This window comes from Callithrix jacchus, chromosome 7, assembly GCF_049354715.1.
Source record: "Callithrix jacchus isolate 240 chromosome 7, calJac240_pri, whole genome shotgun sequence".
In the NCBI taxonomy this organism is placed as follows: domain Eukaryota; kingdom Metazoa; phylum Chordata; class Mammalia; order Primates; family Cebidae; genus Callithrix; species Callithrix jacchus.
This window is the reverse complement of record NC_133508.1, coordinates 115,258,189-115,402,367: the sequence shown is the minus strand read 5'-3', so window position 1 is coordinate 115,402,367 and position 144,179 is coordinate 115,258,189. Positions and strand designations below refer to the sequence as shown.

Sequence of the window (144,179 nt, the reverse complement as noted above, 5' to 3'; positions counted from 1 at the left end):
TGTCTCTGCATCCAGCTATTCTTCCCATCAGCCATCCCTGCTGACCAACAGAACCCAGGACCAGATGCCTACTGCAGACCCACAGAGGCAACAGCTAGGAACAGGCCACAGGCTTCCATAGACTTCTACACTGGCCGCCTTAGCAGTTTCACCCCAGCAGATTCCATGGAATTCTGACTAGTGTACCAGGCCACTATTTCAAGAGAGCTGTTAGTCACTCTTCCTTGATTAATCATCTCTACTTTCTGAGCCCCTACTTTCCCAGCTTCATTTCCTGATTCCAGCAGAGTGTTTTTGAAGCAATTGAAAAGATGATTCTAAAATCCATGTAGCCTGTAATCCCAGCACTTAGGGAGACAGAGGCGGGCAGATCACTTGAGGTTAGGAGTTCAAGACCAGCATAGACGACATGGTGAAACCCCATATCTACTAAAAATACAAAAATTAACCAGGCGTGGTGGCAGGTGCCTGTAATCCCAGCTGCTCAGGGGGCTGAGGCAGGAGAATCTCTTGAGCCCGGGAGGTGGAAGTTGTAGTGAGCAGAGATCATACCACAGCCTGGGTGACAGAGCGAGACTCCATCTCAAAATAATAAAATCCTTGTAGAACTGCAAAGGACCTATGATAGTCAAAACAACTGAAAAAGAACAAAGTTTAAGGACTTTTTGCCATTTGATTTCGAGACTTACAAAGGAATCTATAACAGAGCTGTAAAGATGGAACGCCCACATTATACACATGCGAAACATTTGGTAAAACTGTTGCCTTAGTTTTGGAGATGTTTGTATCTGGCTAAACTCCATACCTAAATAATGTACTGAGAATCCAAACTCCAGAAATATAAGGAATTTCTCTTGGAACTGGCTTCTAACAAATTTTACGCATGCAAACAAAAGCATTGTAAATCAGCCTTTTCTAAAAGAGAGGTGCTCAGATGCAGCATGCTCGGTTACTGGGATTTTTAGCAGGACTTTCTGTTCTCTTTCATTCCCAGTCACTTTATGACAGCTTAATCTTTCTAAATCTTACTTTGGATCACTTGAGCTTCTAGGAAGTACTTTAGATTACTGGAATTACGAACTTCATTCCAAAATTTCTTTTTATAGGCTCGAAAGGCATTATTTTATTGATGCCTTATTTCATCATGCCATTTAAATCTGAGGGTTTACTGGTATATACTCTTAGAAAAATTATGTCTGTGTGACTGAATTTTGTTCCCACACCAGTGAGGTCTTGCTACCTTACCAGCTATGGGGAGAATCTAGTAACTAGCTAGATTCTCAGGATATTACCAGCTTTGTTCTACCTCCTTTTAAAGGTTTGGGATATTTTGGGTATCTGGAACTTTCAAATGTGAAAATTTTTTATGCAACAAAGTTTCTTAGTGGCTTGTTCAGACGTGTTCAATATGACAAGCGGAATTTCAGAAGCCTATTCTTCCCACTAGTTCCCAAACATCTTATAAATAGTCCAGTGCCCTGTGGTTTAACAGAAAATATGTTTGTTGTGCAAAACTGTATTTTCAGACTATATAAGCAAATAGAAAGATGGGCCACTTCATCACACCTTCAAATATATTAAGTCCAATGAACCATTAAGCCCACAAAATACCAATTTCATTTGGTTACAATGACTATCACTAAAAACATTAGGCTGGATTTTCGGTGCAACAAGAAAAATGTTTTCAAGCATTTTGGAATATTAGAATAAGATTTAAGTGTACATTTTAATTGTGCATTTATATACATATTTTTTATTGTACTTTAGGTTCTGGGGTACATGTGGAAAACATGCAGGATTGTTGCATAGGTACATACATGGCAATGTGGTTTGCTGCCTCCAACCCCCAGTCACCTATATCTGGCATTCCTCCCCCTGTTATCCCTCCCCAAACTCCCTACCTCCCCACTGTTCCTCCCCTATTCCCCCCAACAGACCCCAGTGTGTGATGCTCCCCACTTTGTGCCCATGTGTTCTCATTGTTCAACACCCACCTATGAGTGAGAACATGTGGTATTTGTTTTTCTGTTCTTGTGTCAGTTTGCTGAGAATGATGGTTGCCAGATTCATCCATGTCCCTACAAAGGACACAAACTCATCCTTTTTATGGCTGCATGGTATTCCATGGTGTATATGTCTAGCCTATCATTAATATGCATTTGGGTTGGTTCCAGGTCTATTGTAAACAGTGCCGCAATGAATATACATGTGCATGTGTCTTTATAATAGAGCAATATATAATCCTTTGGATATATCCCCAGTAATGGGTCTGCTGGGTCAAATGGAATTTCTATTTCTAAGTCTTTGAGGAATTGCCACACTGTCTTCCACAATGGTTGAACTGATTTACACTCCCACCAACAGTGTAAAAGTGTTTCTATTTCTCTACATCCTCTCCAGCATCTGTTGTCTCCAGGCTTTTTAATGAATGCCATTCTAACTGGCATGAGATGGCATATCAGTGTGGTTTTGATTTGCATTTCTCTAATGACCAGTGATAATGAGCATTTTTTCATATGTTTGTCAGCTTCATAAATGTCTTCTTTTGAAAAGTGTCTGTTCATGTCCTTTGCCCATTTTTGAATGGGTTTGTTTGTTTGTTTCTTGTAAATCTGTTTTAGTTCTTTGTAGATTCTGGATATTAGCCCTTTGTCAGATGGGTAGATTGCAAACATTTTTTTCCCATTCTGTTGGTTGTCAGTTCACTCTAACGATTGTTTCTTTTGCTGTACAGAAGCTCTGGAGTTTAATTAGATCCAATTTATCTATTTTGGCTTTGTTGCCATTGCTTTTGGTGTTTCAGTCATGAAGTCCTTTCCTTGTCTATGCCTATGCCCTGAGTGGTTTTGCCTAGGCTTTCTTCTGGGGTTTTTATGGTGTTAGGACTTATGTTTAATGCTTTAATCCATCTGGAGTTAATTTTAGTGTAAGGTGTCAGGAAGGGGTCCAGTTTCAGCTTTCTGCACATGGCTAGGCCAGTTTTCCCAAAACCATTTAGTAAACGGGGAATCCTTTCCCCATTACTTGTTTTTGTCAGGTTTGTCAAAGATTAGATGGTTGTAGATGTGTGGTGTTGCCTCCGAGGGCTCTGTTCTGCTCCATTGGTCTAGATCTCTGCTTTGATACTGGTACCATGCTGTTTTGATTACTTTAGCCTTGTAGTGTAGTTTGAAGTCAGGTAATGTGATGCCTCCAGCTTTGTATTTTTTGCTTAGAATTGACTTGGCTATGCAGGCTTTCTTTTGGTTCCATATGAAGTTTAAGGTGGTTTTTTCCAGTTCTGTGAAGAAGGTCATTGGTAGCTTAATGGGGATAGCATTAAATCTATAAATTACTTTGGGCAGTATGGCCATTTTTATGATGTTGATTCTTCCTAACCATGAGCATGGAATGTTTCTCCATCTGTTTGTGTACTTTCTTATTTCCTTGAGCAGTGGTTTGTAGTTCTCCTTAAAGAGGTCCGTCACATCCTTTCTTAGTTGTATTCCTAGGTATTTTATTCTCTTTGTAGCAATTGTGAATGGCAGTTCATTCTTGTTTTGGCTCTCATTAAGTCTGTTATTGGTGTATATGAATGCTTGTGATTTCTGCATGTTGATTTTGTATCCTGAGACTTTGCTGAAGTTGCTTATCATTTTAAGGAGATTCTGGGCTGAGACGATGGGGTGTTCTAAATCTACAATCATGTCATCTGCAAATAGAGACAATTTTACTTCCTCTTTTCCTAATTGAATACCCGTTTTTTCTTTTTCTTGCCTGATTGCTCTGGCTAGAATTTCTAATACTATATTGAATAGGAGTGGTGAGAAAGGACATCATTGTCTAGTGCCAGATTTCCAAGGGAATGCTTCCAGTTTTTGCCCATTCAATATGATATTGGCTGTTGGTTTGTCATAAATAGCTTTTATTATTTTTAGATATGTTCCTTTGATACTTAGTTTATTGAGAGTTTTTGGCATAAAGCGCTGTTGAATTTTGTCAAAGGCCTTCCCTGCATCTATTGTGATAATTATGTGGTTTTTGTCTTTGTTTCTGTTTATGTGATGCATTACACTTATATACTTGCGTATGTTGAATCAGCCTTGCATCCCTGGGATGAAGCCTACTTGATCGTGATGGATAAGCTTTTTGATGTGCTGTTGCAATTGGTTTGCCAGTATTTTATTGAAGATTTTTGCATTTATGTGCATCATGGATAATGGCCTGAAGTTTTCTTGTTTTTGGTTGAGTCTCTGCTAGGTTTTGGTATCAGGATGATGTTGATCTCATAAAATGATTTGAGAAGGATTCCCTCTTTTTGGATTGTTTGGAATAGTTTCAGAAGGAGTGGTACCAGATCCTTTTTGTATGTCTGGTAGAATTTGGCTGTGAAGTCATCTGGACCTGGGCTTTTTTTGGTTGGTAGGCTATTAATTGCTGCATCAACTTCAACCCTGTTATTGGTCTATTCAGGGTTTCAACTTCTTCCTGGTTTCAGCTTGGTAGGGTGCAAGTGTTCAGGAATTTATCCATTTCTTCCCAGTTTACTGGTTTATGTGCATAGAGTTGTTTGCAGTAATCTCTGATGGTAGCTTGTATTTCTGTGGAATTGGTGGTCCCTTTATCATTTTTTACTGCATCTATTTGATTATTCTCTCTTTTCTTTTTTATTAATCTGGCGAGTGGCCTATTTTGTTGATCTTTTCAAAAAGCTCCTGGATTTATTGATTTTTGAAGGATTTTTTTGTGTCTCTATCGCCTTCAGTTCTGCTCTGATCTTGGTTATTTCCTGTCTTCTGCTAGCTTTTGAGTTTTTTTGATCTTGCTCCTCTAGCTCTTTCAATTTTGATAATAGGGTGTCAGTTTTAGATCTTTCCTTGCTTCTCATGTGGGCATTTATTGCTCTAAATTTTCCTCTAGACATTGCTTTACATGTGTCCCAGAGATTCTGGTATGTTGGTCTTCATTCTCATTGGTTTTGAAGAAAATCTTTATTTCTGCCTTCATTTCATTGTTTATCCAGTCAACATTAAAGAGCCAGTTGTTCAGTTTCTATGAAGTTTTGCAGTTCTGAGTTAGTTTCTTAATCCTGAGTTCTAATTTGATTGCACTGTTGTCCGAGAGACTGTTTGTTATGATTTCCATTCTTTTGCTTTTGCTGAGGAGTGATTTACTTCCAATTACGTGGTCAATTTTAGAGTAGATGTGATGTGGTGCTGAGAAGAATGTATATTCTGTGGATTTGGAGTGAAGAGTTTTGTTTTTGTTTTTTTTTTTTGAGACAGAGTTTCGTTCTTGTTACCCAGGCTGGAGTGCAATGGTGCAATCTCGGCTCACCGCAACCTTCACCTCCTGGGTTCAGGCAATTCTCCTGCCTCAGCCTCCTGAGTAGCTGGGATTACAGGCACGCACCACCATACCCAGCTAATTTTTTTGTATTTTTAGTAGAGACGGGATTTCACCATGTTGACCAGGATGGTCTCAATCTCTTGACCTCGTGATCCACCCGCCTTGGCCTCCCAAACTGCTGGGATTATAGACTTGAGCCACCTTGCCCAGCCGGGGTGAAGAGTTCTGTAGATGTTTATTAGGTTTGCTTGGTCCAGGTCTGAGTTCAACTCCTGGATATGCTAGTTAATTTTCTGTCTCATTGATCTATCTAATATTGACAGTGGAGTGTTAAAGTCTCCCACTATTATTGTGTGGAAGTCTAAGTCTCTTTGTAGGTCATTAAGAACTTGCTCTGTGTATCCGGGTGCTCTTATATTCGGTGTGTATATATTTAGGATCGTTAGCTCTTCTTCTTGCATTGGTCTTTTTACCATTGTGTAATGCCATTCTTTGTCTCTTTTGATCTTTGTTGGTTTAAAGTCTATTTTATCAGAGACTAGGATTGCAACTTCTGCTTTTTTTTACCCTCCATTTGCTTGGTAAATCTTCCTCCATCCCTTTATTTTGAGCCTATGTGTATCCTTGCATGTGACATGGGTTTCCTGGATACAGCACATCTATGGTTTTGGACTTTTTATCCAATTTCCCAGTCTGTGTCTTTTGATTGGTGCCTTTAGCCATTTACATTTAAGTTTAATATTGTTATGTGTGAATTTGATCCTGCCATTTAGATACTAGCTGGTTGTTTTGTCCATTAGTTGACACAGTTTCTTCATTGTGTTGATGCTTTTTACCATTTGGTACGTGTTTGGAGTGACTGGTACTTGTTGTTCCTTTCCATGTTTAGTGCTTCTTTCAGGAACTCTTGTAAGGCAGGCTTGGTTGTGACAAAATCTCTGAGCAATTGCTTGTTCATAAAGGATTTTATTTCTCCTTCATTTATGAAGCTTAGTTTGGCTGGATATGAAATTCTGGGTTGAAAGTTCTTTTCTTTAAGGATGTTGAACACTTGCCCCCACTCTCTTCTGGCTTATAGGGTTTCTGCTGAGAGATCCACTGTGAGTCTGATGGGCTTCCCTTTGTGAGTAACCTGACCCTTCTCTCTGGCTGCCCTTAGCAGTTTTTCCTTCATTTCAACCCTGGTCAATCTGACAATTATGTGCCTTGGGGTCACTCTTCTTGAGGAATAACTTTGTAGTGTGCTCTGTATTTCCTGGACTTGAATATTGGCCTGCCTTGCTAGGTTGGGGAAGTTCTCCTGGATAATATCCTGAAGAGTGTTTTCCAGCTTGGATTCATTCTCTCCATCACATTCAGGTACAACTGTCAAATGTAGATTAGGTCTTTTCACATAATCTCATATTTCTTGGAGGCTTTGTTCATTTCTTTTCACTCGTTTTTCTCTATTCTTGCCTTCTCTTTTTATTTCATTGGGTTGATCTTCAGTCTCTAATATCCTTTCTTCTTCTTGGTCAATTCAGCTACTGAAACTTGTGCATACCTCACAAAGTTCTCGTGCTGTGTTTTTCAGCTCCATCAGGTCATATATACTCTTCTCTAAGCTGTTTATTCTCATTAGCATTTTATCAAACCTTTTTTCAAGGTTCTTAGTTTCTTTGCATTGGGTTAGAACATGTTCTTTTAGCTCAGAGAAGTGTTATTACCCACCTTCTGAAGCCTGTTTCTGTCAATTCATCAGGCTCATTCTCCATCCAGCTTTGTTCCTTTACTGGTGATGAGTTGTGATCCCTTGGAGGAGTGGAGGAGTTCTGGTTTTGGGTGTTTTCATCCTTTTTGCACTGATTTCTTTCTATCTTTGTGGATTTATCTACCTGTGGTCTTTGTAGTTAGTGACTTTTGAATGGGTTCTCTGAGTGGATGTCCTTTTTGTTGATGTTGAAGTTATTTCTTTCTGTTTAGTTTTCCTTCTAATAGTCAGGCCCCTCTGCTGGAGGACTGCTGGAGGTCCACTCCAGACCCTGCTTGCCTGGGGATCACCTGCAGCAGCTGCAGAACAGTGAGGGTTGCTTCCAGTTTCTTCTGTTATCTTCGCCCCAGAAGGATACCTGCCAGATGTCAGCCTGAGCTTTCCTTTATGAGGTGACTCTGTGGATATACAAGGGTCAGGAAGCTGCTTGAGGAGACAGTCTGTCTAATAGAGGAGCTCAAGTGCTGAGCTGTGAGCTCTGTTGTTCTGTTCAGAGCTGCTGGCAGGTATGTTTAAGTCTGCTGCTGCAGAATTCATAACTGCCTTTTTTCCCAGGTGCTCTGTCCTGGGAAGGTGGGACTTTATTTATAAGTTCCTGACATGCTGCTGCCTTTTTTTCAGAGCTGCCTTGCCCAGCAAGGAGGTACCTTAGTCACAGTCTGCCAGCAGAGGCATTTCTGAGCTGCCATGGCCTCTGCCCAGCTGCTGTGTGATCTTCCTTGCAGTTTTCTTTATGGTGGTATAGTTAGAACTGCCTCAGTATGACAGACTGCCTCAGGTGGCGGACTGCCTCAGTAATGGCAGATGCTCTTCCCCCAACAGAGTTGAACCATCCTGGGTCCAGCTGCACTTGCTGTGAAACTCTCAATCCAGAGCATTTCAGATGGTTGGTCTTTGTCGGGGTGGGACCCGCCAAGCCAGATCACCTGGCTCCCTGTTTCAGCTCCCTTTTTTTCATTGAATGGGCTGCCTGTCTCCCAGGCATTCCAGGTGCCAGTTGAAATGGCCACCCAGATTTGTGTGAGTTTTTGTGCTGAGACCCACTGTGCTGGCTGAAACAGCCATGCTGGAAACTCGTGGTGCTTTTCAGCCCAGGAATCTCCTGGTCTGTGGGCAGTAATAACTAGTTTGGAATGTGGTGATCACTCACCGTCTGCATTGTTCTTGCTGGGAACTGCACTCCAGAGCTGTTCCTATTCAGCCATCTTGGATCTGCCCCCAAGAAAACTTTTAAGAAGCACTTTTATTGCTACTCATTGTACTCAAGCTTCAGAAGACTGTAATGGAGATTGGGCTCAAAATTGGGCTGTATTAATTTAGTGGTTATATTGATTAAAGATGATGAAACAAGTTGTCCTATGCTTACTTTGAGGGTGGGTCTACATACAACCCTGTTTTCTTTCCTTCCTGCCTCATATCTAATTGTGCATTTTTTAAAGATTAAATGAATGAAAACACATTGTCTTTTTTTAAATTATAAGTAATGGTAAGTCTGATGGATATTTCAACATTTATTCTATCCTAATTGCTCAACAGATGATTGCAGTATAAAATTATATATGCATTTTCTTCTTAATGTTACCAAAACAGCAAGTGGATGACCAGAACCAGTGGTTTAAGAGGAATCTGATATTCTTCCATGATGCTGTTTTCAGGATAAAAATATTTTTCATAATATCTTAAGATACATCTTAGCAAAAAATTGAATTTTCTTTAGCATAAGCTTTTATAATTTCCTTTCTCAAAAACTCTTAAAATTTTCCCAAAATTTATGTTTAATGAAAGTTCTCTATACTATATTTTACCTATAACAGATTTTTAAGTGAATAGTAATGTGCGGATGACATATTTTAATATTGTATTGTTCTCTATAATACAATTAGCAATAAATAAGAATAATTTAAATTTGTTTAAAACCTCAGCATTGTTACAAAGATTACATTAAAGATGTGGCCTTTCCACTCAAACCTTTAAGGTAGCTACTATTAAGTTGAGAAAAAAGGGCATGGGGGCAAGGAAGCAAATAAATAAGTGGGACTTGAGAAGGACATCTAGCCAAACTTTGGATATATTTACCAGCATGGGGAACTGACTGGAAGCCAACAGGTTAGAAACTTCCTAAGTTTCTGAGTAAATTGTACACCAAACAAACATGATCCCAACCCGAAAAAGCCTTTACTATTTTGAGCATTAAATTAATCCTCAGAAACCCACACTTACATAAACAGGAAGGCCCTCAAGAATACACTCCCAAAAGGCCTCTTCAGATGTGGCCATGGAGGACAGGACATGAAGATCCTCCCAGCTGATGGACCAAGGGCTGTAGGCTAGGGAGTCCATCCCAGAAAGCAGAATCAGAATCTAATCAAAGAACTTCCCCACTCACAGGATAGGCTGCCTTCATAATGCCTGTTTGATAGGATTCCATATGTTCCAGCAACCAGTAATTACTGACTGTCTTCCATTCTTCTCTTTTCTAAAGGATAGTTTTGGCCCAGCATGGTGGCTCACATCTGTAGTCCCAGCATTTTGGGAGACCGAGGTGGGAGGATCACTTGAACCCAGGAGTTCAAGACCAGCCTGGCAACATAGTAAGACCCCATCTCTACAAAAATTAGAAAAAAATTTAGCCAGCATGGTGGTGTATGCCTGTAGTCCCAGCAACTAGGGAGGCTGAAGTGGAAGGATGGCTTGAGGCCGGGAGGTCAAAACTGCTGCAATGAGCCATGATTGAGCCACTACACTGCAGCCTGGGCTACAGAACAATACCCTGTCTTAAAAGTAAAAATAAAAGATAATTTTTACAATACTCCTCCTGCCCCTGCTCCACCATTGTATATTGAGAGAGGAAGGGATGAACAGCCTGTCTTTTTACTCACAGGTTGCCACCAGAAGCCCCATCCAGACACCATGGAGAAGACTAAACATCACATGCAGACCCTGGACTTAGTGCCGTGGCTGCTGCTGTGCTGACTTCATGAGTTTGGGGGTTGCCTCTCCGGGTCTTGGGTTTGCCTCCCTGCAGAAAATGCAAGTGTGTTCTGTGTAAGAGAGGAAGAACAGATCATTTGTGACCAGAAGGAAAGACTGTGGAGGACACTAGTTAGTCTCCAAAAACCACTTCCTTTTCTCCTGGGCACTGCTACACTACACTTCCCAGGCTTCTTTACAGCTGCCATGCCATGTGTCTCTGCTCTGACCAGTGAAATGTGGGCACCAGGCCTGGTACCTTTAGCCTTTGACTCATGACCTTCCGTGCCTTTCTCTTCCAATGGCTACACTGGAGATGCCTAGGACAATCTTGGGAGTTGCGGTGTGAAGATGATTGATCCAAACATGGAGAAACCTGGGTCCCCGAAAACCTGGGTCCCTGAGGGTGGAGAAAGGTCACCCTCTAGAAGTGACTGCATTTGACTACTATCTGAGAAAAAAATAAATAAGCTTTACCCATATTAAATTCCAGAGATTTGAGAGTTTATTGCTAGGTTACCCTATTCTATATACAAGCAGAAGGAAAAGCACAGGCAAAGACAGAGGGATTGAAATTTATGACATAGCCTGAGGAGAGTGAGGGATTCTCTAGACATGAGGGACAGAGTGACAGAAGATGAGCTCGAAGGATTCTTTTGGGAAAATTGCTGCAGGTCTTGAGTGTCGTGCAAAGATTTGGACTTTATTCCACAGAAAATGGGAACTATCAAAAAAAATTTTTTTTCTTCAATTGAAAACTGCTACAGTAAATGCTGTCAGTAATCTGCCTCTTCTCAAGCAATTAAGAATCTAAATCTCTTACACACTATTGCCTCCCAAAATTGGAAACGTGAAAAATGTAATCACCAAGCTGACAACAGCTTTGCAGTCTGTTAAAGCTGCGACTCACATCAAAATGGGTCTGGCCAAATTCATTGGGAAATCAGTAACTATCAGAGAAAAACTCCTAACTTGTAAAATCTGCCTCTTCATGAAACCGTGGGGGTCTTTGTGTGTGTGCATGTGTGTATGAGAGATATATATATTTTTCCAGGTAATAAATGGTATTCATGTAACAAAACAAAATTTGAAATGGAGCTTCAATTAAGACCACATTTACCAAACTCCTTCTGTGTGACAGGTGTTCTAATAGGTGCCTATGATAGAAAAACAAATGTTCAACCAGGACTTCAGATCACTCCCAGATTAATGCAAGTGGTAGGCACATAAACAGGTTAACCATAAGAGCACATGCTACTATAAAAAAAAAATAGGACTTACTAAAGTGGTTAGGAGAGAATCAGAGGTGGAACTGAACTTTCTCAACCTGATCCCAAAGATCATTCTTCATCGGACCCAACCTGTCTTTGCAGGCTGAAATTCCACAACTTTTCTTCACATGATTTCTTGCTTTTAGACCTATTCTGCACTTTTCCACTTCCACGCTTTGCTCTCTGCCTCGAATTCTCTCCCTGACCTATCACTAGCCCGTGTTTACAGTGCCACTAAGATTCCACTCAGAAAATCTTCCCTGGTTCCAGCGGGGTGTATCTTTTCCCTTCCTTAGAGCCTCCTCATCTCTTCCTGTCTCTTGGGAAGTGACCACTTTCTGCTTTACATCATAGCTATTTCCTGACTTGCTGGTCTTGTCTGATCTCTACGCTAAACCATAAGCCCCCTGAAGACCAGGAGTGTTTCCATTCCTGTTTTATGCTTCTGGTATCAAGTATAGCAATTTGTAGGTACATGGTGAATGTTCAGTAAGTATTTTCTGAATGTTGGAATTAAAACTCAAAAGCCACTGGAGACACTGAATCTACACACAACACTGCAACTCTCTCCTTGGTCCAGAGCTTCGTCGTTGGGTGATATATGATGTTTTCCTGGGGAAGGAAAAAGGGCAATTTTGTAAGAGAATTAAGTGACAGTGCAAAGGAAAGTAAAAATAGTGCTACACTCCTGGTCCCAAATAGTGTGTAGCTGTATAACAAAAATGAAAACTTTCCAATAAGCCAATATCTTAGCTTATTGATTAAAAGAGATTATAATCTCTAAGTCTTCTTTAGTGCAAAACAATCTTTTGTAAAAGAATCTCTATTCACATCATGTCAGCATTCTCTTCCAAAATCCAGTAGGAGAAAATGGACAGTTGCCTCCCTGTCTAATATCAACACCATTAACAAATAGTATTAACTTTTGGGCAGCTGAATGAGGAAGATATATTGACTCTCTGTAATGTTCCCACATTGGTGCTTTAAGAGGGCTGGAAGCTAAAACATAGACAAGTCAGCATTACTCTCCTTTGGCCAAAGCAAAAAGGAGAAAAGATCAATGTTCATAAAATATTGAGGTAAACCAAATTTGTTTACTAAGATCTGGAATATAACGAAGGAGAAATACACTTGACGTTTAAATGAGGACAAATTTAGGGTAAATAAAAATATGTACAAATTTTGTCTCATTTGGGTAAACTTTAGATTTTAGTTAACTAAGACAAGAGCAAATCAGAATGAAATGATAAATAAATTCATAATATCTCCGTAAAAATTTATTGAAAGTAGATTTTGCGGGGAGTGATTCTGAATTGGTTAGGTTCTAGGGCCTACCGGCCACTGCAATTATTACAAGAAGACATGGAAAAGCCGGAAATAGTGGCTCATGCCTGTAATCCCAGCACTTTGGGAGGCTGAGGCAGGCAGATCACGAGGTCAGGAGTTCAAGACCAGCCTGGCCAGCATGGTGAACCCCCTCTCTACTAAAAATACAAAAATTAGCTGGGCATGGTGGTATATGCCTGTAATCCCAGCTATTCAGGAGGCTGAAGTAGGAGAATCACTTGAACCCAGGAGGTGGAGGTTGCAGTGAGCCAAGATCGCACCACTACACTCCAGCCTGGCAACAGAACAAGACTCTATCTCCGAAAAAAAGACCTGCAAATACATACACATATCAAGCCTTGTCTATGGATTATACAAATGATATGCCTAACTCATATCTACTACCATTTGACATGAACACGTGGATACTTTACTGATGAGTCACAGAATGTCAGCAGATTAATGTCAGATTAACCTGATGAGTCACAGAATGTCAGATTAACCTGCTGACATTCTGTGACTCATCAGTAAAGTATCCACGTGTTCATGTCAAATGGTAGTACACATGAGTTAGGCATATCTCAGGGAATCCAGGCAGGCTAATCTCCCAGAGACACACTCCATGATAAAAGCTGTCAGAGGGAGGGAGGGAGCCCTACTTTCCAGGGAGGGGCACATAATCAATGGCAGGGATTACAGTAGGAGCATGGACTTTGAAAGGCCCTGAGTAGAAGAGAGCAGGGTAGAGCCAGTAAGACAGCCAAGACAGCCTAAAGCTGTATGGGAAGCAATGGAACCTCTCAGGGCTTCAGGAAAATTTCCACAATCATAAAATTCTGAATATGGTGAAAATGTTTGTGGAAAATGGTTAAAAAGCTGAGCTTCTGGATTTGACACAGGGATCCTCTCACACAGCAAAAAATAAAAGTAAAATAAAAGTGTGAATAAAGCAAAATATAGGAATTAGAGTGGGAAACTCAAAGAAACACAAACAGCACTTTGCCTGTTACAGTGTTATAAACACTGGAAATGGAGTTAAGCCAAATGTCACCTGAGGGCAATGGGGAACTTGAGTCATACCTTATTTCTTATGGTGGTGTTGTTTTGGTTTTTGAGACAGGGTCTCCCTCTGTCACCAAGGCTGGAGTGCAGTGATGTCATCTCAGCTCACTATAGCCTCAACCTCCCAAGGTCAAGCAGTCCTCCTACCTCTCAGCTTATCAAGTAGCTGAGACTACAGGCATGCGTCAAACCTGGCTAATTTTATATTTTTGTAGAGATGGGGGTCTCACTATATTGCCCAGGCTGGTCTCAAACACCTGGACTCAAGGGATCTGCCCAGCTCAGCCTCCCAAAGTGCTGGGATTATAGGTGTGAGCCACCACACCTGGCTGTTGTTTAAGAGACAGGATCTCACTCTGTGGAGATCCTCCTGCCTCAGCCTCGAGTCGCTGGGACTACGGACATAGACCACCACACCTGGATAATTATTTTTTTAATTTTTGCAGCGATAGTGTCTTGCTATGTGGCCCAGGCTGATCTTAATCTGGCCTCAAGCAATCCTCCCCGCTCAGCCCACCCAGTGGCTGGGGTTACAGGCATGAGCCACAGCACCCAGTCTTAGTTTCTTAAATAAATTCATTGTCAAATGTTCCTGAAATCTTAGAAGCTTTTTTCCACTATTGTTTTCTCAGTTGATGAAATAATTTTTTAATGGTTTATATTTTAAAACATTTTCATATTATAAGTGTTAGGAACGGCCAGGCACAGTGGCTCATACCTGTAATCCCAGCACTTTGGGAAGCCGAAGCAGATGGATCACCTAAGGTCAGGAATTTGACATCAGCCTGGCCAACAAAGCAAAACCCCATCCCTTTTAAAAATACAAAAAATTAGCTGGGCATGCTGGTGGTGCCTGTAATCCCAGGTACTTGGGAGGGTAAAGCAGGAGAATTACTTGAGCTCAGGAGGCAGAGGTTGCATTGAGATGAGATCACACCATTGCACTCCAGCCTGGGTGACAGTGAGACTCTGACTCAAAAAAAAAAAAGAGTGAAGAATCATTATCTTCAGAGTATTAGCATATTATGGTTGATGTCAAGAACACAAAATTGTTAGCCTCATCAGAGGGAAGGCTGTGCTGAGTCCACTGCAGGCCATGGTCTTTAAGCAGAGCATCCATTGACTACATCCCGACCCCATGTGCTATTGAAGGACAAGAAAGCTGACCACAAGGAAGGCCCAGAATGGGTGTAAATGGTCAGAGCCTTCATCAAAATTAATGCTTTTCTTTTCTTACTATACCTAATTTAATCCCACAACCACCCTAGTCTCTCAATAAGATGAAGAAACTGAGGCACAAAACTGATGAATAATAAATGCAAATGTTACATACATAACATTTTTAAATGAACCTTTCTCTCAACTCATTCTTTTTCTTATAGTAACTTTACTAGTCTGGAATTCAATAGAAGGGCTTTATAGTTCCAAATTCTTAAGAACCTACAATTCCTTTTATAGTAATTAGGGATGTTATTTACATCTGTATCTCTTATTTTCAAACTTAGTAATTGAAAGTCTACATTTAAATTAGACTTTAAATGTAGACTTTCAATTACTATGTCCTCAGAGAATGCTCCAACTTACTAAGACATAAATGTGACATTAATTCTTTCAGAGTTAATCTTTCTGATAAAATATCTTACTTAGGTTTATTGTTTTTCACATTTACCATATAGACAAAGACAAGAGAAAAACGCCGGTGAGGGAAATGAGGGCTGAGGAGGCAGAAGGGACAACGTAAAACAGGTGGCGATGATTATTAACAAAATTACAAGCAGCAGCAATTAAAACACTGGTGAAAAAAGAAATCAAACTTCAGAGTTGTGAGAGTGATGTCTAAAACAACCAACCATAGCCTACATTCAAAGCTAAGGGTCAGAATTAAGTCTACTCCTGAGTTAGGCTTCCCCCAAGAGGAGGGATCACACATTTATGACGCCAACATGAGGTATAATGCAGACCTACATGACAGGTGCTCATTAAATTGATTTGAAGCTGAAAAAAAATGAATACTTTTAGAAAAGTACTTTAGCAGACGGGAATAGAAAGTAAAAGAAAGGGATGTGATGTCCAGATGTGTGATGTGGCTTGGTTACAAGCTTAGTAAGCACAGAAGCTGAGACTTTTAAGATTTTCTCTTCGGATTATCAATTGGCAAGTTCTCAAACTCTGATAAGTTTCTTTAGTTCAAGAAATACTTAAATTATTCCCTATGGCAATAGAATATATCAAAAATTGGATATTTAAGAACGCCTACAACATACATCCCCCATTCATCTGGCTTTTCTTTTCCCTAAAAAGCTGTGTAAAATTTCTAGGTTAATTAGGAGAAAATAATATTCATTTCAAATTCTGATTTCCTGATATTTCTTTCTATCACCTTAAAATATTTGGGCTTTGCCTTCAGCTTGAATAATATTGTTGAAAACACACACTAGGATTTCTATTCATTTCAGTTCTGATTAGAAATGCAAGGTCAGCTTTACTTTATGTATAGCATTATGGAAATTCTGATGCAATCAGACGCTGGACACTCTTCAAAGCCACAAGAATTCCCACATAGATATATTTATGGCAATACAAAAATATTTCCACTTCATACAGTACATTTCCTGGGAAGAAACCCAAAAATTTCACAATCAATACAGGTACAGCATCAGTTAAATAAAGCTTCATCTCAAAGCTTTCAGAGCAACAGCAGAATCACTGGCCCAGGACACAGGGTCCAGAACTTTGCATCTGGAAAAAGTGCCTTGAGATTCTTCAAATTCCACTACTCGTTTTTGAAAGAATCATCAAAGTCAATTGTGTGGACACAGAGTCAACTCACTAAGAGTAGATAAAAAAAGGGACACTTCATTAGGATTGAGATGTGGTTAGGGAAGAATGAAAACTGTTATCCCCAGCCTTAAATGTCACCCAGTAATGTTTCTAAACACTCTTACTGATGAAGTTATAAAATCACAGAAATTTAGAATTAGGCATTAACATATCAGCTAGATTCTAGAGCAAAACCCTACATCAGATGCATGACTATCCATATTTTGTTAATTTTTTATGTTTAATGAAATATATTTAGAGATAAGCAAAGAAACCCTGAATTTAGCATGTTAAGTTGCTGGCAATTTTACATCCAACTTCAATTTTAAAATTACTTGCAAAACCAAGGAGGTACTGTATGATATTTAGGAAAACAGTTATTTGGGAAATTCTGATATATGTTTTTTAAATTTTTAAGCATCTGTTTGAAACTGATTTTAGACAACACTGAAAAATGACCAGGTTATTAGAAAAAAACTGAAAAATATCACATGTATATTACTTCTCTGTCAAAGGGTGAAAATCATGGTCACAAACATGTGTCCCTGCTGGTTCTAGTGGGATCTCTGTCCCACTGGCCAGGTCAACTGCTTGAGTCTTAAAGTTCAACTAAAGCAGAAAAGAGGCAGGAATTTTATTCTGACATTCCCCTATGGCTTTACAACAGCTAGAGTTCACAATGTGACATCTTTCCCACTGAAGTCCAAGACTTTCTAAATAATGAGATCATAGATGCTATTTTCCCAAACTTGTTACCTAGTCAGTCACTTGGTTCAGTTATCGAGTCCTTTCATTTAACACAGGACAGAATGAGCCCTGATGAGACTTTCTGGAGAGTAATGTGCAGTCTACCTGGAAGAACTGGCTTTAAAAATTATGTCTTCCTTTAGCTCTGAAAATATATCATGTCTCTGAGATAAAGCAAAGCCTGAAACAAAACACAACTGTCATCCACGTAACCTTGATTTTCTGGGATAGTCCAATTTTGTGTATTTGAATACGGTGTTGTGTCTAATAATACAGGTGTGATCAAAGACATTATAAAATATCAGACAATGGGCAACCACATAGCCATGTAAAAGATGTTGTGGAAGGTGCTCACTTCAGCAGCACATATACTAAAATTGGAATGATACAGAGAAGATTAGCATGGCCCCTGCACAAGGATGACGTGCAAATTCATGAAGTGTTCCGTATTTTTTAAAAAAAGAAAAAAAAAGATGTGGAAGAATATGAAATTGAAAATGCCTGTAATATGTGGTAGATTAGAAGACAAGATACAAAACACTATTAGAGTACAATCCTGATTTTGTAGGGAAAAAAAGGCAGGGAGAAGGCAAAGATATTCCAAAATAATAATGGTAATTATATTTGGGTGATGAAATTATATAATTTTTACTTTTATTTTGAACCTTGCCATATTTTCAGGTTTTCTATGAGAATATTATTTTATTAAATAGATTTAAAATAATTGTATAAAGAAAATAGTTACTATCATCCAGTCAGCAAAATGTATCCTGAAAAGTAAAACTTGCAATATTTTCTACAATCTGCAGTATAAGCACCTTTTTTATGGCCTTTGAACTTGCTCTTGTCTCCCTTTTCTAATCAGATCTATATTATTTATATTGCTGCATAATAATTTGCTCCCAAAACCTAGCAGCTTAAAACAACACACATTTACTATCTCAGTTTCGCTGGGAAATGATTCTGGCCACAGCTTCTCCGGGTCCTCTGTGTTGGAGACCGAGTCAGTGGACTCTGTCGGACAAAGTAGTCTCTGTCAAGGTGTTGATGTGGGGTCTGCAGTCTCATCTGAAGTTCTGACTGAGGAAGGAGCAACTTCCCAAGTTCAGTCAGTAATTGTCCATAGCAGTCAGTTATTCATTCACAGGCTGTTGGAGAAAGGACCTGTTACTTGCTAGCTAGTAGCCAGAGATTGCCTTCATTTTCTTAACAGTACACCTCTTCCACTTGGCAGCTTGCTTCATCAAAGCATGCAAGCTGAAAAGACAACAGGGAGGATCTGCTAGCAAGGCAGAAGGCACTATATTTTATAACCTAAACAGAAGCAACCCTCCACCACCTTCACCATATTCTTTTGGCTAAACACAAGTCATTAAGTTCAGCTTGCAATCAAGGATAGAATATTATGCAAGGGCACATATACCAGGAGATAAGGCCCATCTTTGAAGTCTGCCTACCACATCATGCTTTCCAATTAGTCTTTTTTTTCCATTTCTCTGCTATACCTTAGAATCAGTCCTCCTCTTTTATATCCTCAATTTCCCTTCCTTCGTAGTCTATAAATTTATTTTTAATACAGTAAAAATCAAGTGTTCTGCTTTATACTTTAAAGTTTTGGTTAAAATAAATCATTCAAAAATTATCTTTTTATGATAAATTGATGGATTTGGGGGATTGTATATGTCTTTGATGACTCTTATATCCCTTTAATGGGAAAATAAAAATCCTTAATGTCATTTGTAATACCAACAAGCTATTTTTAAAAACCTAAATTTTCAGTGACTTATGATACAGAGCCAGATACAAGGGCAAAATAGAAGGCTCCACTGATTGTGCCCCTCACTGCCCACAAGGACCACAAGTTAACAACTGTCTACACAGAAACAACACCTGCTGGCTGAGTGCGGTGCCTCACACCTGTCATCCCAGCAATTTGGGAGGCTGAGGGGGGTGGATCACTTGAGGTCAAGAGTTCAAGACAAGCCTGGCCAACATGGTGAAACCCTGTCTCTACTAAAGATACAAAAATTAGCCAGGTGTGGTGGTGGACACCTGTAATCCCAGCTACTTGGGAGACTGAGGCAGGAGAATCACCTGAACCAGGGGGCAAAGGTTGAGGTGAGCTGAGATCACAGCACTGCACTCCAGCCTGGGCAACACAATAGTACTCTGTCTCAAAAAAAAAAAAAAAAAAAAAACCTGCATAGGAACCAAAAATCAGGTGAGCACTCATAGTACCTGGTTTTAACCTCATCTCGCTGAAAGAGGCACTACAGAGATAGAAATAATCCTGAATCTCTCAGGCCACCACTCCATCCAAGGTGCAGGAGGAGGGGTGTAGAGAAAACAGCAATTGTGAGGCATCATACTACATCAAGGACCTTGGGTGAGCCTCTCAGTCTTGCTGACTTCAGGTACCAGCATGGGCCACCAGCAGGGTAGAGCACCAAGAAGGTTCGTGGGGTCTCTGATTCCAGGACTTGACTCTTGGAAGGAATTTCTGGACCTGCCCTGGAGAGGAGACCACGGCCCTGAAGAATGAGTTCCAGGGTAGGCAGGATTCAGGACAAGCTGACTAAAGAGACCCTGGGCCTTTAGGAAATGTCTGTGATAATCTGACAGTACTCCTCATGGCCAGGGGTAGCAGTGGCTATGGAGTGAGGCTCCTCTGCCTTTGGAAAAGGGAAGGGAAGAGTGGAGAGGACTGTGTCTTGTGGTTTGAGTGTCAGCTCAGCCACAATACAATAGAACACCAGCTATACTTCTAAGATTTTTAACTCTAGTCCCTGACTCCTGTATGGCACTTCTGGACCCACCCAGGGTTTAGGGGACCTCGCAACCCAGAAGAGGGCACTGACCTAGCTGGCTTTGCCACCTGCCGATTGGAGGGCCCCCAGTCTTTAGCAAACATAGACAGTAGCAAGGCAGTGGTTACAGCAGACATTGGACAAAACCCAGTACAGTGCTGGCTTCAAATCTGACCCAGCACAAAGCGGTAGTGGCCACAGGGATGCTTGCTTCACTTCACCCCCAGCTTTGGGTGGCTCAGAACAGAAAGACCCTGTATGTTTGGGAGAAAGGGAAGAGAACAAGCCTGGTAATCCAGAGAATTCTCCTGGATCTTGTCCAAGAGCATCAACGTGGTACCTCTGCGAGTCTGCAAGAACCACAGCATTACTGGGCTTGGTGTGGTCCCTAAAGCAGAAACAGCTTAGATCACAACACTCTAGTCCTTTCAAATATCTGGAAAGCCTTTCCAAGAAGGATGGCTGCAAATAAGCCCAGACAATGAAGACTATAAATCATGATACAGTCCTCAGATGGAGTAATATTCAATCATTAAAATCATGCTGTAGGAGAATATTTATTATATTAGATCTGTCTTCTATATAATTAAATGAAAAAAATCAGGATCTAAAATGATATGTAGAATGTGATTCTAATATGTTAAAATATATAAGTTAACAGATAGGAATAAAACCAGAAGTATGCACATCAAAATATTAACAGCATTTATTTTTGGTTGTTAAAAATCTCAAGTGATTTTTCTTCCTCTTCACAATGGTTTCAGAATTTGAATACTTCATTAATTAATACATTAAATTTTTTTCTCCTCTCAACAAAGCAATGTCTGAAATATATTTATTACTGACATCGTCTCTGCTAAAAATACAAACGTTGGCCAGGCATGGTAGCATGTGTCTGTAATCCCGGCTACTCAGGAGGCTGAAGCAGGAAAATCACCTGAAGCTGGAGGCAGAGGTTGCAGTGGGCAAAGACAGCACCACTGCACTCCAGATTGAGAGTCACAGTGAGACTCTATCTCAAAAAAAAAAGCTACAAGAACCTTTAAACCTTTATCACAATGTGGCAAGAGGCATAGGCTTTGGAAATCCCAGACTTTTCCTAAAAGTGAAAATGTTGTACATTTCAGCTTTAAAATGTTATACAACATTTTCTTGCCAAAATAAACTTCTAAGTTCAGGGCCTGTTCTGTAGTACATTAAATTATATAGCAATCGCAATAATATTTTCACTTACACTCCTGCTTTTATATCTTAGAGCCAGGAGATTTATAGCAGCATGAATTTCTCAGTGTATAGAACATTTCAAACATGACATTATCTACAGTTTTTAAAACAAAAGTGAAAATACCCATTATGAAATGGCTGAACTAGTACCTCAACAATCAAATAATCAGGGATAGAATTTCACTAATTAAGAGTCAGCGTCTAGAACAATTGATGGAGAAAAGGCATTCAATTGGATCAGTTCTTAGAGTAAATAAAAGAAAATATCACTAACATTTACCATGGCTTGTGAAATCCAATTTGGAAAGTAAGTATGTAATTTATTGGGATTGGGGAGATGCTTGAGTAGGGACAAGAAGGAAGCAAAAAAAGGCCTTTGCTCATCTAAATCAGGTAAAAGCCTATTAGTTCTTTAATATGATTTTTCTATATCCTTTGCATTAAGATACTCTGTAATAATGAAGTCGGCCTAATAAAATTCTTTCAAGTAAAAGACTTTGTATCAGAACAAAGGACTTTTTAAAAGAAAAGAAAACTGAAACACTTCGATCACCCAATAAGACAACTATAATACAGCTGAAAAAAAGAAAAACACAGCGGATGGTTGCCCACTGAGTCTCAAACTAAAAGTAGCCCTGATATGTGCCATATCACCAAAGATAAATGCAGACAAAGGTGTATACCAACGAGATGCCACATGCCACACAACTCAACAATTGATCTTTGTGGATTTTTTTTATTTTTCCATAGGCTATTAGGGTACATGTGGTATTTGGTCACATGAGTAAGTTTTTTAGTGGTGATTTATGAGATTTTGGTGCACTCATCACCTGAGCAGTATACACTGTATCTTATTTGTAGTCTTTTTTTGAATGTTTTTAATCTTTAAAGTTTTGTATATTGACAGTCCTTTTAAAACAAAAAAAAAAAGATACCATATCACTGTACGTGTGATCCTTTACATACTACTTAAGCATCAGCAGTAATCTTTTAAGGTTCTGTTAACTCTAAGAGAAGCACTGTGGTTTGCCAGCCTGTTACCTTGACTGGGACACTTCCAAAAACCTACTTTATGTGTCTTACGTTGGCAATGTCACTGTCCCAAACCAGCGTGAATCCAGGTCCCCAGTCCACACCTCTGCCGGACAGAGGTCCATGCCAGTGATACCACATCACTGGGAAGCCATTACTGAACACGCCATCAGTCTTCCTCAGGCCCTCAGTGGACCTCTGTGACACCTAGGCTTCTGTGACACTCAGGTTAAGCTTATTTGAATTAGAAAAAGACAAATGAGGCTTTTTATCCCAGAAAGTAGATGACTTCATTGAGAGTTAACTCACTGTATAATATGACACATTTTAATAAACAAATGATCAGCATTTTACACAATTTTCTTCAGAAAATCCAGAGCAAAGGATGACTTCATTATTTCCGTTAACAGTCACCCCCCTCCTACTCATGCTCCCAAGTCCCCAAAGTCATTGTACCATTCTTATGACTTTGTGTCCTCATAGCTTGGCTCCCACATATCAGTGAAAACATACAATGTTTGGTTTTCCATTCCTAAGTTACTTCACTAAGAATAATAGTCTCCAGTCACATCCAGGTCACTGTAAATGCCATTAATTAATTCCTTTTTATGGCTGAGTAGTATTCCAGTGTGTATATATATACCACAGTTTCTTTACCCACTCATTGATTGATGGGCATTTGGGTTAGTTCCACGATTTTGCAATTGCGTATTGTTCTGCTATAAACATGTGTGTGGAAGTATCTTTTCATATAATGACTTATTTTCCTCTGGGTAAATACCCAGTAGTGGGATTGCTGGATCAAATGCTAATTCTATTTTTAGTTCGTTAAAAAATCTCCACACTGTTTTCCATACCTAGTTTACATTCCCACCAGCAGTGTTGACATGTTCCCTGATCACTGCATCCAGGCCAACATCTACTGTTTTTTTATTTTTTTATTATGGCCATTCTTGCAGGAATAAGGTGGTATCACATTGTGGTTTTGATTTGCATTTCCCTGATCGTTAGTGATGTTGAGCATTTTTTCATATGTTTGTTGGTCATTTGTACATCTTCCTTTGAGAACTGTCTATTCATGTCTTCAGCCCACTTTCTGATGGGATTGTTTGTTTTTTACTTATGATTTGAGTTGGCTATGGATTCTGGATATTAGTCCTTTGTCAGATGTATAGTTTATGAAGATTTTCTCCCCCTCTGTGGGTTGTCTGTATACTCTGCTGAATACTTTTTTTGCCATGCAAAAGCTCATTAGTTTAATTAAGTCCCAACTATTTACCTTTGTTTTTATTGCATTTGCTTTTGGGTTCTTGGTCATGAAATCCTTGCCTAGGCCAATGTCTAGAAGGGTTTTTCCAAGGTTATCGTCTAGACTTTTTATATTTTCAGGTCTTAGATTTAATTCCTTAATCCGTCTTGAGTTGACTTTTGTATAAGGTGAAAGTAAGGATCCAGTTCCATGCTTCTACATGTGGCTAGCCAATTATCCTGGCACCATTTGTTGAAAAGAGTGTCCTTTCCTCACTTTATGTTTTTGTTTGCTTTGTCAAAGATCAGTCAGCTGTAAGTATTTGGGTTTATTTCTAGGTTCTTTCTTCCGTTCCTTGTCTATGTGCTTTTTTTTTAGATGGAGTTTCACTCTTGTTGCCCAGGCTGGAGTGTAATGGCGCGATCTCGGCTCACCACAACCTCCGCCTCCTGGGTTCAAGTGATTTAAGCCTCCCAAGTAGCTGAGATTACAGGCATGCACCAACCACGCCCAGCTAATTTTTTGTATTTTTAGTAAAGACAAGGTTTCTCTATGTTGGTCAGGCTGGTCTCAAACTCCTGACCTCAGGTGATCTGCCTGCCTTGGCCTCCCAAAGTGCCAGGATCACAGGCATGAGCCAGCACATCCAGCCTATGTGCCTATTTTTATACCAGTACCATGCTTCTATACACCAACAGCAACCAAGCAGAGAATCAAATCAAGAACTCAACCCCTTTACAATAGTTGCAAAAAAAATAAAATACTTAGGATACCTAACCAAGGAGGCAAAAGACCTCTACAAGGAAAACTACAAAACACTGCTGAAAGAAATCAAAGACAACACAAACAAATGGAAACACACCCCATGCTCATTGATTGGTAGAATCAATATTGTGAAAGTGACCACACTGTCAAAAGCAATCTACAAATTCAATGCAACCCCCATCACAATACCACCATCATTCTTCACAGAATTAGAAAAAATTCTAAAATTCATATAAACCAAAAAAAAGCCCACATAGCCAAAGCAAGACTAAGGAAAAAGAACAAATCTGGAGGCATCACACTCCCTGATTTCAAACTATACTATAAACCTATAGTCACCAAAACAATTCATCCTTAAGGTTAACGTTTACTCCATGTCTTCAAGAATACAATCCTCTGATATAGATGATGTTGTCTTAAAGCAGTGGGTTCTGCTTGGGTGGTACTGTTTTATCCTGTGTCCAGTGGTTATCTTCACCAACTTTCACATATGCCTCAACAAGAGATGTTAGCTATTTCTTACTCACTAAGGTATAGATTTTATTTAAAAGGAGAAGCATAGCAGCATTAATAAAGAACAATAGTTTTACCAACCTATATAAATATGTTCTGGCTATTTGGTTACTAACCATCATGCCAAAAAGACAAAGTCTGGATGGATAGATTTTTACCAATTTGGAAAGTAAGTTTGGGTTGGTCTGACTTAAACACAGACTACTGGTAATGTCAAAAAAAAAAAAAAAGTGGATTGATAATGCTCACCATCCAATCCAGTCTCCTCATGTCATCCTTATACTATCATGACCAAAATCCTAAAGCTTACCTTTCCCAGATTTCCTTGCAGCTATGCATTCTGGCTATGATTAAAGTTCTGTCAATCAAATGCACTCAAGACTTGACTTCAGAACGGAGTTAATCGTGAGAAAGATCAGGTATGAGGCATAGCCTGCAGTAGTGCAGACAGGGCAGAACCGGTGGTGTCCCCGAGTTGGTACCATTTCAGCAGGAGCAGCTTCCTGACCAGTGCAGCAGCTCCTTCAGTAGCCCACCTGGGCAGCAAGGCTTTCGGAATTCATCCTAGTGTCTGTCTTCTCGGCTTAGCGTCTTCTCTTGAGTCCTTCAAATAATTATGGGGCTAGTTTAATAAAATACACTAAATCCCTTCCTGCTTAAAACAGGGCAGATTCTGTCCTCTGTCATTGAATCCTAATAGGATGGTTATATAAAATTCAGTATATAAGGCCCAGAAACAATGAGAGGTCCCAAGATCATCAAAAGAAGCATACTCTCTCAAGGGCAACAAGACTGATGTCCAAAGTGGAGGCTGTTTGTTGCTTCAAAGAGATGAGTCATAATTCTCCAGATCCATAGAAAATGAGGCACATAGATAGGCCCCTGTGATTGTCTGTAAGGAGAACATGATTTCTCATTGGCTACTAAAATCCACTTCTGATGTTTGGTTGAGCTATTTGGTTCCAATTAGGAGGAACATGCCATACCTATAAAACACTGTGGACAGAGAAAACAAACAGTGGTGTAAAAAAGAGCCACAAATCACTATGTTAATAAATCTAACAAAAATTTAATGTCTGACATTAACCACCTAATTGTCTGTGCTACTCCTGGAACCAATTACTAAGCCCCAGAAATTATGAAATCCTTATTAACAAAGCAACGTGAAGAATTTAGACATTTAAACTCAGATCAATGGTTACAACAAGGCTTTTCGGTAGGTGTAGTAAACGGAAACTCTCTAGAAGCCATTGATTCCTTTCAACTTCCCCTTTGCTTTTATGTCCTGCTATTCCCTGTAATCTTCTTATATGCCATATCCAGTTATAAAGCTCAGAGAAAACATCCTGACTTGAGGGTATTGATTAGTGATTCAGTTGCTTCTCTTATAGGCAACTCTACCTCACACAGCAGCATGAAGTCATTCACACATACATTTACCTAGATCAAGAACTGGTAAATATGGTCATTAGGAAGAAGTTCTCTATTTTTATAATTTGTAGAAACTATTACAGTTGTAACTTTAAAAACTCTTGCTTCTAACAAGTGTCATTTATCTATAGCTAATGAGTCTCCCAAGTAAGAGCAGATGATAATAGAGTTAATATACAATAAGCACAGAGCTTCACAGTATTATAGCTCTAAAGTGTTGTAAATTACTTGAATCTGAAAAACATCAGAAAGAAGAAACAGTTAGTTCAACTGGCAGCTGTCAAAACAGTCATCTTATGAATCAATGTCTGGCCATAATTCTATCTCAACAAAATAAAGATTTTTGTGATGTGATTTATCATCTAATATTGATTACTAAATTCAAAGAAGTTCAACTTTTATTTATTCAAGCAAAGGACAATTTAATTCACAATCAGCTTCTGCATAAATCTCATTTAAAAGTTTTAAAGTCATGAATAAGGTTTTAAAGTTATTAACGTACCTATTTAATTTTATGCTTGGTATGAAGTCATCTATAACTTTCACAGAATATTAACCATAATCACGTCTGCAGCACTGCAGCACTCAGTCGTTTCTTTGCCTCTCAGGTCTAGAGGAACCTTCATTGGTTAGGCAGAATTAGCCATTCACTCTGAATACCCTCTGGGACTACGTAACTATAATCCCCAAGATGTGAAAAAGAAGCTATCGGGGCATCAGAGACACATTAGTTGTCAATGGGCAATCTTAGCAGGATCACAAGTGAATTCAAAAATCAGACTGTACAAATCAGAATGGATACAAGAATGTAACAAATGCTTGACAGGCTATTCAGGTTCCCAAGCGAACAGGACGCTTGAGGTGGCAGCCAGGGCAGGCAGTGCCACCTACTGGTCAGCCAAGGTAGAAAAAAGAAATAGCCTAGTGCATTAACTTCTGCCACACTAGGCCATTTAGGGTTGTGACACAGTGAGAAATCTCCTTCTAATCAGTGAAATAAAAATTAGATCATCTACAATAACCTTTCTGGAATATAGCTACTTAATTTAAGAGAACAAACCAAAGTGATTAACTATGTTGATCACAAAAATCAAAAAGGAGAACAGACACACTCAACAGGATTTCAGAATAAGCCCTCTCTTTAAAATGCCATTGTCACGCTGCCAGGCGTGTACCTATGCAACAATCTTGCATGTTCTTCACATGTACCCCAAAACCTAAACTGCAATAAAAAAATAAATTAATTTTTAAAAATCAAAGTAGAAGATGCCCCATGAAGGCCATGGTTGGCCCCAGGGAGCAATTTAAAAAAATAAAAATAAAAATAAAATGCCACTGTCTCTATTTCAGTCTGTCTTCCTATTTCAGAATTTTCCTGGACCTCATTCAAACTGGAATTCAATAAACATGTCCCCATTACAAATGAATATTTGATTCTCTGGAAAGGAACCTGATTGATTTCATTTTTAAAAGCAACACAGTTACAGTCTGAGTTCAATATGGAGGGAAGCCTCACAAGTATTCCTTATTCATTAACTCGCAAGTTAATATGTTGAAATTGACTGATTTTATGTATAGGAAAGCACTGAGTAGGACATATATTAAGGGAATTAAGAACCATCTCTATGAACTCACCCCTTTGGCATACAAATTAGAGTTTTAGTCCAGAAGTGGGCTTCTGAAGCAATATAACTTCCCAATTCATTTCTCAGAACTTAAATATCTCAGAATTTTGTAAGTGGTTAATAACCTTCCATGGTTCACGAAACCTCAAATGCTAATACCGTTTTCAAATGGTAAATGGCACACAAGGTATTTGATAACAAGTTGTTACTTCTTAAAATTTTCTTTCATACCACCATAAAAAAAAAAGCCTAAAAAACACAGCAATCATCTTTTTCTGAAACATAAACAATAATGACTCCAGAAAGCAAAATACCCACTGTCCGAGTCAAATTAATTAAACCATGAAATCACCTTACACAGAAGCTTGGAAGGATTCTAAGGCCAGCCCTCATCCTCAAAGAAATGGTCAGGACATTTCTTGTCTTAATCTTTTTCCTTAAGTCATTCTAGCAAGAGTTTATTATGCTAGTGACCACAGGGTTTAAAAAAAAAATTCCAGGCAATAATTACTAATATTAATATTTTCAAACCTAAAGAACCACTAAAGTCCTTGAGCATGTGATTTCTCACCTAAAATCCATCACATAACCATTTAAATCTACTTCGCGTTGGCCTGACCTCTGTGGAGCTACTCCCTCACTCAGGCTGTAGAGAGCAGTTAATTGAATCTATAACTTTGGTCTCCAGGCTTTAATCTCCTATTCAACCTTCTTAGTAAAGTGACTAGGACATTTTACACTATTCTGGTAAAATATTAACAGAATCAACTTTGGAGAGAATTCAGGACTTCAAACCAGGTTCAAATCCTGTCTTTGCCACTAACCAAATATGTGCCCTAGAGCAAATACTTTAATCTCTCTGGGCCTGTTTCTTCCTTTTTAAAGTGGGGGTAGTCATTACCTACTTAAAGGATTGGTAAAGATGAGGTGAGATTATCCATTTCCTGTGCTGGGCACTCAGTAAGCATTCAACAAATATTTGAAGTTCCTCATCAACAACTTCTTTAAGTGTTCAATAAACACCAGGTTCCATGCTAATTGCTGCAGCCACTACAGTGAGAAAGACAGAAACAATCCCATCCTGAGAAGCTGATATTCAAGTAGAGAATAGTATAGACAGCCTACAAATAAAATAATTACAAACAGCCATGTGTTATAATGGAAACAAACAAGGACTGAAATCGAGAACACAGAGAATAAGGGAAGGGAGAAGATCAAGAAAGCCATCTCCAAAGAAGTAGCATTTAAATTAATAGCTGAAGGAAGACAAGGACGTGGACATGCAAAAAAAGGAAGGGTGTTCAAGGCAGAGAAAACAGCAAGTCAAAAAGCTCCAAGAAAGGTAAGAGTTTGAAAGTGAACGGAAGTTCAATGTAACCAGAGCATAGAGCTAGGGGGAGCATGGCAATGGGGTGGTTAGAGCTGTAGAGGCCACTTAGAAGCTTGAAGAGGAGGGATGTGATCCCACTAACATGTAGCATTCCCTTATGTCCCAGCCAGGGTTCTCATGCTAGTTGAGGTCAGCCTCCCAAGCTCAGGCACAAAGGTTTCCCCACCATTCTACCGGTGTCCAGGAACCACCTCTCTTTTTCTAAGTCTTACGTGTGTTAGGTCATGTCATTGCAAACAAAGAGACTGGGAGTGGGGCAATCACAGATAAGCCAAAAAAGTCTGGACTGAGGGGGTGACACTCCTGCTGGGCAGTAACAGGCAAGGCTGCTAACAAAATCCTCAGCAAACACTGATGGGAACAGAACAGATGGGAAGTACAGGTTCTATGAATGCCGTAAGTCTCTGGTTAACGAGTCAAGCCTCTCCAAGGGGCTTGAGGGCTTGCAATGGTTAATTTAATGTCAACTTGACTGGGCTAAGGGATGCCCAGATGCTGGCAAACATCATTTCTGGGAGTGTCTGGGAGAGTGCTTCCAGAAGAAATGAACATTTGAATTGGTGAACTGAGTAAACCAAATGACCCTCCCCAAAGTGGGCATTATCCAACACTTTGAGGGCCTGAAGAGGCACAAGAAGGGCAAATTCTCTCTCCTTACTTGAGCTGGGACATTCATCTTCTCCTGCCATTGAACATCAGTGCTCCTGGTTCCCAGATATTCAGACTTAGACCAGGACTTACACCATCATGCCCCTGCTTTTTGCTCTCAGGCTTTCGGACTCACATTGAATTACACCACCAGCTTTCCTGGTTCTCGGGGTTGTAGACAACAGACTTTTGGGGACTTAGCCTCTGTAACCATGTGAACCAGTTCCTACAATGTTCATATTTATATATTTATGTTTGTGTGTGGGTATATATGTGGAGATGTGTGTGTGTGTATATATGTACATCTATATATATAATGTATGTATGTATGTATATATACTCACACACATATAAATTTGAATGTGTGTGTATGTGTGTGTATATATATATATATATATATATATATATATATATATCTCCATCCTATTGTTTCTGTTTGGAGATGTATGTATATCTCCATCCTACTGTTTCTTTTTCTCTAGAGAACCCTAACAGTGCTCAAATACCACCTCTCCCTGTGGTCACCATGGGTCTTACTGCTTCTGTTCTGTGCCATGCTGAGAGATCAAGAATCCTTTGAAGACTTTAGTTCTTGTCAGTCTAAACACTCCATGTGGCCACAATATGCCTATGAGGAAAAAAAAGAATAATTTTCCTCTATTTGAATGTCTAAAGACATCACTCTGTCCACACACACACACACACACACACACACACACTCTATAGCCGCTAGTCTACACCTGTGAAAGTTCCTCCTTTTGCCCCCTCCGTCCTCCCAGCTTTCTCATAGTAGACTGTGTACCCCACAGCAGCAGACGAATCATCCAAAAACAAGTGTCCCTTCCCTCAGAGACAGAAGGGCTTAATATCAAACCTTTCAAGAGAAGAAAGAAATGAGACATTTACATTCTCACTTAGGGGGAAAAAAAAGAGCTGCACCCTCATGTCCGGCATTTTCACAGCCCAAAATGGAGGAGGGCAGGAACTGAAGGAGCAGCAGCCCAGAGATGTGACAGGGTGGGGTCAAGACGTGACGGTGAAACTGAGGAGGATGGCCCTACTGGGGAGGTAGTCTGGAGATACAATGAGAAGAACTTGCTGGTGAATTTGGTGCAGCAGGTGAAGGGGCAGTGAGGGGGATTGTGATGCCATTTCCTGTCAGAGAAAATTGAAGGAAACAAAACTTTTAAGAAAAATCTAAAGTTTCATCCTGGACATGCTAAAGTTTCAAGACACCAAGTGGAGATGTCAAGGAAAAAGTGGAATTGAGTTCAGAGCTCAGAGGAGAGGTCTGAACTGTGGATATGTACTTTGGTGTCATAAACATAAAGATGTTAAAAATGATGGAAATAAATGAGTCACCTAAGAAAAGAGGGTGGGGTGGGGGAAAGGAATCCCGGTCAGAGGCCTAAGGGAAGGAGGCTGAATAAAGAAGAAGAGAGCCAGCAAAGAAAAGGGTAAGAGAGGGGGGATGTTGCCGGAAGATGGCTACGAGGTACCCATGGACCTTCTCTCAAAACTAAAATATCACAGCATTCTTCTACCATTCCCTAAATCTGCAGGATTTTATTTCTGTATTTTTCTCCAGTGCTACTGCAGAAGAGGTCATGTTTTGTTTTATGGTAAAGAAAGTATTTAGTTTACTTCATTTTTATCTCTCCATGCTGAGAGATCAAGAATCCTCACTGAATAGTTGTTAAGAATTAAACTCTTATTTCACTGAATAGTTAGTTGTTAAGAATTAAAACTAAAACTAATCAAATCATGCATATAACAACCGATCTGAACCACAAGGAGGTAGAAATTCTAATTTTTAGAGAAACCCCTTTCCCAGGCTAGATTAATTCATTGAATCTATACTTCTTATAAATCAGAAACATTATTTTTCAGAAGACATATAAGATAAAGCATAAATCGTGTTCAGTACTCTACCCCATACATGAAGGGATGCTCACTAGGAGAAAATCTAGACAAGGAGAATTAAAGTAGCATTTTTATACACTTAGCTTTTCCATAATCAAAACCACAGCACTCACTGTCTTTAAGAGAGTCCAGTCTTCTTATCATGCATACCAATTCCATTCTACGAAAAGCTAAAATGTTCTTTGAAAACCATTGTTTCAGAAGATCCTCATCTGCAAAACTAGAGGATAAAATACCTAACAAGAGTAAGTAAATAGCTGCTATTCATTTGTATCATTGGTAACCATCAAACACTGCATGTAAACTGAGACAAAACCATGATATGGGTTAATCCATAGTGTCAACCAAGAATTATATTTTACTAAGGTAACCAATTACTCCAGCATACCAAGTTATATTTAGAAAATTGGCTACTTTGTAAAATTAAGGATACCCTACTGTCATAGGTAGCTTTTTGCCATACTACCTTATAGTGCATGTTAGCACTTATCCCATTGTATTAGAAATCTCTTCACGTCTCTGCTTACCTTGATAGATCATAAGTTCTTGCAGTCCTTTCTATCTTCTCACTCTAGTGCTAGGTCAGGGCCTTCAGAGACCTCAAAGTAAAGGTCCAGGATTCACCTCCATTAGGATCACCTGGAGGATGTGTAAAATGCAGATTGGTGGGCCCCCTCTTAACGTGGAATGAGCACGGTATTTGCAAGGATTTCCAACAGCTCTAATAGGGCTTTCAAACTGTATCAATGAAGATAATAAATCCAAAAGGCATATTACCTAACAACTATAGGTTGACATTTCTTCTACTTACTGACTTGCACTATTGTTTGGAAACTAATGCCACAATATTTGTTGAATGAAGGAACAAAGGATAAAGTCGCCCTGGGTAAACCTCCATCTTATAATAGAAATAGCTTATGAGTATTTTATCTTAAGAGTATTATGGTAGTGCTTATCTATGCATTGTTACTGAATCAAGGCAAATGATTTGGGGATTTTAAATAGAACTTAAAGGTTATACCTTGTATAAAATATGTTAAGAAAAAATATACCAAAATATGTTAAAAATGTAAAACCTGAATATTCACATGTGTTATCCTTATCATTTATTTAAATAATATGAAAGTCTAAAATTATTAAAACCATAACTCTATTTATGATGAAAATATTCATCAGTTTTTTCATGAAAAAGTTCTTATTTTAAGGAGTCATATTTTAAATATAATTAATTAGCTGGGCGTGGTAGCATGAACCTGTAATCCCAGCTACTTGGGAGGCTGAGGCAGGAGAATCGCTTGAACCTGGGAGGCGGGGGTTGCAGTGATCCAAGAACGCACCATCACACTCCAGCCTGGGAACAAGACAAAACTCTGTCTCAAAAAATATATATATATATATATTATATATATTTATATAACTTTACAAATAATTCACTTTTTGATGTGGCTAAATCTGTACATCTGTTGATATAAATACAGTAAACAATACATTTTAGAATGGTAACCAAAATATAATTTACAATTTCATATATTAAGAGACCCTCAAACTTCAATCTCAAAAAAGTTTTTCAAAGTAATGATTTTAATTAAAAAAAGGAAAATTTTTTCCCACAAAAATAGAATGTTTTATCCACATATAGTCATTACTATTGCATGGCACAAACCATTCAAAACATTAAATATTTGCTCAAAATGACCTTTAAAAACTTTTTTCAAATTTCTCCTTTTTGTTACTGCTTCAAAAATATCTATAGCTATAGTTAAGTCTTATGAAGCTGTCTCCAGTTGAAATAAAGATGTCACATTCAATTTTCACACTCCTAGCAGATAATAACCATGAGCCATTTCACAGAACTAGGTTTTTCAGGTAATAGGGTAGGGACAGGCTGTGCCGTTTTATATGCTTCACAATTTTAGAAACATTTTATCATCATGACATTTGTAAGAACTTGTAGTTACTTTATCTCCTTCAAACTGTGTCAAGAAAATAATAAATGTGCATTTTAGCCAGGCGCGGTGGCTCAAGCCTGTAATCCCAGCACTTTGGGAGGCCGAGGCGGGTGGATCACGAGGTCAAGAGATCGAGACCATCCTGGTCAACATGGTGAAACCCCATCTCTACTAAAAATACAAAAAATTAGCTGGGCAGGAGAATTGCCTAAACCCAGGAGGAGGAGGTTGCGGTGAGCCGAGATCGTGCCATTGAACTCCAGCCTGGATAATGAGTGAAACTCTGTCTCAAAAATAAATAAATAAATAAATAAATAAATAAATAAATAAATAAATGTGCATTTTATACAGGGCACTAATACTTGGGACTGTGAGTTGAATAGCATCTCCTATGTCTTTATTCATTAATAGCTTGGGTAAAACACTTAACTGTCCTAACCTAGTATCTCCACTAAAGCAATGGCAATGCTACTGGTATCCATATATATTTAGATTTATCAGGCAGCAAAAGGGCCATGATATAATCAATCTTTTACATCTTTGGTTGATAACTGTACTCTTTGTAAAAGAACCATTATGTTGAAAACCATTTTGCTGATGAAATTCATTTGCTACTATGCTAGACAGGCAATGATAATTGAAGGAGACCAGGAGTCTCCAGAAGTGATGAAGGTCTAGCAATAAATAACATGGGACTGGCTGGACGCAGAAGCTCATGCCTGTAATCTCTTTGAGAGGCCAAGGTAGGAAGACTGCCTGAGCCTACGAGTTTGAAACCAGCCTGGACAACATGGCAAAACCCCATCACTACAAAAGTACAAAACTTAGCTGGTCATAGTGGAACATGTCTGTAGTCCCAGCTACTTGAGAGGCTCAGATGGGAGGATCACAGCCTGGGGAGGTCAAGGCTGCAGTGAGCCGTGATCAAACACCTACACTCCAGCCTGAGCAACAGAGTGAGACTGTGTCAATAAATAAATAAATAACATGGGACTAAATAAAGTGTGTTTTCTTTTTCCTAAAGTTACAAGGGAAAATACTGCAAATTATACATCACTTGAAAAATTTTCTCTTTAGTTTTCAGTCACAATATGGATATAGCAGCTCCAAATAGAGGTTAACTGATTATTGCTTTTATAATTGAATTCTTAAAGAGTTTACATCTTAATTATATAATTATATTTTTGAAACATCACAGAAGCCCAGCATGTACCTATTTGTAATTATCAGAGTATATTCATCTGATTAGGACTCAGCTATGTTGAAGGCCTCATCGAGCCCAACATATAACTATCACCTGTGTTTTCTGTCACAACCAAAGAACACACATTGTGTGCTCTTAGGGGCCATTCCAAGAAGAAAGATGTTGTTTTCAATGAAAGGAAATCAAGAATAAATAAAATAATCATCCTCCATTGAAAAAGAGCCTACAGAACAAGAGAAAAGGACAAGGTCCTGAAAACATCTAGTGATGCCAATAAAATGGAATGTTTTTTACAAAGCGATTTGTCTGATTAAAGCTGCAGAAGGGTATCCCACACTTACATGACTGCACTAAAAACAGACCCTTTTTGTGCACTGAGAGTTACAAAAAGGCAGAACGCTCACAAATAGATGCATTTTCAGGTATGGGAACAAAATGACATAAAGAAACTGACCTTGTTATCAGTTTAGCTAAAGAGGTGAACGATAAGGATACTTTCAGGAAAAACCTATTGCAGGTAGTATATAGAGTCCCTGGGCCCGGTTGAAGCCCAGGTATTGTGATGATAGTAATGATAATGGTCCACTGAATGCTGACAGACAAGTACAGTTACAGCCGCACATGGCTGTCCCCCCCTTACACACAAATTCTAGAAAGCTTATTATGAAAATAACATTCCATAAATCACAGGGAATCAGCATCAAGTGTATCTTCATGCATGTCCAAAAAGGAAGGAGAAACTGACATCCATCAACAATGAACAATGACTTCTTTCGAATCTAATATCTGGTGCTGAGAAATTTATTTTGTTGTTGTCGTTTAAAGTGGAATGTTTCTATGGGATAAGTCGTCTTATCCCTAAAAATAGCAGGTCTTTTTTTGTGTCTTTCCAAGAGAGGTATTATTAAGAATTAATAGGTATTCCAGAACCTCCAAAATGAACCCACTAAACAAATACCAACAAATTACAACTCGAGCTGGATTTTATTTTCAAATGATGAGCAAGAGCCATAAGACAATCCATATTCCATAAGCTACTTTTGTTACACATTAATGACTAAAACAGCTTCTGTGCAGATTTCAAATTAATCAAAGAATATCAGCTTCAGCTTTATGGCATTAAACTCATTTGAAAAAGGAGTGGATGGCAGTAAAACTAAAGTTTTACCAAAAAGCAAGAGTTATCTAAGCAATAACCCAACATGAAAAGAGAACGACTTCTGATTTTCTAGAACACATCGCTAACAGGTTATTCTTTCTAATTACCGTGGCAGCACACGGCAGTTTTCATCGAACACTTTACAAAGATGCTTGGTCACAACATGCTCTGCTGTATTAAGTGATCTTTGCTGAAACCATTCATTTCCATTTCTCCTACACCTATAAAATGTCAAATAAGAGTGATAAGGCAGTCATTTACTCTCAATTTTCTCGATAATGTTAGGTTTAGAGGAGTGCATTAAAATTCTAAAATAATAGACTAACAGATTTCTCAACTCTCCCTTCCTCCTTTATTTCCACTGGAAGGAAATCTATTTCTGATAGCATCTCTTCTAAAGTTTAGGAAACTAAAAAGGGCTGCTGTTTAACAAAAAAAAAAAAGTTCTCAAACATAGTTATTTTGAGTAAATACATTTCCAAAAAACTCTACAAAGAATCTAAAACCTTCCCTGGAGTGCTTATAAAAGGCAACATAAAAGTAGCTAGGAGTGAAAAAAAGACATAATGTTTTAAATACTGAAAAAAAAAATCAAATGCAAGTAGTTCTACCGTCCCCACCTCTTTTTTATCCTTCTTTTACACATGCAGAGACACACAGCGCAGATTTCAACCACAAGTTTTAAGAGCATGTTTAAGCAGCACACAAGAAAATCAATAAATCCTTGTTTTACAAAGAGAGAAAGTGGGCTGCAGAAATCAACATACCACAGGAATCTTCCTTCCCTTACTCACAGCATCAAAAAAAAAATGCTTCTAGACCAGTGAGGGGCATAATTCACGTTGCATTTCCTGAACATATCCTGTTCAAAGCAGAATAAAAAATGAAAATGCTATGAAGTAAACCACACTCCAATCCTGGTTCACGTTAAAATTTTGTAAAAAAAAAAACTACCAAGCGATTAAAATCAACTATTTATATAAGAAAAACAAAGCATAGACATTGATGGAGAAGAAAATCATCTACCTAGAAATACTCCTTAAAACTTACTTTTAAAAACCTTTTGAATGAATGTTACAATTGATCCTTATTTAGGTCATTTCTCTTAAGCATGCTACATAAGCCACATTAAAAAGTGCCCAGAAATCAAAATTACCAAAATTATATTTCAAAGAATATATTCCATACACATGAAACTAAACCAGAGTTCGTATAAAGATGTCCAAAAACAGGTCTTATGGAACTTTTAAAAAAAGAAAAAAGAAAGAACAGTGGTTTGTTTCTTCGGAGATGGAGAGTCCACATCATAACCCTCTTCGTTTGGCATCACCGATGACTCCCCAAACATCAAAGACAAATTCGTCTGGGAACGCGAAGTCTCCAAGAGTTTCGTCAAGTGCCACAGCAAATTCATCTGGATTAACTTTGTCCTTTCCAGCTTCAAACATTGTGGTGGCTGTCAAAATAATATTAAAAAATTAATGATAAGTGAAATAGCATCGGAGGACTGAGAAAAATGGCACCAGGAAAATTACTTGCTAAAAGTAGCATGCATAAGTATATTTCTGATGAAAATTAAGACAGTAAGATACCCTCATCCTTTTCAACAATCTGTCGACTGCACCCAGGTTTGCAACTGCCACCCTTGCCATCCACCCAACCTTGGAGCCCTTCAGTTGGGAACCTCTGGCATTCCCATGGGTAGAACAAGATCCCCTGAAAGAAACCCTGTGGCTGTGATAACCCTAGCAGGAAACTTAAAGAACACCCCTTCCCCAACCTCCTAATAGTCACTACTCTCCCTACCTCCTCTGCCAGTCCCCAACTCCCAACTGTGATGGAGTCCAGTCCTCCCTACCCAAAGACAAAATGACAAAGGATAACAGCTTACACTGGAGCAATCAAGCTGAGGAGAAGCAGAGGAAGACATCTGTCCACCTATGGAACCAAGGTACCTTTTCTGAGCCCCTCCCCAGTCTCGGATAGAACGTGAAGGTGGCGGTCTTGTTCAGTTTCTCTACTAAGTTGCCTGCACCCATATTCTTTGTCTTGGAACCAGCATCTTCAGGAGTACATAGGACTTGCCCCAGCTGCCTGGAAGCCCAGGAGGCTCAGCAGATTTCCACCCAGCATCTTAGAAGCACTAACAACTAGAAAGAGATCCTGTGTATGTGATGTGGGACTTGGGTGAAAAACCTCCATTTGAAAGGGAACTGCCAAAGACCCAGGGAAAAGCTCCAGCCTCTCCTTTCCTTCCTGGTTAAGGATGAACTAATCCAAGTTTGTGCTATTCTCTGAATGAGCCACAAGGTCTGGAGAGATAAAAGCTATGCCTCTTCCTGTCAATTCAGTCCTAACACAAGGCAGACTAGGAAGAAAGGGAGGAGGTAGCCTGCAGAAGGGCACCAGGATCGAGCAGAAGTAGGGTGGGGGTGGGGTGAACTGGCAGAGTGATCAAAGCTCTAGTAAGGTAAGGAGGGCTTCTATATGGCCAGGCAGCCTGGCATGGAGTGGGAGAGTACGGATGTGGTGAGGAGGGCATGGGGATGGGGAGGGAGGACAGCAGCCACAGTGAGGAGAGATTCGTTTCACATGTGGAGATGGAACACATACATACATACATACATACATACATACATAGTAATAGGAATCAGGTTTGTCACTGCCCAAGAAGAATAAATAGGGAAAGGGAGAAAATAAGAATGAACCCTACAGAACTGAAATTGTGCATGTCAGTGGAAATATACATATCGCCAATTGAGATGTTATAAAAATATAGACATAAATGCATATATACATATGCATACACATTCCTCAGTTCTGGAAGCATGGCACCCTAACAACAATGAATACACAAAGCACCCAAATCTTTGTTCTTAAATATCATTCTCCATTAAAAAGACTAAGACTTCCTCAGAAAACTGGTAGATTCCAGGGCTGGAGCAGGCAAAATGCACTATGAACCAAGAACATCTTGTATCAGAAAGTAAGAAAGTGTCAAAAAATGATGGAAACGTGAAAAGGGCATAGAAGTCAGCATGCAAGAATTCACACTGACCAAATCAGGGATAATTTAAGCACCAAAATAAGTAATGATGGTAACAGATTATAACTCCAGTGAATACAGGAATCCATTAATCCATAATAAAACACGCAATTGAATGAAGAGATAAAGAAAAAATAAAGAAGCTTATTGATTTATAAGGAACAGGGAACAGTACATTTACATAGTTTCAAAATATCTCCTCACCAATACCTATTAATGAAAGAGAATAATTTTACAGTGCAGAAGCCTAACAAACACCACCTGAAGTGATCGAAGTGAACATTCCTAAGGAAAAAAAATCCAAAACCCGTGCTTCCCTATAAGATGTAATGAAAAGAATACAGAATCACATTTGTGAGGTTACACCAAAGAGGCGTAACCTGAGTGCAATTTTGAACAAAAGATTAGACAAACCAATGTTGAGGAACATTCTACAAAATAACTGGCTTGTACCCTCTAAAAGCATCAAGGTCATGAAAACCAAGTAAAGGACAAATAACTCTTCCAAATTGACACCACGTGATAAGTAAATGCAACATGTGATTTTGAACACACTCTTTTGCTATAACATATATTAAGGAATTGGTGAAACATAAATAGAATATGAATATTAAATGGCAGTAACGTATCAATGTTAGTTTCACGGTTCGAATGGTTATGTTATGATTCAATAGGAGAATATCTTTGATTTTAGGAAATACACACCAAAGTATTTGGGGGCAATGGGACATTATTAAGGTAACTTACTCTCAAATTAGTTCAAGAAAAGTATTTGTACTGCATTTATATCTTTTCTGTACATTTAAGATTGTTTCTATATATGTGTGTGTATATATATGTATATATATATATATATATATATATATGAATGGCAGTGAATGAAGAAGAGAAATTGAATCTCTTCTTTATATTATCATCACCCTCTCTCCATCTTGCACCAGATCTCAGCCATTACCCAAAGCCTTCTTCATTTACCATCAATCTGGAAGCAAACACTTCACAAGGGAGAGAGTTCCTCAGCTGCAGCTGGAATCTCTGCTCCAGCCCACGGGTCCTGGCAAGTTACCCAGATGCTTCCAAAGCTCCCAAGTCTATTTAAACTTTTTTTAAATGATATGTCAAGGATGGCCAGAATATGCTGAAGCAAACAGGCAGATACACTGGCTTGACTTCATAAATTTGGCTTTTGAAAAAAGTTTGGCAGCAAGTATCAAAAGTCATCAAAGTGTTCATATCCTTTGACCTACCTACCATTTTTACTTCTGGAAATCTAGACTTCAAAAATAAAATTTTTAAAACAGAAAAGAATTTAGCATAAAGATGTACCTAACAGAACCCAAAAAAAATTCTAAAATGTAGGATCATTAAGTTACCTCTGGTATGATGAAATATATTAGGTGAAATATTTTTACATCATTTTAAATGTTTGTGAATAATTCATAACTTAGAGAAATATTTTTGTTCTAATATTTACTGAAAAAGCAATACATATCCTTTATGTTATATTGAAAGTAATATTTTCATAAAAATCTTTATGTAGAATGGCTAAATGGGGAGGTAAGTGATAAAGCAATTATAGTAAAACATTAACAGTAGAGTCTAGGTGACAGGTGTATATACAGGTATTCACTAAAGTCTTTCAACTGTCTATCTGTTTGAAAATTACCATAATAAAATACTGGGAGAAACCTCTATGAAGCCAATGGAAGAAAACTTAGCAAAACCTAGTACATAAATTCAAATTAGAAAAAAAATTTTAGTGCTGTGTTTGATGTGGTAAAACTATACCTAACTTGTAATATTTATTCTGTGTGCTCATAGGTATTAGCTGTATTTAAAAATTATTTGCTAAGCCATTAAGGAGTGCCTTAATGTCTGTAAGGAATGTTCCATTTCTTTCAACAGACAGTCATAGTACTATAGTTAAGAAAAGAAGCAAGCTGCCCTGGAGTGCACTTTCACACCATCAGGTAAGAAGCCAAGTGCTCAGGGAAACAGTGTCCTACAGTATTCTATAAGTATTTCACATAAGTCTGGAGGTTCTGTTTGTGTCTCTCTTTGAAGACCAGGCTGTCTTTCCTTGAAGATCTTATCCACAACCCCACGTTAAGCATGACCATGGTGCAGAGAAGTCCCAAATCTTTGCTTCCATCCCCAACTTGTCATGAGTTCCACACACCTATTTCTGAGTAACTGGTAGGCAATTCTTCCTAGGTGCTCCACTAGCATCTCAAACAGCATGTCCAGAAACCAAATATCACCTTCCCGTCTAAAGAAACGCCCACTCTTTCTCTCGTTTCCACCACAATTTTTCTATTCTCCCCGGTCTTCAGCCAATTATTTCCATTTCATTCCCACCGCTGCCATGTTATCTCCTAATCTCCAAGTCCAGTCAGCAAACCATCCCACATAGGCAAATTGGACTCCCCTTCCTAAAGCACAGCACTGATCCCACTGGGTACCGAGACAAAAGGACCATGAATCTCCTTTCCACCTCTGAGATTATCTGTCATTCCCATATATAAAAATATTCCATCTGGGCATGGTGGCTCATGCCCGCAATCTCAGCTACTAGGGAGACTGAGGCAGGAAGATCACATGAGGCCAGAAGTTTGAGACCACCCTGAGCAACATAGCAATATCTCATCTCTGAAAAAAGTATATTTAATAAAAAATAACTAAAATTAACCAGGCATGACAGTCCACATCTGCAGTTCCACATACTCAGGAAGCTGAGGCAAGAGGATCACTTGAGCCCAAGAATTTGAGGCTACACTGAGCTATGATGATGCCACTTAACTCTAGCCTGAGCAATAGAATGAAACCCTGTCTCTTAAAAACATTTTTTTAATAAATTTAAAATATATATGTATATATTTTTAATGTCTGTGTGTATGTTGGTGTATATACACACACGCACACACTTTTTTTTCCTTGTATAACCAATGTTTATCTTTAAAACCCTAAACCCTAGTGGCAGTCTAACCTAAAGCACTTTTGGTTCCCCAGTGGCTATCCCACTCTGCACTAACGCTGTGCCCTCATAAATCTGACCACTCAAAATGCTATATTCACTGCTTTCTGTCTTTGCCCAGGATAACATCCTCCTAGCCACCAGCAAGGAGTCAAAATCCTCTCTCTCCTTCAAGGCTCTCTTCTCCATGAAATCCTTTGTCCACAGCTAGAAGAAATATCTCAATTCTCTAAACCCTTCTGCCAGTGTTTTTCATGCTTAAATGCACAAACAAATCACATAGGGTCTTGGCAAATGCAGATTTTGGTTCGGTAGTTCTGCAGCCCTGAGATTCTGCATTTTCAACTCCCAGGCGATGCTGGTCCGCAGGCAACACTTTGAGTAACAAGGTCTTAGACTGCAAATTTAACATTGCTCTGCATTGACATTATCTTTCTGTGTATTTTTTCTCTCCTACTGAGAAAATAAACTCCCAACAGCTCTTGAGTAGCTTACTCAGTCTTTTACGCCCATAGTAACTAGTTCAGTGTCTCATGCATATAAATGCTAGTGAATGGGCAAGTACAAGAAGAGGGTTTGTCATGACACTTACATACTTTTTTGCACAGGCACAGTTAGCATTCACTGGGGAAAATGAAGTCCAGAACTTTGATCTCATAGCCCGGATGTAAAAGAAGAGCAGCCAAAACATAAAGGTGAAGTATTGCTGAAGTAGAACTCCAGTTCAGAATTTCGCTTACTCTACCATTTTAACTATTTCTCACAGGCTTGACAGGTAGCATTTGTAAAGGCAACTACCTCCAGATTATACTGACATATGGGTAAGACATGTTAAGGAAGAAATCTAGCTGAGGAAGAAATAAGATGCATACAGATAGAAGACTTAAGAAAATGCATACGGATAAAAGACCATTCCGAAACAGAAACTAACAGTGCAGATGATGCTCTTAAATGCCAGGGAGACCATGACAAGGATGCAGATGTTCACTGATGGACCCTGAATCAATTTCTCTCTCTCTCTCTCTCTCTCTCTCTCTCTCTCTCTCTCTCTCTCTCTCTCTCTCTCTCTCTCTCTCCACACACACATCCTTGGCTATAAGAGGGAAAGAGGAACAACTTGGTACATGGCTTGTCTATACCTCAGGAAGCCCGGCAGCATTGTCTAGCACACTAAGTCTGGGAACTCCACATTGTAGATCTGACCTGCACTGACTTGCTAGCTCTGGTTTGGGTTTCTAGTCACAAAATAAAAGAAAATGCTGCTTCAAGATGCCCATATTCTAACCTCACAGTCCAAAATGCAGAATCTCGCTCATGCACTCATTCTGGCACAACAGTAAAGTGAAGAAACACCCCCAAACTCAGTACTGCTCAGAGCTGCTGACAGAGTCCAGTTATACAGCTCCACATATTCTACCTCTATTACAGCTGCCAATACAGCTAGTAATAGTCATCATTAGTGATCATCACTAAGAATGATAGTAGCTACACCCATTATTATTTCTGATGTGACAGGGACTTTATACATATTATTCAATTTGATTCCTTGGAAACCCTATAAGATTGTTTTTATTATGCCACTTTTATAGATGTAAAAATTAGGATTCTAAGTTTAATAATTTGCCCGAGGGCCAAATCTCCAAACTAATAAAATTAGGACTCATGCTCCTTGTGAATTCACCACTTTTGTGACTCTCAACAGACATTTACCAGGTTCTTACTCTGGGAGAGGAATGTGGTAGGAGCTGGGATTAAAACTGAGTAAGATATGGCATCTGCCTTCAAGGAACACCTGATCTTATAGAAGCAACAAAAAATGCCAATTACACAGCTACATAATTGTGTTGGAAATACTGCATGTAATACAGTGCTCTATACATCTTTTTTTAAAACCAGTTATTTGCTATATGAATTCAAACATGGAGCATGCAACTAAATATGTTATATATTTTTCCTAATACATAAAGTACAAATAATGGCTTTTTAAAATTGTATTTCTCATCCTCAGTGGGGTTTGGTAAGCATAGCTTTTAAGACATTCTTACATGATAAATGGTATAATTCATTCTTTTTGATAAAATATTATAGCTCTGATTTAAGAGAAAAGCAAAAGAAACTTTAGCAAAATAAAACTTTTTATGAAGGTACAGCATATTAACATAAGACAGCTACTAAGATTATTTTCATCTATTGATTATAATAGAGTTGCAATATACTATGATAATAAACCTAAATGCAATCTGGCAAAAAATATTCCATTAGAAGAGTAGAATTTTCTTCCAGTATAATGTTTAGAAACACAAGAGAAAATAGATTTTTTTTAATTGAAAAATTTTTAACCTGTAATCCCTGCTACTTGGAATGTTGATGCAGGGAGATTGCTTGAGTCCAGGATTCTGAATCCAGCCTGGGCAACACAGTGAGACCCCATCTCAAAAATAATTTTTTTTAATTGTAAAGAGAATTTTTATACTACATATAGCAGCTAAGTGCTGACCTCTAGTGGCCACTTTTTATTACTGCCACTGAACTATACATTATTAATGACAAACCTGGTGATATAGATCAACATATAATTTCCATTAAGTTTTTAAACACTTAAAACTTTTAAATATAAAATATTACTTCATGGTTAAAAATCTTGTATCAAAGTTTCAGAATTAAATCTTAGTTTTTAACTTGTTAGGTGACTTTGGGTAAGTTAACAAACTTCTCTGAATTTGTTTTCAAATCTATAAGATGGCAAATAGCATGGTTTAGACAAAGATTACTCATCATCATTGTTAGTTTAATCATAAAATATGCACTATATCTCATTCTATGGAAGGTCTTCAGGTCTTACTTTTCCTAAGGCTTTATATAAAATATCAACGCTTTTCAAAAAACTCACAAGTCAAACATCAAAAATGCAGTCAATATAGAATGTTTTCTAATTAAACTTTCTAAAACTTCATTGGCTTTATCTGAAAAGAATGATTTTCCACGGTGTTCATTATTTTGAATTCACTATAAAAAGAAAGTGATCCAGCCAGGCACAGTGGCTCACGCCTGTAATCCCAGCACTTTGAGAGGCCACGGCAGGCGGATCACAAGGTCAGAAGTTTGAGACCAACCTGGTCAACATGGTGAAACCCTGTCTCTACTAAAAATACAAAAAATTAGCCGGGCGTGGTGACAGGTGCCTGTAATTCTAGCTACTCAGGAGCCTGAGGCAGGAGAATCACTTCAACCCAGGAGGCAGAGGTTACAGTGAGCCCAGATTGCACCACTGCACACCAACCTGGGTGACAGAGCAAGACTCCGTCTCAACACAAAGAAAGTGATCATAGGAAGATATGTAATTCTCAGTATTAAAACACCAACATTGCATACTTTTTCAAGAGCTGTAACAGACCATATCTGCTCTAAAAGCAAAGTAGTAAAATTTTTTAAAAGAAAAGATTTGATAGAAAAATTGACTTAGAAACATTCATTCAAATCTTCTTTCCACACATCTCAGGATCTCAATAAATTTGAAATCCTAAAATTCTGAAGTTGCTTGGATGATCTCTAAACTCCTAAATTGGCACCATCAGAAAAAAAAGAGAAAATAGATTTTTCTATATACAACTTACACAGTTTCCTTAAGCATTCAAGAAGAAACTTGTATGATACAACTTTCCACTGAGCTAGGTCAAGACCAATCAGGCCTTATAGGACTCAATGTCTTTTAGAACCCCCTTTTTTTTTCATGGATAACATCCCGAAGTGACCCATGTTGACACCCATAGTTCACAACTTAACTTTACAACCAAATGAAGCGCTTTCATCGTCAGAATTACTTTCTACAAAAATTCATTTAAATTAGTTTTTATTTTCAAATAATAAATACCTCCTAATCCTTTCTTGAGGATAGTGTTTTAAGTCACGTTGTTGCCATATTACTTTTTAATTTTTTAAAATATATACTTACATTAACCAATACAGAAAACTGTGATGTCAATGTAATTTGCATTAAGAATTAACATTTCTGAAAGCTAAGAAATACTGAAAATATTTATACAAGTAAATATATTTGTCTGTTAAATCAGTATCACATTTGTGATTTATATTTCATGCTAATCAGATCTGAATAATGAAAGAAATTCCTAATTTAACAATGGTTTACATTCTTCAAATAATTATTTTCCTTATACTTTACCTCCCTAGGTAACTGATCACATTGCTAATCATGTGTAATGATAATGCCTTTTCATGTCAATTAGATGAATTTGTTATAGTGACTAATTAACTTTACAAAAAAATTTCTAGTTAATTTACAAAGAAGTTGTAAGGAATGTTTAGTGCCCTGAATTTTTTAAGCTGCATTTTCTTTTTTTAAAATATTTATTTATTTGTTTTTGTTTATGTTGGTCTCACCCCGTTGCCCAGGCTGCAGTGCAGTGGCGCCATCCTAACTCACTGCAGCTTCAAACACTTGGACTCAAGCAATCCTCCTGCCTCAGAAGTGACTAGGACTTCAGGTGCGGGCCACCATACTCATCTAATTTTTTTTTAAGTAGAGACATGGTCTCATCTCACTGTGTTGCCCAGGCTGGCCTCTTTGGTGAGGGTTTAGGCTTAGGTTAGGGCCTCAAGCCAAATACATATACCTGTAAGCAATACTACATCATATCTCTTTTACTGTATGTGAGCATAAAGACGTATACATATATGTGTGTGTGTATATGTAAAACTTCATGTATACATATATACATTTGCTTCCCTCCGCTATGACAAAATAACATTAAAGAATGCCCCATAGTCCTAGACTGTTGTACAAATAAACATTTCTATTCTAAATTTGCTGTATGTACATGTTGATGCCACTATTTATATGTTACGTATTCCCTTATATGTCTAGGAATATGTATATGTGCATGTTTGCCTTTATTCCTAGTGAGATCTTTTCCCAGGTCCTGTGTCTGTGACTCACTCCAGACAATAGCATGGATTCTATTGTTCCTTGAGAGCTGCAGTTTCAAAACAGGAGACTGAGGCTGGGCTCAGTGACTCACTCCTCTAATTCCAACACTCTGGGAGGCCGAAGCAAGAGGATGGCTTGAGCCCAGGAGTTCAAAGCAGGCTAGGTAACACAGGTAGACCCCATCTCCACAAAAATTAAAATAAAAAAATTAGGCAGGCAAAAGAATTGGAGAGAAGTTGTCAGAGATTGGTTTTCAATTTTAACTTTTTGTCTGCACAAAGGAAAAATTGAACCTATGAAAAAAATCTATATTATGAAAAAAGAATTCCTATAGAATCGATATGAAAAAAAAGAATCGATATAAAAAAAGAATTTATATTTTTCTCCAAGGAGCAAGGAACAAACTACCAATGTTTTTAAGTTGCAGACAGCATCTGTACATTAGTACAGAAATTTTAAAAGTTCACTCAGGGCCGGCAATGATGGCTCACGCCTATAATCTCTCCCTGCACTTTGAGAGGTCAAGGCAGGAGGCTCACCTGAGCCTGAGCAACATAGCAAGATCCCATATCTACCAAAACAAAAACTAATTTAAAAAATAAAATAAATAGCCAGGTATGGAGGAATACACCTGTGGTCCTAGCTACGTGGGAGGCTGAGCCAGGGGAAGTGCTTGGGTCCAGAAGATCAAGGCTGCAGTGAGCCACGATTGTGCCACTGCACTCCAGCCTTGGTGATGCAGTAAGACCCTGTCTCAAAAACTAAAAAATAAATAAAAGTTCACACAGGCAAGAAAGAAAATAAGAATAGATTCTGTTAAATAAAATTTATAGGAGGTGATTGGTTTGGACTGAGCTCCTATACTAGACCTAACAGACCAAACCAAAATGGAGTTACTCATGCTGAAGTTCCACTCACTATGCTAAACTAAGCTGTTTATCTGACCTTCCAAGAAATCAGAAGAAAGAGAGGCAATAGCCAAATCCGCAAATGGGCCAGCATTAGCAGGCATGATAAGGAAATTCCCTCTGCTTTAACCTTTACAAAGGAAGTAACGTTGCAATGGGAACCCACTTTTTGTTCTATTTCTGCTTTCTTCAGCCATTTTCTGACTTTAGAGTCAACCTCCTCTGCTCAGCTCATTACAGCACTCCTTTTGAGGTGTTGCCTGATACTAGAATTGCAAAGAAAAGCCAATTAAGATTTTTAAGATAAATTTGTTTTGTGTTTTGGTAATTCTATAAGGAAAATGGAAACCGAGTGGACGCAGAAAAGGATGAATAGCCTTCAAATATTCTACCTGGTAGCAGATAAACAAAATAGTCAAGTTCTTACCTGCAAAGAATGTATCAAGTACCTGATTCAAATGCATACCTGGGGATGCATGCAGACATAAACCGCAACACTGGAGCATATATTTACTCTTTTCTCTACCCAGCATGCAACTGCCCTACTCAGTAGAACATTCATCTTCCTTCTGTGTGGGAAGGGTCAGGCCTTTTTTATACTTTTGACCCGTGTATTTCAGGGTCATCCTCAGCTCCAGAAGTAGAACATTCAACCCAGACCTAACCATCCTCCTGGCCTCAGTGACTTGCTCACTTGAGCCAATCAGACCAACCAGGGACAATCTTGGGCATTTTGTTTGAATGACTTGGAAGAGGTCCCCCTCTTTCTCATTGTGCCTGATGCCACGAGGATGTAGAGGGTGGAGCAATGGCAGTCATTTTGGCCCCATGAGGGAGAGAATGAAGCTGCCAGGGGGTACCACTGGGGCCTGAAATGAAGCCAGACTGAGAGGAGAGAAACCACATCCTCATGACAGCACGAGAACTCGGGATCCAGCCATTCTTGAAGCCAAGGTCTGGTTCTGGACTTTTCAATGATAAGAACCAATAAGTTTCTCCTTTTTTTTTTTCCTTAATCCAGTAGGAATTAGGATTTTTTGTTTGGATTTTGTTTTGGTCATTTGCAACTGGTAGAGTCTTAACTGATAAATCAAGACCCTGACAGCCTAATGATGACATAAGAAATTCACAGAAATTCCACTGCTCAATTGCCTTTATCAGTCATATGCCAAGTGTGTCCTCTTTCTTCATATTTCTAATTCCTTGTTCACAGGACTTCAGTAACCTTGCTAAAGGGTGCAATTCAATCAATGCAAATCTGATATTTCAAATAATAATGCCTTTTATATGTATCATCCACAAAATTCATTTCATGTATATCTTGTAAATCCAAAAAAGCAACACTGAAGGAAATAGTATTCATAGTTTAATGATTAAGAACTAACTAAAATGTGGCCAGGCGCGGTGGCTCACGCCTATAATCCCAGCACTTTGGGAGGCCGAGGCGGGTGGATCACGAGGTCAAGAGATCAAGACCATCCTGGTCAACATGGTGAAACCCCGTCTCTACTAAAAATACAAAAATTAGCTGGGCATGGTGGCGCGTGCCTGTAGTCCCAGCTACTCGGGACTGAGGCAGGAGAATTGCTTGAACCCAGGAGGCCAAGGTTGCAGTGAGCCAAGATGGCGCCATTGCACTCCAGCCTGGGTAACAAAAGCGAAACTCTATCTCAAAAAAAAAAAAAAAAAAAAAGAACTAACTAAAATGTTTTAAAGTTTACTTGGCACTAAGACTTCATTGCTAGAAAGCAGTAAGGGCCAGGTCTTGTTTTCATTATTCTTTACTTTCTTTATGTTGATTATTCTTTTCATCACACCACAAATATTTTTACCTTCAAAAATAATTGGCTTTTACCTTCAATAATTGGCTATAAGTGCAAACAAGACATAAATAAACATTAAGCAATTAAAGAGATATAAGACTTTTTAAAATAGTATAATCTTACCTAAATCAATATCTCGAATTCCCATGTACAATTCAAGAACATCATCAATCTTTTCAATTGCCTTTGCTTTGGTTTCAGAAGGCTTTATCAAAAAAGGAGAGAAATAAGACATTATATAACAAAATCTGTTGCTTGTCAGAACACACGCAGGAGAAAGTCTGATGTGGAGCCAGTTCATGATTGTGCCCTTCAGCTAATTTTAATGGAAATATATCTGGAATGCGCTCTGTAACTAATACAAATCAAATGCAGTTAATACTTATTTTTAGTGTCAGCACTAAGAGTTACTGTTTACAATAGCAAAGACCTGGAATCAACCAAAATGCCCATCGATGATAGACTGGATTGGGAAAATGTGGCACATATACACTATGGAATATTATGCAGCAATCAGAAATGATGAGTTTGTGTCATTTGTAGGGACATGGATGAATCTGGAGAACATCATTCTCAGCAAACTGACACAAGAACAGAAAATGAAACACCGCATATTCTCACTCATAGGCGGGTGATGAAAAATGAGACCACATGGACACAGGGAGGGGAGTAATGAACACTGGGGTCTATTGGGGGGAAAAGGGGAGGGCCAGCGGGAGGGGGAGGTGGGGAGGGATAGCCTGGGGAGAAATGCCAAATGTGGGTGAAGGGGAGAAAGGAAGCAAAACACACTGCCATGTGTGTACCTATGCAACTGTCTTGCATGTTCTGTACATGTACCCCCAAACCTAAAATGCAATAAAAAATTAAAAAAAAAAAAGAAAAAGAAAAGGCAGGAACATGGTCCCCAAGTAGCTAACAATCTAGAAGAAGAAATAGTTGTGAAAATAAGCAACATGTAACAGTTTGTAAAGGATACAAAAGGCACAGAAGCATCACAGGGGAGGAAGCAAATTTCTATCTTTAACAGTCACGGAACACTTTACAGAGAAGGTGACTGGCCAAGCACAGTGGCTTAGGCCTGTCATCCCAGCATTTGGAAGGCCGAGGTCGGAGGGCTGCTTCAGCCTGGGAGTTGAAGATCAGCCAGGCAACATGGTGAGATTCCATCTACCAAAAATTAATTAATCGATTGATTAATTTAAATGATTAGCTGGGTGTGGTAGCACATGCTTGTAATCCCAGCCACTTGGGAGGCTGAAATGGGAGAACCACTTGAGCCTGAGAGGTCTAGACAAGTCTGGGCAACATGGCAAGACTCTATCTCTACTAATTAATTAATTTAATTAAAAAGTAACCAGACGTGGTGGTATGCACCTTTAGTCCCAGCCACTCAGGAGGGTAAAGTGGGAGGATCACTTGAGCCTCCCAAAGTGTGGGGATTACAGGCATGAGCCACCATGCCCAGCCTTCTGACCACCTTTCTTTCCCCAATCCCTGACAATAGTTATCAGTCCCTTCTTTGTGACACTGTGTATCCTGCACCTGCTTCCATTAACCCTATCCCACTGGGTTGTAATCGCTGTTTTATGCTTCTCTCCTTTTAGAAGAGAAACAGGGTCTTTATTCATCTTCGTTTCACCAGCACTTTGACTGTGCCTGTCTCAGCAAGCACATATGGAATAAAGTATGTTGTTATGCCAGTGGAGAATTGATAGGGTTTGGCTCTGTGTCCCCACCCAAGTTCCATCTTGAATTGTAAACCCCACATGTCAAGGGAGGGACCTGGCAGGAGGTGACTGCATCATGGGGCGGTTTCTCTCATGCTGTTCTCATGGTGAGGGAGTTCTCACGAGATCTGATGATTTCAGAAGTGCCAGTTTCCCCTGCGCACTCCCTCTCTCCTGCCATCACATAAGATGTGCCTTGCTTCCCCTTCACCTCCCACCATGATTGTAAGTTTCTTGAGACCTCCCCAGCCATGCAGAACTTCAAGTCAATTAAACCTAATTACTTTATAAATTACCCAGTCTCAGGTATTCTTTATAGCAGTGTGAAAATGGACTAATACAGAGAACCTTACACCATCTTCAGAATTTGGGCTAGGTGATTAAGGGAGTGATTTGTTTCAAATCCTATAAATCCTTTAAATCCTTAAAGTGTTTGAAATTAGATTTTAGGCCATTTGTAACAAATTTAATATTAGCAGCAAACCTGCTCTTTCCTTTCATTATGAGCTATTTTTAATTGCCCTATTTTACTAAACAGGCTATGAAAACAAGAATGGATTTTTAGATGTTTATCTTTAAATGCATCTTTCCTACCTCCCTAGGTAGATCTTAAGCTGCTCTTTTTTCATCCAGGCACCTTTGCCACAGCAGGTGCTTAACAAAGAGGGGGAATGATTTAATCCTTAGAAGATACCCCTCCTCCTGCAGGGATATCGAGTTTTTCCTGCTGACCTGCTTCCTTTGTGAGCTGTTTAAAGGTCTGCCCATTTTTCCTCAAAGCCTCCAGCAAAAGGCAGAGCTGGCATTCTCCCAGCTCCCGAAGGCCAGCTCCTTCCCTCTGTTCTTCCCTTCTCTGGTAAATTCCTTTCTTCCACTGAGATTTGCTTATTCATTCAATGAACACTTACCGGCCTTCAGCAATATACCAGACAGTGTGCTGGGCTACAGAGGGAAAGTAAAGGCTCCAAACGCCTGGAAGTCACTGCCCTGGGTTTCCTTCACATACCTCATCATATCTCATTTTCAAAATGCTTTTTGCTCTATCGGCCTTTTCATTGCCATTTGCCTCCGATCGGTCCTTTTATTCTCCCAGAACCCGGGCATTTGACTCAGGATCTTCCTCTGGATCCCCCAAAACTCACAACACCCTGGGTGACTTGGCATTCCTAAGGACAGCCTTGGCCTCATGGGTTCCTTAAGTGTCTGCTCCAACAAACCACCCCCATGACCAACCCTGGACATGCTCATGCAACAAGTTCTGGGATCCCACTCTGTGAAACAGCCTCAAAACTGTTCACCTGTCTCTTTTTCCTTCAAACACACAGGAACCTCAACAGCAATCACATATAGACTCTAGAAGGGCCCAGTGCCTTGCCCTTGCCCCCAGGAGCTCAGAGGCGTCAGTTACCTGTTCCACCTCCCCTCTGCCCACAGGAGGGCTTTGTCCCCCATGGCTTTGCTGCTGCTGTGGGCCTGCTGCTTGCCACTCGGAATCCCCACCACCACCACCCCAACGCTGCGGTTTTCTTCCTTCACCCTTCTTATCCCTCATTGTCACTTTTCCTTCTGGTGTTTTTCACTCAAACACTGACCTGTATATAGATAAAGTCAGTCAACGGGAAAAATCCTGTTTTTCTCAAACTAAAACAAATCATTTCTTAATTCAGTAATGGATCAAAGATTTCTGTTCCTTTGGTATATCAGGTCCTATTCTAGGTGATAGGGATGCAATAGTGAGCAAGACACGTGAGCAAAGGAGCTGGACAGTAGATAAAATTAAACAAAGATATAAAGAGTCCTAGGGTATTTAATGCTGATATGGTTTGGCTGTGTCTACACCGCCCCCCTCCTACAAATCTCATCTTGAATTGTAGCTCCCATAATCCCCACATGTTGTGAGAGGGACCTAATGGGAGGTAACTGAATCATAGGGGCAGGTTTTTCCTGCGTCATTGTTCTCATGATAGTAAGTCTCATGAGATCTGATGGTTTCATAAAGGGCAGATCCTCTACACATACTCTCTTGCCTGCTACCATGTAAAATGTGCCTTTGCTCCTCCTTCACCTTCCACAATGACTGTGAGGCCTCCCCAGCCATGTGGAACTGTGAGTCCATTAAACCCCTTTTTCTTTATAAATTACCCAGGCTCAGGTTATATCTTTATTAGCAGTGCAAGCTAATACAATTGCTTTGACAGAAATTAAAGGCATGGAAGAGTGGGCAGTGGGAGGGGCGGAGGAAGTTGCTATTTATACAGGATGCCTTTGAGATAGATAATGTGTGGGCAGAAACCTGATGATGACAAAGGAGCAAGGCATGCAGATAAATGGGCAAAACATTCAGGCAGAGACAACAGCAGTATCGAGAGCCTGAGATGGGAATACACCTGGAGTGTTTGGGGACAGCAAGGAGACCAGCATGACTGAAACAGAGGAAGCCAGGGCAGAGGGGTGGGAAATGAGAACAGAGAAGAAATACAGAGCTTGGTCATGTTGGTCATTCTGAGGACTTTTGCTTTTATTCTGAGTGTCATGGGGAGCCACTGGAGGATTGTGAACAGAAAAGTGACATAATTTCTCTTACATATTTTAAGGATCATTCTGAGGGCTGTGCTGAGCACAGGTGGAAAGAAGGCAAGAGTGAACACAGGAGGATTAAACAGAAGCTGATTACAATATCCAGGAGAAGATGATGGTGCCTTGGGTCACAGTGGTGGGCAGGGGCAGTGAGAAGCCACTGGACTCCAGTATATTGTAGAGGTAGATCTACTAGGATTTGCTGATAAAAGCGATGTGGAGGAACGGAAAGAGTCAAAGGTGACTACATGTTTTACGTGATAAGAGGAGTTTATGAATCTAATCTTTCATTATCAAAATCTCCTACAGGTGGCTCTGACACTTTTTCTTGGCTCTCAGAGAGCTTTAGTTGACTTAAGTTTTTGATATAGTCCAGCTAGAAACGTCATCTACAGGTAGCTGAGAATTTCTACATGTCACAATCTATGTACTTAATTTCTATATTTCCTTTCTAAATACCTTCGGTAATTTCCAGATTGTTTAAACAGACAATGAATTCAAAGTCCAAGTTTTGATTAGAATGAATGGAATTTTATCTAACTTTGTGATTTTATCTTCATTTCCAGTTCCAATAATCACACGTATCTCAACATTTCCAAGCAGAACAGAAAGTAAATGAACATAACATACCACTTCCTCCAAGGTAGCAGGGCCTTTTGATCTCAGGCGAAGTGTTCCCCTTCCACAACCAATTTTTCCTTCTGATGACTTTCCGGCCCTTGACCTCGGCTCTATTTCTACAAATACACAATGAACAGGGAAACATACACATATACACAGAAAGAATACCAACAGATTACTGTGAAAGCTAATGTAGTTTCTATCACAAAACTAAATACAATTGCTATAGAAATTTGATAAAAGGTAGGCCTTCTTATAGAATTCACCAAAACAAAATAAATTTACTTGGCATCCATTATTCTTATAGGAGAGTCTTTGGGAGAGAGTTCTAATTCCAAGAAAGGGGAATATGTGAAATGTACAGATGGGAAAGACAAAGTTACAAGGAAGAAAAAATAAAACAGTGGGCTTTATAAAGAGTAAAGAGGGGCAAGTAGTTTCATCAAGGTCACAAAAAAAAGAAAAAAAATCATGTCTGGAAAGAAGAGAGGTTTCTTCTCCTAATGGACCAATAAAAAAGAAGAAACAAAAAAAAAATCAAAGAAAAAAGAGAGAAGAGAGGGACAAAAGCACTAGCCTCTGCTTGATGCTTTATGTTAAAAAAATCCCATTTAATCCTCAAACCAACCTATGAGACAGGTGATTGCTTTCATTTTACAAATAAGGGAAAGGAAGTCAGTAAGAAATGGGGCTGGGATTCAAAACCAGGTCTTGCGGATACAGACCAGATTTCAAAGTCCATATGCTTTCCTGAACAATGCTCCAGCCCACACCCCTTGGAAGCACAAGGGATAAAATCAGAGTTGACATAGAAATAGGGTGCAAAAGAAAAAGAGCCTCTGAGCAGGTTCCAAGGAAGGAATTCTCCGCAGACAGCAAGGACAAGAGCAGCGAGCAGTGGCTTTCTATCCACAGAAAGCCACTACTTTTCTTATGCTTGGTTCTTCTGTTGTGTCTTTTCCTGTATTTGCAACACACTAAGAGTAACCACCAAATATGTTAACACAAAATGAGTGAAAGGGAAGGGTGACGAAAGAGGATAATTGGAAGATATGTGCCCTATGTAGGCCCCACTCCAATAACTTATTGTGCTGTGGGAATATAAGCCCTGCAAAGCCAGAACACCCACTTTTTTTTTGGCAAAGAAACTGGATACTCAGGCCAGGGTGGTGGCTCATGCCTGTAATCTCAGCACTTTGAGAGATGAAAACAAGCTGATCTCTTGAGCCCAGGAGTTTAAGACCAACCTGGGCAACGGGGTAAAATTCCGTCTCTACTAAAAATACAAAAACTAACCAGGTGTGGTGGCACATTCTTGTAGTTCCAGCTACTCAAGAGGCTTAGGTGGAAGGACTGCTCGAGCTCAGGTGGTCAAGACTGCAGTAAGCCATGACTGTACCACTGCACTCCAGCCTGGGCAACACAATGAGATCATGAGAAAGAAAAGAGAGAGAGAGAAGGAAGGAAAGAAGGGAGGGAGGGAGGAAGGGAGGGAGGAAGGAAGGAGAGAAAGAAGGAAGGAAGGAGACAGAATAAGAGAAAGAAGAGAGAGAGAAGGAAAGAAAGAGGATACTCGAATTCACAGAAATTAAAAAAAATTAAAAATAGAAAAAACAAAAAAGAAAGAGAATACTCAGAGTTTTGTGTGCATCTTCTGATTTAAAAATTTTTTAAGTTTGGGCAATTAAATCAAACTTTTAAAAACAACATATTGGCAAAAACAAAAGAGATCTATGGGCCAGATTCCAACCATAGGACACTAATTTATAACCTCTGTAAATATTGTGAGCGTCCTTGACTGAGGACTCCGTATGGCAGCAGTTTAGGGGAAGAGGCAGGTGGGAAGGGGATGCTGCACTAAAGCAGGCGTCTCCAAACTCCAGGGCTGCAGACTGGTGCCAATCCATGGCCTGTTAGGAACCGGGCCATACAGCATCAACTTATAGCCTGAGCTCTGCCTCCTGCCAGATCAGCAGCGGCATTAGATTCTCACAGAAAATGAATCCTACTGTAAACTGCGCACGTGAGTGATCGAGGTTGTGCGCTACTTATGAGAATCCAGCTAATGCCTAATGATGAGGTGGATAAAACAGTTTTATTCTGAAACCATTCTCTCCTGCCTGCCCCATCTGTGGAAAAATTTCTTTAGTGAGGTGGTCCCTAACCTTTTTGGCACCATGAAACCAGTCCCTGGTGCTGAAAAGGTTGGGGGCCACTGCACTAAAGAACCAGAGACAACTGAGCACTCCAGTGAGGCATCACAGGACAGGCTGGTGAGCATGCATAGGCAGTGAGGTCTGTGCAAAGCTCTCATGACACAGACATCAAGTGGCCTGCATTCTTACTTAGAACCTAGGTGATATGGTTTGGTTCTGTGTCCCCACCCAAATCTCATCTCAAATTGTAATCCCCATAATCCCCACATGTCGAAGGAGAGACCAGGTGGGAAGTGATTGGATTGGGGTGGAGGTTTCCACCATGCCATTCTCATGATAGTCAATCAGTTCTCATGAAATCTGATGGTTTTGTAAGGCAGTTTTCCCTGCTCTTGCATGCTCTCGTTCATCTGTTGCCATATAAGACATGTCTGCTTCCCCTTCCGCCATGATTGTAAGTTTCCTGAGGCCTCCCAGCCATGTAGGACTGTGAATCAATTAAACCTCTTTTCTTCATAAATGATTCGGTCTCAGGGATGTCTTTATAGCAGTGTGAGAACAGACTAATAAGCCAGGATAATTACTATATTCAGCCAAGTACTGCTTTACTATTGGGAATCTATGCCAAAGTGATTAAGGATTTTGCAAATTAATTTTGCATATTAATTTTGACCTGTATTCAGGAACAGAATCACCGAAACTTAAAACATAAGTTTTCCTCTGAGAATAAACCTATTAAAAATTATCATGTAATGAGTACACAAGCCCAACCTAACCAAAAACCTATAAACGGTGGCTGATGAGCTGGGGAACACCCAAATGCTAATCGTGGTGACCAGACATTCACAGGAGACCAGAGCTATATCAGCAAGCCTATAGTATTGGCCTTGGTAGTTATAATCTGTCCTGCATGAGGGAAAAAAGAACTCTCATGCACTCAGCATAGAGTTTCAAAATGAGTACGGAAAGAAAAAGATTAAGTTGACCTGTCCAGGACAGGATCAGCACTGTCCAGTGTTATGTACTGCCTAACAGTGTAAGTGTCCCCAGCCCAGAGTCGTGTATATCCCCAAAGCAGTGAAGATAGCCTCGTCTTAATGGTAGTAATCTTAAGACAAGCAACCTCCTTCCCTGACTCTACTGCAATTTCACCAAGCAATTTCACCAAATTGTACCTACTTGGTACAATTTGTCCGCCCATATAAATTTCCTAAAGGGTGAAAAATGAACTTCTCATCTAACACATGTGTTTTGGTTTACCACTGAATATATATTTCTAATTGCAAAATAATATATTGCCATTCTGATTTTTCAAAAAGTGTGTCTTGTAAGTTTGGTGAGCATGATATAGCCCTGAAAAACTGAACAACTCTAAATACATTGAAAAATAAAAGGTTTCTGGGATTTATAAAGCTAAGGACCCAGCCTCTGGAATGAGGGGCATCACAAAAGCTTGTATCATCCCTGCCTGAGAAGTCAGCTCTCCTCTCTACATGATGTTTCTATCTTACCTTCCTCTTACCTGCAGCACTGGTAGCCAGAAGGGAAAATGTATGTAGCATGGAGGAGTTTTCATTAATAAATTTTATTTGATAGAGCAGTTTTAGGTTCACAGCAAAACTGAGCAGAAAGTACAGAAAGTTTGCATATGACCCCTATCCCCACCGCACAGGCACAGCCTCTCCCATTATCAACCTCCAGCACCAGAGTAAGACTTCTGCTACAACTGATGAAACTACATTGACACATCGCAATCACCCAATGTCCATAATTTAGAGTTCACTCTTGGTGTTACACATTTTATGGATTTGCATAAGTGCATATTATATGTATCCACTATTGTAATATTATACAAAATGGTGTTTCTACCCTAAAAATCTTCCAAGCTCCTCCTATACATTCTGGATTTTTTTTTATCATCATGTATTTGCCAAGCCATCTTCTCAAAGGTGGCATCTCAAAGCTTACCACTTGGTGGCACCAAAGTTAAATTTAAATTCTGGCTTGGACCAGGCTCCAGAAGGGCAGTTTTCACCTCTAAGGAAACAGAAGCCATGTTTCTCTATGAGCCTATGATTCAGGTACATAAATCAATCTGTTTATACACAAGAACAAGCAGGATGGTCCTGTTCACCCACAGGGGGAAAAACAGATTTTATGTTTTTGAAATGTTTTGGAGATCACAAATGTTTATAGCCTGGCCTACTTTTGGCGTGCTGGCCTGTCTAAGCACGTCTGGCCAACTAGGTCAAGCCCTAAATCAGTCAGTTTACATGAAGAGATCTGCATGAGGCTTCTCTTGGGGCTGAGTTATGAGAGGGATGCAGTGGATACAGCAGTCACTGCTCCCAGCCTGCACCTGCAGCTAGCTGATTCACTAGATGTATCAGGGCTCCCAGTTGAGGGTACTGGCCATCTGCCTGCCATACGTCACTTAGGGCACAGGAACACACAGCTTGTGGGTGCCTAACCACTCCCACCGTGGAGTTGCACGTAGCCTAAAAGCAGTCAGGTTTGTTCCCAGACCTTTTTGTGGCAACTGTATCTGTTACTGTAATTACGTGCTTTAATTTAAAAGTGCATGAGCTGATGAAGTGAGTGTAAAACAAGGAGTTATTAGTGCTATGAAAACTAGGTTGATGGTTGATTGCCTTGGAAAGACTCCGTAAGGGTCAGTTGCAAAAAAAAAAAAAAATTAGATGTGGGCAAGGTGACTCTAGGAGATCAGAAAAAATATTTTTGGCTGGGTGCAGTGGCTCATGCCTGTAATCTCAACACATTAGCAGGCCAAGGCAGGAGGATCACTTGAGCTCAGGAGTTCAGGACCAGCCCGTGCAATATAGCGAGACCTTGTCTCTACTAGAAATTTTAGGCTGGGTGCCGTGGCTCATGTCTCTAATCCCAGCATTTTGAAAGGCCAAGGTCAGTGGATAACTTGAGCCCAGGAATTTGAGACCTGCCTGGGCAACATGGTGAAACTCCACCTCTACAAAAAATACAAAAATTAGCCAGACAGAATAGCGCGCACCTGCAGCCCTTGCTAGCAGGAGGCTGAAGTAAGAGGACTGCTTGAGCCCAGGACCTCGAGGCTGCAGTGAGCTGTGATCACACCATTGTACTTTAGTCTGGGTGACAGAACAAGACCTTGTCTCAAAAAAAAAGAAAAAAAAATGTTTTATCAGCCCGGCATGGTGGGACGTGCCTGTAGTCCAAGCTACACAGGAGACTAAGGTATGAAGATCATTTAAGCCTGGGAGTTTGAGACTGCAATGAACTACAATTGAAATGAAAAAAGAAAGTATCTTTTTAAACAGCCATTATTTTCCATATCTGGTTTTTTTTAATGCAATAGAACCCAGAGGTATGCATTAAGGTTGTGATTATAGAAGACAGACATCATAGAACCCCAATTTGTGTCCTCCACTCGAAAGGCCTTTTACATTAAGAGTGATAAAAGAATATACACTTCTATGTTTTAAAACATAGAAATGGGAACTCTCTGTACTTTCTTCTCAGTTTTGCCATGAACCTAAACATTATTTTTTAGTTTTTATGCTGGGAGTACAAGTGCAGGTTTCTTACGTGCATAGGTTGCTAGTGGTGAAGTCTGAACTTTGCACGTACGCATCACCCAAATAATGAATGTTGTTCATGATTTACATCTATGTTTTAAATTAAAATGAAATGTTTATATACACATGTATCATTCTTTACAAGAACCTATTTTAACTGACATTTTCAATAAACAGCCAAACCCCTAGTTTCTGCTATTTGGTAATGCTCAGGTAGAGAGATGGAGAAATGGAAAAGGCAGAAAGGTGTCTGTTTTACTCCGAAAAGCTTGTGCCTGGGCCCTAGGGAAAGAAGCAGTGCTGACAGAAGATGAAAGCACTGTTGTCAGGAGGAGCACATGCAACATAGCTTAGATCCTCAACTGTCAAAGGAGCAGGCAGTGGGGAGGCTGGATATTCTCCCCACTTCCGCACAGAGTGAGGCCTTGCTCTAGTTGGCCCAGAGTATGGAGCAGCACCGTCAGGGCATGGGCAGAGACCATCATTTCAAGGTGAAGTGTGCACAGATGGAAACTGCCGTATCCAAGTTGCTCAGTGAACAAGAAATAGCCCAAAGACACCCAGAGGGAAGAATGGGATGCTAAAGACACAGAGAAGGTCAACAAGGGTGCCTAACAGGACCACACTTCCTTGGAGCATGTGTGAAACCCTTGAGAACATCTGGAAATAGTTGCAAAGGGGGAACATTGTAGTGTGCTGAGGGCCTGTGTGAAAAGGCGGTAGGAGACAAAAAATAACCAATGGTATTTTGGTGACAAAAAGGAAACAAACCAATCACTTTCAGTTCCAAACTGTGAAATAAAAGTTGTTCTCATATTTCTGATTAGCTCTCTGCTGAAAGTGAAACCCTGTTAAAGTTTTCCTGACTTCTCAAAAGCATATTATCTGGCTCTCTTTAAACATCTTGCAAGGGCTTTAGTACGGAGGTCTGATTATCACCACCATCACTGTTTTCAAATGTGGTATCAAGGCCTGTACGTAATGTTCTCAATTGCATTCTGATCACTGATATCTACTGATTTACTTGTGAGAAAATTAACATTTTGATTCAATCTGTATTGTTATCCATAGCATTGTGGTTTAGAGCATGGACTTTAGAATCAGGGTACCTGAGTTAAAATCCCAGCTCCTCTCCTTGCAAGTTGTGTGACCTTGTGGAATAAGTTCTTATCTACAAAATATTTACACCTATTTACAGCATTGTTTTAACTCATATGACTACTGTATGAAAGATGCTTTGCCCAGTGGCCTGTCTTATGTTAATAGAATGCTCCTGCTAGAGTTTACAATTTGCTTCTGCTGGTGCTTCAACCTGAGAGAGGGAAATGTGCTCTTCCACTCTCTCCTAAGAAAACAACGTATATAGGTTTTCTCCCTAAAAAATGAAATAGGCAAAGGTTCCTCTTAAAATGTTCAGAAAGCTGTCACTTGAAATATCAGGGGCAAAGTTCTCTTCCTCATTCTATTTCATTTCTTCTATAAAACAATATGATTTCTCCCTAAAATTTAGAGCAGGGTGGAAACAAAAGATGACCCTCCCATTGCTCCACTCTGAGATCCTCTAAAGTGGATGAGTGTAAGCCCAGCCCCTCACAGGACACTCAGTAATGGGGTCCTTCCAGTGAGGAAGGGGAAGAAGGGTCCACTGAGGGCCCAGAGAAAAGAGTAAAATCCTTGGACTCTGTGGTCTCTGTCCATCGCTCCAGCCCACCCCAAAAATCCCCTATTAGAGTTTTATGACACCATGTGTACAAGTGACCATTCATATCACCACTCCATCCCAGAAAATTAGACATGCAGCTCCCTCCTCTAAGCACTCACGTAGGGTGAACTCAGCTATCTTGTCGAATTCAACAATCAGTTTCTATACTTTCCATCTCTGAAGTTACAGAGCACCAAGAGAAACATCAAAGGGCAGGCTAGGTGGCAACTCAGCAGCACCCTGCAGGATGTGTGCACCAACAGTCCTCAGCATTGCAGACCCAGAAATGCTTATTTTTTTTTTCAGCGTTCCCAGAGCTGATCTGAATCTTAGGAGTTGATTCACAATAACCAAATTCACAAAGAACAGATGTCACCAAATCAGTTTATTAATCCACAAGGAGAGACATTATCAAAAGCCCAAGTAGGCTCCCGTGCTTCATTCTCACATGCCTGAGACTTCCTGGAGAAAGTAACTTGTAAGCAGAGAATCAACCATCACAAGTAAAGACAGCAAGGCTAGGTGGGCAAAGGGGAGGAGTAGAGAGGGAAAAGTGTTCTAGGCTATATAGCTCAGCAAGTTCAGAGATTCCAAAGGCAATGAATGGAGAATTTACGTTTCCAAGTCCCTCCCATTTACGCAACTCTCAATTCATTAGTTCTCTATCCCTTCCAGAAATTATCCCCTTGAAGTTTTTTCTTCCCACTGGATACCTGAGAGGTTTAATGTGCCTGTCACCAGAGCAAAGGACTTTGGCATTAAGGACAATTCTCTCAGGACAAGACTACAAACAGGTAGTTCACATTTGCACATAGAACACAGACATATTTGTCGGAGGTGCAGTGTTTTCAGATTTTTAATTAGTTGCAACTCTTTAAATATTGGGTGATTTCTTACAAAAATTCAAATTTTAGGTTTCTCTTGGAGAATGACACATTTCTGCAAAGCAATAATAATTAGGGTCAACAGTTCTACCTGGGCTTTGCAGCTCTCTGCCCTCATTTTCAGGTATCTCTCAAGATGTAGAGGTTCCCTCTACAGATAGATATCTATTGAACATATATAATGTCCCTATATTCATCTAGGAAGAGCCAAGGTAAATCATTTGGGGTAAGTCAAAGATAGTGTCTTTTTTTTTTTTTTTTGAGATGGAGTCTCACTGTATTTCCCAAACTGGGGTGCAGTGGTGCGATCTTATCTCACTGCAACCTCCACCTCCCAGTTTCAAATGATTCTCCTACCTCAGCCTCCCGAGTAGTTGGAACTGCAGGTGTGTGAACTACAGGTGTGTGCCAGCACAGCGGCTAATACACACACACACACACACACACACACACACACATATATATATATATGTTTTTTTTTTTTTTTTTAGTAGAGACAGGGTTTCACTGTGTTAGCCAGGATGGTCTGACCTCATGATCCTCCCGCCTAGGACTCCCAAAGTGCTGGGATTACAGGCATGCACCACCACACCCGACTGGTAGTGCCTTTTTTTATTCACCAAGCATTTACTATATCCCGGGTAACAGTATATAAAATTATTTATATGCTTTTTAAATACTTATAAAACTATTAAGAGATAGGTATTATTATTATCCTAATTTCTTTTTTTTTTTTGAGATGGAGTTTCACTCTTGTTACCCAGGCTGGAGTGTAATGACGCGATCTTGGCTCACCGCAACCTCCGCCTCCTAGGTTCAGGCAACTCTCCTGCCTCAGCCTCCTGAGTAGCTGGGATTACGGGCACACACCACCATGCCCAGCTAATTTTTTGTATTTTTAGTAGAGACGGGGTTTCACCATGTTGACCAGGATGGTCTCGATCTCTTGACCTCGTGATCCACCCGCCTGGGCCTCCCAAAGTGCTGGGATTACAGGCTTGAGCCACCGTGCCCGGCTATTATCCTAATTTCATGATTGAGGAAACTAAGGCTTGAAAAAGTGAAATGATTTTACCAGGGTCACAGACAACAGATAAGATGGCAGAGCTGGAATAAAAGGCCAGGCAGGTCCACCCTAGAAACACTACTTCATTTTGCATTCTATTGAAAGTTATGAGGTGCCATTGGTAAACAACATTCCTTGGTTGTTTTAGTACACACTGGTCATTTAAGAATCACTGTGGTTCAGGGGAAGCTGACCGCTCCTAGCTTCAGATATGGGACACAAGAATGGGCCAAGCCAAACTGATCCCCTTCATCACAGTGATTGCCTCAGAGGCGCGCATGTGACTAAAGGCCACAAGGTCAGAATAAATCTCAGGACTTTTGCTGGAAATTCTGAGACAAAGTCTCTCTCCTTTTCTGCTCTGCATAATAAGAAAGCAGATGGTCCCAGCAGTTGCTGACCATCATGTTGGAACACAGTGTGGAGCTAACCTTAAAACGATGCCTAAATGATGAAGCAGATACATCAAACAGGACATCAGAGCAGAGAGAAAAGGCAAGAAACTGGGTCCTGGTCACATTGTATGGGCCCCACACAGAGCTTTGCTAATGCCAGCATCACTCATGGACAGCTAGTTTGTATGATTCCCATTTCTGCTTAAGCCAGTTTAGTAGGGTTTACCATGGTCTCCAAATGGAAAACACCTCAGAGATACAGAATTCTGTCCAAGTAGTGAAACAACCCATCTGAAAAGAACTTCCAACGCTTAGATATACACCAACGGCATTGTCCGTAAACAGCTCATGTGCTCCCTACCCTGCATCGACCCCCAACCTACGTACACACTCCTCAGGATAGTTGACATAAAATCTAGCTTCTGTCTCAGAATGTAAGATTTTAACTACACTCCCTTTTTCCATGTGTCCTTCCTCTCTCCAACATTTCTGAAACTTCTTTAAAATGGCTTTTAAAAAATTGCAATTATTAGGGTGCTGAGACAGACCAAAGGCAAGGAAAAGGAGGCATATATTGATGCCACCTACATGAAGGTGTCCATTGTCGTCTATTGGAACAAAAGGGCTGCCCACACATGAACAAACCCCACAGCACACAAATGTGGCTCAACCATTCCATTGATAAGACAGAGCAGGGCATGATGCATAACAGAAGTGCAATAACTGTGCTGGAAATCTTGTTCTTTAGCTAAGGTATCATTTAAGAAAACTCCAACCCTGTTTTCATAACTCCCTAAAACTGCAGGCATCTCTGGAGAAAAGGTTCACACCTTTAATCCAGAGATTATATATCTATCTCCCTGCTATCCCTCCCCTAGTCCCCCACCCCTCTGACAAGCCCTGATGTATGTTGTTTCCCTCCCTGTGCCCATGTATTCTCATTGTTCAACACCCACTTATGAGTGAGAACATGTGGTGTTTGGTTTTCTGTTCTTGTGTCAGTTTGCTGAGAATGATGGTTTCCAGTTTTATCCATCTCCCTGCGAAGGACATGAACCCATCCTTTTTTATGGCTGCATAGTATTCCATGGTGTATATGTGCCACATTTTCTTTATCCAGTCTATCATTGATGGGTATCTGAGTTGGTTCCAACTCTTTGCTATTGTGAACAGTGCCACAATAAACATGTGTACATGTGTCTTTATAGTAGAATGATTTATAATCCTTTGGGTATATACCCAGTAATTGGATTGCCTGGTCAAACGGTATTTCTAGTTCTAGATATGTTAAAGGGCACTTACAGTATTTAACTCAATATTTTTAAAATGAATAATCTTTTTCTTTTTTTTGAGATGGAGTCTTACTCTGTCACCCAGACTGGAGTATGGCGGTGCAATGGCGGCTCACTGCAACGCCCACCTCCTGGGTTCAAGCGATTCTCCTGCCTCAGCCTCCTGAGTAGCTGGAATTACAGGTACCTGCCACTACACCCAACTAATTTTTTGTATTTTTAGTAGAGACGAGGTTTCACCATAACGGCCAGGTTGGTCTTCAACTCCTGACCTCAGATGATCTGCCCACCTCCCAAAGTGCTGGGATTACCAACGTGAGTCACCATGCCGCCTGGCCTCACAAACATTTTTCAACACATAAATAGAATTGCTTATCTGCCTAACTTATCTGAAAACGTACTCTGACAGTAATTTTGTACATAATTCATTAGATCCATTTTTCTGTAATTAAATGACAATTCCGATTGTAAAAATACTCTCAGGTAGAATATGTATTATTTACATAATTGCTATTTTTCTAATAAATAACATTATAGTCATACTATTTAGTTAGATTAGAAAAGCCACTTACATTTAAGCATCATTTTTTACCCCTTCATCTCACATTACTATTTTAATTAATAAGCTTTAAAACAGTTGAGAACTATTATCTACCAACCTATCCATGGTATTATTAATTCTAAATGCTCCTTAAAAAACATTACAATTCTGCAATAAAAAATTTTTAAAAATAAATAAAAAATTTAAAAAAATTACAATTCTAAGAAATCAATCACTGTTCAGGGTAAATGTCTTGAAAAATATAGCTTACAAGTTTTTAGTCTTATAGATTATAATAATTTCATTTTTCTCAGATTAAAAACTGAGCATTTGATTTTTAAAAATTTAATGAAAGTTTACAACTAGCGTAGAAAGGACCTATACTTAGGTATCCAGCTGGGTCTCTACCTTGAAAACCAATTCATCAATTAACCTCAGCACTTGTCTAACACATCTGCCACACCCCACAAAAGGGAACTTGGCTTTCTTTATTCATCTCCTCCCATAGTATCTTTGTGATAAATGCTAAGCCAAAGTCTAGCTAGATATGAAGAGGCCGGGACAAACTCTACTACATAATAAGATGATTGACAGCATGCTCTGCCCCGCAAAATTTGCATTATGTACACTAACTTTGCCAAAAAAATACATGAAAAAGAGTACCAGTGGCAGATAAAATGCAATACACATGAAACTGAACTTTTCTCCCTGACTGTCCCCCAAACCATTTCTACATCCCAACTGCCTCATTTCCAATTATAGCATCACTGTTATCACCGGCTTCTAGGATAGAAATCTTGGAAGTGACTTTTGCTTCTGAACTTTCTCTCCTCTCCCCTTCAGCTAAGTGTCATCAATCTACCTCCTACCCCATTTTTACCCTTACAATATTACTCATGCTTTTTTATTTCCTCTGAATTCCCACTGCTGCCCCAAATCCCAGCCCTGATCATTTCCTCCTGAACTGTTGCAACAGCCTCGTACATGGTTTCTCCTCTCATCAAATATAGGCACATTGGTCTCCTGGGCCTAATTTCCAAATATCTGCTTCATCATGTCATCCTTCAGTTTCGATATTATCTAAATGATTCCCTATTACTTTCTAAAACAAGCTTGGATTCCCCGCTTAGTTTTCAGAGCTCTTATTAATAGGGTCCTGAGCTGCTTATGCAACTTGATTTGCTACAGTCCCTGCAAGGCTAGGCTCCTCCCTGTCCTGAACACTTCTCACAGGAAACCTTCCTTTTCTTGTCTATATGTTTCTTCCCATCCTTCAAGGCCAAGATCAAATGCGATCTTTTCCAGAGATCTTGTTCACCTAGTCCAGCCTACTCAATATTTTTTCCTTCTCTGAACATCCATTTAGATTCCTGCAGCGGCTTTTAAATTTTACTCCACAATTCTGAATGTGAGAAATGCTGAACTGAATCTGACTTTGAGCACCAACACCAACACCCCAACCTACCCCCTGCATGGCACAGGTTTGGTGAGAAATTTAGCTCTAATATCCTTATGCCATTCTATCAGATGTCCTGTTGCCTTTCATGAGAATAGGACATTGGTCCCTGATACTGGTAGGACCTGCCATAAACTATGTGTCCCACAGCTTTCTTTTCTGAGGAAGTATCTTTCTAATCTTTCCACTTCTCCCAATCCCTATCACTCTCTAAGCCTTAGGACACCTGCTAATCATGGACAAGTCAGCTCTCAGATGAATTTCACTGTTTAAATCTGCACTATAGTATGTGTCACGCTCTTCACTATGTTCTGAAGAGGTAGTAACATATAATGTTCAGAGCACAAGCCACAACAGCAAACAGGACTGGAGTGCTATGCCCACATTTATGCCTGCCACTGGGCAGCCTTAATGAATTAACTGCCCTAGCCTCAGTTTACTTAGCTGGAAAACCCACATAGGAATGGCATAGGATTATTAAGTCAGGCTATAATAGCAGTAGTCCTAGTTGCAATGGCTTGCAATTACATTAGCACTGCTCTAAGCACGTACATACATTAACTCATTTCATCCTCAGAATACTTAAGGGGTAAGTAAACAGGCATCTAGAGGGGTTAAATAACACCCCAAATCACACAATTTAAAAGCAGCCAAGACAGGAATCAAACCCAAGCAATTGGGCTCACAGTCTATGCTCTTCACTGCTATACCATATTTTATTCAACAAATGGTAGCTATTATTTTTAGTAAAATTACTTGATTGTTAATGTATCTGCCTCTTTATGTAAACTGTAAGTCCCCTGAGGACAGCAAGCATGCTGACTCACTGTAACAGCTGTTAGAAAGCTGGCTCTGGAGGCGGACTGAATGGCTTAGAAGTCTGCCTCCCTCGCACACTAGCTGTAACCTTGGGCAAACTGCTTCACCTTTTAGGATGATTGTGAGGACTCAATGATTTCCTATTTAGAAAGTACTTGGAAAAGCGAATGGCAGCTACCGTTATGATGTACTGATATATTTCATGAGTTGATACGAGATGTGATATTGTCATTGTCTCTCCAGAATCCAAACAGTGCCAGAGTTCTCAACAAATACTTGTGGATCATCAATTCATCCACATTCGTTTTCCTGTCTTAGTGGGTTTATCTTGTTTCTAAAATTATTCCTTAAAGAAAAGGATACACCTTTATAATAATAGTAATAATAATAGATAACTCTTATTGAAGACTTACTATGCACCAGGGACTGCTCTATTCCTTTTTCATGTGTTTAACCATTTAATCCTCACAGCAGCCCAGTGTGGTACACACATCATCACATCTTGTATGAGGAGACCAAGGTACAGAAAGGTTAAGTAACTTACCCAATGTCACATATCACAAGCCAGTCCCTGGCACAGGCTCACACTTAAGTACTGCAATTTATTGTCTTTTGTAACTTTTTTCAAAATATATTCCCAAATATATTTTATAGGATTCAGTATATATGAAAAGGTACCGAAAGTATTTATTGATTGATATTTTCCCTATGTATAGCATAATAATAAAAAGTAATTTTTGAACGTTTGAAATGTCTATCTAAAAAGACATATAAATCTTAAAGGCCACAGTTTATCTCTTAATATCAAATAGGCTTAGCCTTTGAAGTGAGTACATCAGTTAAGCTGAATCACAAAGATGAGGTCTGAGTTTTCCAGCTGTGAATGACTCAAAAGACTGAGATGCACTTCACATACTTAACATCCTATTCGGATGGATACACAGCACAGAAATGAATCTTCTAAAAGAAGACATAACCCAATGATCTGTTACAAAATCTAACCCTAAAACAAAGACCATAAATGCTTTAGGAGGTAAGTTTTTTCTTCCAGTTTTCTTCCTGCTTTTGAAGACTCTTACAGAAATATTTCAGGTCTCCTTCCTCAAACATCTCTCCATAAAGGACACGCAAGAATCACAAATTGGAAAAATTTGTCAGGATAAATGAAGTCAAGACTCATTTAAGTGAAACCAAATCAAAGCTTCATGGGATTAATTGTTATTTTTCAGCATTTAAAAGACCTTATAGGAAAACAAACCAGTTGGACTGGTTTGGTCTTAGAGTCATTTAAATGGAAGAGGGATTTTCATGGCCTTGGGAAAATCTAGGTTTACAGGGCAAACTGCAGGGTTGAGCTCATTGTAAAGACATGTTCCTTTTCATTGGCAAAAGGAGAAAGGAAGTGAGCCATGCCCTAAAAAATACCACTACAGACATTCCAGCCGATACTTGATAAGGACTGGGAATGCTGCCATCAACTCATGGCTGGAAGAAGGAAAATCTGGATCAGTAAGCAGCTGACCAGGAGAAACCATGTCAAGCCTGGGAAAGATTTTTCATTTGACTACAAACTTTCGACAAGGGAGTCATTTAAGCCAGTGGCTTTCAAATTTTTTTTCTGTGACCCACAGTAAGAAATGCATACATATATCATGACCCATAAATATACACAAAGATAATATAACTAAAACACACATATTTATTTGTAACAGAAACAATACTTACAATGTACAAAGCATGGTATTATCAGTTCTATTCTACTTTGTGTACTAAACACACTGGTTGAAACCTACTGGTTGAAAAACGGTAATTTAAATTCTGACCAGCACAGGAGATTCTGAGGGTACATTTTCCAGTGGCCTTTATTCCTCCCTCAGAGCCCCACAGCCAACTTGGGAAAGTGCAATGGAGCATGTGCTCTTGGGACAAGGGACTTGATCTTGAGTACTTGGATAAAGGCCACCCAGAAGGTCATCTCCTCCATGTCTGGCCGTTCCTCAGTGCCGTTTCCTCCTTCTCTTTCTGCCCCTTAAATGCTGGTGTTCCCCTCACTGTTCTGTTTTTAATCTTTTTATTGCTCTGAGTGATTGAATCTACTTCCATGGTTTCTGCTACCAATCAAAGAAAATTACTCATGAATCTCATTCTCTCATTCTCTAGGCCCCAATTCTCAATGCCCATCTACCTCTTGTACACTTTTTTTTTTTTTTTTTGACAGAGTCTTACTCTGTCGCCCAGGCCAGAGCGCAGTGGCATTATTTCAGCTCACTGCAACCTCCACCTCCCAGATTCAGGTGATTCTCCTGCCTCAGCCGCCTGAGTAACTGGGACTACAGGTGCACAACCACCAATTCTGGCTAATTTTTGTATTTTTAGTAGAGATGGGCTTTCACTATGTTGGCCAAGCTGGTCTCGAATTCCTGACGTCAAGTGATCCACCCTCCTCAGCCTCCCAAAGTGCTGGGACTACAGGCGTGAACCAGTGCACCCAGCCCTCTTGTACATGTATAACTGAATTGTCCCACAGATTTCAAACTCATTTAGTCCAAAACTGTCTTTATAATTTCTTTCCTATCTCCTCACCCAAATTTATTTCTTTGCCAGCTTTCCTCATATCGAATAATGGCACCATACTCCCTCCCCAAAGCCACAAATCTGAGGTCATCATTTGCAATCTCTCTTTCCTTTATTCCTGCATCCAACAGGTTACCAATTCAATCTTATTATTCAGTGGTATGCAGGTGAACATTTAACAATCAACTCTCCACACTAAAAAAATTAAAATAAAAAGCCCTGACTTGCAGGACTGGCCTATTTCTCTTTTATAAATATCCCATTATAGCCAATTTAAAACAATGGACTTGATGTCAGTCAAGGAGGAGTTGGGAAGAGATGTGTACAAATGGCTTCAGCACACCCCCACCTATTCCTCCAAACCATTTCTTCTCTTCATGCCTACAGGCACTGCCTTAATTCATCTCTTTCACACTGAACAAATGATAGCTATTATTGTTAATAGAACCTTTATGATCTCCTGAACTCTGTCTCATATCCCTTTATCTGACAGTCTCCAAAACATCTTCGTAAAATTAAAGACACACCACGTTACCCCTCTGCCCCTCCATTGGTTCTCCATTGCCTGGTCTTCATCTTCATATATAAAGCCCTTCATATATTTGTTCCTACTGACTCTTGAGCTTCATTTCCTGTGACACCACCACCTATAACCTCTAACCAGAAACACTGGCAAACATGGTATTCCAAAATACATGATGCTATTCTGTACCTCTGTGACTTTGCTTTTTCTGTTCCCTCTTCCCCAATTCATCCACTGAGTAAGCACTGTTCTTCCTTTCAGACTCAAATTCCTTTCCTTAGAAAGCTTTTCCTGAACTTCTTAAGCAGACTTGATGTCTCCCACCTTTATATAACCAGTATATTTTAGCACCTCTAATAGCCTTTATTGAATTTATTAATTTTTTCATATCCATCTCTTCTCACTAGACATGAATTCCTAGATCTGGATCTTATTCATGCATGTACCAAGCAGGTAGTATGGTGAAGGTATACAGTAGACTTTCAGTAAATGGTGACTATTACTGTCTATGGCAACTAATGCCCTAAGACAATCATATACTAATTGCTCAACAAATGTCTGAATGGAAACGTAAGTGTGTTCTTGCTATCTTGCCAAGGCCAGAGGAATGCTAAAATACTTGTACCTTCTAGATTATTAGGAAGCCCAAGATCTACTTCCATAGTCAAAGAACTGGTACTGTAATTTTTTTCTACTATCCTCTATAATTTCCTAGTGCTGCCATAACTAAGTATCATAGACTAGGTGGCTTAAACAAGAGAAATTTATTTTCTCAGGGTTCTGGAGGCTAGAAGTTCAGGATCAAGGTTTCTCTAGGGTTGGCTTCTTCTGAGGCCTCTCTCCTTGACTTACAGATAGATAGTTATCTTCATGTTCAAATGGCATCCTCCCTATGTCTGTATCTAAATTTCCTCTTCTAATAAGTACAGCAGTTATATTGGTGTACCACCCTACTGACCTCATTTTAACCTAGTTACCCAAAGGCATTATCTACAAATCTAGTTGGATTCTAAGGTACTGAAGATTAGGACTTCAACATGTGAATTTTGAAGGACGCAATTCAGCCCATAACAGCCTCCTGCTAGACTATGAGCTCCTCAAAAGGCAGGAACCATAGCTTAGTCTTCCTCTTTAGTATTTTCCATGCCATACAGAGTACCTGAAACACAGAGGAATCTCCATAATTTGTGAGATACATAATTAAAGATCTTCCTAGAAGTATAGTCAAAATTGGTAGATTATGATCCCCTCCAAATCTGCTGGCCAGCACCAAGAAAAATGTGGCTTTACTCATTCTCTGAAAAAAAGTTGGAAGCTGTCATCATCTCTAGATAGTCTGCTGCCAAACAGCAATGTATGTGGCACCCAACTCAGAGCAGAAAAATAAAATAATTAAGGCCAAACACCCACAACCACTGACAATACCCTTCTCCCTCCAAATCCATTCCAATATTGCCAGACTGACAGATATCATACATGGCTATAGTCAGATTCAAAATCAAGAGAAAATCAACACTGCTGTGCCTGTAGAACAAGATACAACAGCTTAGGAGAAATAGCAAAATGGGCATCTGCTACTTTTTTCCAACCTATAAGAAAACTTCTCCCTTCCTGTTATGTATGATTTGGGTAGGTCTATCATATAGCCAGCCTTCCCCATTATCAAGATGGGTACAAGACCTACTTAGTTCCTCCACCTCTCCCAGGAATTTGAATCCTGAGTGAAGTGACATGAAAATAGAAAACAATTGCCGAGAGTCAATTCAGCCAGTGGCATGAAGGGTTCCTCATACACATATCTCTGAAACAGCCTTGGTTCTTGACCTTGTCAAGGCTTGATTGTCTATTTCTGGGATCTACATGGTAGTCTCCAATAAATGCCTTTTCCTTAATTAGATAGTATTACGTAGCTCTTCATTAAAGAATCTTGACACATACAATGGCCCCTGGATATGGAGTATAGCTAGTGGTGGGCCTAAAGCATTGAAATGAAGGCAGGCAGTAAGGATTTCCCTACCCACTACGAAGAAGCAGTGTTTGCAGTCTGTGTTACACCATTGCAAACTACGCTACTTCCCCTTGTGTTTTGGGATATAGTTCACATGCCTCCCCAGGCTAAGTCTTCAGGGAATTTGGTAGGAAAATGTCAAAATACTAGTACATGTAGCCATTTCTGACAGCTTTTGTTACAATCCTAGAAGTGACTTAGCTATAGCCAAGGTGGTCTATCTGAATGCAGAGGAAACTCTCCCTCACTAAAACTGGCCCTTCTCCTGGTGGAAATCCAAGAGGACAGAGAGTTAGATAATCATGAAGGACTATGCAATTTGTATTATTGGCCCTGAGTCAATAATAATGTTAGAAAATACAGAAGAAAAAAAGGAAGGAAACATAGCAAAAGATAAGATTAGGACCAAGAGAATTGGGGGAAGCCTGATTCCCCAAATACCCACTGATATATACTCCTTTTCTGGCAAAGAGCTAAGCACTGGGATGAAGCCAGAGGATGAGAAACAAACTAGCTTTGTCTTTATCCCAGAGGCAAAACAATATGCAGAAAAATTAAGGGCTGAAGATAGGCAGAGCAGCCAGGCTTACTTTTAAGAAAGAAACCCCCAAGCTAGGGCCCAGAGTCAAGAATGAATCCACAGCACAGAAAATGCATATAAAGGCCAGCAGTTTGAGTTAAACTTCCACAGACACCTTGGAAAATAAAAACTTATTCCTCCAAAGTCAATCTCTGGGTGTCCTAACCAACAGCACTACCAGAATTCAGGATAGTTAAATAATATATCTCTATTAGAAAAATCTTACCCAGGGTGCTTCACAAATGCGTCCGTAGATTTCATGAGGCAACAGAAAGCCAGTTCAATAATAGTTAGATACATAAGGCAGTGAAGTATACTGAATCTACATGTGTCTATGACATTGAAGGGAAAATCTAATCATAGAACAACAATAGCTAAATACAATGATCTTTGTAACATTTAAGACTATAACCAACGTAGCATCCAAGTTAAGGCCGTATCAACAACTTTCTACAAAGACACAGGACCAAAAGAAATAGAGGCAGACAATGGGGGAAAAAATAGAGAAAAATTAACTTGAAACAGATTATGTTGTGGAAATACAGAAAAAAATAGATTTCTTGAGTTGTGCTAATAGAATGGCTTTGATTTACAAAGAGTCTAAATCAAAGAATATTTATTTATTTTTTTAGACAGCGTTTGGCTCTTGTTGCCCAGTCTGGAGTGCAATGGCACAATCTCAGCTCACTGCAACCTCCGCCTCCTGGGTTCAAGCAATTCTCCTGCCTCAGCCTCCCGAGTAGCTGGGATTACAATCATGTGCCACTATGCCTAGCTAATTTGGTATTTTTAGTGCAGATGGGGTTTCTCCATATTGGTCTCGAACTCCTGACCTCAGGTGATCTGCCCACCTGGGAGGATATTTATCCTAAACCATCTACACCCTGTCAATTTATTTCACCATGCTATCTCGGTAGTTAGGTTACCAAATGAAGCCATCTTGAAAAGAGCTACTGAATAGAAATCTGAGTGCTGCTTTCCTTCCTCTGTGAGAAGTGAGCTCAGATGCTGCAATGCACCAGGCAGAATCAGAGTATCTATAGAGGTAGTTCCCAGGGTACTCCCTTCGGGAGGTACTGGTATAGGGCATCTTTTTCTTACTCCTTCTGGAAAAGTGTCTCCACAGGTAATATAACCTATACTATATTTCTGTTAAATGGCACAGAATCATGTAGAAGCAGAGAAAAAAAATTCTAATTCCATATGTGTAGGACCTGTCACTTACTTGCTAAGAGAAAGAAAACCTAATTCCCCAGATCCACTGCATGCTTCCATTATTTCCAGTAACTGCCCTGAGAAAATAGCATTAGAGACAAACTAAAAGGAATATTTATGTTCTGTGAACAAAGGAAAGAACACAGGGTGCGTGGGGTCATGATGAGTAACAGCAAGCCTAAGATGATTCTGCTAAAGATATTTTAACACTCATGAATGCTAGGCCTTGGTTTGGCTTATTAAAATAGTGCTGGATGGTAAGAGGGAAGCTGGCACATTTTTCTGTAGATGAGATAGCCCTGGGGAATTGAATGACAGTTGGAATACAGCTGCCATGGCTAAAACCAAGCAAGTACAGATGTCACCCCCAAAGTGGAAATAATTTCATACCATCCCACGCTGCCAAATTCAAATGGAGGAAATATTCAATGGAGGAAAGGTATTGTGGAAGGGAGTCATTAACATAGACTAGATAACTATTTTAAATACCATTCTGTGTATAACTAAAATTTCTGCTGCTGAGATCTGCGAGCAACAGTTATTATGGTTTAAAGAGCTCAATCAAAAATCTTACTGCTCAGCAAAATGAAAACAATACAATGTGCTATTCTCAGAGATTGGAACAGCCACATCAAATTCAGTCACTAGACATTAGACTTTGTAATGCCAAATGTTTGGAAAATGTCCTTTTAGAAGGCAATAATTTTCTCTTTTTTCTTCCTTCAGTAGTTGTTTTCCTTGTAAGTAGTGCTACCATTTTCTATGTTCTTAACTGATATGTTAGGTAAGAAGACACTAAAAGCATGCAGCACCATATCACAGTACTCATTTCCCTTAGAAAGATAACCCAGGGAAAGGGAACAGTTCACACACACACCCACCGACCCTTGACTTACCAAATGCCTTCTTAGGTTCTATTAATGTCATGGTAAAGAGTTCTTCTTTTTTTAATTCCTTTAACTTCTTAGCAACATCATAGTGACGCCACCCAACAATATTTTCTCCATTTATGGATTCAATATGATCCCCAACACAGATTGTTTTAACTGAGTCAATAACACCACCATCTTTAATTCTCTGAAAGAAAATGAATAACATAATATACAACAGAACTGTGTAATGAACACACCAATCTCATCTGATCTTGGAAGATAAGCAGGGTTGGGCCTGGTTAGTACTTGGATGGGAGACTGCCTGGGAATACCAGGTGATGTAGGTTTAAAAAAAAAAGTGTGCAACAATACTTTTTATGCTTTTGAGACATTATATACAATGTATTGACATAACAATGCAGTCTGATGCTCAGTTAGAGACAGAAGACTGAGCAACCGAGAACAACCATCTTACCTCCAACGATTCTTCATCTTCCTTATCATTCAGAATTCAGCTCACTCATAGTCACCACCTCCTCTGCAAAGCTTTCCTGACATTCCCCAACCCACTCTCCAAAGAACGGGTAAGGTGCCACTCATGTTTCTACGGTACTTTTTGCTGTATATGCTGAACTCTAAAGTAAGCACTGTACATTCATTATTTCATTTAATTCTAACAACCTTTATGAGATTCTCATGTCACAGGTCATGAAAATTAAAGCTTCAGAAGATCAAGTAACTTGCCAGAGTCAACATACCACAGTGCGATTGTTCATTTACGTCTCACTCCCGTTACTAAACTAATATCCTCGAGGACAGATGGTCTTATTCACTACCGCATGTCTGTGCCTAGCACAATATCTGCAAAGAAAAGTCCCCTCATAAATGATTACTGAATTGTTTCAGTTGTGGCCCATCACATAAGAATAGAGCTTGAGCTTTTTCAGTTGGCTGCATTTAGTTACAAATGCAAAGACACAAAGAATTAATACCATCTTAGCTAAGATGGCTGATACCCAATAAAAGACAAGTATGGTTATTTTGGGAGCCAGTAAGGGTGATTTTATGCTATTGTTTTTCATTTCGTATTTTAGTTGAAGGGAATGTAGGACCCCAAGGAGAAACTTCAAGTTGGTCTTTCTTAAATCTATCTTACTTCTCTACAATACATCTATAGGATAGTCTCAAAATGAGTTCTAAGATTCCCAAGATGGCATCAAGAATTTCTGAAAGGATTTTAGGAGCAGGAGCTCCAGAAAACTCTTCCAGAATTACAGAAAACAACCCTGAAGACGATGTACAAGTTCTTCTACAGTGATGAGGAATGGGGCAAAACAAAGCCATAATCTGTCTCAAAGGTCCCAAATCCTTCATAGGAATGAAAGCAATATTAGGAGTGGTCGCTATTGTGTAATAAAGGCTGAGTATTCTCCACGCTTGCTAGGTGGAAATATAACATCTTCTGAATCAGCCAGGTGATTGATCATTGTGTCCAAGAGCTAAGAGAAAACTGATCTCATCTATCTCCAGCACCTCCATTATATTGTCATCAGGAACAAGAATAACTTAGGAAGGTTAAGCATTTTTAATGTTTAAGCTGCATTATTAGAAACCAAAACTCATAATACATTTCTTTTTCACCCCAAATTTGAAGAACATTGCTATGTTCATTCATTCTAATAGTGACTGTGAACAAGCTATATTCAAATGTCACAATAATGCCAATTGAAATAGAGCTCACTGTCATTACAAATAAACTATAAAGCAAAGAAACCAGAAGTTTCATAATCTACCTGACATTGTTTTATTAGAAACCCATATTAAACTTATATCGCTAACACAAACAATGGGAACCACTCAGTAAGTAGTTTCTAAACTGTCATGGAAAAATAAAGAAGATTAAAGAAAAGACTAGAGTCTAAATAAGAAAAAACTATTAATATTGGTATACAGCCATTCTTAAGTCATCAAAGAATTCCAACAATCTATATTTAACTTTAATTTTTTTTCTTAGTTTTTATTCTAATTTATCTCTTGATACATCATAATATATTTTTCCTTTGGTCAACTACACAATACAAATTTCAGAGTCTCACCACACAGTATTTTTAGTTTCAGATTTAGAGTTACCATTTTATTTAAAATAAGCATTATGTAAAAATTAAAGACTTTGAAGATGCATCTGAATCTCACCAGTGAATTAAAGGTCAGAGAAACAGAAATCTAGGGTTGCCGAGGCCCATGAGTAGCCTCAGCAATCCTAGAGTCGCCTCAGCAACCAGAAGAGTGCCCAGACAGAGAGAGAAAAGCCAGTTACCGGAAGTCAGAGCAGGTAGCAGAGTGAGAATCCAGGTAGCAAGAGAAAAGTCACAGCTCATGTCACTATCAGAGGCAGCAGATAAGAATCTGGAATGAAGACACAGGAAAATAAATATAGGAAACTCAAAGATGAGCCAGATATAGAAGCAAAGTTGGAAACATGGATTATATATTTTATGGGTTACCTGAGTCTTAGCCTCCAAAGTGGGCAAGATAAAGAATATGGGAGCAATGAAGACAAGTTTCTGAAACCTAATGTGCTTTGATAATCATACAATAACTTGATAGAGATTAATAATATTGCTAAAAGTACTACGATGCAAAGGAGTAAGAGGGGAAAAAAGAAAGGCATGAATGCTATACTTATATTTACTCAATTACTCATACTATCCTCTATAACACTTAGAAACTTTCACTGTCTTTGGAGCTTGATGCTGCAAAAGGCAGAGATTTATTTTTGGAAGGTAAGATTTACATTATTAAACACAGAGGTTTTCAACCATTTCAGATCATTATTATAATATTTCCCACTATGTTTATCCCATATATTTAGAGAATTCCGTCTTCCCATCACAGACGTCAGCAGAAGTCTAGGGCAGCATACACTCTCCCTAAAATCGTAAGCGCCATACTCTGAGCTGCATGTCCAGTTGCCAATGATCATCAACTTTGAGATCTGTGTTGCTGATCCTTCCAACACTCTCCTCAAACCTCACTCATAACAATAAACTAACAGTCATATAGTTGTAAATACTTATCTCATTTGGTCCTCACAATAAGCCTAGGAAAAGCATATTTATCATTCCATTTAATGAATGAGGAAATTAAGGCACAATCATTATGAATAATGGAGAATGAATGAATGAGGAAATTAAGGCTTGCCCAAGATAACACAGCTAATAAACAATAGAATTAGGTCTCAAACAGAGGTGATATAATTTTAAAAATTAAAAAAAAAAATTTTTAAATAGAAGTTTAGAGCCCAAGGTCTTCTGACCTAAAGAACAAAGTTTTAGGTTGTAAATGTCCAAAGTGATCTATCACCTTTGAACTCTGAATTTTTTTGACAACCTTATTTTTCCATTTTCCATTTCCTTATTTCTACTAAAGCTGTTTCTCATCAATACTTCATCATGGTCTCCAGATCTCAGACATTGCCTATTTTCACAAATCATCATGTCTATTCTGGCTTTACAGACCTCTGCTCAGATCCTAGTTTCCATCCTATAATCCTCTGCCCCCTTGACTTTCTACATTTCCAGTCTTGCTGATTCTTAGTTTAGGCAAATGGACAAGTAAAATGTTAGAAATATGTAAGTATCATATTTCTCAGAATGATCACTCTAAAATGAGGTTCTACTAAAGCAAAAGTATGGCAAATCATAAAGATTTATAAGAGATATTCTGACAATGACGATTTTGTGGTTAGTCAAACTATTACAACTCAAAACAAAAGTGGGTTTTTAAAAATCAATTTAGCCTCATTTATCACTTGCATGTTTTAAATCCTTGTTTTTATTTTAAATTTAAACATATGAGTCTCAATTGGGCACAGTGGCTCATGTCTGTAATCTTAGCACTTTGGGAGGCCGAAGCGAGCAGATCACCTGAAGTCAGGAGTTCGAGACCAGCCTGGCCAACATGGTGAAACCCCACCTCTACTAAAAATACAAAAATTAGCTGGGCGTGGTGGCACAAGCCTGTAATCCCAGCTACTCAGGAGGCTGAGGCAGGAGAATCGCTTGCACCCAGGAGGCAGAGGTTGCAGTGAGCCGAGATCATGCCACTGCACTCCAGCCTGGGTGACAGAGCGAGACTCTGTCTCAATAAATAAAAAAGTTAATTAATTAATTAATTAAAGTACAGGGCTCTTCTCTTAAACCAGGTGTCAGCAAACTATGGCTAACAGCAGAACTCCAGGGTGGTGTGTACCCACCACCACAGCCCACCACCTGTTTTTATAGGGCCCATGAGTTATGAATGGTTCTTACCTTTTTGAATGGTTGGGGACAAAAAAAATCAAAAGAAGATATTTATGATGTGAGAATTATATGAAATTCAAATTAGTGTCTATTAATAAGGTCTCACTGGGAAATATGCATGCTCATTCATCTAAGTATTATCTGTAACTGTTTTCATGCTACAGGGGCTTAGTTGAGTAGCTGCAACAAAGACCATATGACCCACAAAGCGCAAAATATTTACCATCTGCCTTTTACGGAAAACATTTGCCAACTGCCATCTTAACTCTACACAGGTTTTATAAGTATGCTCTTAATTTTCTGATCAAGTTATTTACATACTGTTTGTCCTTGGAAATGTTGAGACTTAGACACTAAAATCATGAACATTTATATATATAGTTTTTTCACCTAAAAAGTTTCATCTGGGCCATGTAGGGTGGCTAACTCCTGTAATCCCAGCATTTGGGGAGGCCTAGAAAGAGGGATCACTTGAGCCCAGGAGTTCAACTGAGCAAAATGGCAAGACCTTGTCTCTACAAAAAAAAAAAAAAAAAAAAAAAAAAAAAACAGTTTCATCTGTGAGCACCATACAAAACAATAAAAAGCATTTCTCTGCCATTGATCTTTCCTAATTATGAAATGGCTTATTGTTAGAATTATTAAAATATTAGCTATTAATTGTGAGTACCGCAGACATTTTAAACATGTCATTATATTTATACCCCAACTAATACTATAACATAGGCGCTAACATTCCCACTTGAGAGAGGGCTCAGAAAGGTTTAATGCCTTGGCCAATGTCACACAGCTGGTAAATAAGTGATCTGGCTAAAACTGAAAGTAGGCCTGTCTAAAGTCCATGCCCTGTGCATGGCACTGCAATGCCTCTCTCACCATGGAATGAATGCCCACCCTCGTTTGAATCCCTACCACACTGTCCTACTCTGACTTTAACCCCCTCTTAGTTCCAGCCAAGTTAAAAATGTGTCAAGTGCTCACTTTGGCAGCACATACATTAAAATTATAATCACACAGCATGTTCTCTACACATGGTGATATGCAAACTCATGAAACATTCCATTTTGGTTATCTTGGCAAAAAGGAACACAGGAAGGATAACTCAGAAATTAATAAAATTGGTTACCTCTAAAGAGGGTGGGAAAGTAATAGGATAGAAGGGTTAGGAAAAGGAATGGCACATCTCTGAATATATTTTTTAATATAGTTTGACTTTTCTTTTAATAGTTTGACTTTTCTTTTAAGAAACAACGTCTTGCTCTGTTTCACTCAGCTTGGAGAGTGCTGGCATGATCATGGCTCACCGCAGCCTTGATTTCGCAGGCTCAAGCAATTCTCCCACTTCAGCCTCATAAGTAGCTGGGACTAGAAGTGCATGCCACTATACCCAGCTAATTGTTTCTATTTGCTGTAAAGACAGAGTCTCACTATGTCGGGTTCAAGGGACTTTTTATTTGTTGTAGAGACAGGATCTCACTATGACTGGAGTCAAACAGACCCCAGTGTCTGTCGTTTCCTCCTTTGTCTTCATAAGTTCTCATCATTTAGCTCCCACTTATAAGTGAGAACATGCAGTATTCGGTTTTCTCTTCCTTCCTGCATTAGTTTACTGAGGATAATAGTCTCCAGCTCCATCCACGTTCCCACAAAAGACATGATCTCATTCTTTCTGATGCTGCATAGTATTCCATGTTGTATATGTACCACATTTTCTTTATCCAATCTGCTGTTGATTAGCATTTAGGTTGATTCCATGTCATTGCTATTGTGACTAGGGCTACAATAAATATACCCATGCATGTGTCTTTACGGTAGAATGCTTTCTAATCCTCTCGGTATATACCCAGTAATGGGATTGCTGAGTCAAATGGTAGTTCTGCTTTTAGCTCTCTGAGGGATTGCCATACTGTTTTCCACATTGGCTGAACTAATTTACACTCACACCAACAGTGTGTAAGTATTCCTTATTCTCTGCAACATCACAAGCATGTTATTTTTTTACTTTTTAATAGTAGCCATTCTGACTGGTGAGAGAGGGTATCTTATTGTGGTTTTGATTTGCATTTCACTAATGATCAGTGAGGTTGAGCTTTTTTTTAATACAATTGTTGGCCACATGTGTGTCTGCTTTTGAAAAGTATCTGTTTATGTCCTTTGTCCACTTTTTAATAAAGTTGTCTTTTTTTTTCTTATAACTTTCCTTATAGATGCTGGGTATTAGACTTTTACCAGATACCTAGTTTGCAACTATTTTCTCCTATTATGTAGGAGAATGTCTGTTAACACTGTTGATAGTTTCTCTTACTGTGCAGATGCTCCTAAGTTTGATTGGATCCCACATGCTAATATTTGCTTCTATTCTGATTGATTTGGTGTCTTTGTCATGAAATCTTTGCCTATTCTTATGTTCAAAATGATATTGCCTATGCTGTCTTCCAGAGTGTTTATAGTTATGGGTTTTACATTTAAATCTTTAATTCATCAGATTTAATTATTGCATATAGTATAAGGAGGGGCCCAGCTTCAATCTTCTGCATATGGCTAGCTAGTTATCCCAGCATTATTTATTGAATAGGGACTCTTCCCCATTGCTTGTTTTTGCCAGCTTTGTTAAAGATCAGGTGGTTGTAGCTGTATAGCCTTATTTCTAGGCTCTCTAGTCTGTTCCATTGGTCTGTGCCTGTTTTTGTACCAGTACTATGCTATTTGGTTACTATAGCCCTGTAGTGTAGTTTGAAATTGGGTAATATGATGCTTCCAGCTTTGTTCTTTTTGCTTGGGATTCTCTTGGCTATTCAGGCTTTTTTTTTTTTTTTTTTTTTTGAGACAGTGTTTCACTCAGTCACCCAGGCTGGAGTGTAATGGCACAATCTCAGCTCACTGCAACCTCTTTCTCCCAGGTTCAAGTGATTCTCCCACCTCAGCCTCCCAAGTAGCTGGGATTACAGGCACTCACCATTATGCCTGGCTAATATTTGTATTTTTAGTAGAGATGGGTTTCACCATGTTGGCCAGGCTAGTTTTTAACTCCTGACCTCAGGTGATCCACCTGCCTTGGCCTCCCAAAGTGCTGGGATTACAGGCATGAGCCACTGCACCCAGCCTCCGTATGAATTTTAAAATAATTTTTTCTAGTTCTGCAAAGACTGTCATTAGTAGTTTGATAGGAATAGCACTGAATCTGTAAGTTGATTTGGGTAGTATGGCCATTTTAATGATACTGACTCTTCCTATCCACAAGCATGAGATATTTTTCCATGTGTTTGTCTCTTCTCTGATTTATCTGAGCACTGTACCAGCTAATACAAAACACACTTAAGCACATAGACCAGTGTTACTATAAAGCAGCCACACAAACAAACCAACATAATAACCAGCTAATAACACAAAGATAAAATCAAATCCATACATATCAATACTAACTTTGAATGTAAACAGGCTAAATGCCACACTTAAAAAGCACAGCATAGCAAGCTGGATAAAGAACCAAGACCCAGTGGTATGCTGTCTTCAAGAGACCCATCTCACACAAAATAACACCCATAGATTCAAAATAAAGGGATGGAGAAAAAAATCTACCAAGCAAATGGAAAACAGAAAAAAGAAAAGCAGGGGTTCTAGTCCTAACCTTGTTTTGTTTTAGACAAAAAAGACTTCAAACCAACAAAGACAAAAAAAAGACAGAGAAGGGTATTATGTAATAGTAAAAGGGTTCAATTTGACAAGACCACCTAACTATTCTAAATATATATGCACTCAACACAGGAGCACCTAGATTCATAAACCAAGTTCTTAAAGATCTACAAAGAGACATAGACTCCCACAGAACAATAGTGAGAGACTTTAACAGTCCATTGACAGTAGTAGACAGATCATTGAGGCAGAACATGAACAAAGATATTTAGGACCTAAACTCCACATTGGACCAAATGGATCTGATAGACCTCTACAAAACTCTCCACCCAAAAACAACAGAATATACATTCTTCTCATCACCACAAGGCACATACTCTAAAACTGACCACATATTATAATTGGACATAAAACACTCCTCAGAAAATGCAAAAAGAACTGAAATCATACCAAACATACTCTTGGACCACAGCACAATAAAAATAGAAGTCAAGACTCAGGAAATTGCTAAAAACCATGCAATTACATAGAAATTAAACAACAGGCTTCTGAATGACTTTTGGGTAAATAGCGAAATTAAGGCAGAAATCAAGAAGTTCTTTGAAACTAACGAGAACAAAGAAACAACATACTAGAATCTCTGAGACACTGATAAGGCAGTTTTAAGAGGGAAATTTATAGCACTATAATGGCCACATTAAAAAAAGTTAGATCTCAAATTAACTACCTAACATCACAAAAAAGAGAGCTAGAGAAACAAAAGCAAATCAACTCCAAAGTTAGCAGAAGAAAGAAATAACCAAAATCAGAACTGAATTCAAAACACAAAAAAAAAAAAAAATTGAAAAGACCAATGGATCCAGGAGTTGGTTTTTTGAAAAAAATTAGATACATAGGCCACTAGCTAAACTTTAGAAGAAAAGAGGGAAGATCTAAATAAACACAATTAGAAATGATGAAGAAAATGTAACCACTGACCCCAGAGAAATAAAAATAACCATCAGAAACTACTATAAACATGTATATGGACACAAATTAGAAAATCTAGAAGAGATGAATAAATTCCTGGACACATACACTCTCCCAAGGCTGAACCAGGAAGAAATTGATTTCCTGAACAGACAAATAATGAAACTGAATCAGTAATAAATAGCCTACCAAACAAACAAACAAACCAAAAAAAAAAGCCTAGAACCTGAAAGATTCACAGTTGAACTCTACCAAATATATGAAGAAGAGCTGGTACCATTCCTATAGAAACTATTGAGGAGGAGGGACTCCTCCCCAGCATAGTCCTAATACCAAACCTAGCAGAAATACAACCAATAAAGAAAACTTCAGGCCAATATCCTTGCTGAGCATCAATGCAAAAATCCTCAACAAAATACTTGCAAACCAAATCCAGCAGCACATCAAAAAGCTAATCCAGCTCAATCAAGTAGGCTTCATCCCCAGGATGCAAGATTGATTCAACATAAGCAAATCAATAAATGTGCTTAATCACATAAACAGAACTAAAGACAAAAATTACATGATTATCTTAATAGATGCAGGAAAGGCTTTTGATAAAATTCAACACCCCTTCACGTTAAAAACTTTCAACAAACTAGGTATCAAAGTAACATACATCAAAATAATAAGAGCAGGCTGGGCGTGGTGGCTCATGCCTGTAATCCCAGCATTTTGGGAGGCCCAGGGAGGTAGATCACGAGGCCAGGAGATCAAGACCAGCCTGGCCAACACGGCAAAACTCCATCTCTACTAAAAATATAGAAAATTAGCTGGGTGTAGTGGCAGGCACCTGTAATCCCAGATACTCCAGAGGCTGAGGTAGAAAAATCACTTGAACCCAGGAGGTAGAGGGTGCAGTGAGCTGAGATCACACCACTGCACTCCAGCCCAGGCACTCTGTCTCAATTAAAAATAATAATAATAATAAGAGCAAACTATGACAAACCCATAGCCAACATTATACTGAATGGGCAAAAGCCAGAGCATTCCCCTTGAAAACCAGCACAAAACAAAGATGTCCTCTCTCACCACTCCTATTTAACATAGTATTGGAAGTCCTAGCCAGAGCAATCAAGCAAAAGAAAGCTTTAAGGGCCTCCAAAGAGGGAAAAAGAAAGTCAAACTATCTCTGTTTGCAGGTGATATGTTTCTATAACTGGAAAACCCCACATTCTTGGTCCAAAAGCTCCTTCAGCTGATAAACAACTTCAGCAAAGTTTCAGGATACAAAATCAATGTATAAAATTCCCTACTAACGTTCTTATACACTAACAGCCAAGCCAAACGCCAAATCAGAAAGACAATCTCATTCACAATTGTCACAAAAAGAATAAAATACCTGGGAATACACCTAACCAGGAAGGCGAAAGATCTCTACAATGAGTAAATATTTTACTGACTTTGAAAGTAAAAATTTTGATGTGGAAGCCAAGAAAGAATCCTGTGGGGCAAGATGACAATTAGAGGTATAGTTATTAGTTCATAATTTTTTTTTTTTTAAACTGAGTCTCCCTCTGTTCCCCAGGCTGGAGGGCAGTGGCATGATCTTGGATCACTGCAACCTCCTCTTCCGAGGCTCAAGTGATTCTCCTGTCTCAGCCTCCCAAGTAGCTGGAATTACGGGTGTGCACCACACCCAGCTAATTTTTTGCATTTACAGTAAAGGTACAGTTTTACCATATTGGCCAGGTTGGTCTCAAATTCCTGGCCTCAAGTTATCCACCTACCTCAGCCTCCCAAAGTTCTGGGATTACAGGCTTGAGCCACCATGCCTAGCCCCATTCATAATTTCTAATAAACATGTTCTCTACTTCTACCACTGAAAGGATCTAGAAATAATGCATTCCAGTAGCAATGTATGAGCATAGATAATACCAGGACTTGACTTTCAAATATGAATCTCTAGTAAAAATCAGAGCTCCCTAGAGAAATGGTTGATTCTAGGCCTCGGGAAAAGGAGATACAAGATAGGTCTAGAACACCGTGTTGTGCCAGAAATTAAGAACCTACTCAATAAAATGACAGGAGCCATGTCAAAAAGACATGGGGGCCCACTTACAGGGATTTCTGCAGGCCAAGTCTCGGGAAACTTGAGCATCAAAATAATTGATAGTAATAGACTATAACCCACTGAGTAAAATATAAAATCATGTACACATGTTGACAATAAATAAGAGCAGCTTTTTCCCTATAATAAAATGCTTTCAGAGAAATATATAAGGAATGATGGAATTAGAAAAATAATCATTTATTCAACCATTATAGGAAAAATTAATTCAGGCAAGACTCATCGACAGATACTAAATCTGTGCGATGCATATAAGAAAACAGGATATTTTCATAATATCAAAGCATCTCTCCACAATTACTTATCACAAAGGAAAATAATTTTGTAGTAAAAAAGACTGGTGGACACTACCTCAGATAAGTGACAAAAATTAACATCACAAACAATAAGACAAACCAACATCAAGTACCTTCTGATGCAGTGCACTGAGGACACAGCATCACTTATGTAATTTTCCTGCCAAAAATACACAATCTATTTATCAACATGAGGAAACAACAGAAAAATCCAAATTTAGGGACATTCTATAAAAGGCTGAGGAACTATTCTAGATTAAGGAAGACTAAAAAGACATGACAACTATTCTAGATTATAAAGACTAAAAAGACATGAATGAAATGTATGATCCTAAACTGGATCTGTATGGGAGAAAAATAATAAATACAAGTAGGACAACTGATACAACTATAATGTGAACTATTGATTATTTTAAAAGTATTATATCAATATTAGACTTGTGAATTCCATAATTGTACTGTAGTTATATATAAGAGAATACCCTTGTTCTTAGTAATTACACTCTGAAGTATTAAGGGGTAAAGAGTATATATGTGTGTGTGTAAGAGAGAGAACAAAAAAATCAAACATGGCAAATAGTAAAAATTGGAGATTTGGATAAATGATGTATGGAGTTCTTTGTATTATTATATTTCTATAAGTTTGAAATTATCTTCTCCCAATTTTTTAAAAATGTCACCAACTGTGTGTACAGTATAATATGCATCTGTCTTCTAAGTTGAACTATATGTTGGCAGCTTAGATTATACCTTGCTTTCTCCTTTGCTACTATGTCCTATGTCTCCACAGCGCTAGTGACTAGTGGAGGCACATGCGCTGAGGCAGGCACATGTTTGACAAAGCATTTTTTTAAAAAATAGAAAGACAAGCTCTGAATGTCAGAGGCTGTTTTAAAAATCCACGCATGTTTGTGAAACTTCCAAGCCCTTCTCTGCTGCCTGTGCCTCATGTCCTAAGCTTCCCTTGGATAATCCCATATGACTTTCCCAAACACAGATTTTCCATTTGATCACTCACTCAACCTTCAGCACAGTCATATCTTTTGCCAAGCTAAAAATAGCCATTCTATCAAGTGGGAAGCGAAAGTCCCATTTACAGTTAAGAATAACTTCCCTAAGATTATTTTTAATGATGACAGTGCATCAGCAAATCAGGATTTGGACAAAATAAAGGCACAAAATATGCCCTGTTGCATGAAGTCTATCATTAATTCTTAACTGAATGAGTAGAAGTCCCAGCTCTGAAGTCAGACCTCATGGATCCAAATCCTGAATTTGTCCAGCTGTTTAACTTTGGGCAAGCTATTTAACCTTCCTGATCCTGTTTCCATACCTGTAAAACAGGCTTGGAAATAGGACATATCCATGGATCTCATAGGCATCTTTTTGAGCAAAAGAAGCCAAAAGTAGTGTAGTACATAATATATGATTATATGAAGTTCATGGCAATAGATGGCAGAATAATGGCTACTTTGTGGGGAAAGAGTATTGACTGGGAAGGGGCATAAATGAGCCTTGTGGGTTGCAGAAATGCAATTTATCCAGATCTGGGTAATGATTAAAGAGGAGTGAGTATGTAAACATTCACTAAGCTATATATTAAAGATGCCATGAAACCCCGTCTTCAAACAAAATTGCTTTGCATAATGAAATTTTTAAAAAGCCTTATATCACAACAACAACAAAAAATGCAAAGAAAAAATATAATACCAACCAAATAGAATTGTGAGGATTAAATGAGAAATTGTAGCAAAGTGCCTAGTACATGCATTCTATGTAAGTCAGTTATTATAACTACGTATTACAATAATAGAACTGTTATGTTTAAGAGATGAGTCTATCTTTTTCTCCTCAGTTCTTATTTTTATGCCATTTCAAACTTTTCTCTTGCCTTTGAAGCTCTATATTGCTCTCTTTGTATTTGAATAAAGGAATTATAATTGGCCCTGGGTATCCATAGGGGATTGGTTCCAGGACCCACCATGAACACCCAAATCCTATGGATGTTCAAGTCCCTGCTATAAAATGATGTATTTGCATATAATCTATGCACATCCTTCTATATACTTTAAATCATCTCTAGATTATAACATCTAACATAAAATGTCAATGCTATGTAAACAGTTATACTATACTGTTTAGGAAATAATGACAAGAAAAAAGTCTGTACATGTTCAGTACAGATGTAATTTTTTTCAACTATCTTCAATCTGTGGTTGGTTGAATTCACTAATACACTCACACATATGGAAATCTAACTTTTTATACTTCTTAAAGTTTTGAAGAGCATTTTTAAAGATGTAAATAAGGCGGTCAAAAGTATGAATAGTTGGAAATAACACTAATTCAATGAAATCAGCCTGAAAGTCATCAGATGTTAAAACCTACAGACATGGAAAAGCTTACATTGATAATCACTAGGCACCAGAGTTAGACTTTCCTTTCAGTTATTTCAAATTCTAGAGGAGGTTTCAACTAAAAGGAAGAAATTCAAGAAACTGATAAACACAAACTGATGTCTGAACATTTTTCAAATGAAAGAGAAACATCACCAATTCACGCATTCTTGCTGAGCTGGCTCTCACTCTGAAGATCATTTGTAACTCTCTTTGACCTGGTAGATTTTCTTAAATGTTACCGTCAATTAGGTTACACTGTAATTTTTTAAAACTTACCTTTATAAAAGCATAGCCAACACCATTATCTGTAATGGTGAGACCAAGTGAATCCTCGGATTTATACACATTCACTTCTTTTTTGATTCCTTTCACATGGGCAAACATGAAATCTTGTAGTCCTAATTGTCCTCCTAAGAGTCTTTCCATGTCAACTCTAGGTGTGTTTAAAGTGCAATATAAGATCTGCAAAGAAAAAGAAAAATTCAGGTCCATTTCCATTTAGAATATATCTCACCATTAATTTATTCATAAATATTTATTGACTGGAATACTCAATTTATGATACAAAGAGTTACATCATAAAATGTGTTTTTATGTTGGCTGGAGAGAATCTGGGACACATTTTTGTACGGTAGCATTAGGTAACATGTATTGAGGGTTTCCTATAGGCCAGGCTTCATGCTAGACAATTTACATCCCATTATCTCACTTAACCTTTACAGTAACTTTATAACATACATTGGTATCACCATATTACAAATGAGGAAATTGAAGCCTGGCAAAATTAAGTAATTTCTCTAAGGTCATACAGCCAGTACTTGTCAGAGCCAAGGATTTGAGTTCAGGTCTTACCAATTTCAAAGTGGTTTATGCCAAGTGACCTGACATTTTACAATGCTGAAATCAAAGGTGATAGTCCCAAAGGTCTGCATCATGCATATACTACAATGAAAATATAGGCAAGCCTGTATTCGAAAGTAGTAAATACATTTTTTAAATATAGACAGTTTATTTATCTTGCATTATAGTGACTGAAAAAAGCAATTTAATTAGTGAATGAGGTGTTAAAATGACTATGTTTTAGAACTAAAATGGACTTCAAGGACTATTAACCCAGTCCCTTAATTTAAAAAAAAAATGGGGAGGGGGGGTCATGAGATTGAGGTCTGGAGATTTTAAAACAACTCGTACCAATTCATGTGATGGTAGAAAGAAAGCAAAAAAGGAACCAAACAGTGAAAAGTTGTAAGGAGATTTCAAAGGGGCTTTTATGTTTACCAAGTCTTTATTTGATCTCATTTTCCTTCAGAAATATGACTCATTTGACTAACATGTGCAGTGCAACTTAAGTTTGTCAACCATAATCTGGGAAACTTATGGGGCCCAAATTATAGAAGAGAAGCAAGGTTGCAAAGATGTCACTGGTTAAGAAGCTAAGTTCAACAAGCACGTATTGAGTAGCTGCTATGTAACAAGCCAAAGAAGGGCATTTTAATATGGCTGTTTCATGCCAAAATGACTAAATGAAATTTATCAGGTAATGTCTACCACAGACACTGCAAGCCCTTCCTCCATCCCGGATCTTTACCACAGGCCTCACTCTCAATCCTCTCCCAGCATCCTGGAGTTTTTCACATCAGTCCTGATTCCCACCAGAACCTTGATTAAGCCTTAACACATCCATAACCTGCATGCTGCTCAGAAATAGGGTGCACTGACTACACACTGGAATGGCTTTTTAGGCCATGTCAAAATGTATCTGAATCAGAAGAGCCTCATAAAATAAAGCTCTCCCTGCTACACAATCAATGGTTAAGAGCATTTGGCCAAGCTCAGACCAAATCCCAGAGGTGTGTTAAAGGAGCTAGTGATGAGGACAAAAAAAAGGTCACTGGCTACTGACCCCTACCCTGTCCTCTTTTCATCCCAGTCCTTGCTGGGCCTTTAATTTAACCCTTTATGTTCCCAGTAAAGGGCAAAATATATTCCGTTTTGCAGATAGTGAGTTTTTGCAAATATTCTCTACTGCAAAAAGTGTATTGTTCTCAGTGGGACAAAAAGTCAGTTAAGTCAAGAATGGTGCATATTTCTGATCCTAATTGAAAAATCAATGGCATATTAGTTTGCTGACAAAAATCATTTGAATGGGTAGAGGGGGAAGAAAGTATGTGTAGAAAACAGGTTTTCTGACTCTCCTTCACAAAATGATGGGAAGTTAAGTAGAAGAAATAGTTTTTCTCCTTGTTGTTTTTTTTTTTTCCAGTGAATCTGTCAATGGCATGCTTTGTGGATCCCAAACACCGCCAATATAAAAGCAATTTACCCATTAGATAGGGGGGAAAAAACATTACAATACAATGATCGTTTAGCTGGATAGAGAAAAACAAAAAGAAAAAAAAAGGAAATCTCAAACTGAACTTCTAATTACCAAGCCTCTTCCTTTGCTTCCTTTCTTTCAACTTTCCACATGCTTCACTACAGAGCAAACATTAGATTTCCTGCAGGTAGAAAAACCCTTTTCCATCGTGCTTCCTCCCCTGCAGAAGAACATTCCATTCTGGGCAGCCAAAAGTTGGCAGGAAAGGCATTCGTTTCTTTTTTTCTGGAAGGAATGGAGCCAGCTATATCTTTCAGTGAATGAAGCTCCATGGGAAGCTATGTTGAAAACCTGTAGGAATGTGATAGCCACTGCAAGGTGGAATAAAAGCTCCATGACTTCAGATCAGTTCTTTGTGGGAGAATTAGAACCTACCACTCACACAGTATCAATGCACAACTATCAGCAAATATACCTCTAAGTATGTGATAAAGGTCTAGAAATTCAAGCATCCTCAAAGATTTTGCATTTTGAACTGCTAAATAAGAAAGTGATACACTTTCTAAATAATGCAAAGTTTCTGCTCATCCACTCATCAAAAAGCAATGAACATTTAAATCCAAAGGAACTTCAAGAATCAACTGTGAGCTTTCCTACCCTCGTTCGTACTCACATGATAGGGAAGAAAACAATAAAATTAACAGTGAAGTGGCCATACTATCAATGTTCCTATAAGAAATAGCTGCTTCCAAAATCTAAGTACATTACACAACAGGCAGTGAAAGGCAGCGCTTAACTTTTTTATATATATATAACACTCTCTGGTGGACAAACTAAACTCAATCAGAGAAGATATCATAACAAGGTATCATACAACACAAGGAAAATGACTGATCCACTAGATATAATCTTAATGATGTTTTTCATTGTAAAATGAAATCCTTAACACCTTCTGGGGTATCTCTATTTGTTGCTTTACTGCCATCATTGCCTATTTCCACAACAGATGGAGTACTCATGACTATTTCATTTTCTAGAGTACCACTGCACAATAAAAATACAGTGTAAGCTAGATAATTTTAAATTTTCTAATAGTCACAGTAACAAAAGTAAGAATAGCTGAATTAATTTAATTTACAATCATATAACCCAGTATATCCAAAGTATTGTCATTTCAACATATAATCAATATAAAAATTAAGATAGTTTATATTTTTTATTAAGTTTTTAAGATCTAGCATGTATTTACCCTTTCATCTTGTCTCAATTTGGAAGAACCAGGCACATTTAAAGTGCTCAGTATCCAAATATGGCAAGTGGTTACAATATTGAGCAGTTCAACTTTAAAATCTCATGTATATAGGCTGGGCAGAGTGACTCACACCTGTAATCCCAGCACTTTGGGAGGCTGAGGCAGGCAGATCACCTGAGGACAGGAGTTCAAGACCCACCTAGCCAACATGGCAAAACCCCATCTCTACTAAAAACACAAAAAATTAGCCAGGCATGGTGGCAGACACCAGTAATCCCAGCTACTTGGGAGGCTGAGGCAGGAGAATCGCTTGAACCTGGGAAGCAGACGTGTCAGTGAGCCGAGATCATACCACTGCACTCCAGCCTGGGTGACAGAGCAAGACTCTATCTCAAAAGAAAAATAAAAAACACTTTTAATAGGTAGGGATTTTTTCTTATTAGTTTATTCATCTTATTGCAGGGGTCCCCAACCCCCAAGTGCAGACTAATACCGGTCCATGGCCTGTTAGGAATCAGGCCACACAGCAGGAGGTAAGTGGCTGCGGGCAAGCGTTACCGCCTGAGTTCTGCCTTCTGTCAGCTCAGGAGTGGCATTAGACTCTCAGGAGCATTAACCCTAGTGTGAGCTGCACAAGTGAGGGATCTAGGCTGCCAGCTCCTTATGAGTATCTAATGCCTGATGATCAGAGGAGGAACAGTTTCATCCCGAGATCATCCCACTCACCCCAATCCATGGAAAAATTGTCTTCCACAAAACCAGTCCTGGTGCCATAAAGGTTGGGGACTGCATGCTTATCACTCTGCCTTATCTATATGGAAGACGGACTAATTGAAGGAGAAAGCAATTGCCCTTTGGGGCCAGAAGATGGAGGGCCTTAAATTATTGCTGTCTGTTAGACATCAACATCTTCAGTATCTATTCCCTTTCCCCCTAATTTTCCTTTGGAAACTTCTCTTCCCCATTTTAAGCCATATGGTAGCTTGGGTGGGAGTGACCACATCCTCAGGTTAAAATTCTTTAATGATGGTCATGCGGCGGGTCGCCGCGCCTGCGCGGTGCGGGTGGCGGGCAGCGCAGAGTGCGAGGCTCTTTTGTTCGTTGAGAGGAGGGCCGTTGGCCTGGGCCTGCGGTGCCGCTCCAGTGAGGTGCTCCATTGCAGCCACCCGGCTCGCTGCCTTCCTGGGCGCCACTCCTCCGGCCGACCCCACATGCCGGTAGCGCTGCACCAATTCCTCTCCAGCGTTTGGGCCCTGCTCTGAGCAGCGTCACCCTTTATATCAGAAAGCTGGTGGGCACTATGGGGAAAAAACAAAAGAAGAAGAAAGTGGAGGAGGTGCTAGAAGAGGAGGAAGAGGAATATGTGGTGGAAAAAGTTCTCGACCGCCGAGTGGTAAAGGGCAAAGTGGAGTACCTCCTGAAGTGGAAGGGGTTCTCAGATGAGGACAACACATGGGAGCCAGAAGAGAATCTGGATTGCCCCGACCTCATTGCCGAGTTTCTGCAGTCACAGAAAACAGCACATGAGACAGATAAATCGGAGGGAGGCAAGCGCAAAGCTGATTCTGATTCTGAAGATAAGGGAGAGGAAAGCAAACCAAAGAAGAAAGAAGAGTCAGAAAAGCCACGAGGCTTTGCTCGAGGTTTGGAGCCAGAGCGGATTATTGGAGCTACAGACTCCAGTGGAGAGCTCATGTTCCTAATGAAATGGAAACACTCTGATGAGGCTGACCTGGTCCCTGCCAAGGAAGCCAATGTCAAGTGCCCACAGGTTGTCATATCCTTCTATGAGGAAAGGCTGACGTGGCATTCCTGCCCCTCGGAGGATGATGACAAAAAAGATGACAAGAATTAACTCTCCTGAGTACCAGCCCCTGTCACATCTGACTGTGGGTTTCAAGTGGGAAGGGAAGGAGTTCTACTTGTCTTGACACCACTGAGGTGGCTTGAGAAGATGTCCTTTGAAGAGCCAGTATAGTTTCTGTGCCCTGCAGCAGCCCAAGTGCTTTAAAGCCGTTCCAAGCTGTACAGTTTGCACACCCATCCCAGTGGAGGGGAAGGGGGATAAGTGTTTCAAGGCAACCTCTTCTGCACTTTGCTGAGAAAAGCAAAGGGCCTTCTATGAAGGACAAAACTTGCAGAATTGGGTGTGTGGGAGGGCAAAAAAATACTGTAGATATTCAACGAGCATCTCCACAACCCACAGCCTTCTTCCCAATAGAAGATAGCATGTGTGTAGTTTTTGAACCCACAACCTTCTTCCCAATACAGCATAGCATGTGTGTAGTTTTTGGCTATTACTGGTGTATTATTTTGGGGAGGGAGGGTTGGGGAGGGGAGAAAGGGAGATGGGTAGCATCATTTTGATTAAATTTGGGGGCCTGAAAGCGGAAATGGTGAAGCAATGGAAAGAACAGACAACTAATGATATGCTTCTATGTCCAGAATATTTTACTTTTCAAAAAAATGTCATTGGCACCATAAATAAGGACTGTGAGAGACTGTTTAAAAGCTGTGAATGTCTGAAACTATAAGCCAAGGTGTTCCCTGCCTAAACTTACTGCTGTTCCCCACAAAGGACTAAGCCAGTTCATAAGTTACCAAGTTACCATTTTGGAAATGGAAATTGACTGAGGAGGGAAGGTCTTTTATTGGAGAGTATGCAGTACAAGCAGATCGTTCTCTCTCAGAGGTGCTAATTCCTGAAATTAGAAGACCTTTCTTTTCCAATAACAAAATTATAAAAATCAGCTTGTTCATCCAAGCCACTGGCTGAGGTGTTGGGGAAGAGGAAGAGGGTGGTAGAGGAGATAAGACAGTAGGGAAAGACAAGGGCCTATGCTCTTAGTGGGGAGAACTCTTGGAGCCATTCTCTTTTTTTGAGGTTTGAACTCTGAAACCATTGGTGGCAGGGTTCAGTCACTGACAGCACAAGTTTCACTGAATTGATTCCAGAGTTGGGTGGCTTGGTCCCAGGAGAAGATTAAACTTTCATGCTGGGCAGTGGTTCACTTTAAAACACACACACACACACACACACACACACACACACTCTTTAAGAAATCCTAAGAAGTAACATACCCAAAATGCTCTGTCTTGAGTCATGAGATCCATCAGTTCTTGATATTGTTTAGACTTGCATCTAGAGCTACATTGTAAAAATCTTTTTAGGCATGTGTTAGATTTCTGCGAAACTTTGTTTAAATGTAAATTTCATACTACACTGTCAGTTTTTGTCTTAATAAAACTATAGATTTATTTTTAAAAATTGTTTAATGACTACTAGTTTAGGCCAAGAAGATCCAAGAATGAACGTATTCGGGTTTTGGGGGAAGAATCCTCTTCTCTTTTCCATGGAAGCTACCAAACACTGGTTCTCTCTTCCTCACTTCTTCTAAATTGTGTGAAGTCTAAAATGATGGCAGCTGTCACTCAAACATTAGAAGAGTGGGCCTGGCAACAATGCTGACATGGAGGAGCACAGAGCCTCTGGCTCCCATCTTACTTAAAGACAGTCAGGAGTGGACACTGCAAATTATCCACTCTTTTCCCCTCCTAACACAATTCCCAGATGTGTACACTTTGCAAGCACTTTGGAGGAAAATGACTCACAGCCCCTGTTCCAGGCATAAAAGTGAACTGGCCTAAGTGGTGGTTCAGGAGTAGCATGTGGCCCAATGCCAGCCTCTAAGACACAGAAGAAGATGTCCAGGAAGCTCTGGAAAAGATTTTTTTCATGCCTAATAAAGAAACACAGGAAGAGACAGTCCCTTTCTTCCTCTGTATGTTGCCTTATCTGTATGTGGTCTAGGAATTTCTACCACCATCTTCCTGCCAGCTGAGAAAGATACCAATGCCAAGAATGGCGAAGCAAAAAGATGAAATAAACCTAAGTCCTTGGTGACATTGGTGAGTTACTCAGTTAATCAATTTGGAGCCCACTCTACTACCCCTTTTATTTATTTTGAGACAGGGTCTGTCTCTATCACCAAGGCTGGAACAAAGTGGCATGATCATGGCTTACTGCAGCCTCAACCCCCTAGGCTCAAGTGATCCTCCTGCCTCAGCCTCCCCAGTAGCTGGGACCACAAGCACATACCACCAACTAATTTGTTTATTTTTCATAGAGACATGGTCTCACCATGTTGCCCAGGCTGGTCTCAAACTTGTGGGCCTAAGTGATCCTCCTGCCCTGGCCTCCGAAAGTGCTGGTATTACAGACACAAGCTACCACACTCAGCTCTCTTTTATGTAAAATAATAAGTTATCTTGTTTTAGCTAGTTTGAGTAAGTAGTCTTCTGTTACTTGCAGCTGAAAACACACTCTCTGATACACAATCCTATCCCAGAATGTTTAGTTACATGAGTCAATAAATTTCACCAAGCCATTCTGGGTTGGATTTTCTGTTACTTTCAATTAAAAGGTTCCTAACTGATAGAATGATTATACCTTGTTTCTTTATAATTCCTCACAGTTTAAAAGTTCTTTCTGCCTTTTATCTCATTTTATCCTTTAAAAAATATCTGAAGTATGTGGTGAATTGTGTTTAATATACTGAGGTTTTATGGCATCCTAATTTCATATTCTATCACCCCTAACAAAAATTTCAGACAATCCCTCCTCCTTACTTCCAATATCAGTAAAATAAATAATTCGATAGACTGAAACTGTCTCATTCTTGTCATGCTGTTAAATAGGAAGAAGAGAAAAGGAAACACAAGAGAAGAAAATAATGGATAAAGAGTAGAGTTCTAGATCTAGTCCCAGTTATGTACCCTTCAATCTCAGGGGGTTTAGTTGAGTCATTTTTGCCTCCTTGATCCTCATGTAAACTGTGGCATTATTAAAGTTTGGTCTATATCAAATGGTCATTAGAAAAATTCAGTAAATGTTTAAAAGTACTTTTGAAACTAAAACGCTCTTGTGAGGCCAAAGTCAGAGGATCGCTTAAGGTCAGGAGTTAAAAGACCAGACTGGTCACCTAAGCAAGACTACATCTCTTAAAATTAAATTAAAAACAATTTTCTGGGCATGGTGACACATGCCTATAGTCTCAGCTACTTAGGACTGAGGCAAGAAGATCGCTTGAGCTCAAGAGTTCAAGACTGCAGTGAGCTATGATTGTGCTACTACACTCTAGCCTGGGTGACAAAGCAAGATCCTATCTCTAAAAACTAACTAAATAAATAAAAAGGCTCAATTTAAAGGTTATTATTATTATTCCTGGAATGCAGGCGCTTCTTGAACAATGATATGTAGACTTAGGCTTGACAGCCTCTTAAAGTACACGACCTAAAATATCAGATTTCCTTCCCTTTTAATATCATAACCAGGATCTATTTCATTTCTCCTCATAAAAAAATTATCCTTCAACTTTTGTTGTTGTTGAAGGATAACTTGCAGAGTTTCCTTGCTGTGCATTTATATTAAATTGTTACTTTCTTCAGTATTTTCAAATTCTTACCACATGGTTATGATTATTTATCATTGAAACTCAATATGGCTAGGAAAATAAAAGTTTGAACTATTGCACAGTCATTAATATCAATTAATATTGCTTTTTCCCTGATGTCACCATTATATACTCCACAATGTGCTTTGTGAATAGCATTAAATAAATATTTGTCATTCGTGTTTCAAAAGATATTCTGGTCCACAAACAGGTTAACAAATCTCTCCCAAAACACACCAAATTCACGTTTAAAACTCCTGGAAGTCCACTTCCAACTTTTTTTGTCAAATGCCTTTCTTAAACAGGAACTGAGCTGGCCAAAAATTTCACATGTTCCAAAGACCTCTGGAAGAAATTATGGGCTTATGCAGCTGGAATTACATTATTTGTATATGTGATTTTAAACATAAGCAGTATTCTAATTATTTTTATATGACTACTCTCCTACATCTCAATCTTCCCCAAAAACTTTGCTTTCATTTTTATACTGTATCTCAAATAAACATTATAGAAATAGCAGCCAATGTCATTATAGAAAATAAAGAAAAAGGCCAGTACAGTGGCTTACACCTGAAATCCCAGTGCTGTGGGAGGCCAAGGTGGGTGGATCACTTGAGGTCAGAAGTTCAAGACCAGCCTGGCCAATATGGTGCAACCCCATCTCTACTAAAAATAAATTTTAAAAATAGCCAGGTGTGGTGGCATGCACCTGCAGTACCAGCTACTCAGGAGGCTGAGGCAGCAGAATCTCTTGAACCCAGAAGGCAGGTTGTAGTGAGCTGAGATCAAGCCACTGCTCTCCATACTGAGCAACAGAGTGAGACTCTGTCTCAAAAAAAAGGAAAGGAAAGAAACCATACTTTCATCAGGAGTTAGTACTACATATTTGTACATAAGAAAACCACCTGGATTATGTTTCCTTTGCTAGTGACTAAGGTTTTATCTGGGTTGCTCTTATTATCTAAATCTCAAAGACTTCCTCAAAGAGAAAAACAATAATTATTTTACTTCCATCTAAATCATTGTCCTTAAAGTTATAGAAATTAAAAATAACCTAAAACAAATAACAAAAGAATTATGGGGGAGAAAAAAACAGCCATGTACCCTGAGCGCTTAAGAAGAAAGGATCAGCTCTAGCTAACCCATAGGAACAGACTCGCAGTACTCAAAACTCTCCCAAAAGGCTCTGAGGGTCTTATGCTACGTAATCGCCCCTAAAATATTTGGTAAATGTGTCATATCAAGGAACTTGTAGAACTCAAACTAGTCTTCCATTATATACATAGACTGGGCAACTGTATACAGTTGGGATACTGGCTCCCACTTCCAGTGAAGTGCTGTATGTGATAGCAAATGAGCTAGGGAGAGGAAGGTCAGCAAAGATTTTTTTTCAAAATCAACATTAAGGTCCAAAAAACATTGATTACTTAATGTACCAGCTACTTTCATATGTTACCTCGTTTAATTCTCAACAACAATTTTATGTTAGATGTATCATAATACCATTTTTTATAGATTAGAAAACAAAGGTTTAGAAGGGAAAATGGCTTGTGAAGGGTCAAATATATAGTAATTGGTAGAACTCGGACTCCAATCCTGGTTGTCCAAGTTGTCTGCCCTACAGTGACTCTCTGACACCTAATATCTGTGTGGGGACATCTAAGTTACTGGCTAAAACATTAGCCCGACTAAATCCTTGTGAGTCAGGTCATGAAGACAAGTATCAATATGACCTTTGCAGGGGAGAAAACAAGCTCAGACATGTTAAGTGATTTGTGTAGGGTCACATAGCTAGCAAATGACAATGTCAGAACCAGAATTTGGGCTTTTCCTAACCCATGATACCGTAGCTGTGATGTAAATATAAACTCAGCTTTGAATTTAAAACTTCTAGAAAACAGGCATGATGGCACATGCCTGTAGTCCCAGTTTTTTGGGAAGCCAAGGTAGAAGGATCATTTGAGCTCAGGAGTTTGAGACAGCCTGGGCAACTCAGTGGGGCTTCTTTAAAAAAAAAGAAATAAAGAAAAAAGAAAAAGAAGAAAGAAGAGGAGAAGAAGAAGGAGGAAGAAGAGGAAGAAGTAGAGGAAGAGGAAGAGAAAAGGAGAGAGTAGAAGAAGGAGAAAGAGAAAGAAGAGGAAGAGGAGGAGGAGCCAAAAAAAACAAAGCCTTATAGAAGAGACTATACAGTTTTATACTCTGTATGGAGCCAAATACATTGTGTTCATTTAATAAACCCCTCACTTTCTAAAAGGAGTAGGATAGTTTGCATAAAAGAGCTATTTATAATTAGACTTTAAAAGCCAAACATACTATACAGTAAATATCAAAATAGTAATATATTATTTAATCTAAATTATTATAAATGATTTTAAAATTTCTTCCCACTAATTTTTAAAATGAGTAGTTACATTTGTTTCTTTGTATTATAAACACAGTAATTTAAAATCTTAAGGCTGTTACTTTTCCAGTATAACTCATGTACTAAATTTCTAGGATTTGTCTTACAATATGTATAATTTTATATACACAGTGCCTTTGACTTCATCTCGTCAATAGCTACAGTAATCCAGAAACAAGTTTCACGGGCTGGAAAAGACATAAATTTGGCAACAAGACAGATATTGAGAAACATGATACCAGTATGCTGTATTTAGACCTTCATGAGCGTAAAGCCCTGTCCTGAACTGTGTAGAACTTTCTATAAATGATTCACTTCTAAATTAGCTGCCCTGGGTCAGCAGTGGCAAGCCTTAAATAAAAGGTGAATCATCACTCTTTGTACTCTTCTCCAGTGGAACCACTTTTTTCGGTATTACTAATGAGTAAAATAATATGACAAATAAGAATTCTATCCAAAAAAAGAAAACCCATCAAATTCATATTTTGAATCTACCAAATGACTTCCCAGAATAACCAAAAGAACATTTTATTTTATTTTTACTAATGAAATCTAATAAAGGGAACTGTGTGTCCAAGAAAATCAAAATCCCAAAGCAGTCCTTGAGACACAAGAAAAGGATAAAGAATTGGAATAGGTGTAAGTCTTGCCTTTGTGGACATTACACAAATACTAAATCAACGAATAAGATAAATCAAATGCATGTAGCGATATATATAATCCTCTCCCACAGTATTTTGACACTCAAAGGAGATACCTGAGCTTATCCTAGTCTAATAATGCTGCAACACTAGATGCCAATTTGAAAGACATCATAAATCACTGTGATCCCCCCAGTCCGGTGCTGTGAAATTTTCCATGCTTTCTGAACCACTTATCTTCTTAAAAGCCTCCTCTTGTTTAAAACTAAGGGAGGCTTTTAATGTAAGAGATTCTAAACAGACAAGGGGAGACTATAACAAGGGACATTTTATATGCTAGAATAGGATGGTTTATAAAACATGAAAATTATACATAGTTATTAGTAAAGAGATTTGTGGATTAAACTTTTCAGTTTAATGAACAAATATACAAATATAATTTGTAAAAGATTGCTGTTAGACCTCAAAAGGATCCTTTAAAAAAAACTTTAAAATTTGTTTGGCAGAAGTTCACAGAGCACTGTGTTCATTTTGGCCCAAGAGGCTGAATTCTAACCCCTACAATGAAATGTCTGAAGAGTGTGTGATATTTAAGAAACACCCAAATGAATCATGGAAAACTGGAAAGCAACCATGATGAGCCATTCAGGTGTCAAGAGGGAGTGACAGGGGAAGACAGTCTATTCCTTACTACTCCCTAGAGCAGGAATTCTGACAGACAGAGATGAGCACTCTATGGGGAAAATAGGCCACCTGAGAAAACACCAAACATCTTGAGAGAGAGAACATAAATTGATGTTTCTTCTAAACTAAGACACCTAAAAGGCATCATAAAAATGTACTACAGGGGCAGGGTGTGGTGGCTCATGCCTGTAATCCCAGCACTTTGGGAGGCGAAGCCAGGCAGATAACCTGAGGTCAGGAGTTCGAGACCAGCCTGGCCAACATGGTGAAACCCCATCTCTACTAAAAATACAAAAATTATGGTGGCAGGACCCTGTAATCCCAGTTACTCAGGAGGCTGAGGTATGAGAATGACTTGAACCCTGGAGGCAGAGGTTACAGTGAGCCAAGATTGCACCACTGCACTCCAGCCTGGAGGATAGAGAGAGACTCTGTCTCCGAAAAATTAAAATTAAAAAATGTACTACAGGGTTCCCTAGATTAGGGGGATAAATAATTTGGGAGAAAAGAGTGAAGGCAAACTCACTGACTACCTTAGACACTGAAATTATTCATTAGGAAGTTTGAGAGCATAAGAAAATGCACCTATGGGTAGGCCTGGTAAAACTGAATCCACAAGCAAGGTTGGCCCTGAATCTGGAGTGTGTGTGAGGATTCTTCTAGGTTCAGGGTTTTCAATTTTGAACCATTTCCTGCCCCAGGGATAGAGTAAGCCCAGGAAACTGAGACTGGGAAAAGGTGAAGCGCAGCCAAGAACAGAATTCTGTCACAGACGGAGATACACAGGCACCGCCCTGGCTGAAAGACTGACCTTTGCCTGGAGTTGTTGATTATCAGCTCCCTGTTCCCCACTCTCACCAAGCAGTCTCTTCCAACTCTGCTTGCCAACATTACTGCCATTCCTGCCTGCAAGACTCCTGGTGTTGGGGGAGGCAGAGCACTCAGAAAAGAGAGGGAGAGGACCAAGCAGGGGCGGGAGCTGACAGGCTACCATGGGACTCCATCCTCAACTCCGAGGAATGTGTCACCAAGCCAGAGCCAGGACGAGGAGTACCAGTCTCCTGACTCCAGTCTGGGTGCTGACACTGAGCCCTCGCTACCTGCTTCTCTTTTTATGAGCACGCATTCTCCCTCTCCCTAGCCCTCCCCAGACGCCTATAATGCAAAGCCTTCCTTATTGCCCAGGAAAGGGCTTATATATTGCTGGCAATTAATAAGTATATGATAAACTTTCTCACATAATATTTTTCTTCTGTCTCCTTTTCTAGCAAGCAGTTCGGTTATAACTGGGATAACTCTAGGTCCCAGTTTATCCCTGTTGTTCCAGAGTCAATACAAATACTATCTTTCACTCTCTGAAGCATCTAAGTTTGGAATATCAATTATATGGTAATCTGTTTATAATGAATTTCTTATTAAGCTGATCAAATCACCATGCTCTTGCTTCAAGATGCTGAGACTTAGACAGCACAGGATAAAAGGAATATCATATGATTTGGATGTTGAGGAAAGGCAGTGGTAGAGTTCTTCTATCCCTTGCAATTGAAGTAACCTTCCCCACATGCCCCAATCCTGGGCTTCTTGGGAGAAAATGGAAGTCCTTACAACTTGCGCATAACAATCAAGATTCTAGGAAACTTAATGAATATGGGGCGGTTGGATATTAACTCTAAATGTTCAGTGAGGGGAGGAAGTAGAATAACAGAATTATATGCTGGAACAAGTTATATCACAGGCACTCTCTATGCCTAAAAATACGACACGAAGAACTACCTATGTTACTAAAAGGTTATTTCTGGCTTAGAAGAGTAAGCATTGACAAATGCCATACAAAATGATTCTGAATAAATTGGCATATGCATTATTACTCGTTTAACTGAAATGTTCCACTTAGTTGACTGAATTCACTTATTAGATTTATACTAAGTTTTACTGAAAGAACCCTCATCAGAAGAGTCTGGGTTAGTTACTATAACGGAAGTCCATACGTATAGTTTAGACTGAGGACCATCCACAGAGATAGACGTTAAATTGTTCTTATTTTCTGGATTTAGACGAAGGGTGGGAGAATGAAAATTTTACCTGGTCTAGCACAGAAAAATTATAAGAAAAATTTGAGGCCTGGCATGGTGTCTCACATCTGTAATCCCAGCATTTTGGGAGGCTGAGATGGGCCAATCACCTGAGGTAAGTAGTTTGAGACCAGCCTGAGCAATATGGTGAAACCCCATCTCTACTAAAAATATATAAATTATCTGGGTACGGTGGTGGGCAACTGTACTCCCAGCTACTCAGGAGGCTGAGGCAGGAGAATCACTTGAACTAGGAGGCAGAAGTTGCAGTTAGCTGAGACCACAAAACCACACTTCGGTCTGGGTGACAAAATGAGACTCTGTCTCAAAAAAAAAGAAAAGAAAGAAAAACTTGCAAAAATAAGTGTCATCCAGCATCTTTTTTGAAGAAAGGAGTAACATTTCTCAAGCCATTGTTCTGGACACCTAACAGTGCTATTTCATTTAATTCTCACAACAGTCCTATAAGGTAGGTATTCACTGTACATTTTATCAGTGAGAAAACGGCTGGAAGATGGCATCTCCAGGAATCAAACCCAGGACAGGCCGCCCTTCTCTGAAACCTTCCTTCCCATCTGATCTCAAAGCCTATGCTTTCCTCTCATTCCACCCTAACTTTCCCAACTGCTATAGGACTCTATAAGCCTGTCAAATAGCCACAGCAACAGGTGACACTTCAAGATATTACAAAAGCTTGAAACATCATAAATTTTTCTAAAATCACTATGCAATTTTACATAATTTTTTAATTTAAAGTTCAGGGTACATGTGCAGGTTGTACAGATAAACCTGTGTCATGGAAGTTTGCTGTACAGATTATTTCATGACCCAGGTATTAAGCCTAGTACCCGTTAGTTATTCTCCCTGATCTTCCTCCTCCTCCCAACCTCCAGCCTCCACTGGACCCCGGTTCCTGTTGTTTCTGTGTGTCCACGCATTCTCATCATTTCACTTCCAGTTATAAGTGGGAATACACAGCATGTGGTTTTCTGTTCCTAAGTTAGTTTGCTAAGGATAATAGCTTCCAGCTCCATCCACGTTCCTGCAAAGGGCATGATCTTGTTCTTTTTATGGCTGCATAGCATTCCATGGCATATATAGACCACTTTTTATTTATCCAGTCTATACTGATAGACATTTAGGTTGGTTACATGTCTTTTTCTTTGCTATTGTGAATGGTGCTGCAGTGAACACACACCTGCCTGGGTCTCTACAGTAGAATGATCTATTTGGGTGTATAGCCGGTAATGCGACTGCTGGGTCAAATAGCATGTCTGCTTTTAGGTCCTTTTGTTTGTTTGTTTTTATGGTGAAAAGATATACATATGTTTAGAATTAGCCAGCTGGACTCAGTTTGGATGATCCCAATTTTGTTGGCATCCTCCAAAGCATCATAATCAGGAGTTGGTGGAACATATGCCTTCTTCTCTCCATCAGGCCGAATCAGGGTGCTGACCTTGACCACATCCATGTCAGAGAGCTTCTTCACAGCCTGTTTGATCTGATGCTTGTTGGCTTTAACATCCACAATGAACACAAGTGTGTTGTTGTCTTCTATCTTCTTCATGGCAGACTCAGTGGTCAGCAGAAACTTGGTGATAGGATAGTGATCAAGCTTGTTTCTCCTGGGGGCGCTCTTCCGAGGATATTTGCATACCCTCCATAGTCGCAGTGTCTTGGGCCACTGGAAAGTAGGTGACATGCAGACCTTCTCTTTTTTGTGGCTGCGGACCCCTTTCAACACTCCTTTCTTGGCCTTTAAAGCCTTCGCTTTGGCTTTGGCTTCAGGAGGGGCAGGAGTTTCCTCCTTCACTTTCAGTGTCATCTTGTGAAAAAGGTCCTGTTTTTAGGTCTTTGAGGAATCACCACACTGTCTTCCACAATAGTTGAACTAATTTACACTTCCAACAACAGTGTATAAGTGTTCCTTTTTCTCTGCAACCTTACCAGCATCTGTTATTTTTTAACTTTTTAATAATAGACTTACACGAGATGGTATATCACTGTGGTTTTGACTTGCATTTTCTAATGATCAGTGATGCTGAGCTTTTTTTAATATGATTGTTGGTCACATGTATGTCTGCTTTTGAAAGGTGTCTGTTCTGGTCCTTTGCCCACTTTTTAATGGGGTTGGTTTTTTTCTTCTTGTAACTTTCCTTATAAATGCTGTATATTAGACCTTTGTCAGATTCATAGTTTGCAAATATTTTCTCCCATTCTCTAGATTATCCATTTACTCTGTTGTTAGTTTCCTTTGCTCTGCAAAGCTTTTTAGCTTAATTAGATCTCATATATCAATTTTTGTTTTTTCTTGCAATTGCTTTTGATGTCTTCATCATGAAATCTTTGCCTACTCCTATGTCTAGAATGGTACTGCCTAGGTTGTCTTCCAGGGCTTTTATAATTTGGGATTTTGTTAAAGTTTTTAATCCATCTTGATTTAATTTTGGTATATGGTATAAGGAAAAGGTCAAGCTTCAATCTTCTCCATATGGCTAGCCAGTCATCCCAACATCATTCTCCAACATGGAATCCTTTCCCCAGTACTTTTGTCAGGTATGTCAAGGACCAGATAGTTGTAGGTATGTGGCATTATTTCTGGGTTCTCTTTTCAGTTCCATTGATCTATGTGTCTATTTTTGTACCAGGACCAAGTTGTTTTGGTTACAATAGCCCTGTAGTATAGTTTGAACTCAGGTAGCACAATGCCTCCAGCTTTCTTCTTTTTGCTTAGGATTGCCTTGGCTATTCAGGCTCTTTTTTGGTTCCATATGAATTTTAAAATAGTTTTTTCTAATTTGAAGAATGTCCTTGGTAGTTTAATAGAGATAGCATTGAATCTATAAAATGCTTTAGGCAATATGGACATTTCAATGATATCAATTCTTCCTATCCATGAGCGTGGAATGTTTTTCCATTTGGTAGCGAATCTCTGATTTCCTTAAGCAGTGTTTCATGGTTCTGCTTGTAGAGATCTTTCACCTCCCTAGTTAGCTGTATTCCTGGGGTGTGTGTGTGTGTGTTTGGCAATTGTGAATGAAATTGCATTCCTGATTTGGCTGTCAGCTTGGTCGTTGTTAGTGCATAGGAAGAACATCACAAATTTAACACGTGAAACTCATGTTTTACTCTTTTAATTACAATCCTATAAGACTGATCCTGGGCAGCATAGTGAAATCCTAGCTCTACAGAAATATTTTAAAATTAGCTGAGTATAGTGGCATATGTCTACAGTCCTAGCTACTTGGGGCCTGAGGTGAGAGGATCACATGAGTTTAGAAGTTCAAAGTTGCAGTGAGGTCTGGGCACGGTGGCTCACACTTGTAATCCCAGCACTTTGGGAGGCCAAGGCGGGCAGATTATTTGAAGTCAGGAGTTCAAGACCAGCCTGGCTAACACAGTAAAACCCTGTCTCTACAAAAACACAAAAAAGCTAGCCAAGTATGTTGGTGTGTGTAATCCCAGCTGCTCAGGAAGCTGAGGCAGAAGAATTGCTTTAACCCAGGAGGCAGAGGTTGCAGTGAGCCAAGACTGAGCCACTGCACTCCAGCTTGGGCAACAGAGTGAGACTCCACCTCAAAAAATAAACAAAGTTGCAGTGAGTTACGATTGTACCACTGCACGCCAACCTAGGCATAGAACGAGGCCCTCTCTCTAAAAAACATTTTAAAAAGATGGATCCTAAAACTAAAAGCACAAAACCAACAGGAGATCTTTCTCCTTGTTCTCCCCTCGTGTTGTTTCCCATCCCCACTCACTCTCGCACCTCCCTTTTTATCATCTTCTAACTTCACAATGTAGGACAATTACTTAACCTCTAGCAACCAGGTATAAAGCAGTGTTGCTGGGGGTGAGAGGCCATACTGTCCTCTACGGAAACAGGTAGAAATATCAAGGGGTCTGTTTGCTTGTTAAAATGGTTGTATGGCACCATTGGCATTTGAAGGAAGCAGGGCATGGTTATGGATTCTGTATGAACTGCGATGCTTGAGAAGCCCAGCTTGATGAAGAACTGCCTTGCATTCCACACGGCGTTCACATGTCCTGCTAGACATTCATGCTGGAAGGGTAAGGGGAAACTATTATTATTTAAGCCTGGCCCCTAATTCTGTGTTACACATAGAGTATTTTTTATTCTGAATTTTTATGGACTGCAATTACTACAGAAATCAAGGGAAGACTGTACTTTTTTATGCCGTGCCTTACCGAGAGTTATTCATCCTTTCAGAAAATCAAGTCACTGACAGCAATGCTGCCCATATTATTTGGATTTGTAACACAGAACATTTATAACAGTCTGCTCCTGTTGTTGCCCTGTGGCAATTCTATGAGCATTTACAAATATTAATATCATCTCTTATTTTAAAATGTTGACTATAAGGAAAAGGAGACAAAAACACTCAATTAAATATTGAATCTCAACTTTTTTTTTTTTTTTGTAGACAGAGTCTCGCTCTTTTGCCCAGGCTGGAGTGCAGTGGCACAGTCTCAGCTCACTGCAAACTCCATCTCCCAAGTTCAAGCGATTCTCTTGTCTCAGTCTCCTGAGGAGCTGGAATGACAGACATACACCATCATGCCTGGCAAATTTTTGTATTTTTAGTAGAGACGGGGTTTCACCATGTTGGCCATGCTGGTCTTGAACTCCTGGCCTCAGGTGACCCACCTGCATCAGCCTCCCAAAGTGCTGGGATTACAGGCATGAGCCACCACACCCAGCTGCTTTATGCCTTTTAAGATAACTTTTCCAAATACTTGAATATTGAAATCCATATTTGTTTCTCTCTAAAAACAGAATTAAGGAATTTTTTAATTATGTATACAGGTAGAAAGCATTGTTTAAAATCTTATTTCAGGAAAGTAAAGATGGTATCATGAAATATTTGTTATTAGAGGACACCTTTGTGTCTGCTAAGGTCAAGAATCACTTGTGTAAAGGAAAGAACACAGACTTTGAAGTCAGATAGACCTTAGGTCAAAAACATCCCTCTGGACTGTGCAACTTGAGTAATTTACTCTTACTCTAAGCTCCAGTTGTCTCTTCTATAGACTGTAATAATTTCTGGGGGTTCTGGCAAGAATTACCATTTCAGTTAAGATAGCATAGGTTCAGTGGTAATCAGTATTCAACAATAATTCCTTGGCCAGGCACAGTGGCTCACGCATGTAATCTCAGCACTTTGGGTGGGTGGATCACCCGTGCTCAGAAGTTCGAGATCAGCCTAGGCAACATGGTGAAACCCCATCTCTACCAAAATGTGTGTGTGTATGTATATAGGTGTGTATATGTGTGTGTGTGTGTGTGTGTGTGTGTGTGTGTGTGTGTGTGTGTCAGGCATTGTGGTGCAAGCCTGTGGTCCCAGCTACTGGCTGAGGTGACAGGATCACTTAAGCCTGGGAGATGGAGCCAAGATCATGCCAGTGCACTCCAGTCTGGGTGACAGAATGAACCCCCTTTCAAAAGGAAAGAAAGAAGGAAAGAAAGAGAAAAAGAAAGAAGGAAGGAAGGAAGGAAAGAAAGAGAAAAAGAAAGAAGGAAGGAAGGAAGGAAAGAAAGATACAATAATTCCCTTCTCCTCAATTCTCTAGAGACAGAATGAACCCACTTTCAAAAGGAAGGAAGGAAGGAAAGGAAGGGGGGAAAGAGAAAGAAAGAAAGACACAATAATTCCCTTCTCCTCAGTTCTCTAGATATGTTTCCCTTCCTCTACCCACTTTTACATAGAGGCAGGAAAATCAAGACAGGAAGGGAAAAGTATAGAGGACACAGAAGGAGGAAGGAAATAACAGGAATTACGACCAGCACCTAATCCCCAACCACACCCAGAACACACTGTTAGTATTAAATGTGAGAAGCGTCAAGTGGTTAAATTAAGGTTCTGGCCCTGGATCATGAGGGACACAGTGTTAACACCAATTATACAACCACGACTATATTAATGAAATATACAGATATGTAAACTGTTTCAAGAAGAGATACACAATTATCATTTCCTCAACCTCGTTACTGTGTATCCCTTTAAGGCTACTTTAACACTGTAACTTAAGAACCTGTGACTTTTATGAACTGACATGTAGAGCCTGGATTTTAGTCATCCCTCTACATGGGCTTTGATTTAATTCCTGGGAGATTTTTTTATACACACTGCAAATACACATTCTGAATGCTTGAGTTCTTAAGCCTCTTAGCCACCACTTACAGAGGGTCAAATATGTTTCTAAAAAGCAAACATTCAGGCTGGGCACAGTGGCACATGCCTGTAATCTCAGCACTTTGGGAGGCCAAGGCAGGCGGATAACCTGAGTCAGGAGCTCAAAACCAGCCTGGCCAACCCCATCTCTACTAAAAATACAAAAATTAGCCAGGCGTGGTGGCACATGCCTATAATCCCAGCTACTCAAGAGGCTGAGGCAGGAAAATCGCTTGAACCCAGGGCCTAACTCAGTGTTTAAAATTAGTGTAAAGAACATTTTATTATAAATTAGCCAGGTGTGGTGGCGCATGCCTGTAGTCCCAGCTACTCGGGAGGCTGCAACAGGAGAATCACTTGAACCCGGGAGGTGGAAGTTGCAGTGAGCCCAGATCACACGACTGCACTCCAGCCTGGGCAACAGAGTGAGACTCCATCTAAAAAAAGAAAAAATTCTACCACTGACAAAGCTCTAAGTCCCTTCAACTTCCTGCTCCAAATTTTAATCACCCAAACCTCCGCATGCTCCAAACGGCAGGGCTAGAGTTTCTGAGATGAGCAATGAAGGCCTGTTTTTGGATCCCAATTCAGACAAGCAGTGACGGAGCCACCTTTCAGCTGGCTTCCTCTTTTCTTCGTCTGAGTGAGCAACTAACCCAAAGGTATTTGTTAGTGACTTCTCTCTGGATAAGCAGTGTCAAGGAACATGTTTGGTTACGCCAGGTGATGGGGGTTTACACTAAGGAGACACAGGGAAGCAAAGGCAGCACAGGAAACAGGCAGACTTCTTAGAAAGTATTACAATTTGGCTAATCACCATTAAAGACACAGTGGCAGCTCTCCTGGCACAAGGACTCCCTGGGGGCCCTCTGAGACACTGCAATATGGTGACTGCCATTCCAGGCCTCAGCGTCTCTTTCTCAGGGCTACAACTCTTCTCCCGCTACCAACTGTACAGAACAGAAAACAATATGCTCCTAATTGAGTTTTTTAAAAAAAAGAAGATAAAGTAGGGGGATATATCCACACAAATATGAATGTTTTATACACACACACACACACACACACACATATACACAAATTCATAGACTTTTTCTGGAAGGACAGCAGAGAAAGTAGTTACAGTAGATGGTTCTGGGTGGCTCACATTTTTTGCATGTTTACCATGTAAAAATTCAATTTAAATATATTACTTTTTCAATTAAAATAATCATTTACTGTATAGCTCCACTGTGGACTTCAGCTTTATAAAGAGTAATTTCTGCTGGTAACTTCAGTAAATGAATGCAACACAAAAGCAAGAGATCACTTTCCTTGGTAGCCTCTAGTTAAACATTATGGATGCCCTCATTAACTGAGAGCCAACAGGTTAATGGGAAAAGGACTTGAGAAGTAGGTTGCAGTTAACACTGAGATAAAATCAAGAGATGAAACAGGGTCAGCTGCAGTGCATGGCTATAATCCTAGCATTTTGGGAGGCTAAGGCAGGAGAACTGCTTGAGTTCAGGAGTTTGAGGCCAGCCTAGACAACATGGTGAAACCCTATCTCTACTAAAAATGCAAAAATTAGCCAGGCATGGCGGCACGCACCTATAATCCTAGTTACTTGGGAAGCTGAGGTGGGAGGATTGCTTGAGCCTAGGACGTTGAGGCTTCAGTAAGTGATGATCACTGAGGGTCTCAAAAATAAAAATAAAAAAGAGAGATGAGACAGGTTAGATCTTACAAACAGATCACATCCCAACTATATCCTTTACTTACAAAGCTTTGAGGTGACTATAAAAGAATTTGTGTAGTATCACCTTCCAAAATTTCCAGATATTACTTTTGATGTCAGAAAAGCAGAAAATATGCTTTAGCTTCTAAGAAATTCTTACTTCAAGTTTAATTACTGTGCCTTACTGAATTATATTCATAGAATTCTATTTTCCAGAAGTCCTCATTAAGTTCAAAAAGACTACATCTTCATTTTTTATCTCTAATTCAAAGTGCTATCAGCACTTCAGTTTTAAACTCTCTGACCAGCACATCTCTAACAAGAAGTGAATCTCTAAATGACTTTATGTTTTCTGTTTTTGTTTTTTGTTTTTTCTCTCTCTTGTTGCCCAGGCTAGAGTACCATGGTACGATCATGGCTCACTGCAGCCTGAACCTCCCTGGGCTCAAGCAATCCTCTTGCCTCAGCCTCCTGAGTCCTGTCCAAGCTTCACTTGGGGCTAGAGCTGGGACTACATGCACACCTCACCATGCCTGACTAATTTTTGTTTTTTTTGTAAAGATGGGGTTTCACCATGTTGCCCAGGCTGGTCTTGAACCCCTGGACTCAAGTGATCTGCTGACCTTGGCCTCCCAAAGTACTTGGATTGTAGGCATGTATGTGCCACCACACCCAGCCTAAATGACTTTAGATACAGGGTCTCCACCATTTCAAGGATTTCTATAGTCTATCCACTTGCAAAACACTGTCATACTCATCTTCGTATGTCCCTCAATACTTTGTACATAAAGATGACACTGGAATATTTTTGACTGAATGCACAAACTCTAGAGGAACATTAAAGCTAGAACAGACCTTGGATCTCTTCATTTAATTCAGTGGCTCCCAAATACACAATCTACCAATGAATGACAGGCCAGCTGCCTAAGTCTATCAGGGAAGATACTTTAAATGACAGCATTTTCAGGTCCTAGACAAAATCTGTTGTGGTGAGGCCCAGAAGCCTGTGTTCTTTAAAAAGGTCACCAAGGTGGTTCTGAGAGGCAACTGGCTTTGGGAACCACTGCTCTAGTTCACCCACCCCAATAAGAGGGAAGACTTGCCCAAAGTTGCATAGTGAGGAGGACAGGGCAGCAAAAGAATCAGTGAAGGACAAGGACTAAATGGAAGCCATTTGGCAGAGTTCTTTGGTGCTAAAGGGCAAAGATGAGCATTGACTATAATAGTCAGAACGTTATAAATTATTATTGAGTCCCTTTTTATCACAGAATAACTGAAGGATAGTTTTTGAAAAACATACCAGCGTTTTTTGAAGTATATAACTTGAAATACTGGTCCACGGAGTGTTTGTTACAGGAGAGGAAGGTAGAGCACCATAGTCAAGTAAGTGTGAGAAATAATAAACACCAAGATTCTTAGACTTTTAAATTTTTAGTGGACTTCTCAAAGCCTTTAACATGTACCATGAATTTACAAAATACAGTTCCCAAAGTTATTTGGCAACTGGAGGCATTTTTTCGATAATATGTCAAAGGATTCATGTTGCTTGGAACACATTTTAGGAAATCTGCACTAGCTTGTCAAATTGTCATTGAACCACACTCGACTGGAGAATGGGGCTATGCCTTCTTACCTTTAAGTTCCCATCATCAAGCACAATGCTGAACTCCTAATAAGCACTGAGAGAATCCTTCAGTTAAAAAAAATCAGTTAAAAGTAAGTAAAGATGGATTGTCTATTTGGTAAACAGGTTAAAAAGTTAGAATACAGTAAAGACTCTTCCAACTCTAGAATTATAGCTACCATTTAAAAAATACCTACTGTGTGCCAGGCACTGATGTTATATATATATGATTGCATGAACCCCTGACAACGACCTTTTGTGATGGGAAGTATTATTAACCCCACTTTACAGATGAGGAATGGAAACAAACAGCAGCCAATAACTTACCCAATATCTCACAGATACTAAGTGGCATTCCTAACCACTAAGCCATACTATAATTCAATGCTTCCAGACAGAAGGGAGGTTTAAGAATATATGGCACAGAGGAGGTATTAAGAGTGACCATATAAATGATGGAAGATTTTCCAGCAAAAAGTATAAACTTACTTATATTGTCCTCTTGCTTAGCAAAAGCTTCTAGGTTCTTTTTTCTAGGTTCCTAAGGCAAGAAATGTGGGTATAAAAAGGAAACCTACATTTATAAGAATTCAGAGAATAAACCAACAAATGTCTATTGCATTTCAGTCTCATTGACTCAAGAAGTACCCATCTCATAGGATGGAGGACTAGAATGTAAGCTCCATGTGGCCAAGAATTGTCTATTTTATTCACTGATGTATCCCAACATTTGGGGTAGTAACTGGTACAAAGTCAAGAATCAGTAAGTTTTCTAGTGAAGGATAAGATTGAGCATGCCTAAATTATCTACCTTCCATTTTAAAACTGTATTATAATTACTCTCTCCAGTTAAAAATTCATAACATACACAAATGTAAAAGTAAACTTTCATGGCATGATACAAAGGGCATGAAACCCTTTTATTAGGGGGTTTTTAGTTCTTTTATCCCTGTATTTGGTTCTTTATACACATAACAGAAAGAAATAGCTCCACAGTGATTTCTTTTGAAAAATTAAAATTCCACTAGTAATTCTAATTTTCTTGACTTGATCATTACATATTGTATGCCTGTATCAAAATCTCACACATACCCCATAAATATGTACAATTATAATGCATCAAAAAATTCTGCCAGCATTCAGATGTAGGAAAAGCACATCTGACTTTGCTGAGGGTATGGCTGACAGGGTTTCTTAAGGATGAAGGGCTCACAGATCATCCCAGCCATACATTCAGAGAGTTGTAGAAAAACAGAGTTGCTTCACTGTACAGACAACTGAAATGAAAAACATAGAAGAGACTTTTCGAAATGGGCTGGAGTCTGTTTTAAGTAGAAATATTGATGACATTTTAAAGGTAAGACCCCCATTTTTATCTGTTGATTTTATTCATTCAATATAAAATTTTAACAATACTTTTGATATTTTCTCATCAGGGAAAAAAAATGAAATCCTATCTGATTAAACCCTAGAATACAACTATTAATTCATACGAAATACAGTGACAGAGGATGCCAAACTAGACTACAGGAATGCAATCAGCAAAAAAACAAACTGTGAAACATACAGGGTAAAAGATCTGGCTTCTTCAACAAATACATTGGAAAGAGAACAAGATGAAGGGGAACTATAGATTAAGAAAGACTCAAAAACATATTTAAGGCTGGGCACAGTGGCTGACGCCTACAATCCCAGCACTTTGGGAGGCTGAGGCAGGCAGATCACCTGAGGTCAAGAGTTGGAGACCAGCTGACCAACATGGAGAAACCCCATCTCCACTAAAAATACAAAAATTAGCTGGGTGTGGTGGCATATGCCTGTAATCCCAGCTACTAAGGAGGCTGAGGCAGGAGAATCATTTAAACCTGGAAGACAGTACTTGTGGTGACCCCAGATTGCGCCACTGTACTTCAGTCTGAGCAATAAAAGTGAAACTCTCTTTCAAAAAAAGAAAAAAATAATATTTAAAAGAAGTCTGAAATATGATGTTTAGGAAAGCATGTAAACGATAAAACTATATAATGGGATTAATTACGATGAAAGTTAGGATAGTGGTTATTCTTGGGTGCAGGTAGGAAGGGGCACATGGAAGGTTCTCAGGTGGCTGATAAAGTCTATCTCCTAACACAGGTGTGGTTACAAGGGTGTTCAATTTATCCATTAATTTACCCATTTCTTTTATGTGCTTTTCTCTATTTGTGTTATATTTAATAAAAATGTTGTTGGCTGGACATGGTGGCTCATGCCTGTAATCCCAGCACTTTGGGAGGCCCAGGCGGGGTGGGGGTACAGATGCGGGGAGGTGGAATTACCTAAGGTCAGGAGTTTGAGACCAGCCTGACCAACATGGAGAAACCCCCATCTCTACTAAAAATACAAAAATATTAACCAGGCATGGTGGCACATGCCTGTAATCCCAGCTATGGGGGAGGCTGAGGCAGAATTGCTTGAACCCAGGAGGCGGAGGTTGCCGTGAGCCAAGATCATGCCATTGCACTCCAGCCTGGGCAACAAGAGCGAAACTCCGTCTCGAAAAAAATTTTTTGGTAATGAGGGAAGAAAATAAATGTTGGCAAATGTTGACAACGGTCGAAGCTGAGCACATGGAGTTAATAACACTATTTCCTTGATTTTGCATGTATTTAAAATTTCTGTAATCATTTTTTTTTTGAGACAGGGCTTTTGTCACCCCGGCTGGAATACACTGGTGTCATCTCAGCTCACTGCAACCGCCACCCCCAGACTCAAACCATACTCCCACCTCAGCCTCCTGAGTAGCTGGGACCACAGGCTCACGCCACCATTCCCAGCTAATTTTTTTTGTATTTTTTGTGGAAATGGGGTTTCACCATGTTGCCCAGGCTGATCAAGAACTCCTGAACTAAAGTGATCCTCCTGCCTCAGCCTCCCAAAGTTCTGAGATTACAGGCATGAGCCAGCATACCCAGCCAAAAAAATATTTAAGTTTTACTGCATACTAACAGCCAGTCTTTGCCCAGAGCAGCTCTCAATCTTGCAGAAGAGACACGGACATTAAAGCAATAATTCCCATTAAGTCTGATAAGGGTTATGGAAGTATATAGGCACAGAACCCAGTCTTGAGGTAGTAGGGAAGTTTTAGGTAATGACTCCTAAGTTCTGCAGTGCAAGTAGGAGTTAACAGGGAAAGAGTAGGGGAGAGACTTCCAGATAAAAAGAACAAAGTATAAAGGTCATAGAAAATGGAAAACAGTTTCATTTTCTAAACAGGCCATGGAAGGTGTCTGCCATTTACATTCCCCTAAATCAAGATGTCTCAGAATATCTGCCACATGCACAGTCCTCTCCTGCAGAACTCCTTATCCACTGCTCACCTACCTCTGTACTACATGACCCTGTAGGCTGGACCAGAGATGAGCTCCTGACCCACAGGCCCAAGGGTCCTGTCCCACCTGTGCTGTACCCTAACATAACAAAGACTCTTTCTTAGGAAGTTTAATAAAACACAGAGTCAGGGCACAGAAAGTCGAGAGGCAAAGAAACAAAAAGACACAGGAGAATGAGGTCATAATGGGAGGAGCAAAGTCAAGAGGATGAGAAGAAAGAATCAGTCAAGAATAGAGTAAGTAGGCAGAGAGAGAGGCTGAGATGGAAGGTTCAGGACAACTAGACTTGCTCTCCTTTCACCACGGTCTAGAGCTACTGCTTTAACCTGGACAGGATGAGCAACATTCCAACTGTCCATGGAACCTGACTGTGCAGCTGCAGAAGCTGTCCTAAGCTTCCTTGCCTCCCTATACATTTCAATAACATAAATATTTTTATGAACTGAACATGTGTGTGTCTCCAAGCCTAATCCCCCACCTCCCACCAGGTGATGGCATTTGGAGGTGGGGCCTTTGGGAGGTGACTAGGTCATGAGGATCGAGCCTTCTTGGATGGGATTAGTGCCTTTATAGAAGAGGCCCTAGAGAGTGCTCCCTTTCCCCTTCTGTCACATGAGGAGCAATAAGATGGCTGTCTATGAACCAGGAAGTGGGCTCCCACTAGATACCACATTGCCAGCACATCAATCTAGTACTTCCCAGCCTCCAGAACTGTCAGAAATAAATGTTTGTTGTTTATAGGCAACTCAGTTTATGGCAGTGTGTTACAGCAGCCAGACAGATATATACACACATACAAATTGCCCAAGATAACCTGCAAGAGCGTTCCACTCCACTCAGGATAGCTGGGTTGGTGAGTGCAGGCGAGAGAAGGTGAAAGGGCTGGCTATTAACCTACAGGTACCCAGGGTTTGAAGAGGAGTCTATGCCTGCTCAGCAGTGTCAACTTGATTTAGGAATATTCAAATACCTTCTTCAGGGGACTTCCAGCACAACAGCAGTCATCCATTTCATACGCTCCTGACAGCAATGAGGTTTATAAGGCAGCTGGATTCTCCTCCCACTTCTTAAAATGAGTCATGTTTCTCTTGCCTGAATTTTTCATATAAAAATGAGGCTGGTGCTCAGGAGGGGTTATCAAACCTACATAATGATCGTGATATATTTGTAACTTCTCAGATGGTACGATGCAAATCCAGAAAATACCATTATATTCCATTTAAACTGAATATTATTTAGAAAGAAGATATAGAGAATGAATGGCTGAGCGTGCTTCTACTTTGTAAAACATGAGTCAGGGATCCTTGTTTCTTCCAAAAAAGATCTGAGTTATTCTCATTACCTACAGAATGAAATCCATACAACTTCAAGGACATTTGTAGTCTTACTAGTATCTGTGTTCTCAGCTTCCTCTCCTACTATATCCATTATCTGTTTTTATTTAGTTAACTTTTAAGGAGCAGCAAAAACATCTAGCTAAACATCCAGGAACAAGATTTAGAAAGGACAAAAGGCCCAGCCCTCAGGAAGAAACAGGAGTAACTAAAAAAGAGGAGTAACTAAATTCAATCTTATGTCCAGTATTATGTTAAATATCATGCAAGAGCAGCCATCCAGATTTGTGGATTCACAGAGTACGCTTCTTGGAGGAAATTATGAGACTAGAAAAGTGAGTTGGAACAAGAACAGCATGAGAAAAAGCACTATGGAATGAAATAATTAAATATTCCTGAATGTAAAGGGGATTATTAAGAAGTGAGATTGGAACAGTGGGCATAGGAGAGGACTCAAGAGGCAGACAGGAAGATAAGACATTGTTTGTCTGGTAGGGGTCATCTGCAAGTAATGGGGCACCCTGGCAGGTTTTTGGTTATTTAGACAGTCTCTCTATTGCCCAGGCTAGAGTGCAGTGGCACGATCAAAGCTCACTGTAGCCTCAAACTCCTGGGCTTAAGTGATCCTCCCACCTCACCCTCCTGAATAGCTAGGACTACAGGTGCGTACCACCAATTCTGGCTAATTGTTTTTCATGTTTAGATTTTTTTTTTTAGAGGCAGGGTATCACTATGTTGCCCAGGCTGTTCTCAATCAAACTCCTGGCTACAAGAAGTCTCTTCTCGGCCTCTCAAAGTGCTAAGATTAGACTGGTATGATCACAGCTCCAAATACTAAAAGAAGATGGGTGAAGTCAGAGAAACCAAACTCAGCCTGCCTCTTTAGAATCTGCATTGTGAAAACCCAACAGTGACAAGTGACAACTGTCAATACCTTCCAGGCAAGGACCACTAGGAATTCTCACCTGCAGTGAGTTACTCCTTGTGAGGAGAGTGATAGTACTCCATGGGAAATCTTAGGAAATCTTTCAGGAAGAGACATTAAAAAGGATTTGGGCTTGTGTTAGGTGATTTGGGGGAGGGTCTGAGGCATGGATTTGTCTGGATAGGGTGCTGTCAGAAACAGTGCAATTCTATGACCAGAAATCTTAGTAAACCTATCTGTTAGGTGGGAGAAATGACCACAGTCAGAGCAGTCTTATCTGCTGCTGACGTTCTGTGCAATTGTTTATGTGCAACAGAACAATTGCCAAGGCCTTCCTGCAAGTGCCAACGCCGCTCCCCGATGTCAGGGCTGCTTCTCACACTTTTCCTACTCAATTTTGATGGGCATACTTCATATTCCTCAGACCTCAATAGTAACTTCACGTCCAATTCCCAATTCTTTCATTTTGTGTGGGTTTTGTAACTTGTTCTTCCAGGGCAGGGCATATGCAAGTCAGTAAAACACTATGTTGCTTTATTCAAACCTGTTTCCCATTTGCACACCAGAAAGACAACAGTTCCAATTGCCAGTTATTTGCACTGCTGGGAAATGATAAAGTCTGGAGAACATTTAATGTCCTCTACAAGTACCACATAAATACAGAATATTGACTTTCAAAAGAGCTCAGTGCTAACGTCAGCAAGTTGAGAAAAGGAAGCCGTTTCTGGGAAGCCTCAGGAAGCAGCTCTTCATATGAGGTAACTCATTTAGGAAGTGACTTTGCTTGCAAACAGAGCCTCAGATTTCATAATTTCTAAGATGAATATCTTAGTTAGCTTGACTGTAATAATTATTTCATTATGTACGTCAAAACATCATGTTGTATACCTTAAATATATACATTTATTTTCAAAAAAAGTTTAAGATATGAGTGATGTACCTTACTAACCCATCCAAAGCCTAGATTCTTTCCTCATGGCAGAACATAAAAAAATTAACACCTATGTAAGATATTAGTACTGTAACCAATACTGAAGTTTTATGCTAAAAACACTGGGTTTTAAGTACTGAATTCATGAGGATTCTTTTATTCAACAAATGTGTGTGTGTGTGTGTGTGTGTGTGTGTGTATTTTTTTTTTGAGATGGAGTCTCGCTCTGTTGCCCAGGCTGGAGTGCAATGGCACAATCTCGGCTCACTGCAACCTCCGCCTCCTGGGTTCAAGCGATTCTCCTGCCTCAGCCTCCCGAGTAGCTGGGATTACAGGTGTCCACCGCCACGCCTGGCTAATTTTTGTATTTTTAGTAGAGATGGGGTTTCACCGTGTTGGCCAGGATGATCTCGATCGCTTAACCTCGTGATTCACCCACCTCAGCCTCCCAAAGTGCTGGTATTACAGGTGTGAGCCACCACACCCAGCCAAAATATTTTTAACTCCAACTATATGTTTAAGGTACAATCTAGGCCCTTGGTAGCCACATCAGTAAACAAAGGCAAAAATCCTTGCCTTTGTGGAGCTTCTATTGGGGAAGCAGGGCAGACCATAAACAAAGTACATTAAATATACATAGGATAATATGCTATGAAGAAAAATTAAGCAGAGAAGGGAATGGGGGTGCTGTACCTAGAGGTGATCAGCGCCAGCCTCACCAAGAATATGACATTTGAACAGACTTAAAGAAGAGCGTTCTGTAGGAAGAGATTCTGGTGGAGGCAAAAACCAATGCAAAAGTCTTAAGGCTCCAGCGTTCAAGGAGACCACGCTAGTTGGAGAAGGAGCAATGATTTTGAAGAGGTAAGAGTCCATAGCCCATCATAGTATTTTGGTTTGTTCCAAATGAGAAAGGAAGCCATGGAGGGTTTTAAGCAGAAAATGAGATACAAATTGTATCTCAGAGATAGCAACTCTTGAGGAGTTTTGTTATAAAGGAGAAATGGGATGGTAATATAGGGATGGGAACAGGTGTCAAAAGAAGGTTGGTCTGTTTAAGAGAAATAGCAGCATACTTGTGAGGATAGCATCTCACCTTAAAAATCACAATTCTTGCCTTTTCTGCTTCTTAAGTACTCTGCTCTCTTTGACTACTTTGTGTATGGAGAGGGAATAAGTCACTGAATTACTCATTTATTATTCAGTGAACTGTTTGGTATCTAATATCACACACTAATCCAGACAAGTAAAAGGAAATAATTTCTAAATTCTTCAGAGAAACTGCATCTGAGTTTCCAGTTTCTGAACATGTAAAGTTTCTAGCTATAAAGCTTATCTTAAGAAGTTTTCACATTCATTTTTTCCTACAATCTTTCTGCATAATAGAGAACTAAGAAAATATATCATGGTACAAACAACGTGCCAAACGTTACAGTAGTCAAATATTCAAAATGCTCCTTCAACAAAATTTATGACCATAGCTCAAGAGCTTTCATGTAACCTGGATATTTTAAAACATGGTATTTATTAAACTTTCTCAAGAAGAATCCTTGCATTTATGTATGACTTAACTGTTCTTTGATGAGATTAATTTATAGGGTTTTTTTATTGAATTGTTCATTTAATTGTTTTCAGAAAGGGCATCACATATGAGGAATTTTTGCATAACTGGCCATCTGTTTCAACTGAATAACAAATCTCAACTGATTCACAGTCTTCATTAGCTTAACACTAGCTGAAACCCACAACTGTCAGTCTCACAACAGCATCTTTTTGAGGCAATAAATATATCTGTGGTTAAGTCTGAGGCTTTTATTGAAAAAAGTTTGTTTACAAAAGAGGTTTTTCTAGATTTGTATTTAGAATTTGAATGCCGCTACCAAGAATCTCACAGCTGCTATGTAATAGACTTGGAACTAGCCAGGCACAGTGGCTCAAGCCTGTAATCCCAGCACTTTGGGAGGCTGAGGTGGGCAAATCACCTGATGTTAGGAGTTCAAGACCAGCATGGCCAACATGGTGAAACCCTGTCTCTACAAAAACACAAAAATTAGCCAGGCATGATGGTGTGCACCTGTAATTCCAGCTATTCCGGAGGCTGAGGCAGGAGAATAGATGGAACATGGGAGACAGATGTTGTAGTGAACCAAGATCACACCACTGCACTCCAGCCCAGGCAATAGCGAGACTCCATCTCAAAAAAAAAAAAAAAAAAAAAAAAGAGGTTTTTTTTTCAGGTTTTTATTTGGAATTTTAATGCACCTACCAGGAATCTCACAGCTGCTATACAATAGACTTGGAACCAGGAAACCAGAATTCAAATCCTGGCTCAGCCTCATACCAGCCTATTTAACTTCTCCGAGCCTCACTCAGCTCAACTGTAAAATGAAAGATTCTGGTAAGGATGGAGTGAATACACTGTAGGCTTATAGGCCTAGCACACCTGTGGGCACATTACGGGTCCTGAGTTATCTGCTCCACCTGACATCAAGTCCTTTCCCTTTTTCCTCAATAAAGAATGGATAGCTCCTCATATAGTGCTATTTAGATCCTTACAGCCCCACTCTAGAAAGAAGGCAGGACTTCTGAGTTAACTATCTATTCAATTCTATTAAGGGGGTACAAATGTTTTTGTCCCCACTGACATCTCAAAACTTATTTACATGACAGGGCCAGGTACAATGGCTCACACCTATAATCCCAGCACTTTGGGAGGCCAAGGCGGGCAGATCACCTGAGGTCTGGAGTTCAAGACCAGCCTGGCCAATATGGTGAAACCCTGTCTCTACTAAAAATATGAAAATTAGCCAGACATGGTGGTACATGCCTGTAATCCCAGCTACTAGGCATGCTGAGGCAGGAGAATCACTTGAACCCAGAAGGTGGAGGTTGCAGTGAGCCAAGATCGTGCCACTGCACTCCAGCCAGGGCGACAGAGTGATACTCCATCTCAAAAAACAAACAACAACAAAGCATTTACATCATTATTGCTGAGATAATTGCTTACTAGGGAAATTGACTACTAAAATGGAATCTCCTTGGTGTGCATTTCATTTTAATACGTTACTTCTGTTTCAAAGCGAACCACTAAAATCCTCATGCATACTATACTATGATGACCAATACTTTATCCTGCATATAATTATTAACTTTTTTTATCCAGATGGAAAACTTCCATTAATGTTGGTTACATGCATAAACACAGTAAAATACATATATACCAGAATTTAAAAATTTTATAATTAAACTTTGATATAACACATCAAAACACCTTGTGTATATTATCTTGGAAGCTGACTTTGCAAGTCAGTCTACTGAAAATTTTGAACATGGCTACCAAGCTATTGCTGAGACACTGGAAAACAAGAAACAATATAGCTTCATGGAAGAAAAAAAAAAAAGGATGGGCACAATGGCTCCATGTCTGTGCTATTCAAGAAACTGAGGTGAGAGGATCACTTGAAAGTAGGAGTTCAAACCAGTCTGAGCAACATAGAAAGACTATATCTCTAAAAAAAACTTTTTTTTAACTAGCCAGATGTGGTGGCACATGCCTGTAGTCCCAGCTACTCAGGAGGTTGAAGCAGGAAGATTGCTTGAGCCTAGGAGTTTGAAGCTACAGTGAGCTATAACTGCACCACTGCACTCCAGCCTGGGCAACCGAGTGAGTCTCCATCTCGTTAAATAAAGAAAAGAAAAACAGAAAATAATTTTTTTTAATGCACTGAATTCAAATCCAGGCTCTGCCACTTGCTATGTGTAATTCTGAAAAAATTCTAAATCTCAAAGCCTGTTTCCTCTCTGTGAAGTGGGGATATTAGTAATAAGATTTACTTCTTAGAGATTAAGTAGATTGAATAAAATCATGTATTTTGAGCTCAGAATAAGGTCATATATAAGGATGAGCAGTGTTAATGCAAAACACAGATGCTCCTCTACTTACCAAGTGGTGTTATGTCCCAATAAATCCACTGTGAGTCAAAAATATTCTAAGTCGAAAATGCATTTAATACCCCAATAAACCCATAGGGAAGTGGAAAAATCGTAAGTCCAGGAAGTTACCTCCCAATAAATCCATGGTAAAGTCAAAACTCTTAAGTCTAACTACCATAAACCCAGGACCATCCCTAACTAAAACTGAAATCCCTGGTTACTAGAAAGACATTTAAAGTTGTCAGTTAAGTATGCTAACAAGCTCACTAGCTTAGGAATCAGAAGATCCAAGTTTAAATTACAGGCCAGATTTTTTCTTGCTAGGTATGTGACCCTGGCCAACGGCCAATCTTTGCACTTGAGCTCTTCATTTCACTGTTAGGTATTAATAATATTAGTTATCATGTATTAAGCCCTGACCATAAACTATGCAATCTGATATGTTTACATACGGACTACAGTCTTCACAATACTCTTCAAGACAAGTATTTTTTTTTCTTTCTTTCTTTTTTTTTTTTTTTTTGAGACACAGTCTCACTCTGTCATCAGGCTGGAGCAAGATCTCGGCTCAATGCAACCTCCATCTCCCGGGTTCAAGCGATTCTCCTGCCTCAGCCTCCGGAGTAGCTGGGACTATAAGCATGTGCTACCACACCCAGCTAATTTTTGTATTTTTAGTAGAGACAGGGTTTCACCATGTTGGCCAGGATAGTCTTAATCTCTTGACCTCGTGATCCGCCCGCCTCAGCCTCCTGTACTGGAATTACAGGCGTGAGCCACCGCGCCCGGCCCAAGTATTCTAATTCCTATTTTATAGACAGCTAAAATCCAGAGAGGTTAAACTCCTTCAAGTCCACACAGCTAGTAAATGGTGGAACCTGGCTCCATGTCCAAGTTACCATATTTAACCTGGCACCTGCCTCCCCCAATGATCAAAGGAAACTGTCCTATGAAAGTGTTTTTTGGAAAAAAAAAAAAAATCCTATATAAATGTAAAGTATTATTATTAATATCCTATATCAATACGAATAATTCACAGATGGGAATCACAAGATTTGCCCCTTAGTACCTGGGAACTTCGAAAGAACAAAGGGTTACCCTTTAAGCTCTCTTTCGTCTCCTCTTGGCATTTTGCCTTGACCTCAATTTCCCTTGAACAGACCTAATAAACAACTAATTAAAGAACTCCAGGTGCCTATATATGCCACTCAAAGACAGTTCACTGCACTCCTGGGAGTCCAGGGCAACAAAATAGTGTGCTTCTCCTAGAAATGTGGACAAAATATTTTGTTGAGCTAACTTCTCACACCTACCTTTGCGGTTCACTTGGGTCAGCATAAATAAAGGGGTCACATAAACGTTCATATAAACTAGTGCTTTAGGTCATGCCTGTGTCAAACTCAGTTCCAGGCCCGCATGCCATCTAATTAAAGCAAATTTCAGTCCCTTTTTAAGGATATCATGTAAAAGAGCTGATCTTCCGCCTGAAAATTTTGTTAACTAGTCCCATGTGATTAACTATGAATCTCCAGGTTATCCACTCTTGGAATAACAGCCCCGCTTTTTAAACTGCTTGGAAATACCACCAAAAGATTTATGGTGTTGGTGCTAGAAATGATAGGTGAGGGGAAAGTGAGCCTCGGTTTGGTTTACCTGGAAAGCTCTTCAATTTTTTTCCTCCTATTTAATCTGGGTATCACCTGGAAGGCACTTCAAAAAAAAATTTTGTTTTCGCTAATTTGGGGAGATAATCTACGTGACTCTCACGCCTGCGGAGGAAACAGGAGAGTAAAGTCCAGATGAGGTGGAGGAAACTGCCCCGCCAGATCTCCAGTCTAGGAGGGTGCTCACGCCTTGAACCGCTGGCAGAATCCGGGACAACTGGAGCAAACACATTTGCAAGAGGAAGAAAGGTTGCCTCCCCGCACCCGCTGCCCCGATGCCAGATCTCCGAGCCAGGGGGAATGAGACTTTCTCTGGTCCTGCAGACTTACCTTTTCCCTTCCTGGGAAGGCACACTCACGTCCCCCCGGGACGCCCCCGGCGGATACACCCGGCATCGGATTTCCCCCTCCGGAAAGCGCCGCTCCACCCGCCTGGGCCCATCGAAGCCCGCGCGGCCCGGGGGAGAGGCGGGAGAGGCGGGAGAGGCTGGAGAGGCTGAGCACCTGGCGGCTTACCTCCGACGGCGAGATCTCGAACGCGCCCGCGATCTTGGCGTATAGCTCCTGGATGCTGGAGAAGCCCTCCACTCGGCCCGTGGCGCTGCCGTGCGCCAGCTGCGCGTGGAAGACCAGCTTGTGTGCGGGAGCCGGGGACGCTGAGACGCTCCCGCCGCCCGCGCTAGTCGGCTCGCCCTCCACCCGCCCGGCGATCTCCTGGAACTTGGCCTTCTTCTTCCTCCGCAGCCTCAGGGGCATCTTGCCGGGCCACCTGCGCTGCCGGCCGCCGACTCCTCCCCCCGCACCTCGGACTTTGCTCCCCGGGTCCCGCGCAGGTAAAAGCCGCCTCCAGGCCAATGGCAGCTGCGCTTCCGCCTGGCTTCGCCTGGTCGGAACCCCGACCTCCAGCCCTGAACGGGAGCAGCCGCCCGCCCATCCTCCCCCGGGATGGATCCGGAGAGAAGGAAAGCTACGCATAGTCCCGCATCCTATCAGCAGGTTTATCCCCGCCTCGTCAAAAAAAATGGTTCGATTTCCGTGAAGCCTGAGGATGCCCACGCTGTGGAACAATAAGCCTTAGAAGGCAAACACGCTGGCCCTTCTGTATTTTTCATAAATCTGTAGTAAGCACTCACGCACAATTTGGCCACAGGCCTTCGAGTCCATACGTCTGGGCTTTTGGGGATAGGAATTTAAGTAGAAGTCAACCTTCGTCTGCATTCTCTGCGTCTTACACTCCGCAGGCCTGAACTGGAAGAGAAAGTCACATAGTCTTGAGCTTGGTGCCACGTTGAATTCATAGTCAAACACCCTCAGCCGGGTCCTCCGCACGTCTGAGTTTTCCTTTTGCCTATTTCCTAGGCCGAAATTCCTCTCCCAACATTCAGCAAGTCTCCAAAGTCATTTGCCCCAGCTCTGCGCTTCTTAGTCTGTGTCTACAGAGGACCTTGCCTCATATAGTACAAAGAAAATTGAGGCTATTTGGTGTGAAGTATGAGTTCCCTCAATTCCCCACCTCGTGTTTATTGCATTGTTTTCAGGTCCAGTCCCCTCCAACTACGTTTTTCACAACAAAGCAAAACAGTCTTGAATTATTAGCTACGAAATTTCCTCACTTCTCTGCTCTTAGATGCAGTGTGATCAGACTTTGCCCCCACACTCTACTGAAATTTCACTTACTGTGTAATTTCAGTAGAGTGAAATCACCGTCATATCTTAATTACCAAATACAAGTAATTCTTTAAGGTCTTTATCTTACTTGATCTGCGTTGCCCATTTCATTCTTCCTAAATTTTGTCCTCTTTTGGCTTCCTTACCTCTCCTCTTCCCATCCCCACCCTCCCCCTGGCTAATTGCTACTCTCCAGGAATTTTGTTCACATGTGCTGTTTTTCCTCGCCTACCTTCCCTTCAAACTTAGCTTGCGTGTACTTCCTGCGTGACCACATCAACACTACCGCTTTCACAGACGTTGTTGACTTTCAATTGTCTCCAACCCCAGCTTATTCTACCAGAAAGGGAATATGCTGCAGGAAACTCAAATTGAGACTGAACAAAACTGACCTCATCATTTCTTCTGAGTGTATCTTTTTTTGTTTGTTTTTTACTCCTGATTTCAGTGAATAAGATCATCAAGCACTCCCAGACCAGAGATCGTGGAGTAGTCGTATCAGGCTTCTTCCTTTTCCCTCACCTCTCATGTCAATTCAGTCCTGAAAACTCCTTGTTTCTCAAATTAAGGTTAGCAGATATACTGGGGGAGGAGAATCTAAGAATTCTTTAGGAGGCTGGGCACGGTAGCTCACATCTGTAATCCCAGCACTTTGGGAGGCCAAGGCTGGTGGATCACCTGAGGTCAGGAGTTCAAGACCAGCCTGGCCAACCCCATCTCTACTAAAAATACAAAAATTAGCCAGGCATAGTGGCGCGTGCCTGTAATCCCAGCTACTTGGGAGGCTGAGGCAGAAGAATCACTTGAACCCGGGAGGCGGAGGTTGCAGTGAGCCAAGATCCTGCCCCTGCACTCTAGCCTGGGTGACAGAGTAAGACTCAAAAAAAAAGCTTTAGGATAAATGTTAACATTTTTGTTTCATTTTCTGTGACTTAGAAAAGTAATATAGGGACACCTGCACTCAGCCAATGCTGCTGCTGGTGCTTCCCAGGAGGGCCATGGCAACTTTCCACTTGGCCGTCACCCAGCTTCAAGTTTCTTTATCAAATCAGATTACAACACTCAAGCTTGTAGCCTTGTCCGGGAGACAGCAGTGCAAGGAGCCAAAATAGTTTCTTTGCTGGAATGCTTTAATTCTCCATATGGCACAAAATATTTTCCCGAATATGCAGCGAAAATTCCTGGTAAATCCACACAGAAGCTTTCTGAAGTAGCAAAGGAATACAGCCTCACTAGAGGCTTCATCCCAGAAGAGGATGCCGGGAAATTATATAACACCTGTGCTGTGTTTGCACCTTATGGAACTTTACTAGTAAAGCACAGAACGGTCCATCTGCTTGACACTGGTGTTCCTGGAAAAATGACATTTCAAGAATCTTAAAAACGTTGAGTCTGGGCAATAGTTTTTCCATATTTGATACTCCCTACCGCAGAATGGGTCTAGCCATCAGCTACGACGTCCGGTTTGCAGAGCTTGCACAGATCTATACACAGAGAGGCTGCCAGTTATTGGTATATTCAGGGGCTTTCAGTTGGAGCACTGAACCAGCCCACTGAGAATTGCTTCAGGCTCTTGATAATCAGGTGTATGTGGCCACACTCTCCTGCCCGATATGACAAAGCCTTCTATGTTGCCTGGGGACACAGCACCGTAATGAGCCTTTGCTTTCAGTCTAGCCAAAGCTGGCACTAAAGAAACAATCATGTATTCAGACAGTCCTGAAGAAGCTGGCTGAAATTCATCAGCAGATCCCCATCTTTTTTTTTTTTATTTGTTTGTTTATTTTTTTAATAGAGACAGGGTTTCACCATATTGGTCAGGCTGGTCTCAAACTCTGAACCTCAGGTGATCTGCCCGCCTCTGCCTCCCAAAGTGCTGGGATTACAGGCACGAGCCACCTTGTCCAGCCCTAGATCCTCATCTTTAAACAGAAGCAATCAGACCTCTGTGCAGTGGGGATGAAAAAGCTCTAAAGTTTGTTTTCAGTGTGTCGCAAAACAAGAAGATGTGATTCTAAACATAATCAACTCCCTATTGAATTATTTTTTTAAATTTCAGCCTTTTCCTTCCCAGGGAGCTCTCTAATGAGATGATAAATCCTCAGCAAGCTGACATTTTCCACACCACATCAAATAGTTAAAAAGGAGCCTGGAGGCCGGGCGCGGTGGCTCAAGCCTGTAATCCCAGCACTTTGGGAGGCCGAGGCGGGTGGATCACGAGGTCAAAAGATCGAGACCATCTTGGTCAAGCTGGTGAAACCCCGTCTCTACTTAAAAATACAAAAAAAAAAAAAAAATTAGCTGGGCATGGTGGCACGTGCCTGTAATCCCAGCTACTCAGGAGGCTGAGGCAGGAGAATTGCCTGAACCCAGGAGGCGGAGGTTGCGGTGAGCCGGGATCGCGCCATTGCACTCCAGCCTGGGTAACCAGCGAAACTCCGTCTCAAAAAAAAAAAAAAAAAAAAAAAAAAAGGCCTGGAGCAGAAGAGCTGGCTATGAAGTTCCTTCCATATTTAAGTTGCCTCTGAGCAGTTTGTGAAAGTAGCAGATCTTAGTATCCTGGTGATTGATTCACCTAACACAAATATATTTGTGTCATGAACCTCTTACCCACTTGCTGGAGTTGGAATCCATTATCTGGAAAATTTGATCTGGTGCCATTCTTTTCCTAGCAGTACCTTGAAGTTCCATTTTTGGTCCACAAGTAGCCATAGGACATAAGGCGATAGATCTTTGGTATTTGCTAGAGGAGGTGGCAGCCCCTCCATTCCTAGCAGCCTTTGGGCTCATCATTCAACCCCAGACCTTCCTGGTCTTTGAGGAAAGACTGGGTCAACAATGACCCCCATGGGAGAAAGGCAGTGGTGGCATTTTGGTGAAAGCAACTTAGTATGAATCGCTGCAAAAGATTTGATAGGGTCAAGTGTCTGAAAGTCTCCTTTTTTTTTTTTTTTTTTTGCTTTTTGCCTTTTGCTTTTCCCTCTAGTAAGATTTTCTAGCTCCATAGATAAAGAATCACTATATCAAGTGATTCTTAGACTTTTTGGTCTCAGAACCCTTTTACACAGTTAAAAATTAAGAACTGAGGGCGGGCACAGTGGCTTATGCCTGTAACTCCAGCACTTTGAGAGGAGGAGGCAGGCCAGGACCTGGCCAACATGATGAAACCCTGTCTCTACTAAAAATACAAAAATGAGCCATACATGGTGGCACATACCTATACTCCCAGCTACTCTGGAGGCTGAGGCATGAGAATTGCTTGAACATGGGAGGCAGAAGTTGCAGTAAGCCAGGATTGGACCACTGCACTCCAGCCTAGGCAACAGAGTGAGTCTCTGTCTCAAAAATACAAAAAATACAATTAAAATTTTTAAAAATTAATTAAGGACTGAGGCCCAGTGCAGTGGCTCACACCTATAATCCTAGCACTTCGGGAGACTGAGGCGGGAGGATAGCTTTAGTCCAGGAGTTCAAGACCAGCCTGGGCAAAGTGGTGAAACTCTGTCTCTACAAAAAAATTAAAAAAATAAAAAACAGCCAGGTGTGGTGATGCATGCCTGTGATCCCAGCAATCCAGGAGGCTGAGGTGGGAGGATTGCTTGAGCTTGGGAGGCAGAGATTGCAGTGAGCTGAGATTGCACCACTGCACTCCAGCCTAGGTGACAGAGTGAGACACACACACACACACACACACACACACACACACACACACACAATTAAGGACTATGTCAGGCATGGTAGCAGGTATCTGTAGTCCTAGCTATCTGGGAGGCTGAGGCCAGAGGAACCCTTGAGTCCAAAACCTTGAGTTCAACCTGAGACCCCATGTCAAAAATATGTATGTATTATAGGACTACAATGAGTTTTTGTTTAGGTATGTTTTTTGTTTTTGAGACAGAGTCTCCCTCTGTCACCCAGGCTGGAGTGCAATGGTGCACTCTCAGCTCACCACAACCTCCACCTTCCAGGTTCAAGCAATTCTCCTGCCTCAGCCTCCTGAGTAGCTGGGATTACAGGTGCGCAGCACCATGCCTGGCTAATTTTTGTATATTTAGTAGAGACGGGGTTTCACCATGTTGGTCAGGCTGGTCTCAAACTCCTGACCTCGTGATCCACCTGCCTCAGCCTCCTAGAGTGCTAGGATTACAGGCATGAGCCACCGTGCCTGGCCATTTATGTATGTTAACAGCTAGTGGTGGGCTGGTAATCATTTAACCAGCTATTCGTGAAAAAGCCACAATTTTGCTAATTTTCATTGTGTAAATACTTCACCACAGCTGAGCTCAAGCTATCTACGTGATACCTCTAAACAGAGTTAGGAGTACACAATCAGCTCTCAGGAGCTGGCATAATTAAGACAGCATGTCATTTAACCATTTGTTAAACAGCACTGGGTACTCAGAACAAGAGTGATTTAAATGTTTTTAAATTTGTAAATGACACATAACTGTATGGACTTTTTTTTTTTTTTTTTTTTGTGGAGCTGGGATTTCCCTATGTTGCCCAGGCTGCTCTTGGACTCCTGGGTTCAAGCAATTCTCCCACTTCGGCCTCGCAAGGTTTTAGGATTAAAATTTTTAAAAATACAATTAAAAGTTTAAAAAATAATTTAAGGACTGAGGTCCAGCGCAGTGGCTCACACCTATAATCCTAGCACTTCGGGAGATTGTGCTAGGATCCCAAAGTTTTGGGATTACAGGTGTGAGCCACTGCACCCAGCCTATACTGACTTTTTTTTTTAATTACGTGTACAATTTGGTAAATTCTGACATATATAGTGATAAACCACTTCAATAAAGATAATGTACATATTTTACCACCCCTTCCCCCAAAACGAATATAATATATTTTGGTTAATCTGAATAACTCCTTGGAAATCGGATACTACCACAGAGTTTCAGGGCTCAAGTTTGCCTTCATCGTTATGATTGCTATAGCACTAAATAGCATTACATTCATTGTCTCCGGCTAATGAGAAAAGAGTAGAGAAAAACCTACAATACTAAGCAAATGATGCATTCCCGTCAAGTGAAAGCCAAATGACTTCACAATGCATTGCATTAGTAAAGAGTTCCCAGATATTTGACTAAAGAAAAGTAGTCTTCAGGTTGAAGGGGAATGAGAGTTAAAAGAAAAAAAAAGAAAAGAAAAGAAGAGTAAGGGCCGGGCTAGGTGGCTCAAGCCTGTAATCTCAGCACTTTGGGAGGCCGAGGTGAGCGGATCACGAGGTCAGGAAATCGAGACCATCCTGGCTAACATGGTGAAACCTCATCTCTACTAAAAAAAAAAAAATTAGCCGGGCATGGTAGTACGTGCCTGTAGTCTCAGCTACTCAGGAGGCTGAGTCAGGAGAATCACTTGAACCCAGGAGGCAGAGGTTGCAGTGAGCCAAGTTTGCACCATTGCACTCCAGCCTGGTGACAGAATAAGACTCCATCACAAAAAAAAAAAAAATAAAGAAGGAAGAGAATCATCATAAGGTACATGGCAGGTGCATATCAATATCTGGGAGCATATGACATAACATCAGAAGGTGTGAAACTAAGATAAGCTTCAAAGAGAAGAATATCTTTCAATAGTCTCAAAATATCAAATGAAGAGGGCAATGTATTGACATAGGGTGGAAAGGTTGGATTCTATAATCTTTTGTGTTCGTTTAATTTCTAAATTCTATTTTTTCCTTACTTAGAAAGTGAAAGTTTCCCTCAAGGGCTATGTCAAGTTCACTTTTGTCGTAAAATCTCACTTAAGGAACCAGCTCTATTAGGCATGCTCACACAGGAAACAAACTAAGGTGTTTGGTGATGGTTGAATAAAGAGACTGGGCAGGTGGTGGTCAGAGAGTAAGCATAAGAGTAGTACTCCAGGGCTGTTTCTTTTTCTTTTCTTTTCTTTCCTTTCCTTTTTTTTCTTTTTTTTGAGACAAAGTTTCATACTTGCTGCTCAGGTTGGAGTGCAGTGGCGCGATTTCAGCTCACTGCAACCTCCGCCTCCTGGGATCAAGCCATTCTCTTGCCTCAGCCTCCCAAATAGCTGGGATTACAGGCATGCACCACCAGCCCTGGCTAATTTTTCTATTTTTAGTAGAAATGGGTCTTCACCATGTCGGTCAGGCTGGTATGAGCTCCTGACCTCAGATGATCAACCTGCCTCTCACTCCCAAAGTGCTGGGATTACAGGCACCAGCCACCACGCCCACCCCACAAGCCAGTTTCTATCCCCAAATCCAAAGAGACGAAGAATTAAAAAGTTCTGTAGAGAGAGTCGTTTTAAGATGAACTATGACATTTGCTTGAAGGAAATATGTAGGCTGAGGCAATCTAGAAGGATCTGCTCGCCTCAGCCTCCCAAAGTGCTGAGATTACAGGCTTGAGCCACCTAGCCTGGCCCCTACTCGTCTTTTCTTTCTTTTTTTTTTTTTCTTTTAACTCTCATTCCCCTTGGGATGAGATCCAATATTACCCTTACAGCTGGGCAGAAGTTCTATTCTGGCATTCCTTCAGCTGCATACCACCCAAGGCAGGGAGCCCACAGGGGCAAGGGGGAATGCCCCCCCAGAATTCATGCCCTCCTTTCTAGACCACATTCTACATACCCAGGATCCCTGATTTCCCTGCCCAAAGGGCCCCACCCTGCCTCCAGAATGTGCATAGGCTTCGCCGGGGTCCAGGCAGCCAGCATCCCTATGTCTGAGGGATGGCTAAGGAGCAGCTCTTTGCCAGGGTGGTAAAGTGGGGATTAGGGAAGGACAGAATAAAGCTGGATAGAAAAAGAATGGGGTAGGCTGCAGGCAGAGACCTGTTTCTTCCGACGTCCCTATATTCCAGTGTGGAACTAATGAATTGGAGGACTCTAAATTTGAACTTGTCCATTCAGATCACTATGAAGATATATTGGCCAAAATAGAAGTATAAAACATATATTATTTGATAGGTCATTATCAAGCAGTTTTAAATAGTTAGGCATATGGTATCCGGGTCTCTATTTGTACTCTTGCCCCAGGTTCCACAAATGTGCCTACCGACCTCATCCAGTCCCACCCTCAGATTACCTACCTAGACTCAACATTGAACTAAACCCAAGGCCAGAGGGAATGGAGTCTGCTGATATGGTCCAGGCTGCAGCTGCCTCCAGGAGAAAGGGGAGTGTTGGAGATTGGATCTAGAGATGTAAATAGAAACACCTGGCATACCAACCCACCTAGTCTCTCATTTTTCTGAATTCCTAATACACATCTATTATACTAAAAACAGTTACTTACAACAAAGTTTTTTTTGTATATATGATGACTTTTTTCACATATGGTAAATTATGAAATCCAGCTAGATAAGTCCTTGATGATAGAAACCGTGTTTCATATTCCTCTTCGATATCCTGTCCAGATTCTCCCATAGTATTATATTATACAACAGATATCAGTAAATATAATTGGATAACATTACTAACCTTTGTTACTGCTTAAGATAAATTAAAAACAATGAAAAGTATTAGGTCTTCGATGTATATCTAGGCCTAGAATTAAGCCCATGTTATCGATCCACAGTATTTCCACTTGCTATTTGGTGTTCCTAACAACCTTAAAGTATCAACTATAAAATCAAGCATGAGTCATCAAAAATTCTATGATTAATGTCTGCCAAAAGCAATATTATCTTGTTTCTAAGAAAGTGTCTATAAGAAGCTATAAATGAATCATAAGATAAATTTACTGACTTGTTTTTCCCAGCAAATATAGCCTCCACTTACAACACGTAACATTAGGAGTTCTGAAGAAACACACACTGATCACCTCCCTCTATGCCTCACTCTCCATTATGTATGTATCCAGTAAGCAAATACTTGGGAGAAAATAAACACAGGATTTGTTAAACCATATGCAGTTTTCCCAGGGACTAAAGATAGCATGTTTTATAGTTGCATGGCAACAATGAACAACCGAAGGTGGCAAATGGGGGAGGAAATCACTCTTAGCTGAAATTCAAACAAGTTTTATTATGAGTAATTGGCACTAGAGAAATGGAAAATGAAGAGGAAAAGGAGGTGGGGTGATAGAAGGGGAAGAATACATTTAATAATAAGAAAACGTAGGTGCTCCTTGAGCACCTACTGTGCGTCTGGCTTAGTGCTCAGTATTTTTCATGCATTATCTCATCTATGTATACTTAGAGAAAACCCTCTGGCATGAACTCCAAATTACTCCACATCTCCAAGGTTATGGTAAATAAACACTGAAGAGGAAAGAACAAATGTGAATAGTAAGCCAATTTAGTTAAACATTAGTTCTACAATAACATAAATATGAAAAAACTGCATGAGGTTTAAAGCACAGCCACATTCAAAGGTCACACATTTTAATCATTCAAGCACTATATACAAAACTGAAAAATAGTAATTGGCTGATATATAAGCCCTTGATGACTCTTTCAGAGTTGAGCAAATAATTTCTTTTAGGCCAGGCACGGTGGCTTATGTCTGTAATCCCAGCACTTTGGGAGACCAAGGCTGATGGATCACCTGAGGCCAGCAGTTCGAGACCAGCCTAAGCAACATGGTGAAACCCTGTCTCTACTAAAAATACAAAAATTAGCCTGGTGTGGTGGTGGGTGCCTGTAATCCCAGCTACTCAGGAGGCTAAGGTAGGAGAATCCATTGAACCCGAAGGCAGAGGTTGCAATGAGCCAAGATTCTGCCATTGCATTGCACTCCAGCTGGGCGACAAGAGTGAAACTCCGTCTCAAAAAAGAAAAGAAAAGGAATAATATTTTTATACAGACTGAAAATACTGGATACACAAATATTTTCAATGAAAAGAATAACCTAAAGCTTTAGAAGATAATCATTACAGTAATTTTAAGCCAAGATATAGCAATAACAAAAAGATATATAATGTCTTTAAGAAATAAGAAACATTCATATAAGAGTAGAAATTTTTGAATAATTCTATTATAGACCAAAAACATGAAACCTGGAGTCAATCTTCCTTCCATTTGCTGGGGTAGGAGGGAGGTAAAAGATTGTCAACACCTGAAAGTTATTAGCTGGTAATGAAATAATTTTCTCCAGCTGTTTCATTTCAAACTTGAAATAAATGCAAATTATAGGTTCCCAAACACATCCAAATATTTTTCATTTTCTTCCTCAGTTATATTAGAAAAAGTACACTAGTAAATGTTATCCAAAAATATTTTGCCACATTTGGTAATTAATTTTAGAACACTGAACTTACCCAGTGTATTTTTTAATTAAGAATTTGACCTGAAAACCATCATTAAAATATAACTGTAATAGTTCAATATAACATAATTAAGGTTTTGCTGTAATTTTAGCAGAAGCAGGGCTGAAGTTTATATCTGCCAACCAAAATGCAGAGAATGTTGATTTACATTGACTACAGATGACGTGGAAATCCAAATAAAATTTTTTGCTGGGCATTCTGCATTCTACTTTTCTTTCAAAATTCAAGTAAACAAATCGAAATGATGAGATGTATCATTTTTCTATACTTTCCACATCTATTATAATTGAAGGAAGCTGTTCAGTATACCAATTAAGAGCATGAGTTTTAGACTGAACCAAGAGACCCGGTTCAAGTCATTGTACTATTTCCACAATGTAATTCACTATGATCTTAGGCAAATCTTTTCATCTCTCTTGGTTAATTTTTCATGTTTTAAAGGTATTTAGTTCTTATAGCTAAGATGAATATTACCTGAAACATACTATAAATATTTGTATTGTATATCAGTTAGCATACTACCTACCACATAATAAATGACTTAAAATATTAGTTATTACACAGTAGACGTTTGTAATAAAAATGAATGACATACTCTCTAAGATCCTGTAGTATCTGCTTTTCTTTTTTCTTTTTCTTTTTTTTTTTTTTTTTAGGCAGGGTTTCACTATGTCATCCAAACTGAGGCAGGGTCCCACTATGTCATCCAGGCTGGAGTGCAGCAGCACAAACATGGCTCACTGCAGCCATGAACTCCTGGGTTCAAGTGATCCTCCTGCCCCAGCCTCCTGAGTAGCTGGGACCTCAGGTTCGTGCCACCATGCCTGGCCAATTTTTTTATATTTTAATTTTTGTAGAGATGGGGGATCTCACTATGTTGCCCAAGCTGGATGTAGTATCTTCTGAATCAAGTATATGCTCTGTTTGTTATCATAATTTTCATATGGCATATTTCATTGTACTCTTAATCATTGAAAGTAGGCTATCAGAAGGTGGCATATGTTTAAGTTGTTAAAAAATAATGAATCACATGTTCTAATTCAAGCATTTTGGACTAAGAAAAGTTTATTTAAATTGTGAATAAAAGTTATAAAAGAAATGTTAAAAACGCATGCAATCATTTTGCTGTATAGTCGGAAATTTCAACAACTGGCATGCTAATCACATTTTTAATCTGTTTATTAAATCAAGTCCTTAAGTACCTTTACTTGACAAATGAATATCTCAAGTTATCAACTAAACTATCACTCTGTGATATACTGTATTTAATATTTAATTCAGAATAGTCTAGTTTTCTAAAATTATTCCAATTCATTGTGTTTCAAAAACATTTTATATAATCTGCCTCTTTGGACATCTTTCTTAAAATATCAACAAATTAATTTCACAAAATGTCTACTATTTCAATTATCCAGCATAAATTAGACAAACATTTGTTAAGAAATTGTTTTCTTTCAAGAGGATCTGTCTACTCTGAACTTCAAAAGAAATTGTTGAGATAGAGACTATCCTGGGCAACATGGTAAAACCTCATCTCTATTAAAAATACAAAAATGAGGGGAGAACGATCCAAGATGGCCGATCGCTAACATCCCGGGATTGCAGCTCTCAGGAAGGCGCGGAGAACTAGAGGACGCCACACTTTCAGACAAATTCTGGTGGCTCACGGAGCAGAAGATCCCCCAGTGGAGGAAACACACGGGTGGCCAGCGCGACTCTCGTGGCCGGCGCAGCGGTTGTGCCGGCACCTGGCACGGCAGCTCTTGGAGCAGAGTAAACAGGTTTGGAGGACGCGCACGGGTCCCCAGCAGGACACCAGAGCCTGGTGCAGCAGCTGTGATGGCACCTCGGCGCGGCAGTGCTCTGCACAGAGTAAACGGGACTGGTTCCCCTTCTGACCGAGGTTTGGAGCCCTGGGAAGGCAGGGTCGCCTACTACGGACACAAAATGCAAGCCAGACAGGAGAATCCTGGGCAGAAAAGCACCATCAGTTATAACACTGCTGCTCTGGCCCTGGGAACTAACAACCTGGACGCCTACTCAAGAGACCTAATCTGAAAGTTGGTAAATTCAATGACGACAGGAGGATAAATTTACAATGACGGGAAGAAACCAGCGTAAAAAAGCTGAGAATACTCAAAGTCAGAACGCCTCTCCCTCTAAAGATGATCACAGTTCCACATCAACAATGGAAAAAGGCTTGATGGAGAACGAGCGCATCCCGATGGCAGAATCACTCTTCAAGGAATGGATAATAACAAACTTCAGTGAGTTAAAAGAACATGTTGTAGCCCAGCGTAAAGAAACTAGGAACTTTGAAAAAAGGTTTGATGAAATCCTATTGAGAATAGACAACTTAGAGAGGAGTATGAGTGAATTAATGGAACTGAAGAATACAATACAGGAACTCCGAGAAGTATGCACAGGTTTAAACACTCAAATAGTTCAAGCAGAAGAAGGGATATCAGAGGTGAAAGTCCAACTTAATGAAATAAAACGTGAAGAAAACATTAGAGAAAAAAGGATAAAAAGGAATGAGCAAAGTCTCCAAGAAATGTGGGACTATGTGAAAAGACCAAATTTACGTTTGATAGGTGTACCTGAATGCGACGGAGAGAATGAATCCAAGCTGGAAAATACCCTTCAGGATATTATTCAGGAAAATTTTCCTAAACTAGCAAAGCAGGTCAACATTCAACCCCAGGTAATACAGAGAACACCACAAAGATATTCCTCAAGAAGAGCAACCCCAAGGCACATAATCGTTAGATTCACCAGTGTTGAAACGAAGGAGAAAATACTAAGGGCAGCCAGAGAGAAAGGTCAGGTTACCCACAAAGGCAAGCTTATCAGACTTACAGCAGATCTCTCAGCAGAAACTCTACAAGCCAGAAGAGAGTGGGGGCCAATATTCAACATCCTCAAAGAACAGAACCTTCAGCCCAGAATTTCATATCCAGCCAAACTAAAACTGAAGGAAAAATAAAATCTTTTATGAACAAGCAAGAACTCAGAGATTTTATTACCACCAGGCCTGCTTTACAAGAGCTTCTGAAAGAAGCATTACACACAGAAAGAAACAACCAGTATTAGCCTTTCTAAAAATACACCAAAAAGTAAAGAGCACCAACATAAAGAAGAATTCACACCAACGAATGGATAAAACAGCCAGTTAACATCAAATGGCAGTAACCCTAAATTTAAATCGACTAAATCCCCCAATCAAAAGACACAGCCAAAACCCAACGGCATGTTACATCCAGACCTGCTTCACATGCAAGGATACACAAAGACTCAAAACAAAGGGATGGAGAAAGATGTACCAACCAAATGGAGAGCAAAAATAAATAATAAATAAATAAAAAACAGGAGTTGCAATTCTCGTATCAGATAAAATAGATTTTAAAGCAACAACGATATAGTGGTAAAAGGATCAATGCAACAACAAGAGCTAACAATCCTAACACCCAGATACATAGAGACTTAGACTCAATGAGACAGAAAATTAATAAGAATATCAAGGACTCGAACTCAGATCCAGAACAAGTAAACTTAATAAATATTCATAGAGCTCTCCACTTCAAATACACAAAATATACATTCTTGTCAATACCACATCACACCTACCCATAAGTTTAAATGAAACATTGATTGGCCATTATTAATACCCAGTTTTTTTCAGAATAAAGCAATATTTCCATTACTCTCCCTCTTTCTCTTCCTCTTTCTTCCTCTCCTTTACTTATTATTTTTTTTTTCTTTCCTTGTCTCAAAACAAAAGAAATCAACTTGTAAACCTCTAGATCCAGGTCGGCAATGTCTCTCTCATTGCTCGATTTCCTTCCTTCCCTTCCCTCCCTCCCCCCTTCCTCCCTTCCTTCCTTCCTTCATCCCTTCCTTCCTCCCTAAATAAAAAAAAAAAAAGAAATTGTTTTCTATAAGGACTGACCTAAATTTGGGGGAAGAAAAGTTAATTTTCAAGGAGGTTCAATCTAATGAGGAAGATTAACATAATTATTAATTATTCAAGGCAGATTACAATAAGCTCTACAAGGAAATGAACAGAATAATAAAATTATTGGGGGCCAGGCACGGTGGCTCACACCTGTAATCCCAGCACTTTGGGAGGCCAAGGCGGGCAGATCACAAGGTCAAGAGATCGAGACCATCTTGGACAACATAGTGAAACCCCGTTTCTACTAAAAATACAAAAATTAGCTGGGCATGGTGATGTGTGCCTGTAGTCCCAGCTACTCGGGAGTCTGAGGCAGGAGAATTGCTCGAAACCCGGGAGGCAGAGGTTGCAGTGAGCTGAGATCACGCCACTGCACTCCAGCCTGGAGCCTGGCGACAGTGAGACTGTCTCAAAATAAAATAAAATTACTGGTTCTCAAAAACATCAGAGGTTGCAGTGAGCCGAGATCACACCACTGCACTCCAGCCTGGAGCCTGGCGACAGTGAGACTGTCTCAAAAAATAAAATAAAATTACTGGTTCTCAAAAACATCAGGAATGTCCCACATATGATCTGGACCTTGATTCTGACAAAGAGAAGATGGGAGTAGAGTGGGAACCACATGAAGAGAAAAATTGTTAAGCCTTCTTTTTTGCAAAGGCTAAACATAAATAGATGGTTTATATATGACTTATCTTACAAACAAGCCTAGAGTTGGAGTTTCAACATGTAAAACAGAAAAGGTAAGTTGCCATCAGATTATAAACAGTCATAAATACTAGGAAGCGTTGAATTTTATTTTTAGCCATTGATAACAACCAGTTATGTGGTTACTACAGCACACCAGACCCGCAGTGAGTAAACCCAGTTAGAGCTCTGCTACCCATTTACCAGCACTAGGCACCATTTTTCTCACTTGTTTAAAAACATATTACCAAAAGCTAAGTGTTTGGCTGAATGATATGATTATTTTATATACAAGAGTAATATAATTCTGTAATTCAATATACAACTATGGAACCATAACTTTTTTATCATTTAGGGTCATTTAGAAGGTGAAAATGGATTCTTCCTTATTAAACAGAAAACCTAGAATTTTTCTATCCTATGATTGTTAAAATATAATTTAGTGTTGCTGACATCAGGTTCTAAGTTTGTTACAAACATTTTTTTTCTAGGGATTAAATCACGTTTATGTTCCCTCCCCAAAATTTATCCCATTCTCTGCCATTATAGTACTTTCTTCTCTGCCAAGATTTTAAACACTTTGAAAAATCCAGAGAGACATAAAATTTCAAAGCAAAGTACCTGGCATTTAATGTGCTAAATACTTGTTGAAATGAGGTTTTTTTCCGTACTTCTCAATTCTATTGCTAACTTTAACACAAGCCCTTTTCTTTCTTAACACAATCATTTTCATTGTCTTCCAACTAGTCTTATTTCTCCTATCCTGTATTTTTTGTATCCATCTACTGTATGTCTACCTGTGAGTGATCTTAGCTAACTTAAATCTGATTGTGTTAGTCTCCTGTTTAAAACTACTTGTTGGCCAGGCACAGTGAGTGGCTCACACCTGTAATCCCAGCACTTTGGGAAGCCAAGGTGGGCGGATCACCTGAAGTCTCGAGTTCAAGACCAGCCTGGACCGCATGATGAAACCCCCATCTCTACTAAAAATTAAAAAAAAAAATAGCCAGGTCTAGTGATGCATGCCTATAATCCCAGCTATTCAGGAGGCTGAGGCACAAGAATCTCTTGAACCCAGGAGGCAGAGGTTGCAGTGAGCTGAGGTCATGCCACTGCACTCCAGCCCGAGCGACAGAGCAAGACTCCGTCTCAAAAAAAAACTATTTGTTTTCGGTAGTTCTCAAAGTGTAGTTCCCAAATCAGCACTATCAGCATCACCCAAGAACTTTTTTATAAATAGAAAATCTCCAATCCCACCCCAGACCCACAATCCATGTTTTAGCAGGTCCTCCAAGACTCTGATGCACACTAAAGTTTGGGAACTACTGGCTTGTAGGATTAAATAAATACCTAAGACAGCATACATTCAGCACTGGTTCCCCTCATATTTCTCTACCTCTCTCTCATATCAAATGATACACTTTAGCTCTATTACAGTGCTGGAGTTCCTAAACACAACTGTGCCCTTTGCTCATGGAACTCCTGGAAAGCACTTTACCAACATGGCAGCCTGAGACTTTCCTGCTCATTTTTCAAAATTCACTCAAGATTATCTGAAGTATTGTGGCAGATATAGCTATATGGAGCTTCTGACAAATCCCAGTAGGAGAATCTGGGTGCAGAGTCCCAGGATTTTGGAGTAAGCTATGTTCTCTGCTGCCAACAGTCTTTTTCCCATTGAAAAGCAGCTCCTGACTGGCTGGTGAGTTCTGGGAGAGACTGACAACTTCATGACAGGTTACCAAGTGATTATGTGACCGGAGCTACTCCTCAACCAAATCTTGAAGTTGAAACATGCATTCCATTATTTACTATGAATGATATGGCCAGGAGCAGTGGCTCATGCCTGTAATCACAGCACCTTGTGAGGCCGAGGCTGGTGGATCACCTGAGATGGGGAGTTCAAGACCAGCCTGACCAACATGGAGAAACCCCATCTCTATTCAAAAT

General features: G+C 39.8%; 1 protein-coding gene, 1 non-coding gene and 2 pseudogenes across 4 annotated transcripts; 3 read left to right on the top strand and 1 right to left on the bottom strand.

The window, feature by feature from the left end:
* The first annotated feature begins 17,621 nt into the window (after positions 1 to 17,621).
* Positions 17,622 to 17,728, top strand: LOC118143331 (U6 spliceosomal RNA). Its single transcript, XR_004727558.1, has one exon. It is a non-coding gene; the product is annotated as a U6 spliceosomal RNA (small nuclear RNA).
* Positions 17,729 to 35,999: 18,271 nt separating this feature from the next.
* Positions 36,000 to 127,473, bottom strand: GIPC2 (GIPC PDZ domain containing family member 2). Of its 3 annotated transcripts, none has more exons than XM_035251965.3 (6): positions 127,015 to 127,473; positions 90,457 to 90,642; positions 76,497 to 76,677; positions 54,827 to 54,933; positions 50,013 to 50,094; positions 36,000 to 37,649 (listed from the first exon to the last, which is right to left on the bottom strand). In XM_035251965.3, exons 1-6 carry the CDS (start codon positions 127,438 to 127,440, stop codon positions 37,498 to 37,500), a joined length of 1,134 nt encoding a protein of 377 aa, XP_035107856.2. In that variant the 5' UTR covers positions 127,441 to 127,473; the 3' UTR covers positions 36,000 to 37,497. The 3 variants fall into 3 exon arrangements, with proteins under 3 accessions (XP_035107856.2, XP_002751046.3, XP_035107855.1); XM_002751000.5 differs by having other exon boundaries at positions 127,201 to 127,473; XM_035251964.3 differs by lacking the exon at positions 127,015 to 127,473 and adding an exon at positions 94,476 to 94,818.
* On the top strand, positions 94,846 to 96,768 carry LOC100403442 (chromobox homolog 1 pseudogene; annotated as a pseudogene).
* Positions 127,474 to 129,192: 1,719 nt separating the features above from the next.
* Positions 129,193 to 135,517, top strand: LOC100387140 (omega-amidase NIT2 pseudogene; annotated as a pseudogene).
* The last annotated feature ends 8,662 nt before the right edge of the window (positions 135,518 to 144,179 follow it).

Coding starts and splice junctions, on each gene's coding strand:
- GIPC2 (XM_035251965.3), bottom strand. CDS start 127,440: ATGCCCCTGAGGCTGCGGAGGAAGAAGAAGGCCAAGTTCCAGGAGATC. Junction 90,643..127,014: donor CCTTCCCAGGAAGGGAAAAG/GTAAGTCTGCAG, acceptor TTTTCTTTGCAG/ATCTTATATTGCACTTTAAA. Junction 76,678..90,456: donor TTGGCTATGCTTTTATAAAG/GTAAGTTTTAAA, acceptor ATTTTCTTTCAG/AGAATTAAAGATGGTGGTGT.